Source organism: Paramisgurnus dabryanus, chromosome 7 (genome assembly GCF_030506205.2).
Source record: "Paramisgurnus dabryanus chromosome 7, PD_genome_1.1, whole genome shotgun sequence".
NCBI lineage: Eukaryota > Metazoa > Chordata > Actinopteri > Cypriniformes > Cobitidae > Paramisgurnus > Paramisgurnus dabryanus.
Window position 1 is genome coordinate 19,218,725 of NC_133343.1, and position 115,994 is coordinate 19,334,718.

The window sequence follows — 115,994 nt, forward strand, 5'->3', positions numbered from 1 at the left end:
GGAATGCAGCACCTCTCAGAGGACTTGCCAATAGCCTGATCTATGTAAACAAAGAGCTTTTGGTTTCTTACTGGCCAGTACAATTATTTATGTTAGATTTTTTTATATGAATATTTGAATATATACTGTAGGTCAAGTAAATGTGCTTCATTTGAATTCAATATGAATAAGACTGAAACGTGTCAATCTGCACAATTTATTTAATCTCATTCAAAACTTTTATCATTAGGCACAATTGCATTGACTCACATTGACTTCATGCAATGTACAAGTATGACCTATGCTGTTTTACAAAACATAAGGGGCTGCTGTAAGCAGACTCTGCACTGAAAAAAATGTATAAAAGCTGTCACTGGGGCGGAACGCTTTCAAAAGCTTCACCTTTGTACATAAAGGATGCATATAAATACATCAAATGTACATATTTGTACCATATCTGTGTTTTTAAGCAGTACCGTCCAAGTGTGTGCTGGCTCGGTTTGGGCTTAAACTTTGTTGTTGTCATGACCGATATATCTTATAATTTTTCTTTGTTTTAAGGTAGATTTTACATTTTATTTCTTCTGTCATAAAGGAATATGGTTCATAAGACATATTGAGATTTCTGGCAATGAAAAGAATTACATGGACAACAGGTCATACTTGGATTTGTTGGAAACACCTGTATGCACATGTTCAGAGCTCCGCACCCACTTTTTTTTAGACAATTAAATGTACTTATTTGCTTATGAACTGATTTATAAAAAGGTGCTGGAACTCAAACATACAAGCATTCAACACAGTGTTTTTTCCTTATATCACATATATGCCAATCTATTTCATGCTTTTACCGTTTTAAATTAGATGTTACATGAAGCTGGGGGCAAAACAGACCCCAAAACTCAGAAAACCTGTATTCCCTCTATGAAGGGTTTTTGATAAGTAATAATAACAACAGCAAAGGACTAATACTTGTTGCAACTTGTCTATGATTTATGGGAAAGAACAACTAGTTAAATAACATTTATAACCACATAAGCTTTTAAGAGAACTCTTTTACTCTACATTTGGACAGAGTTGGTGTAGGTGGGTTCACCTATGAGCTGCTTGTTACCTCCCACAGATGACCTTGAATGAAACATAGATCAGATACTTGAACTTGACTGTTCCCCCCACAGATCATCAGAAAATGTCCCCCCCCCACAACAGCAGGAGAAAACGAATAACTATATCAGACATTTATGTTTTCACATTATTATGTTCTGTTTCACTAGATCAAGATTTACAACAAGAATGAAAATGTGTATCATAGCGCCATCTGTACTGCGTGACAGAGAGTGAACGCTGTGATTTTTTATTATTTTAACTTTATTTGATCATTCAAATTGTATTCCCAGTAGTTCGTCTATATCAAATATAAAATATATATCGCTTTAGCATTTGCAACGAGTTGGACAAATGTATGCTATTGTATTTTAATAGGATAAGGATAGGAGATTAGTTATAGTTTAAGGTTAAGAAAAAACGGTTCAGAGTTTGAAAGAAACAACACTGAACTGTGCTCGAGTGAGCATGAATGCCAGCCCCCATTTACAAGTTGTTACGCAAACGCAAAACGTCCTGTGATTGGTCCGAACGTGCCCTCCTTCTTTTGAAGGTAACTTATTAAAACAGCCGTTGGGCGGAGTCGAGCTTCTGACTATAAATAGAATGAGTACAAGCAAAGGTACCGGGTACGACTTTGTCCTTTTCTACAACTTTTAGGAAGGGGACAACATCGCTGTAAAGTCCCTAAGGCCCACTTAAACATCACCAAAAGGGAACTAAACGCCGAAAATGTCTGCAAATAAAAATGCGGATGGAGGATGGAAGAGCTTTATCTGGAATTCAGAGAAGAAGGAATTTTTAGGACGCACAGGCGGCAGTTGGTGTAAGTGCAAAGATGTTTTTTCACCTACTCTACTTTTGGATTGAACTATTTTGCTCTAAAAGACATTCGTGTTAATACAACACGACGTTAAATACAAGAGAAACAGCTACGATGTGTTTCCTGCCGTTGGAAACACTCAACACCTGTTGGAGTTGACTTAACACGCTATTTTGACTCGCGACTTTCGTTTTCAAAGAGAAAAATTGCCTCGAGGTGGCGACTTGTTCTCTCTGTATTGACCAGATAATACTGTTAGGCTTTTTTCAAACAATCTAACCTCTTTATTGCTTTATTTCGCACAAACATATTTTTTTGTGAGAAATTTAGTGAGTTATAGTTAATTTGAGTTATAGTAACGTAATAAATGATAACCTGATCAGCGAATAATGTATATTTCGAAGATGCCAGTTATCGAATGAATAGCTTACAAACTTAACCCGTAACGTTATGCTTTGTCAATATTTATTGAATGAGATGTTGAAGTTTAGGTCAGTGGCTAAACTCTTAGAAAAGAAAAGGTCATTGTGAAGGTCGAGATGATGTTTCGAGTTTTGTTATGGTTTAGGAATAGACTGTCAGTCAACATCTAAAACATGACACTTTGTAAATATCTTAAATGAACAGTGGCTTTGTGTAAAGTATAATTTCATAATGTTTTTTTTTTTATTTTTTAAGTCAAATTACACTAAAATCTTAAGTAATGTCAAGCAAAAGCAAATAATCTGAGCATGTTTTTCTTATGTTTGTCATGTTTTCTTAAACCGATTTGGCCTGTTTAACGTTCACTCTTGACTTAACGTAACGTTACAGCTTTTAATCATTTTTAAAGTAACAAATTATTGGTAACGTACATATTATGTTTTGTTTGTAAATAGAAATATCGGAATGGCCGAGTTTATGCTTATTTATGCCATTTAGTAAACCATAGCTCTTGCTAGCTTTATCGGTTATGAACATTTGTGTCTATCGCTGAACTCCTGATGAGATATTGATCTGTACACTTGCTTCACTCGGCCTAAAGTTATATTATCCAGTACCCACTCATAATAAATCGTCAATTTTATCATTAATAATAGTAATACAAAAGTTCAGTTCAAAACATGCGAACAGTGCTATGGGAAAGAATTAGTTTTTGGCAGACATGTGGAGTGTCATGAGTGTGGCAGTCACATGTAGCTTAGCCTGCTAGTGTCACTGTATGTACTGTAAGTGTACCATAAAACAAACTAAAGAAATCTCTTGAACAACTTCCGTAATGTTTCCACAAGTCGACAGGTTTACACATAAGCATTTATAGTGATGAATATGCTTGGTTACAGTAGTTTTACTGGCAAATAGTATCCAAACACTCTTGCGTGATCTGTACGAGTTGGGTAAGTTAAGAGGAAGCTGTCGGTTTCTGAAACAAATCTACTGACGCGTGTAGTTTCATTAAAGCTCGTATTCAGTTTTACACTTGTCGATTTAATCGTTTCTCGATAAATATTGATGTGAAGTTCAGTTCATTCAAGTCAAGTCATTCCCCCTTATGATCTACATTATTTTGTCCCACAGGTTGAAATTTACTACGCACTATCCGTGGGCTACGACGTAACAAAAAGTATAATTTACACAGTTTTGTTACGTAATAAAAGAGACGCGTCCATTCATGGCAAGTGTGAGGGTTTGAAGGACAAAGTTAATAGTCAACTGACGCGATTGTGTTTAAGTTTCCTACTTTCATGGTCTGCCAAGCTACTTTAATATGGTATTAAAAGCCATAGTGGGATTATAAAAGCAGATATATGAATAGTTTTAGGGGCAGTCATCATTGTCCACGCATGAAACCATTGTCTCTAGTATTGTATTCAATGTTGAATGTGTTTCCTGTAGGTTTAAGGGCCCTTCAATGTTTTATTGCCAAAGGTGAAAGAAAGGAAGTCAAAGCCCAGTCAGGCACACGCAGACAATCACACTGTTGTGTTGCTAAAGACTTGTAGCGAATGTTAGAATAGACATTAGACTTTCAATGAAGTGTACTGACTGGCACATCAATGTAAGACAAGAATGTTATTCTTCTGTAGGTCAGCAGCTCGTTTTCTGTTATTGCATCATACAGGGAACATGTGAGTTAGTGTTATGAGTAATGCATGAGCCAAACTGAACATGGTGACACTGTCAGAGCATAATGAGGAATTCTCGGAAAGTTGGGGTTGTGTCGCAGTTTTTGGCGACTTTAAATAAGATGCTGAGAGGCTTATTTGAATAAGAAAGCTGATCACTTCAAGTCAGGAAGGTCTAAGACATTAAAACTGGGTAGTTTGTTTGTTTTTGTAAACGCCTACCAAACTGCTTGTCCACATGCTAAAACACTAAAACTATAAAGGTGTCACTCAATAAAATGATCTATAGATTGATTTGGCCCTATCACTCATGTAATTACAAACTGAGACTTTTAATTTGATATTTAAGTGCTAAATACATTATTCACCTGCTGTCTCCGAAAACACTTAAAGGAACAGTATGTAGGTTTGTGGCCAAAGCTGGTACTGCAATCACCCAACTAGTGGCCAATACACAAAATGACAACATAAACATCAGTTGAGGGCTGCAAATCCACTTTTTAAATTAAAATATCCTGGTTATACCACTGTTGAGAGTGATAAGTATTTGAAATGAAAATTATTTCTATGTCTATTGACATATCAGGGCCATTTTATGATTAATTGATATAAATATCTTACATACTGTTCCTTTAAGGTTTTCTGTTATATGCAGACGTGGACAGTAGTGAAGTATTTTTACTTTATTCAAGTACATGTTTCAAACTTACTTAACTTCGCTACATTCAAAGGCAAAGAATAATACTTTTTTATTCTTCTACATTACATTAAATGTCATGTATTACATTAAAATTGAGTGCTTTTAACTTAAGTTTTACAAAAAGTACTAGATTTTAATGTACTTTATGTATTAAATGTAAAACGACAACTTGTATTTATAAAAATAGAGTTGAGTAAAAACCTATATTATGCTTTGGAATGAAGTAAAGTATGTTTTCCAAAGAAAAACACTGATAATGTACAGATACTTGAAAAATGAGAAGAAAGTAAAAATACTTCACTAGTGTCCACTTTTGGTTAATTATATGCTGCTCAGTAATAGACTAGTTTAGTCTGGGGTGCTTTGTTCTGTTAACTGCTCAATCTGTACCTCATCATGCATACATGATACATTTAAGGTGTAATGCATTTCAGTTTGTGGATGGATGGATTTATTCGCCACTGAACTGAACTAAAATGTTATTACCTGGCTTTTAAATGCCATATTGAATTAATGCCATCTACTTGTCTTTACAGTCAAAATCTTCATCTTCTATGTAATCTTCTACGGCTGCTTGGCTGGAATATTTATTGGCACCATCCAGGCCATGCTTTTGACTCTCAGCAACTACAAGCCCACATACCAGGACAGGGTGGCACCCCCAGGTAAAAAAACTAATTTAAATCATGTTGTAGAAATTTCATGCCACAGTAAAATGTAGTTTTTTTGTTGCATTTGAAACACTCTGGGCATGTAGTGCCAAACTTTAGAGATACAGAATGAACTACATGTACTTTTAAAAGCTATTTATTGTTTTGACTGGTATGATTTTTGATAAGTACTATATGTAGCACTGTTGTGACAATTTTGTCATGGTTCCAGTGTTTATCATTTTTAGTGTTCCCTCGCCTTATTTGAACTTCTGAGATTTTTTATCATCTGTGAAATGTTGTGGTCCTTTTAAGTGTTGACAAGTTTTACAAAAGGCTTCTTCATAACAAACTTTTAAAACACTACTGGTGACAAGAACGTTACATTCTATTTTATGTGACTTATTCGGAAAGATGAAAAGAACAAGGTGTCTTTGACACGGCACAGGGTGTACTCATGCTATGCATACCGAACCGTACCCGAGTACGGTTCATTTACCTAGTGTGATCGCTCCGTACCATACCAAGGTGCGGTTAGTTTCTACAGAGATAATCTCTGGCATGGTTCGCTGTGATTCGGGGGCAATCATTTGTCACTGTTAAACATTGATACGCGCAGCACAAATGCATGCAGCAGCGGCATCACCACATACCAAATGACCCCATATCATGCACTTGCGCAGAACGATCAGTTTATTTAATGTTACACTCTAAAAAAACAAACGGTGCTATATAGCACCAAAACAATTGCTTTGGATCGTAACGATAGAAGAACCATTTTAGTGCCATATAGCACCGGTGAAGAACCAGTGAAGCACCAGTGAAGCACCAGTGTAGAACCATATAGGGGCCATATAGCACCACATATGGTTCTACATAGCACTATATGGTTCTACACAGGTGCTTCACTGGTGCTTCACTGGTGCTTCACTGGTTCTTCACTGGTGCTATATGGCACTAAAAATGGTTCTTCTATCGTTACGATCCAAAGCAACTGTTTTGGTGCTATATAGCACCGTTTGTTTTTTAGAGTGTATTATATAATGCCATAACCGCAAAATACATTTAAAAGCATATTAGAAGCAGTCTGCTATGCAATCATTCTCATGTTGCTTTAATGTCATACACCAATAGATCTTCGCAGCGCGCATGATTTCCAACAAACCTATTAAGCCATAAACTCAGAATTACAATGAACTCCATTGCGCATATCTTCCAGTTATCTTTAGCACAATTGCATCATGTACAGATCATAAAGTGTTGTGTGAGTGCAGACAATCACACTCGGGTCCAATTAAGCATAATATAAGATGGTTCCATAATGCAAAAAGTTAACAGTGTTTCTGTAAACCTTGTGACAGCTCTGAAGGTCTCCCTGACCTCAGAGAGGGGTGGAGGTGCCAAGGGGGGCGGAAGGGAGTAGACGTGAGAGAGACCGAAAGCCATTTTGACCTTCACACTCCCTGCTAGACCGTCGAGGCTTCCAGTTAGGGTTCCGAGAGCAATGCTGATCCTCACAGCGACGCGCTATACGTGTCTTTGAACTGATACGTCTTGTAATTCGGTCTGGGCTGACAGTGTTACCCTGTTTGCACTTGAACATGCCACTAGAATAGTTTACAACAGGTCTAGAGTTTATCGAGCTTTGGGTAAGCCTGTTTTGCTTGAATGAGTCTTGTGCAACTTCGCTTTGGCTGAAAAAGGGAAAAGAAACAGCGGAGAGCATTGTACACTCTGGTTTCCTAAATCTGTGTACATTTTGAGACCGCTAGCTTGCCCGTTGCTCCACTGCCAGGCATTTGCCACACCAGCCATGCCAGTTTGGTGCCAGTGAATGTTTGCATAGTGCACACTCCCGTCTTGGCTTTAAATTTAGCTGCATTCATAAACCGCTATTTTGATCCTGAACATAAACGTCTCTGCCAAGTAGAAACACTTCCCCTTTAAGAAAGCCAGCCAACCCCTGAGATTTGAAGTCTAGTGAAAGAAACGAGAGCAAGAATGAGTGGAGATCACCATGGTGTGCAGCTATTTGCTAAGAAGAAGGCCGGCAGTAGAAAAGACATGCTGCACGCTCAAGTCCCGCCTCTTTGGGGCTAAAAGTTTCCATTGTGTTAGAGGAGCACGTGAGCGTATGGAGAGGAGGAGGGGGAAGCTGGGAGACTCTCACAGGCTGTGACTGGATAGACGGGGACTGTGTGATCGTAAAAAAAAACTGTATTAAAACAACACACGCAATCGCACTTCTGTTGTGCAACAGTCTCCTGTTTGTCTTTGTCCCCAACTTTGCTACAATAAAGCTGCAGCACATGCGTGGGGCTTCATTACTGATCTGTTGAAAAGCAACTTTGCATTACAGCCAATATAAGGTTTCCGTTTGCTTGTTCTCTTCTGCTGGTTCTGCTCACGCCACGCCCCGTTTTGGCCGTAAGCTCGTGCTGGTGGAAAATTACTGCCAAGCTGAGAATCTGAATAGCAAACTTCCATGACAATGAATGGACTTGCGGGTGCCTGAGTTACCAGGCATTGTCAGTTCTCCTTGCAATGAAAAGAACGTTTTGCAGGCAAAACACATCTAAATAATAATTTGTTGTACATTGTTAAACACAGGTTTTACCTTTTTTACAGGCCTTTCACACTCCCCACGCCCAGACAAAGCAGAAATCACCTTCAACATGAACGATTCGACAACTTTTGAAGCATATGTGGCAAATATTGCAAAGCTTCTAGAGCCATACGATAAGGAGAATCAGACTGATGATATGAAGTTTGAGGACTGTGGAGGTAATTTGAGTCCTATAAACGTGTGTGTAATATTTATATGCATGTACGTTTATATTTGCATAATCCCGGCTTTAAGCCATTCAGAAATCCTGCTTTTTAGGCAAAGTCTGATGCTAAATATTTTTTTACCTTGATTATCTTGTTTTTGCAATTGTTTGAATCATAAATTTAATGCAAAAATCAAAAATGATTAATTGCACACATATATTCTAGCATGTTGTAGAGACCCTTGCTATACTAAATATGTCAGCCAAAGTTGAAATGTACAGTCAAGAAAGCGATACCCTGCAACCTTCCTGCGCTTTGAGTCATTTGATCTTCATTTACAATTCAACAGTCCATGTCTTGGCTATACTGCCTAGGTAGACAATTGAGGCTTTATTTGACCCATTTTGCTGTCTCCCATGCTCATGCAATGTTGTGGTAAGGACAACTAAATAAAGATGCATTAGACACTAACAGTTTACAATGGATTTTTGTCCAGACAAACCGAGAACCTACACGAATCGTGGAGAACTAGAGAGTGAGGAAGGCCAGAGGAAGGCCTGCCGTTTTGAACGTTCCTGGCTGAAAGACTGCGCGGGGACCCAGGACAAATCCTATGGCTTCAGTCAGGGCAAACCCTGCATCGTAATTAAACTCAATAGAATTGTCAACTTCAGGCCTCGGGTGAGTTTTAATCTTGTTTGAATGGCAATGGTTTAATGTGAAAGGCAGTAGTGTTAATATTTGTATTTATTTATTGACATGCTAATTTATAAGCTATCGTAATAACTGAATGTGTAGATCCTTCATGTAAAGCATTATTATTCTATTTAAAGTCATTGCCATGATATACGCATTATGTGCTTGCTATCTTAAAAATTGGTTTGTTAATCTAAGGGCAACAACAGGCATGGTAATATTATCTTTAAACTCTTTCCTTAGCCTCCATCTACTAATGACAGTCTTCCCGATGCAGTCCACCCCAACAATCAGGGCAATCTGATTCCAATCCACTGCAAAAGCAAGGTAAGAAACCCTTCCAAAGATGATTAAATGCGCCATAGTACTCTTGAGACGGATCTTAACACAAGTTCTCTTTATCACAACAGAGAGATGAAGAAGCAGACAAGCTGGGACACATTGATTACTTCGGGGTGGGTGCCGGTTTCCCTCTCCAGTATTATCCTTACTACGGCAAGCTGCTACAGCCGCAGTACGTCCAGCCTCTCGTGGCCATCAAGTTTCAAAACATCACCAGGGATTTTGAGATGCGCATAGAGTGTAAAGTATACGGCGAGAACATCAAATACAGCGAGAAAGACCGTTCTCAGGGACGCTTTGATATCAAAATCCTGATCGAGTCATGACCTTAGCTATGAAAATAGCGCTTTTATTCTGCCCATTTCAAAACACGATAATTTCAACACATTCAATTGGATAAAAACAACAACAACAACAACAACTAGTCTTGAACAAACTTTCACAACATACGGGACCTACACTTAATCTGTATGCTTTACACTAGCTTTCTCTGCATGTCTAGGTTTTAGATTGTAAATTACAGGAAGAGTAGCAATAGCAAAGTATTTATTCTACTGTAAATGAGAATATTCCGTGAGCCATGGGACGTTCATTTATTACTGTAAATTATAATTCCACTACTGATGTAGCGAGCAGTGTTTCTGTCCCCTGAGTATTTCTGCCTAGTGTGGTCTCTCTATGGAGTGTGCAGTAGTTGCATACAGTGGTCCTTTCCAAGCCATGTTGTCATTTCTGTTGTCTTACTGTATGTGAGAGAGCCTTAATGGTCCAAGGTGTGTGTGTGTGTGTGTGTGTATATGTTAGTAAATGTGAGAGTTTGAGTGCGAATGTGTGTATTTGTCTAAACTTAAAAACTGAAAATACTGGCATGGTACGCTCTGAACTCCCCAGGTCTGTCTGTGTGTGTGTGTGTGAAAGTGACTGCACTCCGTTAAATTCTTTTTCCTTTCTTTGTTGCCTTTATTTTTTTTTTTCGTTGATTGTGGGGAATATGTTTGTACATCACCTTTTGACGTTTTATTTGATTGTCTTGCAATTTGGGAAATTGGGGCTAATGAAAAGTCGGTTTGTGTAAAGCTTATATTCCTTTTACTATTAAGTGTAGAACTGTGTCTAGCCTGGAGGACTGAAGTGGCCAGTGGTCACCGTGGCATTTCAGTGCTTTTAATTTTTTTCTGGAGACATCGCATAATATGTGGTGTTACTTTCTAATGAATGTTTTAGCCATGTTCATGGTGGAAGAATTTTATATTTATGCAGTTGTACAATTTTTTGCAGCAGGAGAAAACGTAATGTATGAATCCAGATACCAAAGTCACTGGTCAAAGGTTCGAAACCTATCAGATGCAAAGCAATACCCCATGTAATAGGATACTATGTTTGTGTTATAAAAACAACTTAAAAGGCTCCAAAATGTTGGAACACTTGTCAAAGCAGTCATTTGCTCATGTATTGTTATTTAAATCTGGGTTAGACCTGAAAAAGAAATAAATGGACAGACAACTGATGTATTGTTAAAGTGGTCTTTATTTAAATGGTGTTGGAAAAATGTCTTGCGTTTGCTTCATCCATCTAAAATCTTAAAGAAATATTGAACCTACAAAAAAAGAAAATCACAATTCAGTCTAGGTTTGCACAACAAAACACTTTACATAATCATGCAACCCAGCAAGCAATAGCCATCATTTTACAGTGTAGGTTAACTATAGATGGTTTTTGCACCAACAACATAAACAAATGGCTTTTGTGGACTAAATGAAAATTCCTTTTACAAAGTCCTTTAATTTATTTCTGATAACAAGGGAAATAAGTGACCATTACATTACCTTTGTTCATATATCATAATGTGTATCGACTACTACACTGTAAAAAATTAGCTGTAATTATGCAGCTGGTTGCCAGTAACTTACTGTAGAGCATAAAGACTGAAAATGTTTTATGTTCATTTAACTTTGAACAAACTGTTGCTAGTAAATAACATAAATGTAAAATCTACAGTAAGTTACTGGCAGCTAGTTGCCAGTAATACCCGGTAATACTGTAATTTCTACATAAATGTTTTACAGTGTAGACTGAGCTACGGTTACTGATAAAAATGAATGTATACAATGTTAGCTACAGGTCCTTGAATTCTTGCCTGTCTGCCAAACCTCTCCGCACAGTTGTGATTCATGCTCGTCATCTCCCCTCCCCTTTAGCAAACCAAACAAATTTTTTTTTGACAAGGTATTTGTTTCAGAGATCAGTTTAGCCCCTAGCAATACCGATAAATACAGACCGGAAGTTCAGGTCAGGCACGTTACTGTGACTATGCACATGCGTCCCATGAAACCGTCTATAGACCAGCGATGGGTAACCCACTTCTAGCCAAAATAAACTTAAATTTGGTTGTTTCTCTCAAAATTGCTGATTAAATTTATTTTTGGGCTACGGCGGTTAGACGTCTATTCCATATCTTCACTGACAGCCCAAATTTTGCTAGGGTGACCATACCTGGCATTTTCCCCCGGACGCGTCCTGGCCAGGATTTCGTGTGCGTCTTCCGGAAGTCGTATTTGTCGACCGCATACGTCATAGAGGAATATTATTATTACAGAAAAGCAACTACGATTGCATGTCTTATGTTTTAAAATTAATGGCATATTCGGTCAACAAATACGACTTCCGGAAGACGCACCAAAATCCTGGCCAGGACGCGTCCGGGAAGAATGGCACGTATGGTCACCCTAAATTTTGCCATGTTTTACTAGACGTCTAGACGTCTGGCTGTGTTTGAACAGCTATTGGATGTCTTATTAAATGCAAAATTGCTTGCTGGGAGCCCCCTTAAAAATATCCTTGCATTAATCTTTGAAGCACATTTACCACTTCATTCACTTCTTAGCACTTTATCAGGCCTCAGCAACAAGTCGCCAGCTTGTTTAAGTTTCAAACAATTGACTTTCCCTGAATTGTGCCCGTTACAGCTGTGTGTGTGTGTGTGTGTGTGTTCGGCACAGAAGAGTTTGTACTGGGCCTCTGAGGCCTGAGCTCTTGGAATGTCACGGCTGAGTCGGTCAGCAGGCAAATGATTAACAAGAGACCATTTGTGCTAGGAGCCTGAACAGATCAGGAGTTGTGCAAAACAATGACGTCCACCGGGCCAAACCCACTCCCTGGCATAACAATGCCTTTTTCCTTCAACCGAACTGACATCTGCCTGCTTCCCTTCCTGTAAGACACGATGTAGGTCTGGGCCAGCCTACTACGGACGGTCATGAGACCTGGATGCCATTTTGTTCTGGGCATCATAAGTACTTGTGGGCTCCAGAAATATTTTTCGAAAGCAAAGGCCAAACATCATCAAAGCGAGCTGCGCCTCTAAACGGCAAAACTCATTGAGTCGACACAAAAACGTGACTGTGTGGCTTTTGCAGTTTGAATGTGATTTGCATGTGCTAACCTCCAGGATCCCATCGTCTGCCAGGTCTGTGCAGTGAACGCCGTTCTGCACTTTCTTTTTGCCGAAGAGAGCTCGTAAAGTGTTGGGCCGAAGATGCCGTGCAATTTCCTGTAAGGAAACAAAACATGATGATGGGTTACACTAGAACAATGGAGCAAATGCTTTTAACAGTTCATTCTCTATAGAGCAACAGGATGAAAACATGTCTGATGATGATGATGATGCATGCATTGTGATGGTGGTTAACCATGCCCAAAAGTATTAGATCAGATAACGTCACATCCTGTCAAGGGCATCGGGTTACTCGCACGTGCTTGTTCATGTTACTTAGATACTTCCTATTCACTGCAAACATCTGCTTTTTTATAGAACTACTTCCATCCTGCACACCACAAAGACACTTTCTATAATAATGAAACAAAATTAGTTTTATATCACGTTAAACCATTTGCAAATTGTATATGTTTTAAATTATGTGATATAAATAAGAACGGGATTCTGTCACATAGTAACATAATTTTTACATTTCTGGTTGGGCAAAGTGGGTCATCAAGGAGTTCGAGCCCTGGATAGGTCCGGTGGCCTTTCTGTGTTGAATTTGCATGTTTTCTTTGTATAAAGCGTGGGTTTACTTCAGGTACTCTGGTTTCCTCCCACAGGCCAAAAACATGCAAGTTAGGAGATACCGAAATGCCCCTCCCCCAAACTGTGTGTGGATCAACTTATGAATGGATTACCAGTTCTAGCCATGAATATAGCCATGGATGCTGGAATGGCGTGAAGAATAAAGAAAGAAATTGTTGGTCAAGCTCAAGCTATCCTCACTGTAAACCAGACTAGTACAGAACAGACTGCTTAAAAAAAATAAAAATTGTCATAACATGTTAACCAAATATACCTGGAGCACCATTTGCTTCCATAGTATTATTAAATCCTATATGGTGCACCAAATTTCCTAGTTACAAACATTTTTCAAAACATCTTCCTTTGTATTCAGCAGAATAAAAAAGTTTGGCACAAAACGAGGGTGAGTAAATGATAACAGAATTTTCATTTTTCAGTAAACTATCCCTTTAACATCTTGTGGTTGCTGTCATATTCCAAAAAACACAAACCCACAATGATTGCAGATGAATAAAAGTCTGATAGACATGCGTCAGACAATTGATTTCGTAATAGTAAGACCACTTTTACGTTATATTAGAAAGGCGAAGAAATGTTAATAAAATACTCCTCCGCTGCCTTTCCAGCATGACAGAAGTTCAAGGGGTCTCGGCTGAGTTTACTTTGAGTTTATATTTCACTGCCCTTTCGGCTGAATGTTGGACTAATACCAGGTCTTGACTTTAATTCTCGCTCACATGTGCTTCTCATTCAGAGCTCAGCTGGCCAACTGGCTAAGGCTAAAATGGAATGTGATGAAATGAAACGTTCCCAAGGACACAAGCTGCCGGCTGTACTGTCCTCTACTGCGCTAATCTCTACCAGTAGGAAATTTACCCATGGGGGATGGGTTATCTAGGTGTAAATAAATTTGGTTTGCGTAGCCACACCCATCTTGTCACCTCCATTTTGATCTTTGAAGTTCCATTTGAATAGGCTACTACCTGCTAAGTTCAAACACAGCATTAAGAGAAAGCCGACCACACACAGTCAAAATAAAGACAGCATTGTTACATACGATTTACCTGCTTAAGCTCTACAGAGGAAAGAGATAATTAGAGATTTATGCCGGTTAGTCATTATTTTCCTATATTGTTGGCTCAGACACTTATTCGTGGAATGGTGAAGAATTATCGGAATTCTGTATTTGGTTTAATCTCGATATGCTGTGTTTACTGTTAAAACTTTCATTTAAGAGAGTATGTTAATATATTATTTTGAGTCAAATTTATAGTAACGATGCTTGTCTGCTTTGAATGCAAATGTGCCTCAGCTTCGAACTAAAACAAAAAATCCTTACACTGTAAAAAAATTCCTTGTCGCACTTACATTATTACGTTTAATCAACTTGAATTTACAATTATTTTCTTGACTAGTAAGGAGTTGCTAAATTTCAACGTTGTTTTTAAAATTATAGCAACTTCTCCCTACTCAAGACAGTTAAAATGAATTGTAAGTTTAAGCTGATTAAACTTAAAAACTTAAGACAAGTGCAACGATTTTTACAGTCGAAGCAAGTTTACAAGCAGTTTATGCACACAACACAAGCAAAATGTAAGTTTAAAAGACTTAAATAAAAAATTAAAAAATAAAAAATGCAACAGGCAGTGCTGGCATACCACTCAATCCCTTTTCACACAGACATTACGGAAAATACACGGAAGATGCATCCGGGATTTGTCCGGGATCGTTTGATATTTGGTTCATTCACACTGCCAATTATTTTCCGGAATCTGTGTGTGTGTTCAGTGATTTACAGGATGTGTTTGCATTCACACAGAAGCCTGTCTGCCAATTTTATGGGTATTTTCTGGGACCAAAGTGCTGTGTGAATAAAGTTAAAAAAAAATGTGACCCGGTCTATGAAAACCAGGCTAAAGCCTTTCTACATAAAATCATCTTACATAATTTAAAGAACATTTTGTGAAAACATAACTTTGACATGACCTTACTCAGTCAATATTAAAGATATAAAAGACTAAAATTAAAATGAAACCACTTTGATGCTCCTAATCTCAAAATTTAGATTGATACTTTAGCCTGGATTTTACAGACAGTGTCACAAATATGTACCAAAAAGAGCCATGATATATTGGACATGGTGTTGTTACAAGTACCTTGAAGTACAAAGTTAATACCAAGTTGATTTGCAGAATTCTTTGCGAAGCTGGCTCGCTATAATTACATTAGCTACCCACAACTGACCAGCAGCTATTGAGCTTAATAAGTCTTGCCAAGCCGTCACACTAATGTTCACACACAGACTACAGCCTGGTAAAATAACTTGCTGTTTTCATAGATTGCCTATTGAGAACACATAATTATTATAACAGCACGTGAGCGATTGTGTTGGGTATATACATTTTTGATGGCCACTGTTTGACGTCAATACCCATAGTGCTGTTTCTGTGTGGTCACTGTCAAACACACTATAAATACACACTACATGATCCCTTTCCTCCACTCTGTCATACACAACATAAATAGAAAGTCAATAGAGTGGACATGCTGACGTCAGACTACTGTCTGTGAAGACCACGACAAAAAAAAATCAATACCTTACAAACCCTCCCATTGTACATTTACTGATAAAACCCAATGCAGCATTTTCAGGGAAAAGCCCTGGTGCTACTGTGAAACGCCCTAGAGTATTTGAATCTGTAGTCTCTCACACTTGTGCCAGGTCATTTAGTCATTTCAGCACACTTTTATCCACATATATATAACAAAGTATTAAGCATAAATGTAGTGACAGAGTCACAATAGAGCTGTAATCGGGCCTTAAAAGTTAGGCCCGAAATGTCCGGAGCCCGACAGAATGCAGCCCGAACCCGAACGTACATTTAGATTGACAGCTTTTTCAAAGCCCGAACCCGTTTACAGCCCGACATTATTTAAATGTGCGCGCACACACAGCTTTTGTCAAGAATTAGAAATTTACACAGGTTTTAACATTATTTATTCATGACTAATAATCTACACGCCACTTGGAAGTTGAAAAAAGAAATAAGTAATCTGTAACATTGTAACATCTCATTCTAAATAGGCTTATGCAATACACTATAAATATGCCAATAAAATTATTATTTCTTAACGAATTAAATTAAGATAATACATTCTGAATTAAGATGGGTATTTGGCAATAACGAAATTAAGAGGCAGGCTCCGCGGGATTTGCGTCGGCACTTCTCTCCATTACTGCCAACATTAGTCTATATCCTCTATCTAAATTATGTAAGACTCGATTCATATTTAGTTATACATTGAAAAACCTACTCACCAAGATTAGGCTACATGTTTTTGATGAGGAAAATCATTAAATCCACTGTAAATGAATTAAGCGCGATCCTGCGCTACCGATTTGAACTTGACCGCTCATTTACCTCACAAAGCCGGAGCGGAAGCCCGAGCCCGCCCCGAGCCCGTGTAAAATGTTAGAAATGAAGCCCGAACCCGCCCGAGCCCGTCGGGTCCCGACGGGTCCCGTCGGGTTCGGGCAAAGATCTTCAGCTCTAAGTCACATTAAGTAAAATGGCCTTTTATTGGTCAAACGGGTGGATTTAAGACAATCCGGATGTAAGGCTGTGCTGGCAAAGCAGACTGTTCCAACCAGTCTTATACCTGTTAAGGTAGCTATTTTAAATAAATGAGGCTACATTAACTCATTCTTCATTTTCCCTGCATGAGGGTCTCCTCACAGCTATTAAAACTCAATGTGCTAAAGTGCTTGGCAGGTATGTTAATGAATGAGCAATAGATTCCAGCTATTTTTATTTGGCAGGGCATTGTGTAAACATGCCAAGAGCGGTCTTTTCATGCCAGATCACCAACACCTGAACAAATTGCTGTCTTTAAATAGTCATTTTATATATATACACATACATCTTATGCTTACAATACCCCAATACAATTTACAACAAAATGCAAAATGGCATAACTATCATGATTCATATGCCTGTAGCTAAACTGGTAATACAAGGCACTAACAATGCAAAAGTCAAGGCTTAGATTCCCATGGAACATTCAAGCTCATAAAACATCTCTTTGCTTCGGATAAAAACATCTGCCAAATTCTTAAACGTAAATGTTTTGTTATCCAAGGGCAGACATCCTAACTTGGCTATCTTGCTAAAAGAGGGCATACTTCTTGTACATATTAAGGGGCTGTCCACACGGAGACGCGTATCACTGTATACGTACAAATTTGTTATCGTATTGCCGTTTCATCCACACGGATCCGGCATTTTGGGAGACTGAATCCGCTATTTTTTTAAACCGGGTCCTAAAGTGGATAAATCTGAAACCGACACCTTGCGGTTTCGTCTGTACAGCCAATCCGTATATTTTGTGAAGCGAAAACGTCATCACATCATGTGTCGGAAGCGTCACACGTAACAGCAACAACAATAACGGCGGACTACGTGATTGTGTTCGTGCTACAAAAGCTACTAAGCCTACTAGCTTTATTACAGCAAAATCTATTGCTTCTATGCAATTGTGGTGACCAACAAGCGATAATGGACAACACCATACGTTGGTTATGCGCATGCTCAAAGTCTTCTTCTCCGTGTATAGTGTATATCTGTGGCAGAATTACAGCGCCCCATACTGGTCCGGCATATATACTACACCGCTTTCAGTCGGTTTCAGTGGTTTCGTGTTTACGGATTATTTTTTTAGAGCAAGGAAAAAAATGATCGGATAGGGAATGCACCGGCTTCGTGTGGACATAGCCTAAGTTTTATTTCTAAGATCTCAAGTTTTTGAGATGTTAAGCTATTCCTTTGACTATATATGAAGAGATTGGTTCCAAAACGCGATAAACACCTTTTTTTTATTTGTTAACACCAAAATCAGTATTGTATTAGGTCAGTATTAAAAAGTAAATTTGTAATTTTACGCAAAATCCGATATCCACCATTATGGTTATTCGGTCATCTTTTCTCCCCCTTTTTTCCCAAAACGCGATATACCCAGAATGCAATAAATCTGCTCAACAAATTACAGCACACCATTCCCTGCATTCGGAACAGCATTGAATACACACTAAATTCTAGTTTTCCACATCTACTTTGTACTTCGTGATCAACAAACAAACAAAAACAAAATATTACTAGGATGGCATTAATAAACCTGTGGTGGTTTTCTGTGGTGGGGAAGAAACATAAGCCACTCGGGTGATGGAAAAAGGCCGGCTGTTGTTTGTTCTCACATGACAGCATCAAGCTTCTGTCATGCTAAAACATTAAGCCCAAGGGATCTCATGAAAAACTTTCCATTATTTTACTCGAAGTAATGCTGGGCGATAATTCGATAACGTTAATTTTACCTATATAAATTTTCCTGACAAAACAATAACGACAGTTCGAAAAGTGATCGATAATGTTTACACACTGTGCGTAATGTTGCGCAAGCACTTCCGGATGCGGCACGCGCTCTTGGTTTACAATCAGTATCAGTTAGACCTGAAGGGGTGGAAGATGAGGCAAGTTATTAATTTATTAGTAGAGCCCTACACTGTTAGAAAAAAGGTACAAAACTGTACCTTTTTTGTCGCTGGGGTGGTACCCCAAGGTACTGTTTTGTACCTTTACAGGTATATAAACATAATACAATGTTGGACCTTTTGGGGTACATTACTGTTCCTTAAGGATCGATTGTGTACCTTCAAAGGTACAGTTAACTGTTTTGTAGCTGATCGAGGTCAAAAAAGTTCAGCGACAACGTCCCAAGGATGACAGCAGTGATGACAGCAGCAATGACAGTGTTCTTAAGATGACAAAGTAAGTGTTTTGATTAATGCCATTGATGCCATTAATTAAATGGATGCACATTTATATATTGATTCAATAGGTTTATAGCATTTTGAAAAAAAAACCTCTACATTTTGTGGAAAAATAATCTGTTTTTATAATAAATCTTTGAAAATCAAATTATGGTAGAATTTTTAAGGTTATTATAACCTAAAGATGCTAAGTGAAAGCTTTTAACAGAAGAATAGTGGTTTTCATCTTGTCAGTTTCTTGGTATAAAAAACCAAAACGAAATTAGTCAAACTGGATTTATTTCATTTTTCCAGTCTACATGATTTTGCATAATTTACAAAGGCAAAAAAATCTAAATCACATAGAAAAAAATAAGAGCACACCTCTCATCAACAAGCTACATAATTTGAAGTTTTATTCATTCATGTACCACAAACTGTGCTAACAAGTAAAGGCAGAAACACTTTAAGATAATCGGGATAAATTTGGGACAATCCCCCCCCCCCTACGACAATCTTTTGTGTTCATCAGAAAGAAGAAATTCATACGGATTTAAAACAACACGAGCATGAGAAAATTATGACCGAATTTTTCTTTTTGTGTGAACTATCCCCTTAACACCATTACATGCCTGTCATCCCCAAAGTTTGTTTATTGTGAAGTTACATTTGACCACGAGAGACATGCTGAGATTTCCTGTGTTCTCAGTCGAAACTCCCGTTGTTTGTGAAGGGAATCTTAGGGTGTGCTATCATGACTTTATAGCAGCACTCCACACACATAGAAACAAAACTGTGAAAACATGTTTGTGGTCTCTAACTTTATGAATATCTGATAAGGAAATCTTTTGGTGTGGCCCAAGCTTAACATGCCTGGGTTTAAGACTACATCAGGGGGTTGTTTAGATCCCTAACCTTAAGTAACCCCCATGCAATCCTATGTTTGAGTAAACTTTTCACTAAGCTACAAGGCAATAAAAAGTGTGAAAAAGTATGATCCGTGCACTTTTAATAGGTCTGGGAGAAACAGGCTGTGAATGGTGCTATTTAAAGAGAAGTTCGCCCAAAAATGAAAATTCTCTCATGTTGTTACAAGCCTGTATACGTTTATTTGTTCTGATAAACACAAAGGAAGATATTTTGAGAAATTTTGTAACTAAACCATTCATGGACCCCATTTACTTCCATAGTATTCCTTTTTCCTACTACGAAAGTCAATGGGGTCCACAAACGGTTTGGTTACAAACATTTCTCAAAATATCTTCATGTTCATCAGAACAAAGAAATGTATACAGGTTTGTAACAACATAAGAGTGATGAGAGAATTTTCATTTTTGGGTGAACTATCCCTTTAAGATTACAGCTATGAAGAAAACGAAAGCTTAGTCCCAAGCTGGATGACGTATGAACTGGGGAATCGCTGACAATCACAATGTCCTCTATCATCACTATCATTCACGATTCGAACAAAACATTTTAAAGGTGGGACGTCCCTGCAAGTTGCATACTTTAAATGTTAACCAATGAGTATTTGCCAATGTATGGTGGTAACCCATACTTGGAACGTGACCTCTGCATTTAACCCATCCAGTGAAAAGTGAACACACGCACTGCAAGCTGTGAACACACAAACACCCGGAGCAGTGGGCAGCTATCCCTGCAGCGCCCGGGGAGCAATTAGGGTTAAGGTGCCTTGCTCAAGGGAACCACAGTCACAACCCGCTTGTCGTAAGCCTCGAACCAGCAACACTCGGGTTACAAGCCCGGCACTCTAACCACTAGGCTACAACTGCACCTGACTATTTAATAGTATTAACCAACTGACTATCTGACTATTTCTTTATTGTGTTTTATTACTATAAAGGAATATTTTAAGACAACTATTTTGAATTACTAATAGTAACCCTAGTCTTGATCAACACTAATTTGTGCCAGTTGACATGCATATTGTCTCCAGTTTGGTGTCAGTCACATGACTCACCCACTCCCTGTTCCTGGTGCCATTCTGATGTAAGAGGGCCTTAATTAAGCAGCAGTTGATGCTGTGGGGTGACACCAGAGCCTCCTAAGGGAACACTGCTATGGTAACTGCAGGTCTCTACGGCTCTGCCTTTCTGGCCACTTGCTTACAACCATGAAACGCTGCTAGCACTCAGCAACATCTGAGAACATGATTAAACCCTGACTGATCTAATAATGTAATATGTGGGTGAACAACAATTTGGTTTACAAAAGGAAATGTACATAGACAGATGTTATTAGAGAGCAACGCAGTTTCTTCCCAAGATACTAATGAGTGATTTATGGATGGTTTTTGAAAACACATTACACAATGATAGCATGAAAGGAAAATGTAGTCCTTAATAAGATGTATATTAAATATAAATTTTCATAACAATATACAGTACTGCAAAAGTCTTAGCCCACCACCACCAGCTTTGTTGTTTTAGCAAAATTATAATGTTCATCCATATTTATTCTATTTATTTTCACTCTTTATATTAAGGTACAAACAGAAAATACAGGGAAAATTTACACAAAATTAAAAACAAAAACAATTTTCAGAACTAAATGTCTTCTTCAGGCATCAGTCAGTATTGTGTGTGACCTCTCCTGGCAGGAAACACATCTTGAGCTTTTTTGAGAAGACTGAAGTCCTGAAGTCATTCGATTAGAATTAGAAATTAGGATTTCATTTTATTTAGGTTTAAGAGAGCCTGCAGCTCAAGTGGAAGGGGAGTTTACCTTTAATACTTGACACTTCAGCTTATACTTTTATACCAGGGATGGGCAACTTCGGTCCTTAAGGGCCAGTGTCCTGCAGAGTTTAGCTCCAACTATAATTAAACATACCTGAAGCAGCCAATTTAGGTCTTACTAGGCATACTAGAAACTTTAAGGCAGGTGTGCTGAGGCAAATTGGAGCTAAACTCTGCAGAACACCTGCCTTCCAGGACCAAAGTTGCCCATCTCTGTTTTACAGTATACTGTTTTTAATACTACATACACATTTCCTGTATTTCATGGTTGTATTCTAATAAATAGACTGAGAAATAATTATATATGATACAATTGCAGAAACAACAAATCTAATGGTAGCTTTTGCATAGAACTGTAGTATATACACCAGCTTTGGGTCAAAAAGGGACGAACCCAGCCGATGGGTTGAAACAAACTAAAATTTATCAAACTCCCAGGACCAATAAATATTAAATTGGTGATGTGGTTGTGTAATGACACCTGCGGTTCTGCATAGCTTTCTAAAGGATCACACTATTAGAAAAGAGTTACTGATGTTTGATACATACATGATCATTAAATCCCTTAAAACTCATCTTTGAGCATCATAAAAAGATATGTAAAAGTTTTTGTCCAAATTTGTTTATGCTTAAAACTAGCTTGAATCTAACTGTACACTCTTTCTTCATGTATGCTTGGACCATAGATATGAATACGTGAATTAGTCTCCGCCTAAACTTAATCGAACAAGCTCGGCCATAGATATGTGTAAATACACTCACCTAAAGGATTTTTAGGAACACCATCCTTATACTGTGTTTGACCCAATTTCTCCTTCAGAACTGCCTTAATTCTACGAGCTATTGATTCGACAAGGTGCTGAAAGCATTCTTTAGAAATGTTGGCCCATATTGATAGGATAGCATCTTGCAGTTGAAGAAGATTTGTGGGATGCACATCCACAGCACGAAGCTCCCGTTACACCACATCCCAAAGATGCTCTATTGGGTTGAGATCTGGTGACTGTGGGGGCCATTTTAGTACAGTGAACTGTCATGTTCAAGAAACCAATTTAAATTGATTCAAGCTTTGTGACATGGTGCATTATCCTGCTGGAAGTAGCCATCAGAGGATGGGTACATGGTGGTCATAAAGGGATGGACATGGTCAGAAACAAAGCTCAGGTAGGCCGTGGCATTTAAACGATGCCCAATTGGCACTTAGGGGCCTAAAGTGTGCCAAGAAAACATCCCCCACACCATTACACCACCAGCAGCAGCATGCACAGTGGTACGAGGCATGATGGATCGATGTTCTTATTCTGTTTATGCCAAATTCTGACTCTACCATCTAAATGTCTCAACAGAAATCGAGACTCATCGCAACATTTTTCCAGTCTTCAACGGAGATGAGTGGATACAGTGGGTTCTTCTGCTGTTGAAGCCCATCCGCCCCAAGGTTGTGCGTGTTGTGGCTTCACAAATGCTTTGCTGCATACCTTGGTGGTAACGAATGGTTATTTCAGTCAAAATTGCTCTTTTATCAGCTTGAATCAGTCGGCCCATTCTCCTCTGACCTCGAGCATCAACAAGGCATTTTCCATACTGGATGTATTTCACTTTTCACACCATTCTTTGTAAACCCTAGAAATGGTTGTGCGTGAAAATCCCAGTAACTGAGCAGATTGTGAAATACTCAGATATACCAGAAATACCATGCCACGCTCAAAATTGCTTAAATCACCTTTCTTTCCCATTCTGACATTCAGTTTGGAGTTCAGGAGATTGTCTTGACCAGGACCACACCCCTAAATGCATTGAAGCAACTGCCATGTGACTGGTTGATTAGATCATTGCCTTAATGAGAAATTGAACAGGTGTTCCTAATAATCCTTTATGTGAGTGTGAATGATACATTTGGCAGTTTACGACACATAGCTGCTAAGTCCGGTTTCAAAATGCATACGTGAGCTGCGCATCTGCTGCACTAATTTTTATTTATTGCTGATGTTTACAGATGAGAGCATTCATTCATATCATACAAAAGAAACATCACTATTACCAACTGGTGTTGCTATATACTTATTATAGTTCATAACATGATTTTCACACAGCCATATCTAACAAAAAACAACAGACATTAGGGTCAATAGAGCGGTGTTCTTTATAGTCCTTACAAGTGCAGAAAGCAACGCACCGCCATACTAGGCAAACTACAACACAACAGATCTGGTTGCAGAACACAATTCACAAACTGTGAATGTACACTTACAGTTATATAAAAACAAAACTCTACCTCCATAACCCAAGTTAGGAAATTGTGTTTAGCTTTGATGTATCTGAAGGTCATGGAATTACACATATGCCTTTCCAATGTCAAACCAAAGGGTAAGCAACACCCAAACCCTACGCTCTTGTCTGAAGTAGACATACGTGGTGTCCACAACACATCTAGTACTTCATCTTATCTCCGCTGTCTGGGATGAACCGGGCACGATTACATTCCTACTGTATAGATTTACCTTGTAACAAGTTACCTTCGTTTCCAAGTCCAGGATTAGTTACTGTATTTTGGCACCTGGAGCTGAAAGCCAGTCAGTCATTGACAGGCAGTCAGTTGAACTTTGTCAGTTGATACGATCTTTTGGCACAATTCATTATTCATGAGCTTCAACACCATATGAGACTTAAGTACAACTAAGAGAAAAGAACCTGTGTGTGTTCTCACACACAAAAAAATACAAATGGCTGTTTTTTCTTTTTATCCTTTGACAAGTTAGTCTTCCAGCTTATCATAAGCTCTAATATACAAACAGAAATGAATGCAGCAAAGTAACAATAGGTATTTACAGGGCTTTGCTACACAGGAACAGTTGAGTTGATTATGTTGAGAAGTTAATCTGCCCTAATAATACAGCAGACTGCAATTTCACATATTTGGAAACTACATTGTTGCTTGTTCTAGGAAATTTTTCTAGACACTTTTTCCTCGTACACGGAGACATCAGAGTCAGAGAATCTGGTTACATTGAACAAAACATTCAAAACAAAAAGCATTAAGAAATGTTAAAGTTCCAAACACTGTAGTTCACATCTTTAAGCTAATAGGATCAGTAATTATGAATTGTTCTACTGCCTTCCCACATACCATTAGCATGTTGTATTTTTTCTGCATGTATTAACATAATAAAGATATCTTTAACATCAAGGTATTGGAGAGAAGCACAGTGTTCCAGAATCACGGATACCATTACTAAAAGCCAGCAACACAAAACTACAAATACTAAAAAATTTAAGAGATCCTTACAAAAGCTTTCGTCAAATACCACTGTAAAGAAATAACACTTTTCCCCATTAAAACGGCAATGCTTGTGGTTTAGTTTTTTGGCTATTATCCTGAAACAATGATCAAATTCCACACACCTTGACTGATATAACAATGACTGACAATGAAAATAAACATTTGTACATAATAAAATATAGGGGATACATTCTAGTCTGGTTTATGGTCATCTTAACTCTCACAGGGTGAATATTTGAGGCTGTAAGACTTGGCAGCAATCTGCAGAGTTCTTCATCTGAACTCCAAGTAGATGGCTTAACAAAATCCTTTGGTGTGTATTTTCATATAAACGGATTTGATTGCTTGGATGGAGTGATGGAAAACTGTAATACGAAGTGCTCAGATGCAAAACCCTCTAAGTGCATCTGACATGTTTTCTTTCTTTTTTTATCAGGCTCTTTTGTTTATGTTAAGTAGTTACACTTTAATGGCAATGAAAAGGTAATTAATCAGTAATTGAAATGCCTTATTTTTTTATATATATATGTTACTTTAGTCATTTGATTAGTATTTAGCAAATTTGACTTTTGCTGCAAAACCCTCTAAGTACATGCAAAAATCTCCACTTCTAAAAAAGTCTCAAGTCACTCTTCACTGTCCTTTCTGAATTAAGCTAAAAAATTAGTCCTAGTACAATATCCTAATATATTCCAGTGTTTCCCAAGGGGCAACCTTCTGGTTTCTATCGTGAAGCCAACACGGAATTGACGTAACCCATTTGCGCCTGATGCTGCGCCCACCGGTGGTAGATGTAATGTTTCGGCGCAGCATCAGGCGCAAATTAAACTGCAATTCATCGACTGGCCGCAAGAGACTGCCTCCAAAAGGGAGTCAATCCCATATTACGTTAAAAGCCCATGTTTACAGCCTGGTACAAAAAGTGTTTTGGTCTATATAGCTAATTTTTCCCATAAAGGGACATTCCACTTTTTTTGAAAATATGCTCATTTTCCAGCTCCCCTATAGTTAAACATTTGATCCTTACCGTTTTAAAATCCATTCAGCTGATCTCCGGATCTGGCGCTTGCGCTTTTAGCATAGCTTAGCATAATCCATTGAATCTGATTAGACCATTAGCATCGCGCAAAGAAATAACCAAAGAGTTTCGACATTTTTCTTATTTAAAACTTAACTCTTCTGTAGTTACATCGTGAACTAAGAGCAACAGAAAAAGTTGTGATTTTCTAGGCAGATATGGCTAGGAACTATACTCTCAAACTGGCATAATAATCAAGGACTTTGCTGCTGTAACATGGCTGCAGCAGGCGTAGTGATATTACACAGTGCCCCGAAAATAGTCCCCTGCTATTGAAAGTAACCAAGGGGACTATTTTCGGGCACTGCGTCCAAAATGGTAAGAAATGTTTAACTATAGGGGAGCTGGAAAATGAGCATATTTTCAAAAAAAGTGGAATGTCCCTTTAATGAAAACTGTGAGGCGGGTGAATTTTTTTGGAACTCATCCTTTTAAATTATATTAAGCTTTAAAGGTGACGTATCAGGAAAATCGGACTTTTTCATGTTTAAGTGCTATAATTGGGTCCCTAAGTCCTTCTTTCAACCTAGAAAATGTAAAAAAGATCAACCAAGTAACTAACCTCTTACCTCAGGCAGCTCGCTCACTCGTAGCATTGAGTTTAATGGTGCAGGTTCTTTTAAATGACCATAACTTTCTCAATTTTCTACCGATTTTCAAACGGTTTGGTTTTTTACAAACGTTATTAACGTGGCTATAATTCTGGATGCTTTAACATGTTTCATGAATTTTTTATTTATTTTTGGTATAAGTATGCAGTGTCATAGGTACATCTTTGACATTTATAACAAACCAAACCGTTTGAAAATCTGTAAAAAATTAAGCAAGTTATGGTCATTTAAAAGTACCTGCATCATTAAAACTTAATGCTACGAGTGAGCGAGCGCCCTGTGGTAAGATTGCCGCCAAAATGCGGACGTTCCACTCAATTGGCCAGCAGCGAGGGCGAGACATCTAGCCTTTATACATATCTATGATTAGGAGGATTTCAAATGATAACTCATGAGTCTCAGATTGATTTTGGAGTCTGTTTGACTGATTCATTAAAAAGAAGTGGTTCATAAAGGGCATTCATACCAAGGCGAACCGCACTTGTTAGACTAAATGTTCATCCTTGCGTGCAACCAGCGTAAACATTGCACTTTGTATTATTATGCGACAACCAGTCTTTCTCTCTCATCACACATAATTCAGACTCAATCCAGTCAACACAATTCCTTTTGTCCATTTGCATTAGAGGAAAAGTGCATTTTTTTACCATGCGTCTTTCATAACAAACTGTAAACGCAGTCAAAGCTACAGTAAAAGTGATTAAATATAGTTTATAGGAACATAATTTAAAACATTACATTTAAAAGCAGTTCTGGATAAGAATTGGTTTCACGTTCCAATCTCTATCCACAGTAATGCTGTGTGCACACCCCCAGCGACTATGCCACTGTGTGTTGCTTGTCTCTTTGAATGAGGTCGTTAGGAGGGGTTCCTAATTCTGGTTGTCCTAGTAACAACTATAAACAAACAAAAAACCGTTGTCTTAATAACTCAGTCGTTTCATTGGTAGTCGCTCCTGAACGTCATTTGCTCATTAGTTGTTTGTATAGCTGGATACACCCACTGTCTATCTCCAATGGTCACTGCTATCGCCAGATGCCAAACTTCCATTGAACTTAACAAGATTTGGTAGCTCTGTCGTTTTTAGTCGCTGGCAGTGTACACGCAGAATAAGTCTTATCCATCTCATGTTTCTTTTAAGGGGCTGATTATATGTTATTTATACTGTATGTTATACCAGAACACAAAAACTATAGAACAGTATCATGGAATTGGTATAAACCTCCCTGATGGTAATGTTCCTGTGTTTTTTCACATAAAGACAGAATGTCCTGTTGCACTGTTCCCTAATATGACCCTATTTTGAATCAAAAATAAACTTTTCAGGGCTACTCCCCTAGTCCTCACTTCAGTGCCTTTTGGTAAGCAATTACATGGCACTAAAGTGCCTTCGGCAGCCAGAGCAACAAGGGATAAAGGGAGAGAAAGCAGTAGAAGAACCTCTGGCTGGCACCCAAAACAGTAGTTAGTGACGCACGATTGACAGACTAACCACATCATCAAGCACCAACCTTTCTTTCCAATCTCCACCATACTGATCACCAAACTCTACCATTGAAAGGTTTTAAAAAAACTTATGTGAAACTGATACTTTGACTGTCAAAATCCCACGAAACCTTACACATTCCAACCAGAATTATTGTAATATTTGTGTTTGCAAAGGGTTTAAAGGCCTGCTTGCCTTCAAACTCAGATGGCAATTAGGAATATTATCCTCTTTTTATGAACTAAAACTAATCCTTCACAAACAATGCAGACAATATTCCTCAAACATTATACTGTCCTCTTCATTCACACAATCCATTTAAATTTAGACCGTCAGAGTGAGCTATTCTTTATTTCTTTTGTGAAACCGAAAATGTGATATTCGGTCCAAACTATTATATTCCAAATCTTCTGAGCCAATATAATAGATTTGAATGAGAAACAGACAGAAAACTCACTGAATTATTTAGTCTCAGCAGTCAACAGCTCACCAGGGTGAACGATTATCTGTGAATAATAACTTCTCGTTTCATCCCTGATACTGAATAACCTAAAACTTGGAATGTAACGACAACATGTGGAAAAACATGTGTTAGTGGCTCACATGTGTGTACAAGTGGTACACATTGGTACCTTATGGCGCTTTTCCATTGCATAGTACCCCACAGTTTAGGTCGGGTCAGGTCGGGTCAGCTCACCTCACTTTGGCTTGGTTAGCTTTTCCATCGGGTTTAGTAATACTTCGGAATGGGAGGGGTTATAGGCGCGCTGTTATATTTGCGCTGCCTACTGGTGTGACATCATACAAGTAAGAGCGTTGTTGGAATGCTATACATCCCCAAACATTAATTTATTTCTCAATCCGCCACAAAATTTAAATTTATCACCATAAATAGACGTTTGCACAATGCGTTTATCGCTACCTCTGTCTCACATAACAGTTTCTGTACAAACACCAGTGGCATCAGTCGACACCATAGACTGTAAAAAAAAGATGGACGACGCGACGTCGCCTCCCACCATTGTAATGAATTGAAGCCAAAAATGTCCGACCACGGTCGCCGCCATGTTACGTAAAATCGTCAGTTTGGAGCCAAGGCATGCGCAGAAGGAATCGTCCGTGGAGCCAGAGGCGGAACCGCGGTATCAAACTTCCGCCCAAACGCCCGCGCGACCAATTCAACCACGCCAATCATAATGTCACCCCCGTTTCTATTGCATCAAATTACATGCTAAAATGAAACTTACCACAATAATGAAGACTTGAACATATACCAGCGTGATAAAAACTACTTGAAAGGACCAAAACCATCTATCGGAAACTTTTATTGGAAGTGTAAATATTTTTTTTAATTTAGAGAAGAGTCCCATTCGTTTTAATGTAGAGGGCGGGATTTATGACTTGTACTGCAGCCACCAGGGGGCGATCAAAGAGCCAGAGGCTTCACATTTCAAGGCTTATGAGGCACACCCGGTCGACACGCTCTGCTAAGCCTCATTTAAGTTGCATTTAAACATATACGCGGACATGCGCGCCGCAAATTTGCCACCACAAACTGCACATCTTGAAAAAACTGGTATTGTGTTCCTGATTCTCAACCTGTGGATGTTAGCATGAAGCTAACATCCAAAGCTAGCATGAAGGTAAAGCTAATCTTTTACAATATAGTGATGACACTGGTAGTGACGATTCTCTTAGACCAATCAGTGACCTACAGTGTTCTCATGTCACGTTTTGGTATCAGCTCGGGTCGTTTGAAACCCCAACCGAGGTGGTACTAAAAAATGTACCGGGTACTACGTACTGCACTCAGTGGAAAAGCCCCCAAAAGGTCCCATCCCAGTGACAACTTTGTAAAAAAATAACTGTGAGTGTAAACACACAAACTGTGGCATCTTCAATGGATCACAAATGTATGAAAGCTAAAGTCATTTTTCATGATCAACTATTTTCTACATAAAATCATCCTACATAATGTAAAGAATATTCTGTAAAAAAAACTTGATATCTTTAGGCTGAAATATAACTTTGCTGTAACTTAAAAATTTCAGATTGGATTTCACAAACAGGGTCACAGTTATTTTTGAAGACTATACTTAAAATCAAGACAAAACAGGTCAAAACAGTTTATGTGAAAACTTATAGTAGGCTAAACAACTTGTTAGTAAAGCTTCATTCCCAAATGTTCACTGACCTTCAATGAACCTTAAATGCTGAAGCTGTAAAGTCTGTGTTTGCCTTAGAGTTAGTATACAAGCTCCAACAAAGAGCTGTGGTGCTAGGTCTCTGCATAAAATTCTGTTGTATATGCATTTATGATGATGGATGATTGGGTGAGTGGAAAATAATGAGTGCACAGACAAGTGTTTACACTACAATGTCTACACTACCAGTTGACCTAATCTAAACACACACACAATAGCTGTGTTTTACACATCATACTGGCACTGTTTATTTACCAGACATTCAAACAGCTGCAATAAAGAATGAAAAACCACAGGGAAATAAAGAGCAATTTACCCAAAGATTTACAAAACCTGTAAGATATATACTGAAAGACTACAGAGTATTTAAAATTCAATCACACACCCCCATGCTGTTTTTTTATCATTCTGCATCCTGTGTGTTTTTGTGTGTGAGAAAGAGAAAAAGGGGTTGGACAGAGGGCGGGGTTTGTCAATTCAGAAGTATACAGCTTTTTCATGGGGACCAGTTATTGAGCAATCAATTTTGACCTTGTTAAGGTCATTACACTAGAGTCATGTTTAGCATATCAAAGCCATTAAAAAACAGGGGAACATCCTGTTGTGTTAAGTATAAACTAAACATTTTCAAGACAAATAAAAGATACATTTATCAAACTATTAAAGTATATAACCTTTCTAAAAATGTGCCCACAGTTCAGTTTAAAAAGTGTAAATGTTTTATTTTAATTTTACCACTTCTTCTCCAATGTGTATTATCAATGAAATGCCTTAAAGGGACACTCCAATTTTTTTTTTTTTAAATATGCTTCATGTTCTAGCTCCCCTTTTTTACAGTTTTGGAATCCATTCAGACAATCTCCAGGTCTGGCGGTACCACTTTTAGCATAGCTTAGCATAATCCATTGACTCTGATTAGACCATTTAGCATCGCTTAAAAATGACCAAAGAGTTTCGATATTTTTCCTATTTAAAACTTGACTCTTCTGTAGTTACATCATAAACTAAGACAGACGAAAAATTAATAGTTGCGATTTTCTAGGCAGATATGGCTACACTTTTATTCTGGCGTAATAATCAAGGACTTTATTGCCGTAACATGGCTGCAGGAGGAGCAATGATATAACGGCAGGGTTTCCCGAAGAAAATTTGTTAGTTAAGGTGGTAGGGTTGTGTGGGGGGGGGGCATGCAATCAAAGGGGCGGGGCGTACGCATCATGATGAAAATATATTTTTTAAACACTAAAATAAAACTCAATTTTGAAGAAACTATGACAGAAGATGAACACATACTAGATTATTAATGAATTAAATGTTTTATCAACTGGCTAGTTATCCTCCAGATAGTGACGGACCATGTCTTTCTCTCATTTCGGACATGTGGTGCGCGTGCCCGGTTCACTACTCTCCGAGATGCACTTGACGGCCTTTTGTACGGTGAAATTTTTTTGGACGACCTAGTTAAGGTGGTAGGGTTTCCCAGCTTAGGTGGGCCGCCTGAACTGAAAAGTGCTGCGGGAAACCCTGAACGCAGTGCGTGAAAATAGTCCCCTTGGTAACTAGAGGAGTGTTTTCGGGAACTGCATAATATCACTGCGAAATATCACAATGAAACTCTTTGGTTATTTTTGAGCGCTATGCTAAATGGTCTAATCAGATTCAATGGATTGTGCTAAGCTATGCTAAAAGTGGTACTACCAGACCCGGAGATCGGCTAAATGGATTTCAAAACAGTAAAAATCAAATGTTTAACTCTAGGGGAGCTGGAAAATTAGCATTCTTATGTCTGTTTTAACATATTTCTTAATGCAACGGAAAGTTGTTTTTTTAAGTTGATAACCTTTAGTTGACAACGCAGGCTTGGAAAATGGTTTGCTACTTGCTGTGGTATTGCCAGTCAGAGGCAGGTGCAAGGTGCATTTCATTTTACTGGACAAAAATCGTGATGAGTTCAAGATGAGTCATAATTTTTTTAGAGAAGAATACTTGTGTGAACATGTAGGACTTCCACATGGACTAAAATCCACAATGAAACAACAACAAATCCACAACAACTCTGAAACTAAACTCCCCATGGCACACAATCTACCTTTCTAACCCTACTACTTGATTTACAGGAAATGGACCATACGGAGCTTTACACTAAAAGTCCACACTATCAAAGCTTTTAGTACCATATTAAAGGTCGATAACCCTAGTACAAGGACTCCAAAAAGCAGAGATTGTAATTCTTATCTAAGTGAATATCAAAACTATCAACTGAATGTACCCGGCTTCCTCTACCAGGTGTAATTTGGATGGTTGCCACCAAGAACAGACCCATTCTTCATGCAACATAAGCAAGCAGACTAATCTTTTGTGCAAGACTAAACCTTGATGGAGGTGTACATATCTACTGGCTGTACAGACACAAAGCTGGATTTTACCTGGGTGTTCAGGTGATATGCCTTCAGAGTGATTGAGACTACATGATACATACAGTTAAAGAGGTCACTGAGTCCAAGAGACTGAGGGACCATTAAATCTTATTTACAACCTTAATATAGCCATAAAGAGTTTTTTATACATTGTATGCTTAGTACAGAATGTATGAGAACAAAAATGGCAGCATTAGCAGTTATTGTGCCTGCATTAGGTGTTTGGTGGAAATAAATACATCTTATAATTCAATTCAATAAGTGATTCAATTCACAGGGTCACTCACAGGGTCAGCTGGTCCACAGAACTCCCGGAAGGCTTTGGGTGCGTCAGGAGCATGGATCTCTAGGGCCATGCACGGTCCCGAACAAAGTTCATCCACCATATTCTGCAACACAAGTAATCAAGAGTTAACTATTCTCCCCGCTTTACCTGCCGAGCCTGTACTAATGAAAGAGCTTATTATTTGAACAGACCTTGGGATAACATTGGAGCAGCTGGTAGACTCAGGTTACCTGTCCACCTCTTAATATAAATATAAATTAAAGGATGTCAAAGCTAACAACTGTTGCTATTGTTCTTTGCACAGGTTATCTGCAACAAGACTAGTGTTTGGGATTTATACGGAGTGCCCACCAAGGCCAGACCACTAAACTGCCCATGAGCCACTTCCTCATCTTCAGATCTAGTTACATTGTTCGCAATAGTTTTTTTTTAGTTTTATATTACAAGAATTAAAGCATTCAGATGCAAAACCCTCTATGCACATCTATCATGTTTTATGGTAAATGAGCGATTTTATCAAGCTCTTTTGTTTAGGTTTAGTAATTTCAGTTTAATTGCAATGAATCTGGCATATCAGTGCCATTGTTCATCCAATTAATCTTTTGTGCACTTTGAGGACTAGTGAATTTGAAGCAAAAGTATTTAATGAACATATAATACATGCTGGGAGCATTCTGTCAACATCATCACCTAATTTTTGACAGAGTTGGTGTTTAGAGGCTTTTGCATCTGAGCTCTTCAATTACAAGTACTAAATTTGAAAACTGGCAGGTTTAAATCTTTTATAATTCAACAATTTTTTGGGGTTTCCAAGACAACTTCCAATAATTGTGAAGTGTCATTTGTTGCTGCAGATTTTCATATGTAGCATTTTCAAGATACAGACATAAAAAACTACAGTCAAAGTCATTAAATATCCACTAAAGTCCATCAAAAAGTATTTACAACCTAAATGAGTAAGCGAGTGGTGTAAGATAATTGGCAAAGAATAAAGACAGAGAAGCCGATCAAAGAGCTTCCCAAGTCTTCACATATCTATCAGTGGCTGTGTGCTGTAATCACAATAATGAAAAAAATTACATATTCAAGCTTAAGAAAGTAATTAAAAAAATAAAGTATAGGTTAACCCTTTGGGGTCAGACCCATTTGGGACACTGGCAGAAGTCTTTCCCCGCTAGGTTTTTTCTTTTTAAGTTACCAGCCAGCACCAGCATTTTCACAAAAGTTTAATGCCTTCCAGAAAATGTTCTTCTTTAAATATATAAACATACAATATATCAAATGAAAAAACAGACCCTTTGCTTAAAAAAAAACAGTTGCATCCTACCTTAATTTGTTCTATTTTAATCACCTCTCAAATAGGGATGTTAACCGATGACTGTTTGACCGATGGTTGACCGTATCAACGTTAACCGGTCAAAGTTGACGGTTGGCGGTTAAAAAAAGGGATCTGTATATTAGGCTATTATAGACAGTGGACTAAACGCTACTACAGTTAGTCATCTCTTTCTTTCCAAGATCTTTTTGTGTGAAGTGAACAAATCCCTCACACTCATTTTTTCATAACTGGTCTGTTTGTACTTTATTAAACCAATAAAAAACATTTGGCGCGAGGTCACTGCGTTTGGTTTCGCATGCTCACAAGGTTTTCGAAAAGTAAATGCTACATGCTATTATTTGATAAATTCCTTTATTCAAATAGTAAATAAAATACAGCAATAAAATAATTAAAATTAAATTCTCTCCTGGTTGTATTCCAAATTATTAACATTTGTGTCTTTTAGGCTAACAGTAAAGTGCAGAGTAAGTTTTGTTTTTGTAAATCCTCAGCCATGATTTTTACCACTTTATTAAGTTTTGCTTTGTAGACAGCATTTCTTTAAAGTGAATTTCGTTTTGTATAAATTGTATCTTAATTTTAATAAATGTTTCATCAACCAAATGCATGTATTTAATAAATAAAAAGCAAATATAGCAGAGTATATAATTACCGGTCCGTGCATGAAGGCGCCGGCACGGTGCGTTCACTTGCATTGCATTGTTAATTAGAACGCACCTCATCATAAATAAATAAAACTCAGCGTAGGCCTATATGCCTCATACATTAGCATTAAATATCTTTGCTGCATTTGTTCTAGAACAAAAACAGTGCGAGACCTGCTTTGGCCGGTGCGTCTTTTACACATTCTGAAGGTGCCCGTTTAATCCATTGGTTTTATCGTGTTGCAGTCTATTAGGCAACATTCCGCATAAGATGGGTTTAGATTTGGAAATACATTACATCTATATTTCAGTGGTAACAGAAAAGGTGATGATGATCATCCTATGTCTTTATTATTACTACCCCAAACTAAAGCGCAGTCTCTTCGAGCTGTCATTTTCTTAAATGAGCCGCGGCAATTTTCAAATGAGCTTCACAAACGCCTTTTTTTTTTCAAGTTCAACGCGATCACCTAGTACCTAAACTATTTCGAAACTAAGCACGGCGCCGCGTTTGCGGGACTCATGTTTTGCACTGTAGTGGACTTAAAAAGTGTTGTGAGCACTGTGTGTGTGTGAGCCGGAGGCAGAGCGCAGAGAGATGTGAGTTGCGAAATTGCAGGCACGGCTCGAAATGGCTGTTATTTTAAATAGCATAGCATATTTTAAACTAATAGGCCTATCGGTTAACCGTTTCAACCGGCTAATGAGGCTCGGTGGCCGGTCAAGAACATTTTTCGTTTTCGCCATCCCTACTCTCAAATATGGATAGGTCTCTTCAAAAAGACTAAATTTTGAGCAAAAAGCTGATAATTGCATTTTTGTGAAGAACTTTTGATAAAGATTAGATTCAGAGCGATGATCAAAACATACACGGAGTTCTTTCTATTTGCCCTAAGGAGTTGCTTCTGGGTTTTTATAAGTTGGGTACGAGCACCACCTGGTGGATAATGGCGTAAATACGTATTGCCGGAAAAACTCGTCATTGGCAGTGAAGCGTTTTCTCTTAATTGACGAGTTAACTCATCAATGGCGAGGAAAGAGTTAAAGCATATCAATGGCTAATATCACATAACACTGTATTCAGCACAAACTGTGCTACAATAATATGGGAGTAACATGTATGTACAATATGTTTGTATTTTTAAATAAATGATGTTTATGCATGGTCATTAAAAAAATATTTTAAAAGTAGCTGAAATAAGGCCAAGGAACACATACTGTACATTCGTTTACAAACAAAAATGGATCCTTTAGAGCTTAGAATTTGCTACAAAAAGATGTAAAAACCCACTTTTTTCCCCCACTCATTCACATAAACAATATATTGATTTAACTTTTGTAAGACCCGAAATGGTGAATGGTCGACGACTGACAAAGTTGTAGCTGGAGGGAAGAGGGAGCTTGGTGGAGCTGGTGGGATGACAGGCCATGGCAGAGTTGAGGAAGCAAGAAGCCAAGGTGGAGAAGATGGGTCGGAGGGCCGAGGTTGAGTCAGTGTCTCGATGGCTGGAGACCAGGTAGCTGGAGGTCCCGAAGCACCCCTGACCCAACAGCAATGGCGTGCTGAGGGTGAGCTGAGGGATATCCTGGTGACAGCGCACCCAGGGCTGACGCTGTGGCTAGCGTAGGCAGAGGAGGGAGGCTGGGCAGGACCAGAGACGAGGGTGAGCTGAACGGGACCAGCGGAGACGAGGGTGAGCTGCACGGGACCAGCAGAGATGAGGGTGAGCTGGATGAGACTAGCGGAGTTGACTACAGACAATGTTCATCAAAGTGTATCAAGTTAATGTTTTCAGAGTCCAGAAATGGCTCACCCTCAGCAGCAGGAGCGCAGGCAGAGTGTGTGTCCGCCCCCTCGATTTCCAGGAGGACTCCCACGACAATGCACAATGTTGCCGGCTTACACACCTGGTCAGATGTTGGGGGATCGGGCTCTGGTGTGATGTTAGGCTCAGTTGCTGTCTTCGGCACTGGCTTCTTTGTTGCGCCGGGCTCTGACTCTCCGTCAGCTGCGGGCTCAAGCCGATCCGTTGCAATTGGGTGATGGCTGGCTGGGTTCTGGTCAGAAGTGGGGCTGGTGCCATCCTCAACGATGAAAACCAATCCATAGGAGAGCAGCACCTACTCCACAAATGCAGCAAAGCTCCCTTGAGGAAAACTGCAAGCGTGTGGCGGTATTTATGCCAGCACGAAAAAATGGGCAAAGGCAGTAGTCCAGGGAGGGGGTAAAAGGTGTTAAATCCAAAAAGTCCAATAAGTGTTCCTTGAGGAAGTGATCTCCCTGCTTAAGGCACAGGAGGCGAACACCAGTGAGGTCCATGTTGTGATGGTGTCCAGGGGACACGGAAAACTAAACTTTAAAACACGGTAAACAAAAAACACTATCACAGGACGCCGCTTACTGTTTGGTCGGTTCTTCTGTCTAGATTTCATAAATCATGTAATACATATAAAAGAAAAATGAGAACCGACAACGAATAAAGACAATTGTGAGTATAAATAGAGTCTGGGTAATGGTGAACAGGTGAAGACTGTAATCAAAGATGGTGGATGACAAGGTGCAAAGGATGATAGGTGATGTAGTGTGGTGAGTGAGGGCAGATGCCAGGGGATAAGTTACAGATATCAAGCTCCTAATGGGTCTTGATATAGGATGACAAAATCACTACAGGTATACTAAAAAGAGCACATTACCAAACCATTACAAAGAAATTGTACGGTCAAGTCATATTTGTTTGTAGATTCACACAAACATTTACATTTACATGGTTACAGTTCAGAAATAGTGTTGTCAGTGTAAGTGTGTTATTTGGGCACCTGCTGTCTGTAGTCTGTGCTTTGGTAAATGTCAGGCTATCAGCATGCTGATGAGGTAGTTTTCATGGCAACAGCCAAAGCCCTTTACTCCAAAATAGCCTCTGGCATAAATTATCCAGAACCAAAATAGGTCAATTTTGGTCTAAAGGTTTAGGTGTATGTTATATAAAGAAGTTATAGCTATTTGGCTAAAATTCAAAGATAAAAAATCAGTTGATTAAAGCTAAATAGAAAAAAGGAGTGTAAATGTTTTCCATGTACTGTGACTTAATCCAAGACATTTTTTTTTGGTAGATAGGGAGTAAAGTTTGCGGTTATGACACCAGTGAATGACCCATCTATCAACCTTTCAGTGACTACACCCACTCTTCTCATGAAAAATTAACCCTGGAGAACCCAAGAAGATTTTTGGTAGCAGCAATTAACAAATTTGACCCTGTGGGTTCTCCAAGGTTAAATATAACTGGAATCTCATCTGAACCACACAAAGCAACAGAATTAAACTCCTGTGACATGGTTTTGAATAGGTTTTGGATGTTACAATGGCTACACAGAAATGAAAAAGTACATACAAAGGCTTATAAATATATCCTTTACTGAAATACCTAATTGCAGCATTTAGAGTTAAGCAACATATACTTACAGTGTATTCTGCTACGACCCCTTTATAAACCTCTAAAAACTCCTCAGCATTGGCTCGATCCATGCTGAACTACAGAACAGAAATGTTATCATGTTAAATTATAAAACACAATTCATTTTCCATACCTCATATAAGAACATTGTTTTTACATGAATAAGCAAATGTGAACAAAATAATATGTTTTAATGAGTCAGAAAGGTTGACATCACATCATCACATCGTTTATATAAACTACAAACTTAGCACAGGGCATACATGCTTTAAAATAGTACCAAAACCTTCATTGATTCACTCTAGCCCCAGGGCATCCTCTGTACACTATTTTCAGCAGGATCATGTGACTGAGATGCTGACCTGTAATTGGCCAGCTAACAACTCATTTGGACATGTGGGAGGCTACTGAAATGGTCACTGATTATATGGTCGATGGTGGGGTCAGGTTACACCAAAGGGAAAAAACAATTGAGTTTTCTGTTTGTTCACATTAATTTTAGTCTATTTTAAAGTCTATATTAAAGTCTATGATAAATTTTAAGATATTTTTATCAATATCATATATTTAGTGTTTGAATGTGAATGTAATTATTGCAATTATTTGTTAGCACAAATCTGTTTGTAACATTTAATGTCATTCTTTTCTAAGCAACACCAGCATGCAAACTGTATAGAAAATAATGCTATAATATAAATAGCCTTAAAAAAAAAAACCTTACCATTTGTAAAGCTGTGATCTCAAATCCATTTTCTATGATTGACTTCAGAATCTTTCCTGTTAGTGCTGAGAAAACAAGAAAATGTTCATTTGAAACAGCAAAACAGATTTAATTCAGTCTTGGCTTACATCCATCTAAAGAAAACACTGAATAAAAGCAACAGCTGTGTAAGGGACATATGAACACACAATTTAGCATCACAGATAACAGATTAAAAATAGGGAAGGTTACAGTGGTTATTTTAATGGTATAAAAAAAAGGTCAAATTTATACAGATGTCACTCTAAAATATCATGAATGTGATGATTTATCTAAATAGAGCAATGACAGATAAATGACAGGAATATTGTTATTATTGCTAACTCAATGACTAATAATAAAGTCATTCATCACACCCCGCATAGTACTTTTGTAAAGAATGTATAAATTTAGGGGGTTTTGAATAAGAGGTATATATACAGTAAATGCTCATCAAAGACTGACCAAATCGATTCAGTAAAATTATCAGGTATCTCTAAAATAGTCAATAAAATCCACTTTAAAATGAATAAAGTGTGTACTTTTCCTTTTTAAATAGTTTAGATGCAAAACCCTTTAAGTGTGTCAGATATGTTTTTTGTAAAGGAGCATTTTTATCAAGTTCTTTATTTAGTTTCAGTAATTTACTATGGGGTGGTGATGGCGTAGTGGATAAGACACTCGCGTGTGAAAGACCCGGGTTTGAATCCACTGTGACACAGCATTGTGTCCCTGAGCAAGACACTTAACCCCTATCTTCTCCAGAGGCGTGCGACCTCTGACATATATAGCAATTGTAAGTTTTTTTGGATAAAAGCGTCAGCTAAATGAATAAGTAAGTAAGTCAGTAAGTAATTTCAGTTTAATGGCAATGATACAGTTATTCGTCAGTAACTGAAATGCTTTATTTTCACAAAAGTCAATTTACTAATTTTATTGGTCGTTTGGCGGCAAATTCTTTAAAGGGGACATATAATGAAAATCTGACTTTTTCCACGTTTAAGTACTGGGCCGACAGTGCTTCTGTCAACCTAGAAAACATGAAAAATAACAACCCAGTAACTTCGTTTTGGTAAACCATTATCTGCAAACACATAAAAAATTAGGTCATTGAAATTTGGCTCCCCTTGTGATGTCAGAAGGGGATCTTATTATAATAATACCGCCCCTTTATCTGCAATCCAACCATGGTACTACCATTTAGTGCAGAGAGAGAGAGAGAGAGAGAGAGAGAGAGAGAGAGAAAATAATTCAAAAGCACAATTAAAGAGTTTCAGTTTCAACAAACCACCATTATTGGGATCAGGGTTTGCATTTCATCAGCTCATTTGCATTTTAGAGCACACACCCAAGCACAACACATTCTTGCTAACACCTACAAAGTGGCATTTTTAACATTATAATTAAGTATCTGTGGGGTATCTTGAGCTTTACATACATACTCTGAGGCCGGAATTAAGCGTATTTGAAGCGAAAGTATTTGATGAACTTATAATACGTGTATAATATCATTGTCTAATTTTTTACAGAAGTGGCTTTTAACCGCTTTCAAATCTGAGCTCCTCATATATATATATATATATATATATATATTTATTTTTTTTTCCTCTGAAGAATCCTCCATCTGCCATTCAATCAATAAGACCTCAAACACACAGTGTTAGTTATACCTGTGTTGCTGTGATGGGCTAGATAAGATTCACGAACAAACATAGCTATTAGTTTGTATGTTTATAGTTCACTTGGAAATAAATCTATGCTTTTCTTATTAGATATTTCTTAAGCTGGGATAGGAGAATGTATTGTACAGGTGGCAAAGTATTGTTAAGGCTATAATCACATGCTTTAACCTAAACTGCACTTCTAAGAGAAGTCTAATCATTAGATAGAAGTCTAATGATTAAAAACTTGAGATGCTAACACAAAGGTTTTAAGTCCAATACCAAGTAGCAGTAATGTAGGAACTCATGTGATTCCGCTACACTGACTTTGTGCCCTTGACTGTCCCTGCAGGTAAAAAACTATGTTGCACTTGCATTGGATGAAAAGCATCTGTTAAGTGGCAAGACTTGTGACCTTCTGTTTAACCAATATAATCATGCCGAGTTAAAGGCCAACAAACAGTTCATGAAGGAGCGGCTTCAGATGGGAGACTTTGATCTCAATAACACGAGAGCGAGTCTACTTCTACTCTTTTGGACTGTGTGGTGAAAGATTTTATTAATAAAGGCACAAAGTGTATCTATCAGTAAAGTAATGGCTTTGTGGTGTCTATTTCGTTATGGTAAATTGCTGCATGTCATGTTTTAACCACATGAAAACATTTAAATGCAGCGATTTAAAGATGAAGTATGTAATTTTGTCTTGTTAAACACTTTATCCTGTCAATCACTGTTTAAACTTTAAACGTAATTGCTGGCAAATGTTAGTGCGGATTTCAAATGTTATTAATTAACTGTTATGGAGAATTTAATCTTTCCATATACAAGTAGTAGTAGTAGTAGATAAGAGCTGAGCTATCTGTTTGTCTGAATGAACTAAACTGCCTCAGGGGACTTTGGTTTGTCTCTATTATAATTATTAATATACGGCATAATTGTTTGTTGTCCAGGTTAGGTCACAGTGCATTCTGATATGTTTTATGGGCAAGAACAGAAGTACAGAAGTGCCTTACACAGTGTTATTAAACTGGCTAATTCAAAGGATATAAAATCCCTTATTTGACATGTTGGCATAATAGTTGTCACTCACAAGTAGCAAGAGAAAGGGCAAAGTCTGACCAAAATACTACACAGCACTTATCAAACTTGGAACAGCTGAAAAGAGCGATGATAGCCTATTTATTTAACTGGATGGGACACTTTTACGCAATTGATATAGTGCATGAAAGCATTATGTGTAAAATCTCTTTTGCCATATAAATGACATCTTTACACCCTAACTCTCCCTCAGCACCCCTGGTGCCCCTCAGCTTTCAGTTCTGACAGCAGGCTTTATACACAATCAGCCCTGTTGCTAAGAAACAGAATCAGCGCTGCCAGAATCAGCAAAGGTGATTGGTTTAATCCCTGGGGAACACATATATTGATAAAAACATAAATATATATTTATCGTCCAAACATTTTAAATGGGAGATCATCTCTACTTTGAAGGTCTATAATATCAATAGGGAGAACAATAGGGAAGTTCCACAACTTGGAAACTGACTTACTGAGATGGACTTTGGACCACATGGCGTAAAATTCACAATACATTAATGAACAATTTCCAACACTGACAGTAACATTAACCATTTAGAAAACTTCACACCACATACCAGGTCCTGGTTAATCATTATATTCTATTAAAAAAACATAAAAAACAATAGGCAAGTAAAAATGCACTACAACTATATAATATGACCCTAACCTGCTTTGAGTAAATGATTATCCATTAATTATAGCATGCTGCTTTTAGTATATGCCAAGCAAAGGCAATTCAGAGAATCATGACCTTTACACCTTACTTACAGCTACAGCATGTACTCACACTATGCATACTCCATGATCTTCTTATTCTCAAGGTTACAGGACTTCCTTGCAATACACAATGCATGCAGTATCAAATATTGTTTGGGGTAGGTCCTCTCAAAAATTAAGGGAAATATTTTATGCGTGGGCCCTGGGACACATCTCATCAGAAGGTCCTGGGTAAGCCTAGTTTTTGGTGTAATATACTCCTACAGTCAACAGATTGTTTAACAAGCCTTAACAACATGGTTGGTGTAGTTTATAATACAACAGCGTTCTCTTTTTTTGTTTCCACATAGTCTGTGCTATCACTGCCATGTACTTGCCCTCTCTGCAGTAGCTTTCATTACTGGCTTTTTTATTTTTTTAAGTCTGGTGGGCTCCAAAAGATAACTTTTGTGCTGTCATTCTCATAATGAGAACATTGTTTATATTCTGTACATTAAAGCACTATGGACGCTAAACTGCGGTGTTAAAGGGATAGTTCACCCAAAAATGAAAATTCTGTCATCATTAAATCTCCCTCATTTTGTTACAAACCTGTATACATTTTGTTGTTCTGATGAACACGAAGCAAGATATTTTGAGGAATGTTTGTAACCAAACCAAGCATGAGCCCCATTCACGTCCATAGTAGGAAAGAATTATACTATGGAAGTGAATGGGGCTCATGAATAGTTTGGTTACAAACATTCCTCAAAATATCTTCAGCCATGTTCACCAGAACAAAGACATTCATAGAGGTTTGTAAGAACAAGAGAGTGAGTAAATGATGACAGAATTTTCATTTTTGGGTGAACTATAAATGCAATGCAGTCAAAAATTTGGGTGCACCTAACTTTTGTGCTGGTGCACCTAAGAAAAAAGTTAGGCGCACCAGTGCAACCAGTGCAAAAGGTTAGTGTTGAGCCCTGTCATTACTAAAATCATTACTTACAAATATTGTTGCACTGAGTGCATATATGTGTGCAGTAGTGGGATTGGTAAATCTCTGGTAAGTTTGTGATTCCTAAAGAATGAACATGATGCTAGCAAGTGAAATGAAATTAGGTAAAAGCTAAAGGAGTGAGAATTTTAAAATGGTACTAAACTAACTAAAATCCCTATAAAGTATGTCAATACTACAGTATGAAAAGTGTGCAAGCATGACGTTTTCGGTTTGTGATCGAATGGGCTGTTGATGGGGATCTGATGTGTGTGTGTGAATGTGTGACATTCCCTTCATGTTAATAAGCCTACAGCAATGTACAAAATCAAACAGTAGCCTGCTTAGTCTACGACCACTATGGGAAACATCCACCTCAGTCCTATCGAGAGGATTTGAGATTTCACAGGTCAGTGCTCTGGCGGCATGCTCCACGAACAGGGATCAGGAGATGGATTTGGGCAAATCCGGAGCGAAGGCTTGGTTAAGAATGTTCACTAGCTTTGGTGGTTTCACACTCATCAGCGTATATAACAAGCAAAACAACAGTAGGCCATGAATGGATGGAGGCAGTTATGTAAAAAGGAGACAACTACAAAAGAAGCAAAAGGATTCTGGGATAGCAATCTAGTTAGTTGCTAGTGGAGTGAAATTAGGTCTTCACCCAAAACAACAACTTTAGGGTTAAACAAACATTTTGGCAGTGGGTGGGAGCGGCAGGTCTACAGGAATATGCTTTGATTTCTGTGTTGCATTTTTGAGAATTTCTTAAAGGAACTATCATAAATTTCAAGTAAATTTGATAATCATAAAATCTAAAGTACTGTATAAGCACAAACTTTGAGACTAAAACGCTGACAGCCTACTTATCGTCATTGGATTTACACGCATGCAAAATTGCTAGGGTAAATTCTGGGTCAGAATTAGAAGCACTTGTAAGTGGCTGTTGAGTGGGCGGTGCTTTAAAGAGAACACATCTTAAGTCACTAAGTGGGACAAGTGTGATGGGGTATAAGATATGAGCCCTGTCATAGTTCTCTGATGATACTGTGCCCTATCTGAAAAGCTTAAGAGTCACGGATGGGTTAATAATGCACCACATGCAGCACATTACAAAGAGCAAATCTTTAACTACAGTATATTTAATCTGAAACAGGTTATATCAAAGATGCATGAATAGACATAATCAGTAGGTTGTGACAATGTTTGTATGTGGGTTTACCCTCTGAGATGGCATGAGGTTTGATGATACAGCAGGTGCAGTCAGAAAACTTGGCTGTGTTGGAGGGGCCATGACCGGCAGTGGAGGGGAAGAAAAACTCCAGCTCCTAACAGACAAATTTACATTGCATTATATTAGCATGCATGCATGTCTAGCATTCACAGACTTACTTATTATATCATACATAGAGTGAAAACAACCAATCATTTATTTAGCCTCTATAATGTGACTAAAACAAAGTAGGGGTAAGGGACATTTTTTCATTATAAAAATTTTCTATCTATCAAATCTATCAGCAAGAATCAACTTTGAATTGAATAATTTTACATGAATATTTTGGGGGAAAAGAGATAAAAGTAAAAATATTACACAGTTTTTAATAACTATACATTAAACATAAAGATTAGCAATATTATTGTATAATATTATTTCATATCCCAAAAATACAGACTATGAACAAAAGTAATTGGACACGGCACTAAATTAGTATATTTAGGTGTCGATCAGACCCACTACCACAGGTGTATTAAAACTCAGTGGTGAAGCATTTGGTAAGCATTGCAAAAGGTCATGGATCATGGAAAGGTCAAGGTCGCTTTGGATAAAAGTGTCTGCCAAATGTCTGCATTTGCAAACATTTGTGAAAAAAGTTGTTCTGAGAAGCTCAGTGAATTCAAGTGTGATACTGTTAATCAGTTTGTGTACAGATTAATTCTAATTTCTATCTTGATTAAGTAACATTGACAGCTATTTTTAATTTGTTAGTCATTTCTTTTTGTTTTTTTTACCCGTGCAGCAGACGCCAATGAGTCTGACCCATGTCCTGCATTTTTAGTACCATCGGTACCAAATTGGGCTCGGAGACTGTGAGCTGCATCTTTTCGGGCCACACCAGAATCGGTCGGGCCAAGAACTTTTCTCCAGACTGAGACTGCCTCATCTCCCATCAACTCCATAGCGATCACTGGACCAGAGCTCACAAACTGCACTAGATTACTGTAATTGAACAAAAATGGGATTCAGCTACTGTTAAATTCACTGATTTCAATCTTAAAATGTGATATTAGTTACCTCATTTAATAAACATAACAGACTGGGACAAATTTACAACAGTCACTAATACACTACATGTATAAATCAATGTGATGGCGATAACTGGTGTACATGAAAAGTCAAAGGAAGGTCATTTCAAAGTCACTATGACATTGACAATGTCAGTGGATTTGTGGTTCAAGTGTCAGAGTCTCCTTCAAAATCTGCCCTTATATATAAGTCCAGTCAATCATTCACTTAAAGAAAGACTCACTTGAAAAAAGACTTTGACTGATGTTCCGTGTAAAAGTCTGCTGCCTGCTTCCTGTAAGAAAGCCATAAAAGTACACGGGGTTAATAAGTGATCTCCAAAGCATTTCTCGGCTGACTTCTATAGTGACACTGAGATCTGCACAGATCTTTGACACAGAAAAAGGCGAAAATGCCTGGAGGTTTTTATAAAAAAGGGCCTTGTCTATATGAATGATACAATTATTTAAATTAGTGTGAAAATTCATTTACTAGCTTATCGAAGAGGGGAAAATGCCTATGTGACAATTTACACCTCAACGATCAGCTGTTTGCTTCTTTGAGGAAAGGTTAAATACAGGGAAACCTGACCAGGCTAAAACAACAAGGACTATAAGACAAATCGTAGAGTCAGCCGTTTTCAAGAGGAAAGGGAAAGATTAACCATCAGCACTTTCCATTCTCTGAAAAATGTAGCACTAAACCACTTGTATAGGAAGGCTGTCAAATCTTTTATCACTGAAGGTCCGCAAATCCAGAAGGAATAAGCTTGCTAGCTTTAGACATGCAAAAGACCTGGAAATATTACATTTCTTATACAATTATTTCTAGGTAATTTAAAGAAACAAATAAGTTATTATAACTGTTCTCTCAGTGTTTCTCAATCAGGGGGTGGGGCCCACAGGGAGCATCAACGGATTTTTAAGGGGGCCTTAAGATGACTTAAAACAATTCAAAATAAGACAAAAAACCATTAAAATAATAATAAAAAAAATGATTGGGTAGAAATAGAGTGAGTTGGGGGCCTTCAAATATTGTTTTGGGCAATAGGGGGGCCTTGAAGTGAAAAAGGTTAAAGAGCACCTATTTCATTGCTAAAAACGTTATTTTGTGTATTTGGTGTAATACAATGTGTTCTCTAGTTTATGGTAAAAACACATTATTTTGCACATACCATACATTTTGTAGCTCCAGATTTCACTCTCTTCATGAAATGCATGGATTTAAAAAGCTCTGTGTCCCTGATTAGCTAATCTGTACGTTGTGATTGGCCTAAATACCTCTGACGTCTGCCGGAAATGTGACGCTCCTTACCATGTTTGAAAGATTCGGTCACAATGCAATGCTAACAGGAGTTAACTTACATTAATGTTGGTCTTCTCTACATCACCAATTCCGGAAGTAAACTGTTGCCTACAATCCATGTGTTTGTTCAAGTCCAATATTGCGTCATCGTTTACTTTGGGGTTTGTACCTTTTGCATATCATTAACATGTACTTATACACACTTACACACCAAAGGAAATGTAAAATCGTGAATTGGTCCATTGGTGCTCTTTAAGACCCACTGGCTCTCTCACATATAGTCATACATATAGTTATCGAGATATAATGTTACAGGGAGCCATTTTGAGCTAATATTGCCTAAAAATTAGGCTTGAGTCATCTCTGTGTAAGACTAAACACCTAGTGTTATATGCTTTAAAGGGGTCACAAGTCTTTTTTAAGATGTGCAATAAATCTTTGGTGTTCCCAGAGCACATATGTGAAGTTTTAGCTCAAAAGACCATATAAATAATTTATAATTACATGTTAAAATTACCACTTTGTAGGTGTGAGCAAAAATGTGGCGTTTTGGGTGTGTACTTTAAAATGCAAATGAGCTGATTGAAAATCAAACAATGATCGCAATTATGGTGGTTTGTTGCAATTGAAACTCAATTGTGCTGTGAATTATTTTCTCTCTCTCTCTTTCTCTCTGCACTAAATGCCTGTACCGTGGTTGGATAGTGCAGATTAAGGGGCAGTATTATTATAATAAGAACTGCTTATGACATCATAAGGAGAGCCAAATTTCAATTACCTAATTTTTCACGTGCTTAAGTTGCAGAGAATGGTTTACCAAAACTAAGTAGCTGGGTTGATCTTTTTCAAATTATCTAGGTTGATAGAAGCACTGGAAACCCAATTATAACACTTAAACATGGGAAAGTCAGATTTTGCCATGGGCCCCTTTAAAACTTTTTGTACTTGTAAATACACTTGTAAATATACCCAGTACGCAATTTAGCGTTTAAAAGACTCTAATAGCTGTTTAAACAGAGGTCAGACGTCTAGGCTAAAACTCTGGGCAAAATTTGGGCAGTCAGTGAGAATGTAATAGACATGTAACCATTGTCCAAAAATAAATGTAATAAAATAAATAAATAAAAGAAACCAAACTCCTGGTAATCACTGTTGACTTTGCTTACACAATGGAATACATCTCACAAGAAATGTTGGCAAAAACGACAACCAAATTATTTTGTTGAGAAGTGGTTTCTTACAGCCAGATTATATCGGGTCTATGGACTAGAACAGTGGTCACCAACCCTGTTCCTGGAGATTTACCCTCCTGCATACTATAGATCCAACCCTGCATCAGCACACCTGCCTCTAATTTTTAGGTATAGCCATAAAAAAGCTTGATAAGCAGGTTCTGTTTGATTGGGGTTGGGTGTGAACTCTGCAGGAAAGTAGATTTCCAGGAACAGGGTCGGTGACCACTGGCCTAGACGGTGACATGACGACTATTGCTTGCTGGGTAGCTTTGACTATTGTGTTTATTGTTAGCTCTTAATGCAAAATGTTAAATGCTCCCTTACAGTATTTGAATAGATGTATGAATAAATGTAAATATCCCTTGACTTAAAAACTTCAGTTCACTAGTACCCTGCCCTTTAACAAAACGGAGTAAAGAAATCAAGAGAAAACTTTTATTGCTCAGCTTGATTTTTTATTGCTAAGGAGACTTGATTGCTAATTATATTTCATTCTTAGATAGACACAAATAACAATTGTTGATATAAAATTACCTAGCAACAGAATTAATGTCGACAGTATAACTTGTTCGCAAAATAATTTGATGACAACAATAACATCTGAATTTGATTGCAGACTTTGATGTATGAACAACAATTCCAAGAGTTTAAGAGGCTGTTTACACTTGGCATTAACATGCGTTTTCGTCGATCGGATCACAAGTGGACGACGTTAATGCCAGGTGTAAACGGTGTTCAAAACGTTTTGAACGCGTCCACTTTCGACCACTTTCAACCACATTCAGAGGTAGTCGAAACCACTTTCGATCGGATCGCTTTGGAGTTGCGGAACGCAATGTGGTTGAATGTGTTCGAACAGCCACATGCGACCGCCTTCTCTCCGCCCATTTATCTAATCTGAGGTATTAAACACTAATTTTACGTCTTTTTTGACTTCTGCCGTGAACATACGGTGAACAGCGCTATTTTTAGCCTTTCATTGATAAAACTACTGCGGGGTGTTCTCCGTAGTTTCGTTTTGAAAGCGTGAAAGTTGCGCGATCCTATTTCATCAATTGCGCTGAAAATTCAGAGAAAGCTCCAACAAATAAACGTACAAAACACTGTGCAGCATGTATACTTGCTAAACAAGCAGCGGGCTCCGACATAATATAAGTTTGCGTCCATATTAACTCATAATTACTCCCGCTCGCGTTTGAATGACAGCAGAGAGACTCGCCCACCGTCTCACAGACCACCCCCTCACAGTATTCAGGACAGATGCGGTCGAAAGTGGACAAAAGAGACGAATTTAAATACCAGGTGTAAACGCAATGTGTCTCTCTCGTCCACTTGTGATCCGATCGATGAAAACACATCTTAATACCAAGTGTAAACAGCCCCTAAGAGGCTGTTTACACTTGGCATTAACATGCGTTTTCGTCGATCGGATCACAAGTGGACGACGTTAATGCCAGGTGTAAACGGTGTTCAAAACGTTTTGAACGCGTCCACTTTCGACCACTTTCAACCACATTCAGAGGTAGTCGAAACCACTTTCGATCGGATCGCTTTGGAGTTGCGGAACGCAATGTGGTTGAATGCGTTCGAACAGCCACATGCGACCGCCTTCTCTCCGCCCATTTATCTAATCTGAGGTATTAAACACTAATTTTACGTCTTTTTTGACTTCTGCCGTGAACATACGGTGAAAAAGCGCTATTTTTAGCCTTTCATTGATAAAACTACTGCGGGGTGTTCTCCGTAGTTTCGTTTTGAAAGCGTGAAAGTTGCGCGATCCTATTTCATCAATTGCGCTGAAAATTCAGAGAAAGCTCCAACAAATAAACGTACAAAACACTGTGCAGCATGTATACTTGCTAAACAAGCAGCGGGCTCCGACATAATATAAGTTTGCGTCCATATAAACTCATAATTACTCCCGCTCGCGTTTGAATGACAGCAGAGAGACTCGCCCACCGTCTCACAGACCACCCCCTCACAGTATTCAGGACAGATACGGTCGAAAGTGGACAAAAGAGACGAATTTAAATACCAGGTGTAAACGCAATGTGTCTCTCTCGTCCACTTGTGATCCGATCGATGAAAACACATCTTAATACCAAGTGTAAACAGCCCCTAAGAGGCTGTTTACACTTGGCATTAACATGCGTTTTCGTCGATCGGATCACAAGTGGACGACGTTAATGCCAGGTGTAAACGGTGTTCAAAACGTTTTGAACGCGTCCACTTTCGACCACTTTCAACCACATTCAGAGGTAGTCGAAACCACTTTCGATCGGATCGCTTTGGAGTTGCGGAACGCAATGTGGTTGAATGTGTTCGAACAGCCACATGCGACCGCCTTCTCTCCGCCCATTTATCTAATCTGAGGTATTAAACACTAATTTTACGTCTTTTTTGACTTCTGCCGTGAACATACGGTGAACAGCGCTATTTTTAGCCTTTCATTGATAAAACTACTGCGGGGTGTTCTCCGTAGTTTCGTTTTGAAAGCGTGAAAGTTGCGCGATCCTATTTCATCAATTGCGCTGAAAATTCAGAGAAAGCTCCAACAAATAAACGTACAAAACACTGTGCAGCATGTATACTTGCTAAACAAGCAGCGGGCTCCGACATAATATAAGTTTGCGTCCATATAAACTCATAATTACTCCCGCTCGCGTTTGAATGACAGCAGAGAGACTCGCCCACCGTCTCACAGACCACCCCCTCACAGTATTCAGGACAGATACGGTCGAAAGTGGACAAAAGAGACGAATTTAAATACCAGGTGTAAACGCAATGTGTCTCTCTCGTCCACTTGTGATCCGATCGATGAAAACACATCTTAATACCAAGTGTAAACAGCCCCTAAGAGGCTGTTTACACTTGGCATTAACATGCGTTTTCGTCGATCGGATCACAAGTGGACGACGTTAATGCCAGGTGTAAACGGTGTTCAAAACGTTTTGAACGCGTCCACTTTCGACCACTTTCAACCACATTCAGAGGTAGTCGAAACCACTTTCGATCGGATCGCTTTGGAGTTGCGGAACGCAATGTGGTTGAATGCGTTCGAACAGCCACATGCGACCGCCTTCTCTCCGCCCATTTATCTAATCTGAGGTATTAAACACTAATTTTACGCCTTTTTTTACTTCTGCCGTGAACATACGGTGAACAGCGCTATTTTTAGCCTTTCATTGATAAAACTACTGCGGGGTGTTCTCCGTAGTTTCGTTTTGAAAGCGTGAAAGTTGCGCGATCCTATTTCATCAATTGCGCTGAAAATTCAGAGAAAGCTCCAACAAATAAACGTACAAAACACTGTGCAGCATGTATACTTGCTAAACAAGCAGCGGGCTCCGACATAATATAAGTTTGCGTCCATATAAACTCATAATTACTCCCGCTCGCGTTTGAATGACAGCAGAGAGACTCGCCCACCGTCTCACAGACCACCCCCTCACAGTATTCAGGACAGATGTGGTCGAAAGTGGACAAAAGAGACGGATTTAAATACCAGGTGTAAACGCAATGAGTCTCTCTCGTCCACTTGTGATCCGATCGATGAAAACACATCTTAATACCAAGTGTAAACAGCCCCAAAGACTAAATCTGGTAATGAGATTTCTTCTAAAACTCTCTAGAGGAAGTAGACATGTGAAATCATTGAGATGTGCTCACAGAAGAAAGATTTGAGAAGCACAAACTTTCACAATTGTTGTCTAGAGGAAACAACCTTAATATTAAAAAGATTGGTAAAACTTTACAATAAGGATCATTAGTTAACATTAGTTAATTTATTCACTAACATGAACAAACCATGAGCAATTCATTTGTTAAAGTATTTATTAATGTTTGTTAATGTTAGTTACTAGAAATATAGCTATTAATTGTTTGTTCGTGTTAGTTCACAGTGCATTAACTAATGTAAACAAGATTTTAATAAAGTATTAGTAATTGTTGAAATTAACATTACCAAAGATTAATAAATGCTGTATAAGCACAGTTTATTATTAGTTCATGTTAACTAATGTAGTTAACTAATGTTAACTAATGAACCTTAATGTAAAGTGTTTTGCAATTGATCTTTCTTGTGGGAATGCCTGCAACTCTTGCATTCTTTCTTCTCACAACCTCCGTTAATAATTTAAGCATTATGATGTAAATATAATCCATTCCTAGTATTCTGTAAGACAGATATAAATGGCAAACAGTCATTCATTTAGAGTCTTATAAAGTATTTCAAAAATCTAAGTTTCTGACAATCTGTGTGTGCCAACACATAGAGCAAAGCCGACTTAAGCAGGTCATCCTTTTTCCTGTACATGTGACCTGTCAAATCAACCCTTAACCAGTTCTGAGAATTCACACTTGGGTTACTTTAAACATTTAAGTCTTTGGGCTCTATTTTAACGATCTGAAACGCAAGTGCGAAGCGCAACGCGCAAGTGAGTTTGTGGGCGGATCTTGGGCGCTGTTGCTTTTTTCCCGGCGTGAGAATTAACTCTTGCGCCGGGCGCAAATCAATAAGAGGTTGGTCTGAAGTAGGTTCATTATTCATAGGTGTGGTTTGGGCGTAACGTCAAATAAACCAATCAGAACGCTAGCCAACATTCCCTTTAAATGCAAGGGCGCAAGTTCCATGGCGGGTTGCTATTATTATGACGGATTTACCAGGCGCACGCCAGGAGCGGTTTACAGCCGAGGAGACCCACGTTCTTGTACGGGGGAATCCCACGCTTGCCAGCATAAATCGGGCACGCCGTGTAACGGGAGGTGGATCTGCCTCAGGACTTGACGCCAGCAGAGGACATCGCTGCGTCCACCCTCACCGCTGAAAGGGTTTGGGGGCTTTGAAATCGGACCCAAGAAACGCAAGCAAGGTCCAACCCCAAAGTACTCTTACAAATCAAGTTCATATACATTAAGGTTTCTTATGAAAACATTTTAACTATTATTTACATAAAATAAACGTAATACAGCCACACAACAAAGTTATGAAAATATTTTAATCGTTATTTGCATGAGAATAAATAAAAAATATCACCACAATGCTCACCACTATGATTCCCCTTATCTCGTGTATTAATATTTTTAAGTGTAACAATTTATGATTTGCAAAAATAACTGTTGTATCTGTGTAGATTAGATAAGCAAAGTGTATGCGCGTTGTGCACGCTATACATTATGGTCAAGCATGCGCCCTTAAAATACAGTAGCATAATGAACCATGCGCAACGCGCCACTGACTTTAGACTAGTTTTTTTTGGTTAGTAGCGCAATTGTTTTTTGAAACTGCAAAATAGCATAAGAGATGGTTTGCGCCGCAACACGCCTCCTTTTTGCGCTGAACCGCCCAGGGAGCGCAAGTTCATTCCCTAGTTTGCTGACGTGCATCTGTGGAGGGAAAAACCCAGCTGTGCGCCGGCGCAAAATACGAATGATACATGCGTCACTGACAAAGTCAATTGCGCTGGGTGCAAGATAGGGCCCTTTGAGTCCTTACGTACCTAGGTGGGGACTATGTGGGAAGATTTTAGTTAAACTAATAGGGTCACTTGAAAAATATATATATATTTTTAATTTAAGAATGCTCTTGACTTACCATGTAAGTTTGGTCATTTTGGCTTTGGTGACAATAAGGTTGGCATCATATATCATCTGAATAATATCGCCAATTTTGGTGACTGCATCAGGCTTTATCATAGCCAAAGTCCTGGGAACGACATAAGATTTAAAAAAGTATTATCACTTACAGCATTAGTTGAACCAAATTAGCAATGTGTCTTGGCTATAAAAAATGTAAAGGGATCAAGTGATGTTGTTTAAAATTATTGGGTGTATTTGGTGTGATGCAATGCGTTTACGCAGTTTAAGGTTTAAAAAAATATACCATACATTATTGTTGCTCCTCTATGCCTGGCCTTTTCTGAAACGTATCGTTCTGAAAAGTATGTTTTGCTCTGATTGGCCAGCTATCCAGTGTGTTGTGACTGAGCGAATACCTAAAGCGTGTGACGAAAATGTTACTCCGCCTACTATATTTGGAATATCAGCTCCCAAAGCACAGCATTTCCACGACGTGGTGGCGGTGGCAACAATACAGCAAGAATAAAAGTTGTACCTTCTTTCTTTGCGTATACATTTGGGCGGTGTTATGCAAATCTTCCCACGTGTGATGTAGATATGTGGGGGGGTGTTTAAATGAGGCATTTAAGGAGGTGTGGATGACCCTTCACGTTTAGAAAGAATATTTATTTGGGTTTGAGGGTTTAAAGGGACCATTTAACATGTCCGCCCAAAAAAAAATCAATTCATACTCCACACGCCAAACAGACGGGGGCAGTATACCTCCAGAAAAGTGAGTTGGTCTATTTTAATTTAGCAGCTGCAAATTCAGCAGCATATATCAAGTTTGATTTACATTAGCAACTAAGTTATCATTAGTCACAAAAAAAACATTCTGTCTCATTAAAATTGCAATGTTTTCCGCTACGTTTCGTGCGTCCATTTGGTGTTCATTATAATCGAAGACATTTCAAGCTTCTTAGCTAATGTTACATTTTAGCATCAGCTTGGTAGATAACGGGTGAAAACCGGATCGGATCCGTGGGTAGAGCTAACTATTAAACGTTAACAGCTAAGGATGCGCAATAATTTGCATGCGATAGTCATTGCGCTTCTCGTCAGTGAAGCCGGTTTATTGATTAAAAGTGAATCGCCATCAGCTGCTTTCAGATGGAGCCACATTTACTGCACAAAGCCGTAGTTCATGTACAAGCTGAGCATAGGTTATGGCAATGCCTATTATAAGTGAACTTCTAGCGAAATACTAACAGCATCTTACTTACCAATCGAAAAGAAAAGTTGTCATTTCGGAGTCGAACCTCATTTCTTTCATGTTCATTAGTTGTCTCCAGCGATGAAAAGCAGTGCCAGTATTTACTCTGGTTCGGTTACTTTATTTATCATATTTTATTTGTGATTCCGAGCGCGTTGTTCCCTGCAGCAAATGTTTGTGGTAGTGGTAAATGTCTCTTGCTTTAGCCATTCTTCCGCTCTCTTCCCTGAACTGAAATACGTCCGAAACCCCTATTGCAAGGCAGGAAGGCATCAAGGCATGTCCGAATCCATGGCTGTCCGAATTGCATTTCTCTGAGCTGCATTCATAAATCTTAAATCAACAAGTCAGCTGCCTTTTCGGACGCAGCGGTAGGGCTGTACTCCCACTTGTTCGTGTATTGCAGTTTGGCTGGCGGTTATGTGCGTGGCCCGCATACCGCCTCCCATGGTCGAAACTGGTATTACAACACCAGTCGGGCTGTAGCTAGTAATTTAGCATGCTAATTCAGATTGATATTTCTGCAGCCCTATACCTTGTCATTTTTTTAATGACATCTTTGCCCTTATTTCTTCTCATTCTTTTGATGCGTGTAACTAATTTTTAAAAATCTTTTACCTCAATTATTACAAATGGCACCTTTAATCTTTGCCACTTTATGGATCTTCTATATGCACAAACAACTTTTAACACTCCAAAGACAAAGAAAAACATGAAATCGCATCATATGACCCCTTTAACAAATTTAAGATTCAGTTATAATTGTGAACAAAATATTAGTACGCTTGCAGTTTTTCCAAATAACACAATGTTGAAAGTTAAACAAATCCGGTCAAATTAATTTTAAAAAGTTAGAGGGATAGTTCACCCAAAAATGAAAATTCTGTCATCATGTACTCACTCTCATGTTGTTACAAACCTGTATACATTTCTTTGTTCTGATGAACACAAAGAAAGATATTTTGAGAAATCTTTGTAACCAAACAATTCGTGGACTCCATTTACTTCTATAATTTTCTTTTATCCTACTATGGAAGTCAATGAGGTCCATGAACGGTTTGGTTACAAACATTCCTCAAAATATCTTCCTTCATGCATCAGAACAAAGACATTTATACGGGTTTGTAACAACATGAGACAGAATTTTCATGTTTGGGTGAACTATTCCTTTAATATGAGTTTAACTGGATTATCCAGAGGTGTCAGTTACATATTACTTTGAGAAGTGTGTATTGTTGTGAAAAACGTATAGCACCACAGTCTCCCTCTTCAGTCTCTCTGTAATCTTTCTCAAATTTATATTCATGGCACACCACCATGAATCTCACAAGAAAGAACTAGCACTTGTGAATGTGATTGATACGGTGTGATTCATTAGAACAGTAATCATGGTTCAGAAAACGGTTGTTAATGATTTTTTTATGTTGTATAAACTAAATTAGTACTCATACTAAATGCAAGGTAAGATTATTTTCTGATAGCTTGGCTTAAAAAAGTAGTATAGCCAAAATGTACTCATCCTCACAATGTTTTCTACCTGTATGGTATCATTTGTGTAACACAAAAGTTAATTTTTTGCCCTGGGTAACTTCTTTAATCAATCGAGAGCGTAGATTTCAAGTTGTTCCTAACCCTAACCTAATAAACCTAATATACCTTTTATAATAGTTATTAAAGGTATAGCGGAAGATTTTCTTTTCCGGGTGGATCATCAAGACTATTGGTCATCCCAGTTGTCAATCATTCTCATGATGTGTTTAAGTAAGGCCATCGTACTTGCTCGTCCCTAGGTTAGCTTTCTGTGCATTTTCAGTCAAATGGTTTCAGCCATTTATTGAAGCTCGTGTTCTCACCGTATTTTTTCAAAATGTCTGAGGTTCGCAAGAGAAAAAGTATTTACGAATTGTATGACAAGAAGAGAAAGGCCTTTGAAGAAAGAAACAAGACCAGACTGTTTTTGGGAGAATATTTCACACAGGTTGGGCTTTCCACTGATGCCTCAGTTGCGAAGTTTCTACTCGACAGGTAAAGCGTGGCATGCTATTTGGAGAAATCCATTTAAAATCACTGCTATTAAAACTGCTAGTTATGTTGATGTAAGCTATGATTAGCGATGCTAGCCCTGGTACAAGTCACGAACCGTGCAGACACGGTAAACATCTCAATGTATGAGCCATTCCGGAATCAACTTGTAAACGGAGCGAAGAGAAGAACTAGGCTTATGCATGCTTTCTCGTGCACATGTTAATAAACGTACCATCTCGGGAGGAGGAGTATTGCGCATGTGCATTTTTTTAAGGGGCGGTTCTTTTAAAAAATTTGTGAAAATCTTCCGCTATACCTTTAATCAATAGTGCTTATTTGACATTTGGAGCTTGGCATCCCCAGTCTCCCATTATATGGAAAAGAGTAACCAGAACATTCATTAAAAAAATCTACTTGTGTCTTCTGAACTGCATGAGAGTGGGTTATTAACAGAATTTTCATTTTGGGGTGAACTTTGACTTTATGACTGCATTGGTGCATTTAAAAGTCAACACTAAAAAGCTTTCACATTGCCAAAATAGTTGTTATTCTGGGAAAGTACCTCTCCTTCTTACTGCCCAGTTTGTTTGTCGTATATTGGTCCCCATAACCAATGAGGTTCAGTTGACGAGAGAAGACATTGACTCGGTTTCCAACAAACAGATCATCTGCATGAAGGTCATCATACTTGGTCCGCCGTAGAAAGGTGCGTTGGTTTTTCATATCAAACTATATAAATGACAAAGATGTTTGTAAGGGGCACAAAGCTCAAATGTAGCGGGATGTCAGAAATCAGAGTAACACAACGCACCATTTCAACAGAGCCATCTTTAGGGTAGTAGAGCAGCTGGTATCTTCGCAGGAGAGCGGCGCTGGGGTCGTACCACTCAGCCAGAAATGCAAAGCGTTCCTCCTGTGTAACACAACACAAACAACAAAACACACAGTGAAGCTAGGCCCGGCAGGGGAATGTCACTGAGCTGACCCTCTTGCTTGGACAGGGAGCTGCAACAGCCGCTCTCTGACCCTCAACACAGACAGGCAGCTGGGCCTGTTAACATGCTGAGTAAGAGGTTCAGACCTTAAGTCAGCCCTTGATCCCATGAGAAGCCTCGCTGCAGATGGGAGTCTACATCCAGCTGCTTGAACGGCTGCTCCCAAATTTAAATTCAACAAACTAGAGATATAAAAATGTTGATAAGGTCATTTTATAAGATCATTCTTGGCCAATATCCAACATGCTGGCTAATATTTTAAATCTACAGAATCGACGTTGGGCAAAGGAGAGATGGGACCCACCTATGAAAATGTTGTCACTCGCTTGATTTGTATTTTGGTCTGTCAATGCTGGGTAGCCCCACCCATAGTGCAATCTCATTGGTCCAAAATCCTGCTCTGTGTTTTAAACCTCAAAGGTGTGGACAGACAAATTACTTTCTATGTGTTACCTCCAGTTTGGTCAAGGTGTCCAGACTGTAGTATGTGAATTTTAAAAAACACACAACATTGTAATAAATAGCATGACAGGTGGAGAGCAATTTTTTCTGATAACCATTATAGAAAATCTAATCATAATAACAACACCCTAAATTCTTTAACATCTGAAAAGTCCCATATAGTGGAAAATGTAATATCAAGTGCCTTGTTTCACCTTGACAAACTCAGTGGTGCCCTTGAAAAATAACATGGGGAGTTTGTAGGTTTAATCTCCATATCATGTAGATCGCCACCATGTGGGTGAAATCCGGCATTAAGGAGACACATATGATTCAGGGCATGTAACAAAGAACATAAGGGGAATACTGATAACTAAATATTCCAAACAGCAATCTAGTCCTACAAGTTAAAAACCCTTATATCCATCCATAACAGCTATAAGAAGATTAAAATCATCTTTAAGTCATCCTTCAATGATTATGTACCACATACCAATGTGTTCCTTTCCAGTGTTCACGGTTATAACTTCCTACATACAAATTATCATGCTAATAACATTCAAACCATCTCAATCATGTAAATGACAGCATAACTAAAACAGCCTTTTCAGGTCTTCATACAGAAGTGCATTGTCCTAGAGAATCCCTTTAACATAACCAAGGTCTATCTTAAATCTAGCAGGGCCCCTTTCCTAAGCAAAGGCTATTTTTACCTCCCTTAGCTGTGACAGAGATAGTACTGACAATGAACAGCTTTCTTTGCTCAAAAATGCAGAGGAACAGGTTAAGACTTTTAATAATTGATCAGCCGTTACCATATTCACACACAATTCATAATGCCTTTTTCTACTTATTAAATCTGTAAAATGCATTGTGGTACTTTGCCAGTTAGAGTTTAGACGTTTCAGTAGGTATTCACCCCCTATGTCTTTGTGAAAAACGAGAGCTATTATATGACTACATAGTGCCTGAGCCAAAGTTACCCGAGGACAGCTCTGAATACCTAAGAGGAATGATGGAAGCATAAGACCTTAAGCCTTTTTCTCTAATATTAGTACTATAAACAAACCATGAAGTGCACACTCAATGTGTTACCGTATCTGTTGTTCTGTCATAGAAACCCGAAGCTGTTCTTCTACGTGTTTACAGCAGGAATGTGAGCACTTTCAGGGGACTCGTGGCTTCAAATAAACATACCAGAACAACAAAATCACAGACTTCTTTCTAATGATCCTGGCCAGACCAAACTGGAAATAGCTGGGCTTATCTACCTCTAACACTCTGAAAAATAGGGCTTTCCTCCCAGACCTCTTCACGGAGGCTAAAACTTTCTCAGACACCCGCTGTTGCGCTATGCTATCATTGCAAACATTTCACGCTGTCTGCATGGAGATGGATAGACGTACACTACTTAAGGAGACAGATTGTGAATTGGAAAATAAAACAACGTAGGAGTACAACAGAGAAAGAAGATGATGGGTAAAGGTATTATGTTACCGACAGAATAACAAGGTTTAGGTGGTTGTGCAATGATACTTAAAAAGCACATTGTTTTACTTAATGAAATTCAAAGCTTTATTCTACTGAATGTTTAAATCAAAGAAATGTTATGGTCACTCTATTTTCATTATAATTTAGCCTTTATAAGAGCCTAGAAAAAGAACCTATTCAGTTGTTTATATTTTGTAGAAAACACTTAATCAGCTTTTTAAAACCTGTCAAAAACAGATTCACTATGTAAAAGAGAGCCAGTTGTTTTCTTTTTGAAAACTGAGGTTTTTAAATAAAGTTTTATAAAGGTAAATTCTGACATCTAGTGGTAGATCAAATTCTGATCAAACCAAAAGAGAATTCCAGAATGTGAAGACGACAATAGTACAAATGCAAAACCTAAAAAAAAAAATCTAAATTATACAGAGTTGGGCCAGTGCACGAAAGTAATTTTATGCAACCGCAAATTAATTGTCATAATTTTACTACCCAAGCTACTTCATGCCACTTTCACTTGATAGACTCTCTCTCAAAAGATAAGAAAATGTTTAAGAATACAGGAACATTTTCGTGCACGGAGCACATGAGATCATAACTGTTAGCCAGAGTCGTTTATGTTACTGTTATTTCATAAGTGTTTAACGTTAAACTTTAATAACGACCGCACGCAACAAAAATATTCATGCTCATAAGAGAATAATCGTTTATCGCTTAAATTATAAACAACAAAAAACTTAATCTCCCACTTACCATGTTTTTATTAAAGGAAATAATAGAGTTTGTTGATTGTTGTTTAACAGACGGTTGATTGTCTTCCCTTAGCTTCGGTGTGAAGTCCCATCACCATAGCAACAACATCAGAGAAGCTATCCCAAAACCTTTCGGTACAAATAATCTCCTGTAAATTTTTACCTATAGCACGAAGTGTTTTATCATTCAGCTCACTTCGTTTTTAAAAAGGTTTTATTTATACGTTGTACAGAGCAAATAATGTGCTTCTTCTTATTCGACTCCAGTAAACCGGAAGTAATAGTTTCTGACCTTTACAGCCAACTGACACGTGGGGTTTGTTATGGTCTGGAATTTGACGTTTAGTTTAGTGGTTTAGTTTAGTGGTTTGTAAAGCTTGTTGGCAAAATAATAATGCCGATGGCTTTATTTTTTATTTCTCGAAATAATTTTTCTTTATACTAAGTTATCTGGTTCGTTGCAGCTATTTCCGTTCTGTTGGTAACGTTATAACTTACTAGAACAGCATTTAAAATGGATGGCAAACCACTAATTTTAGATGGAGGTCTGGGAACTGAACTCGAAGTTAATGGACTTCAAATAGATGTATGTACTATAACACATATCACGCATTTGTTTAAATAGTAAAAATATTCACACAAATTTTTTTTACAGGGGGATCCACTGTGGAGTGCAAGAATGCTACATACAGACCCAAAGGCCATTAAGGATGTCCATTATAGGTCTTTTGTATCTTGTTGTTGATACATCTGAGATATTTTACTGAATAATAAAAAAGTTTATTACAGTAAAATACTTAAAGTTAAAACACTAAACTAAAACATATATGTTGTTTGCAGGAGTGGCGCCAGACATTGGGGGCTTAACCCAAATCTATGGGTTTCAAAGCATGGTCCCATGCTGATACTTTTTTCTCCATTTATGGCAGTTTATAAACCATTATTTAATCTAAGTGTTCTCTGTACACAATTTTGACAATGATACTTTAACTTCTATTATCCAAAATTAGGTTAAATATGTTTGCTGTTGGCTAATCCAATAACTATAAAGCTACATAAGAAAGAATAAAAATTTTGACTTCACTAGCAGAACAATTTTTCTCTCTCTCCACCCTCCTCTCTCCCCCTTTTTGCACTGATATTTATCATAAGCATATTTTAATGTAAGAGATCTGAAAAGATTCTGGCCTTGAGCCCCTGAAGCCACCCCCTCGCTCCGTCCCTGGTTGTTTGTCAACTACATATTAGGCACTAAATGACTTTATGCCTCAGTCTATGGCCTAGTCCACACAGACACGGGGAGTTTTTCTTCCTGCGTTTAAATAAAATATCCCATCTACACATGCTCGGTTTTAAAAGAAATCTCCACCTACATGAAAACGCAAAAACACGCTATCACGCGCTGTCAATGACATGCCACACCAGCAGGCGGTGATATAACCCTAATCGTAAAGCCACGTTGACCAGTCAGAAGCCTTAATCTGAAGCAAAAACCCCGGTTTTACTGTCTACACGACAACACTGCAACCGATGTTTCTGAATATCCTTACCCTGGCAAGGGTTTTCAAAAATGTTCGGTTTTAGTGACCTGATACTGCGGAAGTGTGGACGAACATCCGAACCACGTAAAAACGTCAACGTTATAAAAATACCCGTGTCCGTGTGGACAAGGCCTATGTCTGCTGTATACTGTAAGTAATGGTTGATTGTACTTCCTAATCTAAAAATTATTTATTTTTAAAAGATTTCTCCAAAGTGGCTCAGATGTCATAACAACAGCCACGTATCAGGCCAGCATCAAAGGATTTGTGAAATATCTTGGTCTTGGGCCTGAGGAAGCTCAGCAGCTGATCATGTCTGGAGTTCAACTGGCAAAAGAGGCAGTATCAGACTTCATGTCTCAGGACAAGGTTTCAGGTGTGTGCAAGTCTAACTCTTAAATCTGCTATATGTCAATCCATTTAAAAATGACCAAAAAGTAAAAAAAAATATAATTCATGTTTATTTTAAATCCATGTGTCCCTTAGAAGACCGAAGACAACCTTTGATTGCAGGCTCAGTTGGTCCATATGGCGCCTTCCTACATGATAGATCAGAGTATACTGGGGCATATGAGGAAAAGATGACAGTGGAGGTAAGGTCAAATTATGCTTTCTGTCCACCATAGCAGACACTGCATTAAGATTTGAATTGCCTGTTTTCTTCCCTTAGGAGTTCAAAGACTGGCATCGTCCCCAGATCCAGTGTTTGGTAAAGGCTGGAGTCGATCTTGTTGCCATCGAGACAATTCCATGTATTAAAGAGGCAGAGGCATTGGTAGAAGTTCTCAAAGAATTCCCAGGAACTAAAGCCTGGCTTTCCTTTTCCTGTAAGGTGACTGATTCTAATAGATACATGCACTCTTACATATGTATGTACCCAGTGCCCCATCAATGATAAATTATTAAATTTTTAATAAAGAGATTTGCAAAAGTTACGACTGTGCTAGTATCAAAATTATGCTTGATTTGTTTCAGGACAGTCATAATATTTCGAGTGGGAAGACATTTTCTGAGGCAGTGCAGGTGGCTTGTAGGTCCTCACAGCTGGTTGCTGTGGGAGTGAACTGTTGCTCCCCTGATCTGGTGAAACCACTTCTAGAGTCAGCCATGTCACACAAAAAAGCAGATTTGAGCTGGGTGGTCTATCCCAACAATGAAGAGGGTTGGGATCCCGAGACAGGGTATGGTCAATACATTTTTAAGCATTTCAAGCATTTGTAAAATCTCTGTAAATTCATGAACGTTTTACACATTGATATTGTGTAAATTGCAGAGGAAGAACAGAAAAATGGACATCATTTGCAAAATTAAGTCTTGACTGGAAAGAGCAAGGGGCTTTGTGGATAGGTAAATAATCTTAACTGTACTAAACCCATGTTATGATTTCCAGCTAATAATAATGATGCGATATTGCTTTCTCTCAACAGGTGGCTGCTGCTTTGTTGGTCCTGCAGATATAACTGAGCTAAAGCATGTGCTACATGTGTAGCCTTAACTCATGAAACAGTGTGATATTATCCACATCCAAGTTACATTTGAAATAATGCCCTGATGTTTAAGAAAGTCTGTCAGTATTTGAGTTATAAAGAAATAAAATATTAGATTTACATGAGTTTGAGATTTGTAATGCTTGACTGCACGAACGTCATTCATAAAAGGTGCGCATATCAAGACACTCCAGGGGAAACAGTAACACATACAGAAGATAGATAAAGTTCAGCTGCATTTACTGATCTAACCCTTAAAGGAGCATTTCACCCGTGCAAACATTAAACTTTATTAAAAGTGGATCATATTTGTAGTTGAAATGTAACATAAATTTAGAATTTGGTACCTATATGACCGAGAAAAGGGGTGTTTGTAGTCTCACCCCCTCTACAAAGATATAGGACTTCCTTCTTTCAATGATGCAAAATGATGATTTTTACATCATTGAAAGAAGGAAGTGCAACACTGAAATCCATATTTCTCCTGTCTCAGGGGAAACAGAGGAAATGATGCACGACCATTCAAAAACATGACTGGGGTACTAACTATACAAAGCTTAATGCAAATGGGTGAAGTGTCCCTTTAACTGTCAATTTTCCACAGTCTTACTTTGTTTTAATATTTAAAATTGGGACCATTTGTGACCTAGTGGATTTATTCCCTAGAATTGTGTGTGTGTGTGTGTGTGCGTGTGCGTGTGTGTAAACTACTCACTGGGATAGGTTAAATGCAGAAGTCACAATCCAAGTAAGGGTTACCATACATTGGTCATCATCTTTCTGTAGCTTCAAGTTTAGTCCTACACATATTACCATTGCGACAAAATGTTAAAAATGTTCTCTCATTTGTAAGTCATTTTGGAAAAAGCATTTGCTAGATGAATAAAAGTAAACATAAGTTTAATGCTCAACTGAATACTCTGAATTTTGATTCATGGAAATGGTGAAAGTTTATAGTTTAACGAGTAAAAGTTCCCGTTCTGCATATGTTTATTAATCTATATGTCTTTAACTTATGTTTAATGTTATGTTTAACATATGTCTATATGTCTTTAGTTTATAAAAAGTTAGATTAATTTTTCATACTACCTGTGTTTCATAGAGCTGCATTCTGCATGGTTTTAGGTCATCGTCTTTGTGTCGTCCTCCAAACCAGCCGGTGGCGGTAAAGCGTTTCTGATCTCTGTCAAGCGGCTGAATCCCAGCTGCTTACTGCAGCCATGTGGTGGTACTTTACTGTTTATGAACATGACCACAGCGTTATGGAGTTTTAAGTTTAACCCAGCTAGTCTTTTTACACGGCTTCACATTAAACCGTATCAGTTACGGCTGTTAATTCTAGCAGTAGTTACGCGTACGGTATTCGTTTAAAGAGAAAGTCATGGCAGCACCAGCCCACGGCGAGGACAGTGATGATGGTATGGATGAATTTATGGAGACGTTTAAGACACGAAAATACAAAAATGCGTTTAATGAAAGCAACTGGGAGGAGGTAAGAACTGTCACATTCTTGAGGCACAATAGTAACGCGATGTCGATGACAGGTTCACGTTAGTGAAGTTCACTATGCATGCCTGTGTATTGTGTTTTCATAAACATAACACTTGTACATTTCGCAGGAGTTTGATAAAGTGCCAATGTTCATGAAGACGGCTCCAGAAGAGATAAATCCAGAGAAACATCCTGATCTTGCCTGCATTCAGTCTATTATCCATGATGATGAAAGGACACCTGAAGGTGGGCTTTCCCTTTATTGTAACGTAGTCTTGATTTAGTTTTTATGTAGTTGTATAGTGCCGCCATTAATAAATTTTTAGAGAAGATCAACCTATTCAATGTCTTCTTCAGAGCAAGCCAGAAGTTTGAAGGATGAGGGAAACGAGTACTTTAAGGAGAAGAACTATAAGAAAGCTGTTGTGTCCTACACAGCAGGATTGAAGAAGAACTGTGTAGACCTGGAACTCAATGCTGTTCTATACACCAATCGTGCAGCTGCGCATTTCTATTTAGGTACAGTCAGTATTTCTCATTCACAAAATGAATCCTTTGTTAATGCACCTGACTAATCAGGAAGTTTTCCACCTTGACGCCATTGCTTTTTATATTTAAATGTTTGAGGTATGTAAGTGGAAATTTTCTTGTACTAGGTAACATGCGCTCATCTTTAAATGATGCCACAGCTGCAAAGAAACTAAAGCCAGACCACATTAAAGCCATTTTAAGAGGTGAGTTATACCTAACTAAACACATTTGCAGTTATTCATTCAATACACACCTTTATCAGAAGCAATTTAAAGTGCATTGAATTTATAGATTTTTATTAATCTGTATGCTGGGGTAAAACCAATGATCCTTGCCACCAAAACAGCTGTGACCCATTGAGGCATGGACTGGACTCCACTAGAACTTTCTGTCAGAACCAGCATACACTTTTTCAACAATTTCAGCTGCAGTAGCTCGTCTGTTGGATTGGACCACACGGGATAGCCTTCGCTCCCCATGTGCTTTAATGAGCCTTGGTCGCCCATGACCCTGTCGCCAGTTCACCGCTTTTCCTTCCTTGTACCTTCCTTTTGATAGGTACTGACCCCTGCAGACCGGGAACACGAGCTGCAGTTTTGGAGATGCTCTGACCCATTTGTCTAGACATTACAATTTGGCCCATTTTTCCTACTTCTAGTCAACTTTATAGGGAAAGTGTCAGGAAAAGCAGGAAAAAAAATTGTGGTTGCTAGATGACTGGATCAGAGAGTCTCCAAAACTGCAGCTCTTGGGAGGTGTTCCCGGTCTGCCGTGAACCAGCAACAGGGTCATGGGCGGCCAAAGGCTCATTGTTGCACGTGGGAAACGGGCGAAGGGATGAGCTGAAATTGCTAAAAAGTGAAAACCGGTTCTGATAGAAAGGTCTAGTGTAGTTTATGCCTTGACGGGTCAGGGCTGTTTTGGTGGCAAAAGCGGGACCAACACAATATTAGGCAGGTGGTCATAATGTTATGGCTGACCGGTGTATATACTGTGGTACTAAAGTATTTCTAACTTGTTCTGGCTAATAATAATTGTGTGTTTGTGTGTAGGAGCACAGTGCTGTATGGAGCTACGTAATCATACAGAAGCATTGGAGTGGTGTGATGAGGGTCTCAGGCTGCTCCCCACTGACAAAAAACTACTGGAGCTGAGAGCCAAAGCAGACAAGCATAAGGTTACTAGAGTATTACTAGTATGTAAGTAACTAAGAAATAAGTAATTTTATAACCATTCTTGTTCAATTGAATTATACTTAATGTATTGTAGAGAGAAGCAGAGAGAGATGCCAGAAAAGCACAAATTAAAGCGAAGAAGGAAAAGAATGAGAGGGAAGCATTGTTAGCTGCCATTAAGGTAAGATGATCTTGGCCTTCAGTATTACTGACACGATTGTGGTCTTCACACTTTGTTAGAATACTTGGCCCAAATCTGATTTTGATTCCACCATCCTCCCTCTGGTCTTGCACAACATTTTTTTATATTATTTGGGTCCAAAGCATGGTACAAATCAACATTTGTTTTACCACATGATTATTTCTCACCAACAAAATAAACCGAACTTTGATGTTTGCGTCAGACCAGCTCAGGTCAAAACCATAAGCTGTAATGTGAAAGTAGCTTTGATTCATTAATCAAAGCATTACTCGAAGGATCTAAATCTTACTGTTTTTCTTAAGGAGCGGGGCATTAAACTCCTAAAGCCCACGCCATCACAACACAGGGCTTCAGATGGTGAGGAGGATGATGGAGGTTCATCTAGAGCTCTCGCTGATCTGGAACTTGATGGAATCGGATCTCAGGAGGCCACTGGAGCTCGTGTTTATATGGATGAGCAGGGTCTCCTCCACTGGCCAGTGTTGTTCCTCTACCCTGAGCATAGCCAGACTGACTTTATATCTGCTTTTTGTGAAAACTCCAGGTATGTTCTGAGGTCCAACTGTGTCAGTATGGATGTGTGTGAAGAGTCTTTTGCTAGTAAACAAATCCCATCAAACTGTCTTATGGATCTTTTTGAACAAAGGTGGCATGCTTTGAAAGTTAATGCTTTGTTCTTTAAATCAGAAAAGGTGTTATGTTTTATGCTATGTGTAATTTCCTGTTGCTCAGCTTTATAGACCATTTGGCAGTCATGTTTGGTGAAGAACTGCCTCCATGGGATACAGAAAGAAAATATCGGCCACCAAATCTGCAGGTTAGTACAGAGATACACATCGCTCTCTGTTGAACATACTCTATTACTTTTAATTAGGGGTGTGCGATATGACAATATTAAAACAATGATAAAATATCTCAACGATCTACCTTTACTTACAGTGTAAGTGTGTACATTATGGTTGGTGGCCAATTCTATTATTCAATGTGTTGCACATTCACTTTAAAAAAACTATGATTATATTTTTGCCATGTCTTTTACCCCTATACTTTTTATTTGTTTAAATTAGATGCAATATCACAAACTATACTTGTTTAATGTCTATTCATTACCATTCTTTCACTTTTTCAGCTGTTCTTTGAGGATCATAAAAAAGGAAACCTTTATCAAGTTGATCTTGAAAAGTCCCTTCTTAATGTTCTTCAGAACCAAAGGTATTTTTAGAGGAAGTCTTTTATAGTAGTTTCATCACTGCTAAAAACTTATTTTTAATGTTCTTCTTCCTGTTCTGTTTTATTTAGGTTCACTGTGAAGGCAGGAACCCCTAGCTTCATCGTGTTGGTATCAGGCTCCCCATTTTGTAAGCAGTATTTATCAGGAAAAAAGGTCCAGAGACTGAAATAATTTTCTGTTTCAATCCTAAAAAAGAGACACTATAAATTATCCTATCTGGATATTAAGGACATTTCTGCTCTCCCCACCCCTTGAGATTGAATCAAATTTCATTTCAGAACCTCAGCAGTACAGATTAACCATATCCCACCTGTTTTACATAGGTGATTTTTGTAAAGTTTGTATCTCTGAATATGAGCTAAAATGTATGGTATAGGCTTTTAAGTACCATTAAAAAAAAAAAAACTTAATTTAATTTTCCCCAGCTCCATTCTCATCAACATTTAATACATAAAACATGACAATTTAGACTGTTTTCATATATTTCATTAGATGTACTCTTGGGTAATAAAAACATTTTTGATAATGTTAAAAAATACATTTGGCCCTAAATGTTGGGATCTTTAACAGTAAAACATTAATTGATGCTTAACTGTTTGTTTCTGTGATGGGGAAACACTTTACAATGGCTCATTTAGTGAGGTTTAGCCATAAGATTGTAACAGTCTATGATAAAGAAAAATGGTGTTTAGTAACTATACTGTTCTGTTAAACCATTTGTCACATGAAGTCTACTAGTCCAAAAGTTTACTAGTAAAAATGCTTTAATTTGTTTATTAAAATGTACATTTCATGTTATATTTTTAGTATAAACGTTTTAGTTATAAGCATAAAACATAAATATCAAAAACTGGATATTTATCACTTTTCTTTAAAAGAAAGGCCTACTTTATGTAATTCACACCATGTCAATACCATGTCAGTCCAGCATGGGATAAAAATCTATGAATTTCAATGATCGCTACATCTCCAGCTTAAAACAATTACGTCCTGTTTAACTGGTTCTTTAAGCTTCTTGGCATGTGCTGGAGGAAAAATGCCATAGCTAAAAAATCTTTGGAATGTTTTATCTATGATGCAACAGTAATATATGCATTTTGCATACATATAAATGTACATATTTAAAAATAAAATGTTCTCTATAATGGTTGTCCATAACAAATAGCATGAACAAAGGATATTTCTATTTTGAAATGAGTAGCTTCAAAACGTCTGATAAAATATTAACATGCACAAATCATATCACACAATTGCCCATCACAGTAATGTTATCTACACTTCTATAACAACAGTGGCCATGTTATAGTCGTTTTCAGTATCCCGTAGTCTTCTTTTCATATTGATATGGACCTGCCCAATGGTAATTTCTTCTCTTGTGGCTGTATGCTCTGCAGTAACCTTTTAACCACTTCCAGCCTCCCCTTCCTCACCAGATCCTTTGACAACTCGGTCACCTCATCCGTGTGTGCTCGGCACAGTGCCTTTAACTCAGTCTGAACTATCCTGGACCCATATCGCTTCTCTGCCTTCTTTAAACATTCCTCTAACTGGGAAATCGCTTCACCTGTGTCCGTCCCACTCTGGGTGAAGCTCACAAGAATTGCCTGTAGCAGACAGCGCAGGACCTCTGTGTCTCGGACACTAGGTGATTCCAGTTCAAGCGCTTGCCTGAAACAGTCGATCGCATTTTTTTCCTCCCCTTTCACCAACAGGCAGCGACCACGTAGGAGTTGTAGTTTTGAGATCGTTGAGCCCAAAGGACACTGCAAAGCTTTTGATAGACTGATCAGGGCGTGATTTATTGCCATCTCATCCACCAAAAGGCTCTCCTGCAGGGCATCCACACCCATGTAATAGAAGACCTGATCGTAGGAAAGTGATTGTTTATAAATTACAGAGTGACTGTAAACTACATGAAATCTTTGACGTGGAAGTTGCTTACCTGACCCATCTCCAAATGAGTCCTCAAACAGGGTCGGACAGCCAAAACACGTTCAAGATCAGAGCGGGCCTCTTTTAGAATCTGACGGTCGGGGATACCACCTTGACCACATTTAGCTTTATCCAGATCCTTTGCATAAATTGTAATGCCAAGCTGGAGAGGAAATGCCTAACTTTCAGTAGTGAAAAGTAGATCATTGGGTGTACATCAAAACTATTAGAAAGTACAAATGGAATTTAAACATTCGCAGACCTTCAAAACGTCCATGTTGTAATTATATAGTCTGACGTGAATCACATGGGTGAGGTGCTAAGAAGCAATGCTTTGTCTTTTTGTAACTGTTGTCAGCTTTAATCCAGAAGCATTTAAGGTGTGTTAAGTAGACAGTAGACATTTATTTCCGTGTTTACATGTGATTTCCTTTTTTGACAATGCTCAACTAATTGATTAGGAATGATTTAAGTATCCATCCCGTTGTTGCGGGTTTAAGATATGTAATATTTGTAAACAAAATATGCATATTCATATACACTCACCTAAAGAATTATTAGGAACACCTGTTCAATTTCTCATTAATGCAATTATCTAAGCAACCAATCACATGGCAGTTGCTTCAGTGCATTTAGGGGTGTGGTCCTTGTCAAGACAATTTCCTGAACTCCAAACTGAATGTCAGAATAGGAAAGAAAGGTGATTTAAGCAATTTTTTGCGTGTCATGGAGGTTGGTGCCAGACAGGCCGGTCTGAGAATTTCACAATCTGCTCAGTTACTGGGATTTTCATGCACAACCATTTCTAGGGTTTAGAAAGAATGGTGTGAAAGGAGAAAAACATCCAGTATGTGGCAGTCCTGTGTACGAAAATGCCTTGTTGATACTAGAGATCAGAGGAGAATGGGCCGACTGATTCAAGCTGATAGAAGAGCAACTTTGACTGAAATAACCACTCATTACAACTGAGGTATGCAGCAAAGCATTTGTGAAGCCACAACACGCACAACCTTGAGGCGGATGGGCTACAACAGCAGAAGACCCCACTGGGTACCACTCATCTCCACTACAAATAGGAAAATAAGGCTACAATTTACACAAGCTCACCAAAATTTGACAGTCGAAGACTGGAAAAATGTTGCCTGGTCTGATGAGTCTCCATTTCTGTTGAGACATTCAGATGGTAGAGTCAGAATTTGGCGTAAACAGAATGAGAACATGGATCCATCATGCCTTGTTACCACTGTAAAGGCTGGTGGTGGGGGTGTAATGGTGTGGGGGATGTTTTCTTGGCACACTTTAGGCCCCTTAGTGCCAATTGGGCATAGTTTAAATGCCACGGCCTACCTGAGCATTGTTTCTGACGATGTCCATCCCTTTATGACCACCACGTACCCATCCTCTGATGGCTATTTCCAACAGGATAATGCACCATGTCACAAAGCTCAAATCATTTCAAATTGGTTTCTTTAACATGACAATGAGTTCATTGTACTAAAATGGCCCCCACAGTCACCAGATCTCAACCCAATAGAGCATCTTTGGGATGTTGTGGAACGGGAGCTTCGTGCCCTGGGTGTGCATCCCATAAATCAACTTAAACTGCAAGATGCTATTGTATCAATGTGGGCCACATTTCTAAAGAATGCTTTCAGCACCTTGTTAAATCAATGTAGAATTAAGGCAGTTCTGAAGGCGAAAGGGGGTCAAACACAGTATTAGTATGGTGTTCCTAATAATCCCCTAGGTGAGTGTACAGGCATAATGACTTGGTTAAGTGACATGCAAATAGTTAATTTACCTTGGCACGAGTGCAATAGGCTTGCCAGTTGAGTTCAGCATCAGGCAGGACATTCAAAGCCATGTTACAGATACCCGTGGCCATCTCCAGTTTACCAGACAGGAAAAACACGTTGGCTAGCCTGTTGAGTACGAATGCATCATCTGCAGCGATTTTAATGGCCTGTTGAAATGACCAGTAGAAAACATCTTTAGTCACACAGTAGTATTTTTGTGCGTCATATCAGTGTATGAGCTGTCAGTGTATTCATTTCAAACATTTGACTATGCACTGATGTCCACAAACAACAAAGTGTTACGGTAAGTGACATGTGAATACAAAAGTGTTTGTTTAGCATGACCAAAGACATTTAAAGCATATGTCTGGTCTGACATACAGTACCGATCCATAACAGGTCAGAGGATCCGATCCGGAGAAACCACAGTCATGAACTGACATTGGCACGGTGGAAAACTCCTCCATTCGCTCCAGCATCAGACCTATATAGCACCAGCCCAGGGCTAGACAAGGATAAATGAGTGGAGAAGGAGGAGGAAATTGTCTGAGACATTTGTTATGTGACATAAGACATTGTCCTAATGATTGCATGGCATCTGAGGTACATGAAATAAATGCATAAATATTTGCTAAAGGTAAGGAGGCATATGATCCAAACAAGTTGCCAAGTAACAACATGAAACTGGAAGGGCTGGTCTGCTTCACTCTTTATAATGTCATCTAGAAACACACAGTAACCAACTGTCTTTATACAATGAAAAACTGCTTTACTAAACCCCATAAATATGTCTAATGAATAAGACTCACCCTTGAGATGTGTGTTGTCAGATTTTAAAGTCTCGGTAAGAAGATTAATGGCCTTGTTGAAATAGGTCAGTCTTGTGGATTCAATGTCTTTTGAATCCCTTACAATAGCATCTAACCTAAAACACAAGCTAAGTTTTAGGGTCCTTATAAATTTAAAAGCTTGATGAGGTGTTACAAATATATAAAAAAACATAGAGCTAGTTTAACATTTCAAAGTGTTGCAATGTACCTTATGTAAATTGTTGCCATTTTGAAATTCCAACTTCTTTTTTCTTCTATCGGTGTCTGCGGATAAAAACAAAATATAAAACACAGTGCTTACTTCTTCATGTGAAAGAAAGAGGCTGCAATGTTCTCACCAATTCCCCTCCATAATCAAGTGCACGATTGTATAACATCAATGCAGTTGTCAGCCTCTCCCGTAAAACTTCGTCTCCCTCCAGCTCCACATCATGAGGATATGCGTATGCCTGCTCGGCCAAGCACCGTGCTGCCCGAAGCCTGCAGTCCATCTGGGTCTCCCCCATCTCTGGGCCCATGAGGGCAGCCACACGGTCCACACACTCGCCTTCCTCTAGCTCCCGGCCCAAACTTTCATAAACAAAACCAAGGTTGGCCCAGGCGTTGAGGTTTTCAGGATCCTCTTGGCAGATGCTACGAAAGGCCTCCTCTGCTACCTTCAGTTCATTCATATGAAAAGCCAGGAGGCCCAGCATATTGCGCACAGCATATTGGAGTCGCCCTGTCTCGGCTTCCAGCTCAGCCCTGAGGCTCTCGCTCTTGAGCTGGGTGTCTCTGTGCCGAAGGGTAGCTGGTCCGTTGGGCTCACCGTTCAGATGTAAATCCAAATGAAAGTGCCCAGGAATGTAAGCCATTCCCTCAATTAGAGACTCAATGTCATCTTCTGTGCTGTCCTCCATGTTCACCTGCACACACGGTACTGACAGTTCTTGACTAAGAAAGAGGCTCTTTAGGATCTTATAGATAAGACAGGAAATACAGGTTTACAGAGGAGAAGATAGGCAGGTAAGGAAAGTCAGAGAGCGTGTGCCTTCTTGCTTCCTGTAACAGGTTTTCCCACCCATTGTAAACATTGTGGTTTTGGATTTAGCAATTTAAAATAAATAGGAAATAAGGGCGTTTGCCTAAGGAAGTGTGAAGAATGAGACTTGCTTATTTTAACTGACCCACCTTAATGTCATGTAGGGTTTGCTGTTTAGCCAAGAGCTGAATGAAACAAAAACATGAAAAATTATTTTGTAATTTTACATGTAAAATGGATGTTGTTATTGCAAAGCTTTATGGTTCAAGTGTAAAATGGGTAAACACATACTAATATCTTGTAATACTAATACATCTAAATAATATTCTTTGTATAATAATAACAGCTAGCTGATTTTAACAAATGCGCTTAAAGAAAATGATTGTCAAAAGGGTCCTTAAACACATCTTGTATTGTTTCTTGTATCTTCGACTAGTCATAAACAAACATCTTTGTCTAATATAATGTTGTGTTGCATATACTAAATAATATAAAATATAGTGTGATAAAAAAAAAACTCTTGGTCTTTTTAACAATTCATTTTGTTTAGGTTGACTAAATTTCACCAGGTTGTACATTTTTTTTATATGTGCAATTTTCACTTTGACCACTAGATTGAAACCTTTCACCAAATATTGAGGACAGGCAAACAGTGACGTGTAGTAATACAGGGTGATGGGTTATTCTGTCTTATCTAGAAAATATCTTTAGAATCATTTCGCTTTGATAGACAAGTAGATAGCAAGTAAAAGAGGGAGGATGCTATCTCCCGATATAAAAAGAGAATTCTTGTTTTATTGTGGTGATATTTACTATCTGGTAACTTAAGTCACTTACTTTAAATACTTTAAAAAGAGTTTACAGAGTTCTCCACAAGACAATTTGATTCAATAACTAAAATTCAAATACACTTTAACCTTACGTCAACATCATAGAATTTACCTGCTTCTGTCTACTGAGAGTTTTCTTTGTATTTTTGGAAATTAAATTTGGGCTCTGTCCAGGTAGGGGTAATACTCAAATAAGTATTAAGTCCATATTATTGCATATTATTAACGACTGTAAGACATGTTTAGGTTATGTATTTGTGACCATGAATCACAAAACCAGTCATAAGCTTTTTTTATTGAGTTTATACATCACCCGAAAGCAGATAAATTAGCTTTACATTGATGTATGGTTTGTAAGAATATAATATTTAACTTTTTATTTAACAATTTTCTCAATTTTTCACACCCTCTAAAAAATTGCTTTAAAAGTTGACAAATAGAAGGTTTTGATATTTTTACTGTAGAAAATGTACAAAATATCTTCATGGAACATGATCTTTATATAATGACTTTTGGCATAAAAGAAAAATTTATAATTTTGACCCACAATGTATTTTTGTCTTTTGGTCTGGTTTTGTGGTCCAGGGTCACATTTGCCAAAATAAAGAACCTGAAATGGCTCTTTGTTTCTTTATAAATTGTGCACATATTTACACTCGAAACACTTCTTGTTGTTTTAACTTTCAACCCATAATTTGGTCAAATACAGTATAGGCAAACCCAACTGTTGTGTTATAAATAACCCTATGCTGGGTTGTTGTTACCCAACAACCCAACATTTTTTAGAGTCTAGATGGCACAGAGAGATTTGTTCCACTGACAGGTGATGGGTGTTTGCAAAGTTTATAATTATCAGGACTATTTTCAGTTATTAGGCAGCGATCATGGGCATTGGATCTGATGTGGTGAAATTTACACAATATGTTTCTATAATCTTTGACAATAGAGCAACTTTTATCAATAGGCTATTACACACACAGGCTCACAAAAACTCCCTTGCTGATCATTGTATTACCGAACTTATTATCATGTTATTATTGCTATATTAAGGTAAAGCATATAACTTAACTGTCTGCTTGACCCCACTGTAAATTTCATATTTCTGCTTTTGTAAAGTTTGTCATATAAAACAACCTTTTGCAGAAAACCTTAAATAGCACGTATTTCATTGCTAAAAACAACTTTAGTGTATTTGTAATACAATGTGTTCACGTTCTTTATGGTTAAAAAACATTGTTTTCCACATACCGTACATTTTTGTAGCTCCAGATTTCACTCTGTTCCTGAAACGCAGAGATTTGAAAAGCTCTGTGTCCCTGATTGGTCATCTAACTGTACGTTGTGATTGGTCTGAATACCTCTGGCGTCAGCCGGAAATGTGACACTCCTTACCATGTTGAAAGATTTGTGCACAATGCAATGCTGACAGGAGTTAACTTACAGGCCCGAAGTGGGAGGAATTATGATAATGTCGGTCTTTACTACATCACCAATCCCAGGAAGTAAACTGTTGCCTATAATCCATGTGTTTATTGTAGTCCAAGAAAAGAGATTTACGTTGGAGATGATAACTTGCGTCATTGTTTACTTCAGTGTTTGTACCTTTTGCATATCGTTAACATGCACTAATACACACTTACACACCAAAGGAAATGAAAAATCGAGAATCAAACCATTGGTGCTCTTTAAGGAGAGTAACTGCTTCAGAAAATTCCCTTTCTCGTTGTCACACTCCTTATTTCATCTCCATGTCATTGTGTTTGCTTTCATGTGTTGGTTTGCTGTCTTATTATTTCAAGTCAAAAGTCAAGGTCTTGTCCAGTTAAGTTTTTTATGTCATTAAAAAATTATGTTTCCAATCCATCATGTTTCATCAGACAATCAATTAATTTAGGCTACGTAAATGTATATTTCTATATAAATACTGTATAATTTCCCTGTAAATATGTTTATATCTTACCATGATTCCCATTTTAAGCTCTTATCAAAAAACAGAGACATTTTTCTAATTACCTAATACTAGAAATATGAGTTTTTAGTATTGGGTGTTGTGCGAGGTTGTTCTTCTCTCACTACTGTTTGTCCATAATGACTTTAACAGGGGGAGATCCTTTCTGTACAGCCAGCATATGTTTAATGATGTCATCTTTATGTGGTTTTGGCATAGAGAACACTAGTGTAACACATGGAGTTATATGGACTTAATACTGTGTTTTATTTATAAATTTGACAACACACAGCAAAAACAGATCATGAATACCATAATATGTTATACAGCTCATAAGGTTTTTCATTGTAATGGAAAAATTATTACTCACATTTTCTCTCCAGACTTATGGTTAGGAAGCATATTACTGATTGGATTGTGGTGAAAAAATATTAAATGTCATTCAAGAAAGTTGGCAGACACTGATACTTGGTACTGTTTTCAATATTTAAAATTATCCATCTGCACTGTAGTAGAAAAAGGTACAAAAGTTGTCAATGGGACGGTATCTTTTTAAAAGGTCCTAATGTACCATTTATGTACCTGTATGCACATTAGGTACAAAAGTGTACATTTTGAGGTACCGCTCCAGTGACAACTTTGTACCTTCATTTCCTCATGTAGTATCCAATGAGTTAACCTTTTCTTTAATAAAAAAGAAGATCAAACTTTTTATTATAATTTTTTTATATACTAATACATACTATTATATGTAGCCTACTATATTTTTAATATACTGTAATATACCTTTACTTTAGTAAGGTTCGAAAACACTAGTATCTAGGAATTTTAGTTTAACTTATATAGTAAATGTTAGTGTACTATATGTGGTAATATAACCTATTAAGTAAATGGTTTCCTGAAAACGTACTTTATACGTGGTTATTAGTATAGAAAATATTAAGAATTAAGAAAGATAAGAGGAATTCTTGTGTAATGTACAATAGTACCTCATCTACTAGTGAATCTTGCAGTTCAGACGGTCGTGTCTACTCGAGTGTTTACGGCAGTGAACTGTGTGTGTTTTCATCATTCGCTGTCATGCAGGTGGTATTCAGTTTAGCAGCAGCAGCAGTATGAATAAACCACATCAGGACAGAGGCGTCAGTTTGAGCTGAGCTCAAGATCTGAATTCATCTCCAGCGTCACATCTGTTATTCGCGTGAATGCAGTCATGGCATCAGTAGCGCAGCTGTGGAGTTTAAACTGCGTGTAGATTCAATTATAAACGACGCATCATGCTCAGGTGGTCTGCTTTTCACACTAAAGGAGATAACACAGCCTGCTCTTCGGAAAGAAAACATTCGTATGATTAACCAGGTATGTGACTTAATAATATATGGGGCCATTCAGATGAATTACGCAGTTGGTTGTTTGCACGCGCGCGGATTTCAGCACTAATAATGAATGCCTGTTTATAAATGCTATCAAAGCGTAGTGTATAACGTTAGACGAAATACTCGCTTAATCCAAACTTATTCATCGAGGTATCTGCAGTAGTCAGTATTTATTTTTCCTTCCCTTTTAAGGACATTCTCGTTGTAGTTATGGAGGAAAGCAATATCTGTGAATCAGTCCCAGATTTGAAGGATCTGGAGGTAAAAGTTGGGAGAAAGACACCAGATGGACTCCTGAAGTGGATGAGAGAGGACCACAAAATCATCTGTCATCATCAGACCGAGAATAATAAAACGGAGAAGAAGGGCCTGGATGAGAAGATCAGACAACTGAAATTGGAGATGGTAAGATCCTTTTCTAAATTGGTCAGAGACCTCTATATCTTGTCAAATAGAGTTGGGACAAATCTTATCTAACCTCCTGTTTTTGCACTTTGCATATTAAAATATAATCGTGCATGAAATTGGTGGATGGTGTGATAACTTGTTGACTTTGTCATACATTATAGACCCCACAGCTGACCCATATGCTAGCTGGTATAGACATGCCCGGCGGGTTATGTGCGTCATTTATACCAGCATGGATGTGCATGTGTGCTTAAATGCTAATATACATTTCTTCAAATGCACACATATAGTGTTTTATCAACCAAATGTAGTTTATCTTTGTCATTAAGAAAAAAATTACCACTTAATGTATTTTTCTTAAGTGATTTTATTCTATCCTTTAAAAGGCACATATAGGATTTTTACACGTAGGTCCTGTTTAGCTCCGGCTATCTTGATTCCTATTTGTTGATACTGTTATACATATCTATAGAACAGTTCCCTCATACAATGTTTGCATCTTTTCATAACAAAACTCCCAAGTAGAAACTTGTTGTTGTTTTCTTATTTTGAAGGGTCCCAACCCACATTCCACAAACCAAATCAACCAGACACAAAAGAATTTCTCTCACTGCTGCCAAAAAGTAAATTGCACATTAAAGGTTGTCATACCGGCAATTATAGTTTTGTTAACAAACAGCCATATTTCTTGCAACCGCATATCTTTTGTTGATGCTCTTTTTATAAGTTGTATGCATTCATATTGTAACCCAAACTAACTTTCAGCTCTTGGGGCAAATGCGCCCTTATAGCTGTATAGAGTAGTGTTGTACAGTAGTTAGGGAAATAAGCTTGTTTCCCAGTGGAATGTGGAGCTATTAAGGAAATGGACCCTGATGTTGTTGCTATGGTGCTCTTAACTAAGTACTTAAAAGGCATTAAAGCTGTCATAAAGTATACTGCTGCCACCATTGCTGATTTGTGCAAGGCAGCATTATTAATTTGTCTTTGTGATAATTATTAACATGTCAGTGGTTTGCCAAAAAGTTTGGATTTTTGTGTAGAACAACAGCAAGAACAGGTTTGACTTATACAGAATATTTACTGGAAGTGAGTGGCATGACACTACATGACAAAACAGACTTTTTTACAAATCCAATAGTCTGCAGTGCTTTGCGCCACTTGCAATCTAGTGTACGTTGGGTATTAAGACATGATTCTTTGTTTTACTTTGGTCCCGATGCCATTTCACACTGTTTCCTATTAGTCATTATGTACAGCAACCCAACTGTCAGAGCACTTTATTTTACAGTGTGTCACACATTGTCATCCACACATGCAATTTATTCAAGCACCACAATATAATAAATGTGATAAAGTGTAGTCAAGTTTATATGTACCATTACAAAACTCGGAAAGTCATGTTCAGGAAGTCCAACAAACAGCTTGTTATTTATGCCACCTGTGAACTGCATAAAGAAAGAGCGAGAGGAAGGTCTCCTCAATGACTTTCAGCATCTTGGCCGACTGTGAATGCAGCTCTCTCTCTCTCTCTCCTTGCTCGACACACAGATGGGAAACACAGGGGATGTTGTACTGACAGATGGAGGAAAGGGAGATGACTCTCCAGGCTCAATAAGAGGGGAAAGAAAGAGAGAGGGGCGTATGAAGGTTAAGGAGAAAAAGGTGATAGGTTGACATACTGTATTAGAGATCCTTTTAATCCAGTATTGCTGTGTTTTAGATGAAGGACTTGTATTGACTCTGTGTATTGTGTGAATTAAAGAAGCTTCTCAAACACTTTTTTAATCTTCCATTGGTCAGACAAACAAAGTCCCAGACATCATCGACTGAGCAGTAATGCTGTCTTGGTTGTGATACTCTAGCAAAGTTATGTTCTGAAAGGTCCGTGTTTAGGCCTAACTATTTGAAAGGCCTACCTTTAATTTGTGATCCTGTCTATGAATTTCCAGCCTTAAAGGGATAGTTCACCCAAAAAATGAAAATTCTGTCATCATTTATCTTCCTTCATGTTATTACAAACCTGTATAAATGTATTTGTTCTGATGAACACGGGAAAAGATTTTGAAGAATGTTTGCAACCAAGCTGTTCATAAGCCCCATTCACTTCCATAATAGGAAAGAATACTATGGAAGTGAATGGGGCTCATGAACGATTTGATTACAAACATTCCTCAAATTATTGGCCTTGCTCACTCAATAATAAAGATATCAAGGTTATAATTTCACAGAAAATTCTTTACATTATGCAGTAAATAACACTAAATGCCGAAAAATGACTTTGGCTTGGTTTTCACTGCCTCACACATATCTCTTTGCATATTTTGCTGAAACAGGATAAAGTTTTTAAATATTGAAATGTACAGTCTTCACATTTAATACTGTACTTGAATTTGTTTGACATAATGAGAAGTTGGTCAGTTTAAGCATTAATCTTATTGGCAAACTAAATGAAGCGGTTTTACTGTACTGTGTTTAAAAATGGCAACAATGGCAAAAAGTCAACATTCTTCACATACTTGACTTAAGGCTTGAAAGACTCCCTATCTCTGAAGAGCTTTTTCTAAACTCAGAGACATGCCATTGCATTAAAGTAAAATGACTAAAATTAGGCAGCGGCTATTTACACTAAGTGCAAATAGCGATAGATGCCATTAACAATAAGTGAAAACTGCATATTTTCTTAGTAATAGATGCTATTTACAAGTAAAAATATATTTTCTATTTACTCTAAGTGACAATACCAGGATTTTCTTAGTGATATTCATTTGCAGTAGGAGATAAGTTTAATGAATAAAATGATCGAAGCGGTAGTTAAATGCTATCTATATTGTCAGATCTCTTCACCTTAGTATTTTTGTAGATAAACAGGATGCAATTATAACATAATGTAAATGATTATATATATTTATTAACATACCCAATAAATACTTTAATTCCTTATAAACAATAGGCGGGTGATTCTCATGAAAACTTGGTTTTAAAAATGTCAAGCATGAAAATGTAAAAATTGCTTAAATTGACTTTTTTTCCCACCAGACATTGAAAAACAAAGTCTGGTGTAAATGGGAACATTAATTTAAACACTTTTTCTTATCATTTAACACTTTTTGTAACATAATTTAAAAAATTAGTCCTAAAAAATCTCATTACCGCAACAGTCAGAAAACATCAACACTGACATATTTTAAAAATGACATGACAAACCTGAAAGAACATAATTTGGAGATTCAGCACATGCATTTAAAATCAAAGTATTATGCTTCTATTAATTAAATTAACATTTAATAAGCATCTGTTGCGGTAATGATAATCAAAATGTCGTGTACGCATTCTGACAAAACAATATTTCAAATTAACTGTAAAAAAATGATCTTACCTGGTAGCCATCTTGAAGTAACTGGTCCATGTGCTTGGTCACTCAAAATCAAACTTTATTAAAATTTTGTATGTGTGCTTAAACTGTTCTCAAAAAGTGTTGCGGAGGATGAGAACATCAGGCATGGACACATCATTTTCCTAATTTTTTTTTCATTATTATATTATACATGAATATTCAGTAAATATTTTTTCTGTCATCTAAAGTAGTCTAGCAAAACATCCATTTATTTTTTTTCTAAATATTTTTGTGTTAATTTGATTAAATTACAACATAACGCATGTTCAAACACAGCCGGACACATTGCGGTAATGAGAATTTCAGCAGAAAATGAGATAAAATTGACAAATTATAAATTCTTATGTTGAAATCACACATTGTGCAAGGTAGAACACAGTATTGTGTTGATTCTGATGCTTTTTAATATTACTATATTACACATTTTATAGCTAAAATCATTAGTGCCGTGGTGTTTCAATGGTTTCGTGAGAATCACCCAGGCAGTTTTTTCACTTTTCAAACATTTTTCAATGTGGTATGTGATAAGAAATGGGAGAAGAGCGAGGTCAGCAAAAGGCGGATTTTTGTCAGTGACATCGTGTCAAAGTCCAGTTCCACGAGACCTTCCCTTCTATTGCCTGCACTGAGTTCAGCACATCTTTTTTTAAACCTATTGCTCCAACCAGACATTGGTTGGCAGAGCTAGTGTACAAAATGATGATATACTGTAACTATGCTACTTAGTATAATGACAAAGTGGTCATTCGTTGAATTTTCATTAACAGTACACACGCAACACACACACAGGCAACAGCTACTAGTGTGGTGTGATATTCCACAGAGCAGGACACCAACGCATGGAAAATGAGTTTTGCAGAGCTTTAGTGATTAGATGTATGGTTTTAAGGAGTTGGGGAAATGGAAATCTGCTATCCGTGAGAATTAAGAGGTTTGGGCAGCGTCGAGTCTCAGACACTGTGGAATGTTTTCCCTCAGGAGAGTCTGTGGGTCACACTGTGGCTTTCCAGACTGGAAGGAGGGAAGCTTCAGATCATAAAGACAGTCAAACGATTTAACAAAGGTGATTGCAGCAACACTATATTGCATAGGGTTATACTTATAATCCTAAAAGGTCTCTTTGTTATGAAGTTTTTGCCATTGAAACTGGGGTCTTATAGTTGTCAGAGAGCCGACTTAAAAAGCCACAATTTGTTTTACTGCATCTGTCAGGAAGTTTGTACTTGAAAACTCTCTTAATAGTTCAATTGATCCTCTTTAAAGCATTGCTGTCACAACCATGCACTGAATGTTTTTCTATATTCTGTCACTTCCTTTCTTGTCTTTTCACAAGCTTTGAATTTTAAAGTCAGCTATTTGTGTAAACATACTGTAAATGTGACAGTGGTCTGCAACTACTGAGGCAAACCCGACTTTTAATAAAAATATGCAGTTCTGGAAAAAGATAGCCTTTACAGAGTTGTTTCAATTAAACTTCTGATCAATTCTGAATTGATATACAGTAGTGCTCCAGGTTGTTATTGGATATTCAAAGGCATTGGTCATGGTTTCCTTTATTTGATGTAGCTATAGAGTTGCAGACAGACAGGGGTTGTTCAAGGCCAGATTAACATTCACCACATTGGTGCTAAGGCAGGGAGAACATTAACGATTGTATATATATATATTCCTTTCAGAGACTCGGACTGAGATGCAGAGACGACACAGCCCAATCCAAACCAGAACGGATTTGTTACAATCTGATCTATGACTCTCTTGTCATTTACAGCTATAGCCTACAGTACTGTACAAATTTGTAGTTTTATGCACGTTTATTTTCCCTTCTAAATTTGGCTCTGCTCCCCAACCCTTTATGTCTCCCACGCTCTCTTTTTCCAATGTTCTACTCTTTTTTTTCTACTGTAATTAGTGTGGTTGACGTCAGCAGTCCTCAATAGCCTTTAAATTACACAGCAGGCCTGCACGTATAGGATGAGAGTATATTATCCATATATGGCAGTGTCTATAAATGTAAATGTATTTTTATATCCCATTAGGGCTGAGTTTATTGTTTTTTCTGCATATTATCCATTAGACCGCTTGCTATCATCTGAAATTTACTGTAGTCATACACTATATTGTATTAGTGGATTATAATTACAGCGTGCACCACAGAGACGCTTTGGGATCTGATTTGGGGTTTTTTTTCTATTTCTTTAAAATGCAACTTGCAGTAACTCATTTGGTGCAGACAGGGCAGATCAGGTTTAGTGGGAGCTTTTAAAGGAAGTACAGCATGTTTAATGAGCACTGTTATATATATAGGCTTGAGTACTGTTCGATGAGCTGGATGAGTTCAGGACTTAACCCCTAAGCATTTGAAAATCTGAAAAGTTTCCTAATTAAGCATCCTAATGTAGTTCTAATGGAATTTCTGAGAACTTTCGTTACATTTTGATGGATGTACCTCATAAAATAAAAATCCATTCTAAAGAAGGATATAGTGAGGAAAAACCTAATGTATTGCTTCAAGTCCAACTGAAGGATCAATAGCATCCATTTTAACCTTACATTGATTTAACCAAACAACACCCAAGAGAAACCTGACAGACTTTAATGAGTACAAAGTATATATGGTGTATGTATAAGATCAATTCTTCCATAAACATATGCTTATATTACCAAAAAAACTTATTATTATTAAAAAAACATATTGCACTAGCCGTGTGACGCGCCAGCGTGACCATACTTATTATGTAATCACGTCTAAAGGTTACATATCCTCTCAGAAATAAAGGTTCAAAAGTTGTCACTGGAACAGTGCCCTTTCAAAAAGGTACACATTTGTACCCAAAAAGTGCATATTAGTACTTCAAAGATACATATTTGTCCCCAAATGGTACATATTAGGACTTTTTTAAAGGGTACTGCCCAAGTGACAGCTTTGTACACTCTTAGAGTGTAATCTTAGAGTGTTAAAAACAACACATTAGTGTTGATTGTGGGATGACACACTAAAACCCCATTCACACAGACCTTTGGTCCCAGAAAATACCCGTAAAATTGCCAGACAAGCGTCTGTGTGAACACAAAGTCGTCCCGTTAATCTGCTGGGATCGTTGCCGTAAAAGCCCTTTTCACACAGATATGCCCTAAGATACACGGGACAGGCATCCTGGAATTTTCCGGGACAGTTTGATATTTTATTCATTCACACTGACATGATTACCCGGTCCCGGAAAGAAACGTGACCTGTTGAAAGTCCCGCCCTCTCTTCTACGCAGCGTCTGAAGTTTGCATATTTTTTATTATTTCTCTCTCCAGAAACAACTCGCGTGCATTTTTGTTTATGATAAGACTACAAAGGAGCGCGTGAACGCACAGTTCTATGCTGGTGAATGATCTCAGCTTCTGAGTGGATATTTGAAGAGCTCCCTGATTTCTGCTTTGATACAGTTTTCAGACATTTCTCATCGTGATCGTTTATATGCATTTAAAACCCGTATTTTGAGGAGCTGAACGATATATCTTGTTAGGATGATAGGTATTTTCCTTTTATTATAGCTCAAATGAGCACGTGACGCGATATTCTTTTATGCTGCTGAATGATCTTCGTTTCAACGCAGTAAGTAACGAGCTAACTTACCTCCTGATATCTGCTTCAGTCCAGTTTGCTGACATTTCTCGTAGTTAATGTTGTAAATCCCTCATTTTAAAGAGTTGAACCAACTTCATGTTGCCATGACACGCACGTCCTCACTACGGCACGTGCGTCATTGTTTATGCGTCTCATATATCATTTCCTGATAACTGCTTCAATCTCGTTTGCACCATTTCTCGTGGTGAATGTTTATATGCATGTTATCTCTCGTTGTAAGGAGCTGAACCATAACTTGTGTTGTGATGATGACGCGCGCGTCCTCACTTCGACACGCCCATTACGGCATTCTTGCGGCTTTTTTTCACACAGAGGGTTACCGGCGTATGTTACTAGGTCCTCTTTCCGGCAACGATCCCAGAAGATTAACGGAACGAGTTTTTGTTCACACAGACGCTTGTCTGGCGATTTTACGGGTATTTTCTGGGACCAGAGGTCTGTGTGAATGGGGTTTAAGAGGACCTAATGCGTTGTCCCAGAATTCACCCATCACTGTGTTATTATTGAAACAACACATTTTGTGTTACTTTTAAAACAACTTGTGTTATATTTTAACACAAAATCAACACAAAATGACACATAATGTGTTAAAATTACACATAATGTGTTAAAAGCTTAATGCACAAAGATGTGTAAAAAATTAACACATCTAATTTCACATCTTTCTAAGAGTGTACCTTTATTTTTGACAGTGTTTGTGAAGCACATTTGCAGACAATTTTAAACAATAAATGGACACAAAGACATTATTTAGTATCATTCAACATACAACAACATTAGAACAGACCTCTTTCTCCACACTTGTAAACACTGAAGCGGTAGTTCACATATGTCATGCGTGATTACGTAATACGTATTTTCACGCTTGCGCTTGACAAAAAGTTAAAAGTACTTTTTTTGCGAAAGTAGTGACCGTTTTTCTAGATAAGAGCTTTATGCCTCGGTTGGAATGTTTAGAGCCCTTTGAAGCTGCATTGAAACTGCAATATTGAAGCTGTGAACTAAAGTCTTAATTAAAAACTTAATTTCTTTTCGACTGAACAAAGATAGACAAAAACATCTTGGTTCACATGTCGGTGAGTAAATTATCAGATTTTTTTTTAATGATAGTGGAATATTTCTTTAAAGGGTTAACCAATAATGAAAATTATGTCATTAATTACTCGCCATCATGTTGTTCCAAGCCCGTAAAAGCTTTGTTCATCTTTAGAACACAAATTATGATATTTTGATCCGAGAGCCTTCTGACCCCACTACAAACCCACAAGTGATGTGCAAAGTCTATACTTGTGTTCCAGATGACATACTATACATTATGCACTTAAACTATGCACTATGTACTCTACCATTACCATAACTATGTAACACATCAATGAAAATCTATTTGTACATGCCCAGTATGACCACAGTCACCATCAGACTGAAGCATAATCATCTTTGCAGAGACGATTCGGTTCACAAATCTGGTAGCCCATCCTCTCTTCAGCCTCTTCAGCAAAACTGCAACATTTGAGTGCATGATGTCTCCAGTTTTAAACACTACATTGTGCATCAGTGTCTTGTTGGAATTTTCAGTGTAAACACACTACTTACACCATTTAAACTACAGAATGGCTTAGAATAGTGCATATTAACTATTTGGGATGCACTTTAAAAAGTTTATTCTTTCATTTGTTATGTAATAGGCAGGCACACACCAATTGTTTTCAGCTCACATTTACCATGTTTAAATAATACATTTAACAGGATCTGCAGATTTTGCCAAATAGTCAACAGAAAATGTGAAAAAGTCTGCAGATTCTGTTTTAGACTATATATTGCTATACAGAACGTTTCTGACATTATGTTTAGATGTGTCAGATGAAAACTACTTAGCCCATTTGCTCTGGAATTAGGAAGAGCGGATGAGTGCCTTGCTAGAGAAATGGATGTAGTCAGGAAGATCTATAAATCTTAACAGCATTTACTTTAATGGACCTCCGGCTTCAGTCAGCACCAGACAGCAATCATGCTTACAAACCCCAGATCTCTGTACAACAATCAGCACTAATCTGAACACTTTAAGAGGATTAATTTTCTGTTTTCTTGGCCTATTGCATTTTCTCATTTAGTGTTAATATTGGCAATGAAAACTAATTGAAAACATTTTAATTGTAAATATAAATTTGATTAGAAAAACTAAAGTTAAAGGAACATGCCCACATTTTGGGAATGTAGCTTATACACTGTATCCCCCAGAGTTAGATAAGTCCATAAATACCTTTCTCATCTCCGTGCATGCTGTAACTCTGTCTGACGTAGCCCCCGCTAGCTTAGCTTAGCCAAAGACTGGAAGTGAATGGCTCCAGCTAGCATTCTGCTCCCAATAAGTGAGAAAATAACGTGAATATTGAAATTGAACTAAATTGACAAAAAGTGTTTTTTATAAAGCTAAAACTGTATCTATGACTCAATTTAACTTCTTACATTTTCAGAAAAGATGTAACTTTGTTTTATGATATTGTTGATTTCAGGTATGGCAAAGCATCAAACCTGACACTGATCCTACATACTCATGTATTCTCTTTTGTGTACAGGCTTGTCTACGCGCAGCAGACGTCAAGATCTTGAACCAGTTAATAGCATTACACGAGGGCATTGAGGCGGTCAAATGGCTTCTGGAGGAGCGTGGTGCCCTCACCAGCCGCTGCAGTAGCCTGACCAGCAGCCAGTACAGTTTGGGGGAAGGTCCTGATACATCTTGGAGGGGAAGCTTGAGCAGCCTGCAAGACCCCCATGACAAGTTAGACAACATTTCCATCGGCAGCTATCTGGACACATTAGCAGACGATCTAGATGAGTACTGCCCCTCCAGCGGGACTGATTCAATACTCTGTGCCGCCCCTATTGGGACAGAGGTCCCCAGAGTTAGCGGAGTTGGAATGAATGGCACCACTGGATCCGGAACCAGATCTCCACAAGTCAGTTCCAATGCTCCCAAAGAAGAAGCTCAGGTTTGGAAGGCGGTGTCTGAGACTGGGCGACCACACCCTTCTGTCAATCATGATTCTAATAATGCACAGTCTAAGAAAGCGGTGAAGCAAATGGTTGGCTCAGACTCACCCAGGGCCTGTCTGGCTGAAAAACTAGAAAAGAATCTAAGCCCTAAAGTGAAACCTTACAAGAATGGCAAAGTTGAGCTGGAGACCTGCAAAATGAACGGCAAAGTTCAATTGGAATATGACGCACACTGGCGTTGGGTGCACTCCCAGGATGATGTGACATTTTTGTGATAATGTACATTATTATCAAGCCAAAGGTATTGGCTTGACCTGATGTGGTTCTCTGTTCAACACTGAGCTTTTGTTTCGTAGACTTTCATTTTGGTTCCTGTAAATCCCAGAGGTGGAGAGGTCAGTAAGAGTAAAAGAAAGACGCCTAAACTCATCACATTATAGGAATGTGTGGTCAAGGTTGAAGAATCCAGATTTAATTAGATCGTCAGTTAAGGTTATGTAGATATTTTTGCGCGCATGTTTCAAGTGTTCATTTCTTTTTGGAAGTCATAATCTTTTCTGAAATCTGTCAGCAAAAATTTAGCACAAAAGTATTTGTTAATGAGTCACATCAGAGTCCTTAGGTTGCACAAAAGATCCTTTGTACACTGTTAGAAAAATAGTCAAAATATGTGTCACTGGGGCAGTACCCTTTAAAGGTCATAAGAACCAATAAGTACAGATGTCAACATTTGGTACCAATATGTAACTTTGAGATACTTATATGTATCTTTAAAGCGGAAGTACACCCTAAAACAACATTATGCTACAACACTATATTTCATCACATATATGTAGTTGATTGTGCTGCCATCAAATGTACTAACTCCATATAAAATTAAAGCTTTTAACTACTACAGTAACAGTGATTTGACAAGTCGTCAAATCACCAGAAGAAAAATGCACGACTACATAATTCTGAACGTTCTAAATGGGGGCGGGTCTTGTGGCGAGCTGATTGACAGTAGATGTTAACGTTCTTTGATTGACAGCTGCAAAGGATGAGCTAATGTTAGCTTGGTTTGCATGTGTTCATAACAACAACAACATGATAATAACTTTCTACGTAGTATGTTTACCGTAGTTACACAAAACAAGCAACAACTAAGCTAAGTTATGTTTTAGATATTTTAACAGTTTTACATTACCTGAGTCCGCGGAAAAACTGGGCTGGAAACAGTACTCGAAATCTTCCTGACGAAAGTGCTGGCTGCGTATTCAAATTTTCGAGTAATTTGTTAGTGGTGTGTCAGCTGAGGGTCGCGTTGATGTAAACAATAAAAACTCCCAGTGTTTTTAACATATTAACATAGAATTACGCACTCTGTGCACCTGAGCGGGAACAGTTTGAGTCAAAAACTGAGTTGGCAGGCCAGAGCTTAAAATATTTGCGATCATTAAAAACACCTGCAAGGCCTGAAAGAGATCAAGCCTCAGCCAAGTAAGAAAAAGTAACGTAAGCATTAATTTCCATGAAAAGTAACTAAGTAACGCAATTAGTTACTTTTTTTGGGGAGTAACTTAATATTGTAATGCATTACTTTTAAAAGTAACTTTCACCAACACTGGTGATTTCCCCTTCAGAGACGGAAAAATTAGTTACTCTTTGGTTGGGTTAGTCTGCTGGCTAACTTCAAGTTGATTTGAGAGCAGGTTGAGCGGTAAAAGAAGTTAGGCTTGTTCGACAGCCGGATTATGTCAAAGTACCGCTAGAGCGATTCACAAAATTCTACGGAGGATTTGCGTTTAAATCACTCTTGCGGAACCTTGACGTCATCCGGCTGTCTGTTCTTGCAGCGCCGCATGAAGCTAAACAAACCTGAAGGCTGAATCGGTCAGTGGTTAGTGGGTGGAGCTAATGACTCAATTTCGCGCAGTTCATTCTGCATAATTGAGTCCATCAAAGAATTCGGCTTCAACACACTATCAATCCAAATAATCGAAATCGTGCACATTTCTTTTTTCCTCATGTAAATTGCAAAATGGACATAAATTACCCGTGATAACAGGCTAAAATGTCTAGGGTTCAATTCCGCTTTAATATGAACTCTTTTGGTGCAAAGTTTTACTTTTTTTCTGACAGTGTTGTGGGGAGAGCTTCTACAGAATAGTAAATGTTAAGAAAAAAATGTCTAAAATGTTAATGGCTTAGAAATTGTCTAAAAGATTCAGTTGGCGAACTAAAAATGGTTCTTTTAAGGCAACTCTTTATTTTTAAGAGTTTTTGTAACTTTTGTAAGTATGTTGATTCTTTTTTATTGTAGGCATTTTAGATATTTATTTCTTCAAGCCTGATTTAAAATCATAAAAATGTCGTCGATAGTAATCAGTCCTTAAAAACCTTCAAGTTAACATAAATCTAGAGATTCATTGCAACATTAAATCTCTTTATTTGTCTACAGATTGCACAAATGCTCACATTTGACAAGAACATTCATCCTTCCCTCAATATATTACTTAGAATGGACCAAAGTACAAAACAATTCAAGAGGTTGAAACCACAGCAATTTATTTTGTTACTTTATAGAGTGAATCAGTTTTTTATGCTGCGGCTGACAATTTTGCCTGTAACGGAAAAATGAATCGTAGTATTTTCCTTCGGCTTAAACTCTGACAGGAGGGAATGTTTAAATCATACCGTTTTACTACCAAAGTTTTAAATACGGCATCTCAGAATGGTTTGAGTTAACATCTTAAGGTCAAAGAACAAATCCATTCTGAATGCCAAGTATGCTCCCATCTGTTACAATGTCACCCTGTTAAAGGCAGAGTCAAAATCAACAACTCAGTAAGTTGCCTTAGACATAAAGAGGCAGTTTCCCGGACAGGGATTAGACTAGTCCTATACTAAAATAAATGTAAGAGGTGTCTAAACTGAAAACAACTTGCACTGAAATATTTTAAAATACATCAGTGACCTTTGTTTTGCCTCAAAATGCACACAAGTAATGTTTTTAGTAAGGCATGTTTGTTAAAACTAGTTATATTTTATAATTAAACTAAGCCCTAGTCCTTGTTTAAAATAATCCCTGTCCAGGCTCTGATGATCACAGACCACTGGAGCTTTGTGAAAGATGTCAAATACTCTGCACAGTCTCTTTGAAGTCCTAATGTTCAAACTATACAAATGCATGAAGGTCAGTGGTTGTGCTGTTATCTTTGCTTTTGTGACATTATTTTCTTGCTACCGTATGTAGAGATGTGTGACATTTAGGACCTAAAGTGCACTTTAATATAAAGTTGCTCAGAGATGCTAAATTTCTCTCTCTCTCTCTCTCTCTCTCTCTCTCTCTCTCTCTCTCTCTCTCTCTCTCTCTCTCTCTCTCTCTCTCATATATATACATATATACATAATATTTGAATTGTCACAGTGTTAGTACTAAATATGGTCCTATGTTTGTATGCCAAGAGAACTGCATTGATTGTTGTAATATATTTTTGTCTAATACCCAGAACTACAGCACTATCAGTATTCAGTCAAATAACATAGGGCGTTGTGTAATAAAAATGGTACCTGACAATTTTGAATTCTAAACACTTGAAACCTGTGTATTCAGTTTGTAGTAATGTGTGCAGTCAGTGTATATGCATTTATTGTTTTGTAAAGAATAACAGCATTATAACAAAACTTTGAACAGTCCGTTCTCTTCTCACAAACACCCACTCTCAGTGAATAATGTCTGTGCCTTTAGGAAAGGGTTTCCATGACTACTGAATAAGTGTGCAACTTGTGCGTGTGTGTTGCTCAGCTGTTTGGTTAGAGTCGGGGGAAATGGAGATATATCTCAGAAGCCACTGTGTAAAAAGGTGAGAAATAGATGGATTATGGGAGGGAACGGGTGAAGATAGAGTGAAATTGTATGAGCATGATCCAAAAGAGAAGAAAGGGGGAGATGGAAATTGCATTTGTTGGAGAGAAATGTAATAAAAGAAGGAAACATTGCAGTCTTGATTCACAGGAGGCCCTGTGCAAGAATAGACACAAGGCAAACTTCCCTCCAACTCTTTGCACAAAAGGACTGAGCACATAATTAATCTGCATATACACTCACCTAAAGGATTATTAGGAACACCATACTAATACTGTGTTTGACCCAAGGGCGTAGGTTTGATTCTGGCATTGGTGGGGACATAAATAAAATGGTCGAATTGCAAAAACTGTTTATCACCGTTGACTTGACATAAACAACAGACAACTCAATATGCACTTTACTCAGTGACATCTGACTCGCCACCCCCAGTGCCATCCCAAATTTAATGTACTATAATAAACAATAACAATTCGTTATGTCCTAGAGCCTAATAAACAGTAACTGTTTAAGTCTTTGTCAAAAAAAAAGGAAAATCACATTGTAACATATATGAATCCATATTTACTTTATAACAATGAAGAATATGCAATTAATATTTAATTCTTAATTTAATTTTGCCAAAAAAATCCCAGTGTTGAAGCTGGTATGTATATCATGCTGTTTCCTGTTTTTACCATGTTGGGGTTATTTTCTTTCATGGATTAGGGACCCCCTAAATAACCTTGCTACCCCATTTATAAAAGGTTGACAAAAGTTTGCAACTCCTCAGGGTTAACATGGTGTCTTCCATTAAACACTGTCCTTGAATCATTATGTGACACAACTTGTTCCGTATTTTGTGCATGAAACAGTTACAGTGGGTATAATAATACTTTCTTCCTCACTTACCTGTAGCCTGAATAATCACGCGCGTCTTGTTGAGTGAACTTTGGCGCGTTGTACAAAGTGAAACCATCCTATCACACGTAGCGAGTAAAGACAAGCCCATAAAGTGATGTGATTTAGAGAGGCGGGACTCAAGAATGCTAATCCAATCATATTAGCAATGTGAGTAGAGAGGCGGGACTAAAGAAATGCAAAGCCAATCATATTAGCGATGTGAGTTACGGAGGCGGGCATTGCAGAGAACGAAAGCTGTTAACCGTTTGTGTATCACATAGAGCGTCATTTTTACAGAACGGGATTGCAAAAGATTTTTAATCTCATTTAAATGATTCCTGAAAAAATATATAATTAAAAAAGTAAAGTAAAAAATAGAAAACACTAGAATAAGACGGACAGTGGTTATATGTAAATACAGATTAATTGTTTGGTCAAAATTATTGCTAGGGACAATTCAGTCTTCCCTGAATATTGCTAGGGACATGTCCCTAGCGTCCCACCCTAAATCTACGCCCATGGTTTGACCCCCCCCCCCCCCCCCTTCGCCTTCAGAACTGCCTTAATTCTACATGGCATTGATTCAACAAGGTGCTGAAAGCATTCTTTAGAAATGTTGGCCCATATTGATAGTATAGCATCTTGCAGTTGATGGAGATTTGTGGGATGCACATCCAGCGCACGAAGCTCCCATTCCACCACATCCCAAAGATGCCCTATTGGGTTGAGATCTGGTGACTGTGGGGGCCATTTTAGTACAGTGAACTCATTGTCATGTTCAAGAAACCAATTTGAAATTATTTGAGCTTTGTGACATGGTGCATTATCCTCCTGGTAATAGCCATCAGAGGATGGGTACACCACAACCACCAGCCTGCACAGTGGTAACAAGGCATGATGGATCCATGTTCTCATTCTGTTTACGCCAAATTCTGACTCTACCATCTGAATGTGTCAACAGAAATCGAGTCTTCAACTGTCCAATTTTGGTGAGCTTGTGCAAATTGTAGCCTCTTTTTCATATTTGTAGTGGAGATGAGTGGTACCCGGTGGGGTCTTCTGCTGTTGTAGCCCATCCGCCTCAAGGTTGTGCGTGTTGCGGCTTCACAAATGCTTTGCTGCATACCTCAGTTGTAACGAGTGGTTATTTCAGTCAAAGTTGCTCTTCTATCAGCTTGAATCAGTCGGCCCATTCTCCTCTGGCCTCTAGCATTAACAAGGCATTTTCGCCCACAGGACTGCCACATACTGGATGTTTTTCCCTTTTCACACCATTCTTTGTAAACCCTAGAAATGGTTGTGCGTGAAAATCCCAGTAACTGAGCAGATTGTGAAATACTCAGACCGTCTGGCACCAATAACCATGCCACGCTCAAAATTGCTTAAATCACCTTTCTTTCCCATTCTGACATTCAGTTTGGAGTTTAGGAGATTGTCTTGACCAGGACCACACCCCTAAATGCATTGAAGCAACTGCCATGTGATTGGTTGATTAGATAATTGCATTAATGAGAAATTGAACAGGTGTTCCTAATAATCCTTTAGGTGAGTGTACATAGCAAAATAATTATCAACTAAAATAACACACACATAATACAGATAATAACACAATAAAGATAAAGCAGGGGCACATTTTGTTAGTGATTTGACTAATCTGTATTAACATTTAGCTTTTAGTACCTGTATACTGACTTTAAGTCAGCTGTATAAGTGAAAAAGCTGAAAAATGACCCAAATTTTTTTAAATAAGAGGGGCAGGTGGATCCGCATCCACACTCTCAGAAAAAAGGTACAAAAGTTGTCACTGGGGCCTAAAATGTACATATCTGTACATAAATGGTACATATTAGGACCTTCTTAAAAGTTACCATTCCAGTAACAACTTTTGTACCTTTTCTGGGAATGTATTTTAGATGAAGAGAATCTTGTCAACGAAATGTCTTCCATTCACTTGAAATGACTTGATTAATATTGCTTTGTTAAAGTATTTGATATTTACAGTAATTTAAAGTGAATGTATAGACGAAAGTCTAAAAATAGAAATATTTTTACAGTAGCATTTGTTTTTGTTTTGCTTTACCTTAGATTTCCTCCTAGAAAATTATTCGCATCGACAGTTTTGGTGGTAAACAGCAAAGCAGGCTCTTAATTTACCTAATGGGTTCCAAATGAGAGATTTTTGCTTAGTTTACATGTCAGCTAACTGTTTGTGTTAAATGTGCTTTGTTAGTTAAACACAGACTGCACTGCTGACCACACTCTATAACAAGCATCTCTGCACCTCCTCTGCATTTAAAGCATGTTTGTGTTTTTTCTGTGTGCGTACCATAAATTACAGCTGTAAATCACACAGTTGTCAGTTTTGGTGACTGCCTAATCAAAAGAAAACAGGTCTTGGCTCTTTTTGACATTTTTATGACACGAGGCCACTGTACATAGTGTTTGCATGCAAGATTTTGTCTTTTGACTGTATGAAATTGTGGCAAGCATGTGGTTTTGCTACGGGTATATGGCGTTTTATTTCCTATTACTTCAGCAAACTTGTTGGCAGGTATAAACCAACTTGATGCCAAAGCCTAGGAAAGTTACTTGTCAAGTTGTTGTCTGCTATTTAAGTCAGACCACCCTCTTGGAAGAATTTAAGGGCCTATATATTTGGTATGTTGCCCAGCCAGTACCAAGAAAAAAACTCTTACGCAGCAGTCATAAAATGCTACAGTATATTCTAAGAATCCAACTATTCTACTTATTGTAATACAAACAAATGGCCAGTGGACCCCAGTCATATCAAATAACAATTTTTGAATTTGATATACTGTATATAATACACAAACTGTGAATGCACCAATGTTGTATGCACAAACAGATTGCATAACACCCCCTACCCACCCCACTCACCCACATACACAGCGTCAGTTACATAACAACTTTGTCTTAACCTTTTAAAGTAAAGAAAATCTATAGGCTGTGTCATGCTTCACCACCTACAATGACCCTATAAAACAGTCTGATTTTCCCACACACCGGCTAATGTTTTTGCTTAGATTACTGTGCAAGTCACGAATTGTAAGACTCTGCTAAGATGCTTTAAAGAGGCTTTTGACTGCTCTGGAGACCTTTGTGGGAACAATATCTAGGGAATGCTAGTATGTTTTTTCTTTTGGCCATGAGGAATGAGTAACTCAGAAGAAGATAAAAGAAAAGCCACCGTTTTTCTGTTTGATCTCGTGCTACTGTACTGTTTGTCAGCACATGACCATTACTAAAAGTAGGAGGCCTGCTCAGAGTGTACACACATTTTATTTGCTCTTGTGTCATTTTCCCAAAGAATTGAAAGAAACTGTAGGGTATTCTGCAGGATTTTTTGGATAAATTATGCCTTAGATCAAGGCAAAGAAGCAGAAAGCTAATCAGTATAGGCTGAGCAGGTATTATAGTCTTTCTATAGAACATGGTATTAAAAAACATTTTTGATTTAACTCAGAAATAATGTTAAATTCATTATTTGAAATAAAATGCAACTATACACATTTCCTAAATTATTAAAATATTTATAATGTAAATTGTCTCTGTTTGATAACTTTATTAACATTGTGAAAGTACAACAAAATTGCATGTGTCAGCCTCTATTGGTGCATTTTAAATGTGAGTATTTTTTAAAGGTGCCAAAGAATGCATTGAAATAGTATGTTAAATTGTTCTTTTATATTTACATAGAATGTGTGTACATGTCAGTAGCTAGTTTTTAATTAATTTAATATTGCGGGCATACATCTCGACTGTGACATCACATTTGGTGTAATGTTGAGATTGGCCTGTTTTCCAACAGTCTTTTGCGTGCACAAGGTTTACATAAAGATGAGGAAACGAAAGCGTTTGAAGCTTATGATATGTCATTACCATGTACAGAGCTCTTATGGCGCTTTTCCATTGCATAGTACCCCACGGTTTAGTTTAGTTTAGTTTAGTTTGGGCCGGGTCAGCTTACCTCACTTTGGCGTGGTTAGCTTTTCCATCGAGTTTATCACTTCATAATGGAAGGGATTATAGGCGTGTCGTTATATTTGCGCTGCCTACTGCTGTGACATCATATAAGTGAGAGCGTCGTTGTACATTCCCATACATTTATTTATTTCTCAGTCCGCAACAAAATTAAATTTGGCGGCGCTCCGCTGAGCCTCACTGAAGTTGCATTTAAGCATATAATGCTGACGTGCTCGTCGCGAATGTTCCACCACAAACTGCAAGTCTGGAAAAAAACTGTTTCACTGATTCTCGACCTGTGGATGTTTTTCATCGCTAAAAGGGAGTTTGGGAATTTATAGCAGAGCACAGATGACAACCTGTTTGCTCGAGAAAAGCTAATCTTTTACATTATAGCGATGACGCTGGTAATGACGATTCTCTCAGACCAATCAGAGATCTACAGTGTTTTCGCGTCACGTTTGGTATAGCTTGGAACCCCAACCGAGGTGGTACGAAAAAAGTATGGGGTACTATGTACTGCACCCAGTGGAAAAGCTCCCAAAAGGAAGCTGACCCGACCCAAACTAAACCAAACCATGGGGTATATGCAATGGAAAAGCTCCACTATTATTCATCTATTCCTAGGTAAATACAGTTTTTACTCTATGGCACCTTTAACAAATTTACAGGAAGATTAGCAATACAAAACTATAACGTACAAGTACAAAATTGTACTTCATGCTTTGCAGCAACAGTTTAGCGAGGGTAATGACTTGTGCCTCAAAGTCTATAGAGAAATGGTTTATCAAGTCTGGTGGTGAGGAAGTTGACCGGCTTGCATAAATCCCAGACCTGAAAACTTTTGGGATGAATTGGAACACCAGACTAGGCCCCATCACCTAACAATTAATACCTGAGCTCACTGATCTGAAAGGGCCCAAATCCCTGCAGCCATGTTTCAGTATCTAATAGAAAGCCTTTCCAGAATAATTATAAAATGTTTAACAAGCAGATATGGTAATTTGTAAGTAGGTATAACTATCATGATGTCATGAACTGTACATCAAATGACCCATAAGGCCACATGGCTTAAGTATTCATAAATTGTTACAATATAAATAATAAGAAAAAAATCCTGAGGCTGTGGTCAAGCGGTTACTGCAGTAAATGTGGTTGCATTTGTGTTTTAGAAAGACCTTAAAATAAACCTCTGCAGTCTTTGTGTCATTGTGCACAACCATGAGGTTTGTCTGGATAGATGAGTATTTACCTTGATGAGAAAACCCAGCAGAGCTTACCACTAACCAGACTGCCGGTTCTAAAGGCAGAGCTGGGGTATGTGGAGATGCTGATCGTATCCCAAAAGCCACTGCAGCCACAATAGAGTCACTGAGGCTCCAACAATCACACAGAGTTGGTACTGTAGAAATGAGCACATGATTTATAGATTGGACACAAATATTAAACAGGCCCTTATGTATTGTAAAGAGTAAAGACATGCAGTGTTTAGCTTACAGTGTGTATTTTTATTAGTGTGAGTGCGTGTAAATGACATTTGTTTTTTATGTGATTTACTGGGTCCAGCTGGTCTGGCATAACAAGGTCTAGCAAGCCTAAATCTTGCGATTGTTTGAAAAACAAAAAGAGGATGCAGATCCATTGACAAAGATTTATATGAGATGATAATGATAACTGATCATTTTTTACTGTTCTGTTATTGCAGGTTTTATGTATAATGCTTACTTTCAGATTCCATTTGTGTGCTCAGCCATTATTTTCGGAAAAGCAAACATCAGAAACGGTTTTGGCACCTGTAGTTTAGAGTTAAATCTTATGATTTACAATGGCTTTGATGTCTACCATGAAATCTCATTTTCCATTCTGGTTGTCCATTTGAGAAGATATTTTGGTTAGGGACTTTTATCCTGGCTTAAAACCATGCTGGTTTTAAAAAAGGATTTTTGCAAGTATTTTTTGAATAGTAGATGGAAAAAAAATCATGTAGAACAGTATAAATCACTTTTTAATATTAAGGGCCGTTTTATATGCATTCTTCCTCGATTGGTTACTCAAATATTTACATAAATGAATGTGCAGCATTGTTTTACTAACTGATAAACTTATTTTGTGATAAATGTCCAGACCCCAGAGAAGCTATCAAAAGCACAGAATCTCTTTAGTTAACCACATGAGACAAACAGTAATGCCATAAGTCTTTCCCTGACTGTGCTCTAACCACAGCTGGCCTTCCTTCCCCGGCTTTTTGTTCTGGACCACAGCAGCAGAAACATCCACTTCAGAGGGGGGAGAGAAACTCAACTCTGTTTGTTTCAACTTTGAGATTTTGCACACATTCCTTGCACACGCTCCCATTTTTACAATTATTTATGGCTACAGTCACTTAGATATTACAATCCATACAATAGTTGTTTCTACTGAAGTGATTTTATTTCAGCAATGATATCTGAAAAACAAATTTGTTAAACCCCTGCTTTTGTCAGACCATGCCTGTGAAGTACAGGCTAAAGTTTCATAATCTATGAGATTAGGAGCATTAAAGTTTGATTTCACTCATTGGTTTCACTTTAATTTTAATCTTTGAAATGACTTTACTCAGCCAGTATATAAAATATATCAAGGTTATTTTTACAGAATGTCCATCATGCAGGATAAATTCATGAAGAAAACAGTAATGAAATAAAAACATTAACTGAGTTTTCACAGGCAGGGTCACATGCTATTTTTTCTATCATAAAAGGGACCCCATTTTGAAAATAAAAAGTAACTTTAAAATATTTAAAGGGCATGTTGGTGTTTAGGGGTAGATCTTTTGGGCATGTTACAGTGGAAAAAAACATCCCAGTCATTTAATATCAAAATGAAATTGTACTTACACTGTAAAAAATCGTTGCTGCCTTACATTGTTGAATCTAATTTATTTTAAGGAAGCAAAGTATTTTTTTACAGTGTATCCATTTCATATTAGTGCTAAATCATGCTGATAAAAGAGCAAGTAACTTAAGCTGATAAATTATAAAGTTTCTCAAAAACATATCCCAACTTAGATATTCATCAAGAGTTGGGCTGGCAGAGTTGGGTGTTTTCCTTTAGATATGTCCAGCTGAGTGGAAGCAAGGGGGGAGCAAACAAAGGGGCAAAAACAGGCCGCGCTGTTCCCACACTATGATGTAATCAACCAGTGGCAGGGGCCAGGGAGATTTACTGAAGTCTTTAATGGATAACAGACAGAAGAGCATAATAACATCTCAAGATCTTATTTATCTTTCTTTGTAAGAGTTCAAAGGCCACATGTAGCTCACGCTCCCATGATAGACTGAGATCTCAAGAGATCTCAAACACATGAGCATCATGAGGCATAAAATGTTTGTAGAAACCATTATTTAAACATTCCATTCAATCAATTCCATTCAATTCAGGTTTTAAATTAAAATAATCATCCATAAAATGTATGTTTAAAAATAGTGAGTGTTTTTGATTGCCGTAGTAGTTATAGTAGTAGAAGTAGCGGTAACGCTTTAGATTACAGCCCGGAAAGTACTGGGTAAGTACAGCGAATTTACAGCGTATGTTTCTGTAATTATAGTTTACTTATGAAGTACGTACGTGTAATTATTAGGGAACAATTTATAATATTTGGGGAATAAAGGGGTAACAACCAGGAAAAATACAAATAATATATGCAGTAAAGTACTGCGTAAGTACAGCGAATTTACAGCATACATTTCTGTAATTATAGTGTACTTATAAAGTACATACATGCCATTTTAAGGGAACAATTTATAATATTTTTGGAACAAAGGGGTAACAAGTGCCACTTTAATTTACAGCCCGCAGATGTTGTATTTACTCTTTAACTATGTGAAACAATGGGGTAACAAGTGCCGCTTTAATTTACAGCCCGCAGTTGTATTTACTCTGTAACTACATGAAACAAGGGGGTAACAAGTGCCACTTTAATTTACAGCCCGCAGATTCTGTACTTACTCTGTAACTACGTGAAACAAGGGGGTACATTTTTTTGACTTAGACTGTAACAACACAAAACAGTAACTACAGAAAATACACTCTTAGAAAGGATGTGTTAATTTTTTACACATCTTTGTGTGTTAAGTTTTTAACACATTATGTGTAATTTTAACACATTATGTATCATTTTGTGTTGATTTTGTGTTAAAATATAACACAAGTTGTGTTAAAAGTAACACAAAATGTGTTGTTTCTATAATAACACAGAGATGGGTGGATTCTGGGACAACGCATTTAGTGTGTCGTCCCAGAATCAACACTAATGTGTTGTTTTTAACACATTCGTTCTAAGAGTGTAGTTCTAGTTTTGCTTGCTTTGTTTTCACCAAAGTTGCCTTGCCTATTTTTAATTTTGCTTGATGACCCAACAAATTCCTATACTCTTTTTCTTTCTTAAGGTAAGTAACCTTTATTGAAAATTCTAAATAAATTGTATCGTACTAATAAATAGCATAAACACATTAACTGAATTTTAAGTTTTGTTTAGTAATCTAAAATACTTACTGCATATATTATTTGTATTTTTCCTGGTTGTTACCCCTTTGTTCCCCAAATATTATAAATTATTCCCTTATAATTACACGTACGTACTTCATAAGTTTACTATAATTACATAGCCTGGGTGCCAGCCAGGGGGGCAGGGTTTCATATTTTATTGAAGCTTCCCTGGACGCCGCCATTGCTTAGCGAACACCCATCTGCTGTTAGCATCCCATTGACTCCCATTCATTTTGGCATCACTTTGACAGCGAATAACTTTACATCTGAGGCATTTAAAGACTCCATTTGTCCATTAATTATTTCTAAAGAAACACGAAAATGTATAAAAGGCTCCATTACCATGTATCTTACGTTATGTCCCAGTAGAAGCAGTTTTTGTAAAAATAGGCTAGCGATTGCGTCATAACCTGCGACTTTCTGTCGCACAGTAGAGAAATTACCGTATGGACTTGGAGAGAAGCTCACAGGCAATCTTTTACTGACTATGAGGCAATCGGGTGGACGTGAAGGCATAAAGTCAAGGGAGATTACTAATCAGAATACTAACCAAAATGTGCTCCTGTTCACGCTCGCCGTCTCTGCAAGATTCAGTAGGTGATTCAGATTTCCCGTGGCACGGCTATTAGAAGACTTACAATTGCCAGACAGGTTGCTCACGTGACATCCACGTCATTGAGCTCAGTTTGAGTCTGCGCAGTACGCTCGACACCCAGGAAGTGCGTGCTTCTAATTGACTTCACTTGTCTCCGTTGAATCCAATGGGGTCGCTGTGTCCATTTCTTTTACTGTCTATGGTGCCAGCCGATCTTAGCCCCGCCCACAACATTTTGAGGAACGGGAAGATCGGTCTGGAGTTTCACCGTTGAGTTGCTACTATGCTCGACCCAAAGCTGGTCGAACCAATCAAATTGTCAGGGCGGGCTTTATATGATGATGGACAGATGATCAGTAACGTAAATCAACCACGTCACCAAAGAGCGCGTGTGTTGAATCTGTTGTTTACAACGAAATGGCTGCCGCGGTAGAAATCAGATGTGTGGACTCTGACATTGAGTCTGTTCTAAAAGATATCGACAGAGCATTGATTTTAAAAGAGGAACAGAGAAACGCGAGCAAGGCATTTGTTGATGTTTTTGCCGTCCTACGGGATTCGACAAAAGTTGTCGCACTTATGAAAGATCAAGTTAAAGAAGCAACTAAAATGGGTATCACGGCGATGCAACTCGGTGTGCACGACGAGATGGATATAACAAGCAAACGTAATGGGTATCGTCGTGGATGAAGTTCAACTAATGTACAAATGGTAAGAGATAGTCTTACTGTATGACTTAATGTGATATAAATGAAATGTTGTAAACATAGTAGGTGTTGATGTACGTTCGCAAACTCAGACTTGTAGTGTGTGTCGTAGCGAAATAACTAGCAGTTCGGTCAAGCTGCAAATACGTCATTTCAACATACGTCTCACACCCCGTTGCTCTGATTGGTCGTAGGTCTATCCAATTGAGTGCAGAGGCATTTTTCGGTTGAGACACGCCTCATAATTATAGCTCAATGGAGCGGTATCAGACTCAAATTCTGACTAGAATTGAGTATGACAACGTCAGGCTAATAATTACAGAAACATACACTGTAAATTCGCTGTACTTACGCAGTACTTTACTGCATATATTATTTGTATTTTTCCTGGTTGTTACCCCTTTATTCCCCAAATATTATAAATTGTTCCCTTATAATTACACGTACGTACTTCATAAGTAAACTATAATTACAGAAACATACGCTGTAAATTTGCTGTACTTACGTAGTACTTTCCGGGCTGTAATCTAAAGCGTTACCGAAGTAGCAGTAGTAGCAGGAGTAGTACTACTAGTAGAAGTAGTAGTAGTTGTAGTAGTTGCAGTAATAGCAGCAGCACCAGCAGTAGTAGTAGTACTTGTAGAAACTTCTAGAAGTAGTAGTTGTAGGAGGAATAGTACTACTAGTAGAAGTAGTAGTAGTAGTAGTAGTAGTAGTAGTAGGTAGTTGTGATGTAATACTATTGGTGGTTGTAGGAGTAGTAGTAGTAGTAGTAGTAGTTGTTGTTGTTATTGTAGTAGTAGCAGTGGTAGTAGATGTAGTAGCAGTAGTAGTAGTAGCAGCAGCAGTAGTAGTACTAGTGGTAGTAGTGGTAGTAGTAGTAGGAGGAGTAGAAGGAGTAGGAGTAGTAGGAGTAGGAGTAATACTACTAGTAGAAGTAGTAGTTGTTGTTGTAGCAGCAGCAGCAGCAGCAGCAGTAGTTGTTGTTGTTGTTGTTGTTGTTGTTGTTGTTGTTGTTGTGATGCAGTAGTAGTAGTTGTTGTTGTAGTAGTAGTAGTAATAGGAGTAGAAGTAGAAGTAGTAGTAGGAGTAAGAGTACTATTATAATTAGTAGTACTTGTAGTAGTAGCAGCAGCAGCAGGAGTAGGAGTAGTAGTAGTAGTAGTAGTAGTAGTAGTAGTAGTAGTAGTAGTAGTAGTAGTAGTAGTAGTAGTAGTAGTAGTAGGAGTAGTACTACTAGTAGAAGTAGTAGTAGTTGTAGAAGCAGCAGTAGTTGTAGTAGTAGTAGCAGCAGCAGCAGCAGCAGTTGTAGTTGTAGTAGTAGTAGAAGTAGAAGTAGGAGTAGTATTACTAGTAGAAATAGTAGTAGTTGTAGTAGTAGTAGTTGTTGTAGTAGTATAGGAGGAGAAGGAGGAATATTACTATTTGTAGAAGTAGTAGTAGTAGTAGTTGTTCTAGTAGTAGTGGTAGAAGTAGTATTAGTATTAGTAGTAGTGGTAGTAGTAGAAGTAGTAGTAGTAGTAGTAGTAGTAGTAGTAGTAGTAGTTGTTGTTGTGGTTGTGGTGGTGGTGGTGGTGGTGGTGGTGGTAGTAGTAGTAGTCAGTAGTTAGTTGTAGTAGTAGCAGCAGCAGTAGTAGTTGATGTAGTTGCAGTAATAGCAGCAGCACCAGCAGTAGTAGTAGTACTTGTAGAAACTTCTAGAAGTAGTAGTTGTAGGAGGAATAGTACTACTAGTAGAAGTAGTAGAAGTAGTAGTAGTAGTAGTAGTAGTAGTAGTAGTAGTAGTAGTAGTAGTAGTAGTAGTAGTAGTAGTAGTAGTAGGTAGTTGTGATGTAATACTATTGGTTGTAGTAGAAGTAGTAGTAGTAGTAGTAGTAGTAGTAGTTATTGTTGTTATTGTAGTAGTAGCAGTGGTAGCAGATGTAGTAGCAGTAGTAGTAGTAGCAGTAGTAGTACTAGTGGTAGTAGTGGTAGTAGTAGTAGGAGGAGTAGAAGGAGTAAGAGCAGTAGTAGTAAATTGCCCCTCCCACAGTGTGTGTATAAATTAACCAGTTTTTTCCTTGAATAGCCATAGATGGAACAGCGTTAAGAAAAAAAATAAACTTACAATGAGTCACTTTTTAACTCTGTGCAAACTCTATAAATTCTCTTGGAGATTTTTTTAGACAAATCTATCACAATGCATCTATTTTTAAGCAAGGAATGATGTACAGGCAGCTGGTTGTAGTAGTAGTACAGCTAGTAGTAGTAGCTAGATTTAAAGCTATATCTTGCAATGCTAAGATGTAAAAATATGAAGCTTTATAGTGGGTACATTGTGGCTGAGTGGGCTGGTCCAGAACCCCCTACATTCAATTAACCAAAGACAAGTGAGCTTTGTGCATCTTATAAAACCAGGTGGCCATTGCCTCTGTTGCCTCTGAACACAATCACCAGACAAACTCTTTTTCCTCTGTTGATCTTAATATCAAAATAAAGTTTTGAGATATTGAAGTCTATACTACATCATTATTGCGTCAGGAAAACATTTTTAAAGGAACAGTTCACCCCATAATGAAATATAGCCCATATAACTTTCTTATTTTAGCAGAACACAATCAGAGTTATATTAAATAATATCCTCGCTCTTCTCAGCTTTCTAGTAGCATTGAATAGTGCCCCCTTTTTAAAGCTCAAAAATCCAAACAATTCACCTTGAAAGACAATTTGGATTATTATTGAATGGATGGATGTGCTTTTTTAAGCTTTTAAAGTGGGGCATATCCAATGCCATTACAAAACTGAAAAAGAGCTAACTGTTTCATTGGGTGAACAACTCCTTTAATTGTTTTATTCCATCAAACATAATTTTATAAATTAAAAGTAACTTATCATTTAAAAGACAATAGTTTTTAAGGATTAGATCAGGTAATCAAAAATCTAATTGTAATGCAACTACATGCAGTCAGAATGCTACAAGTTTTAAAGAGTAACTAAACCCTAAACCAACTTTTTTTAGTTAATGATCTGTAAGAATGATGCTTTATCAGTGCTGTTCATTGATTTTAGTAAGTTTTTTGACATTTGGATATAAAGTGTTTCAATACTACAATATATGGTGTAAAAACGTCTGAGTGCTGCCCTCTTCAGGTTGAACGGTGGCTACTGCAGTTGAATTTTCCTATTGGATGTTGGGTCCAAGAAATAACTCGTGACGTAAGCAGGTTCAAGCTTACCACGCCCTTGTTACGATCTCACCACACACTTAGTTCGTCCCCTCTATCTCCGTTGGGATCTGCTGCCCACTTTTCTTGCATTTTTAAAATATTGCAGTGGGTGGAGTCAGGCTCTAACCAGGGGTTTAGTTACTCTTTAAAGATTGTGTTTGCATACAGGCTACACTTCCCATTTACGTCTGTGTACCCTTTTAAACATATTTCATGAAACAAACTGATAGGATGTGACATGAGTATTTGAACAGTCCTGTCCATAGCATCTCTCTGTCTATGAATGTCCATTCCCATTCCCATTAAATACTACTAATTGGAAACATGTATAAAGTTGTTATAATGGACACAAGGCAGGGCAGGTCTACATCACAGCATGTAGAGAGAAATACTGACTTGAGTCACAGAGAGTGCAACAATGAGGGTGGGAGGATTCTTTTCTTGTCTTTATTGGTCTTTCCTCGACTGCTGATAATGAAGGGAGGAAGCAAAAGGGAGAGGACAAGACCAAATTCTAACCTGCTGATTCTTGTTGAGAGAAGAGTTCCAGAGAAAATACAAAGAAAATATCATGCATTTACTGTGGGGACACAATGCCTCATTAAAATCAAAAGTGTAAAATTATAATTTCAGCGGGTCTCAATTGGCACCCATATTTTAAAGGTAACCAAACAGAGTTCATTATTTTCATACATTATTTATCATTGGTTAAATAAGATTTTTATTTACCCATCTACTTAAACATTGACAATTATTATAATTTCAGGCATTCGTAGGCTTAACGATATATTAAACGAGTAGCATGACATTAGCTGAAAGCAGTCCTAATAATGGATGATTAAATTATTATTTTTGGCATTAAGCATTACATATATCTTGCTGTTGGTGACCTACTGTATGTACAAGTTCTGAAACACTATTTATTTTAATATTTTTATTTTCAACACATTTTTTATTCCCTCTTTGTGGATTCACAAACACCTTCAGTGTTTTATTATATTTTTATTCCATAGCATGCACACATTAGTAGCTCATCATGGAGCAGCCAAGCTACAAAACCCAGATTTCTTCCAGATATTTTTGGAGACTGGATTGTGTTTGCATTCTGTAATAGTTTGACATTTGACCCAGATACACCCATGCAAACCCAGCAAAGGAAAATATCAGAATTTTAATGTTCTTCTTCTTATTCTTTCTTATTCTTATTACTTTATTTGTCCCTGTTAAGGGAAATTTGTCTTGGGCAGTACAGGTAAAGGTAAAGTAGGGCTGCACAACAGAAAAACACCTTCATCAACATCGATTTCACAATTATACAGTGTCCTTTGAATTTGAATTTAACAGCCTTATAGCCAGAGGAACAAAAGAATTCCTATAGCGGTTGTATCTGAACCTTGCAGTGCGGAACCGTCGACCAGATGGTAATAATTCAAATTCAGGATAAAGAACATGAGATGGGTCCAGAGTCATTTTCCTTGCCAGTTTAAAAGCAGTTTAATTGTCAGAATACATGGGTGCTAGTGTAGCATTAAATTAAACTTACAGTGTGGGACAATGTGGCTCATTGATGCCACTGTTGCCTCACAACAAGGAGGTCACTATACAAACCCCTGGTCTGGGTCAGGAGGTCTTTCTGTGTGGAGTTTGCATGTTCTAGCGTCAGCTTGGGTTTCCTCCCATAGTCCAAAAACATGCATGCTTGATGAATCAGACATGTTATGTTGCCCCTCCCACAATGTGTGTACAGATTAACCAGTTCTCGCCTGGAATAAATTGAACAGTGTTAAGAAAAAATAAATTAACTTACAGTGAGTCACTTTGTAACTATGCGCAAACTCTGTAAATTCTCGTAGGTATTTTATGAAACATCTGAAAAATCTCCATCACAATGCATCTATTATTAAGTAAGGAATGATGTACAGGCAGCTGGTTGTTATCGCAAAGTGGAAGGGCCTTTTTTCAAGTTCAAACAAGCCAAACATACAATTTGGTTTTAGTCATTTGTAAATAATCTCATGTGATTAATTATTTGTAAGTAATACAATTGCACCTGTCAAGATGACTCACGCCACGGTACCCGAATGAGGCTGGGAGTTATCAGTTCAGGTGGTTGTTATCAGGGAATAACAAACCTCGGAATGTTGCATCTAGCCAGTCAGAATCAAGCATTCCAGAGCGCTGTGTAATAAGTCGGCATACCTTCTAAGTAAAGTTTGTGCAGCAGTGATCATTTAGCTTCTATCTGACCTTGACTGCTAAGTCAAATCAGATACTGAAATTTATTTTTGTGACTGTTATGATATTAAAGAACTATTTCCTGGGAGGTGACGTCTGCTGGGAAGATGTTTGTGTAGAAGGAGATAGCTGCTGTTCTCCAGATGCGATGAGTTTACTAGGCCTTTAAAGTCTTCAGGCACTGGGGTATGTATTAGATAAATGTTGGTATCCTGTGGTATCTGTTCATGACTCATCTGTCAACAACCCTTATATAATGTGTATGACAATGACGAATGTGCGAGATGATGTGTTTTTAGAATTGTGTTTAAAAAAAATGCCAATTTCCTAGATATCTATATTGTATTCATGCTGGTTACATAAAGTCTTGAAAAACACAGATTTTCTACAAATTTTTCATTTAATGACTCAAAAATATTAGGCTGTATTACCATCAAGTAAAAATATTAAAATAATGTTCCTTAAAGGATTAGTCCATTTTCTTAAAAAAAAAATCCAGATAATTTACTCACCATCATCCAAAATGTTGATGTTTTTCTTTGTTTAGTCAAAAAGAAATTGTGTTTTTTGAGGAAAACATTCCAGGATTTTTCTCATTTTAATGGACTTTAATGGACCCCAACACTTAACACTTAACTCAACACTTTTTTCAACGGAGTTTCAAAGTACTCTAACCATCCCAAACGAGGCATAAGGGTCTTATCTAGCAAAACGATTGTCATTTATGACACAAAAAAATATGCACTTTTAAACCACAACTATCTCCTGTCCTGTGATGTGCCAGCGTGACCTCACGCAATACGTCATCACGTCAAGAGGTCACGGAAGATGTATGCGAAACTACACCCCAGTGTTTACAAGTGTGGAGAAAGAGGAGCGTTCCGACGTTTTTATATGTGAAATTATACTATTTAATGTCTTGTGTCAGTTTATTGTTTAAAATGGTCCGCAAATGTGTGTTTCATATATGTAACACGTGACCTTTCTACGTCACTACGCAATTATGTGAGGTCGCGCTGGCGCATCACAGGACTGGAGATAGACGAGAAGTTGTGGTTTAAAAGTGCATTTTTTTTCTTGTCAAAAATGACAATCGTTTAGCTTGATAAGACCCTTATGCCTCGTTTGGGATCGTTTAGAGTACTTTGAAACTCCATTGCAAAAAACTGTTAAGTGTTGAGTTAAGTGTTAAGTGTTGGGGTCCATTAAAGTTTATTAAAATTTAAAAAAAAACCTGGAATGTTTTCCTCAAAAAACATAATTTCTTCTCGACTGAACAAAGAAAGACATCAACATTTTGGATGACATGGTGGTGAGTAAATTGACAGGATTTTTTTTTTTACAAAAATTGACTACTCCTTTAAATTCATGGTGTACACATTCATTATATCTTTTTCAATGCGTTTATTATTATTATTTCACATACATCAAACCTCATGATTTTATGATGATCAATATAATGTCTAATATAAAAATTAAAAGTTGGATCAACTTAAAAAATTACTTCAATAGTAATAACGCCTAAAAACTACTGAAGTAAAAGTTTAAGGTACATACAAAAAAAACTTTAATATTTAACCATTTTCTTTAAGTGAGTAAATTTAGGTTGAACAAAACTAAATTTTTTAGATGTTAACGATTGAAGAATTTTTTTTTAAGTTAATCCAACTTTTTACTTTTTACAGTGTATGTTAGAAATTATTCATAACAATAAAATCTATTAATTGATCTATTAATCTATTATGTTCTTTACAGCGATGATAGAAGAAGCATTCAGTCAAAACTTTCGTAAAAAAATCTTTCTTTTAATGGCCTAAAAAATTTTAATGAATCAGAAAGGTTCTTCGGAAGTTCTTTATAGAAAGCAAAAAATTGTTCTTCTATGGCATTGAGTAGCACCATTATTTTTTATTGTGTCATTTTCAGATTAATTACCAAAAATGTATCTAAATCCACAAGGCTTAAAATATTTCTGTTTATACGTCCATACAGTAATAAGTAAAGCATCATTCTAAGCTGTAAAGCATGTTTAATGTTTTTCCTGCTTCTTTCACAGCATGGTTCATGAAAACTTCAGGAGTCAAGCTGAGCAGGTGGAAAACACACATGAATTATGTTTCTGTTATAGAATAGAAGCTATGGGTCAGACAGTGAAACATAGTTCTCTGTAATTTTGATCATACCTCAGGGCATCATTTTTCATGATAGTTTGAAAAATAATTCATCTCAAAGGGATAGTTCACCAAAAAACTCCCATCATTTACTCACTCTCATGTTGTTACAAACCTGTATAAATGTCTTTGTTCTGATGAACACAAAAGAAGATATTTTGTGCAATGTTTGTAAACAAACCGTTCAGAAGAAGAAGAAGAAGAAGAAGAAGAAGAAGAAGAAGAAGAAGAAGAAGAAGAAGAAGAAGAAGAAGAAGAAGAAGAAGAAGAAGAAGAAGAAGAAGAAGAAGAAGAAGAAGAAGAAGAAGAAGAAGAAGAAGAAGAAGAAGAAGAAGAAGAAGAAGAACAAGAACAAGAAGAACAAGAACAAGAAGAAGACGAAGAAGAAGAAGAAGAAGAAGAAGAAGAAGAACAAGAAGAAGAAGAAGAAGAAGAAGAAGAAGAAGAAGAAGAAGAAGAAGAAGAAGAAGAAGAAGAAGAAGAAGAAGAAGAAGAAGAAGAAGAAGAAGAAGAAGAAGAAGAAGAAGAAGAAGAAGAAGAAGAAGAAGAAGAAGAAGAAGAAGAAGTTTTATTTATATAGCGCCTTTCCATGGCTCAAGGCCGCTTCACATAGTATAATAAAGTACATTAACACCACCACCTATACAATACAACACATAATACAAACACATTAGAGCAGATTTAACAACATTATCCATAATAACTAGTGAAGAGATACGTTTTAAGTTGGGCCTTAAAGGTAGACAAAGTTGGTATTGTACGAAGTAAAAGGGGTAGGGAATTCCATAGTTTGGGTGCATTAACACTAAATGACCTACCTGGTGGACAGAAGAAAACGGGGAATGGACAAAAGACCAAGTTCATGAGCCCCATTCACTTCTATAGTATTCTTTTTTCCTACTATGGAAGTGAATGGGGCTAATGATATGTTTGATTACAAACATTCCTTTAAATGTCTTCCTTTGTGTTTATCAGAACAAAGAAATTTATAACATGAGAGTGAGTAAATGATAGGAGAATTTGTGTGAACTATCCATTTAAGTGAAATCTCTGCCTTCTTTGCGTTTTATACTGACATTGCAAGGCTCTAATTCTTTACAGATGAAGGCTGGTATCTCCTGGGTTTAAAATAACTTTTACATGTGTATTTTTCTCCATCTGCCTTATCTCACCCTCCCTCAGCTGAGGAGCTAGCACAACCATCAACATTCATACACACGCAACCACAGACACATACCCACTATTTCAGGATTTTATGTTCCAGAACCAGATTCTTTTCCCTTTGGTAAAATCAGTACTGGCAGAGGAATGTCAGAATTTTTTAAAGATTCCTTTTAAGATGCATTTACACACTCAAGTTAAAGGATCCCAATTAAGTCAAACGATAAAATGTTTCATTAAATCCATACAGAAATGTAGCTTTGATGTACCTAAGCCTTTAAGTACTAAAGTTACACTGATACTGTGTACATTATTGTGCAAAAGCTAGGCCACCCAAGCTTTGTTTTAAAATTACTTTGTTTTAATAGCATCAATATTTATATTGCTTTATATATAAAAAATACTGTACACAGTATCAGTGTAACTTCAGTACTTAATGGCCATCCATATTAATTTTTCACTCATTTTTACTGTTGACCACCATGTGGCACCATTAACCCTTTAGTAGGCCTGTGCAAAAACCGAGCCTAATTTCTGGTTTGTACATTATGTTATATATGTGTGTGTGTGTGGCACTAAGTACATCTTGAACACTTTAGAGGAGACTGAAGTCCTGAGGTCATTAGTTTTAAATTAGAAATTAGGGTTTCATTTCTTTTAGGTTCAAGAGATCCTGTTAGTTGCTGAGGTGTATGCAGAAGTCAGACTAATCACTTGAGACTGTAGCTAATTGAATTCTGTTATCACATTTCTTGCATTTTCTGGTTGTATTCTAATAAAGAGACTGTGAAATAATTATATATGGTCAGATAACAGACCCTTTTACAGCCCACGTGATCAAATAGCCTGCGCGTGCATCTTGGCAACGGAAGTGGTGTTGTTCCCGAGTGGTTCTAACGTGATAGCAACCCAGAAAGTTTATCAAAACGGTTTCCCAGCATCAAAATGTTTGGTTTTTGCATTTGGTTGCACTAATATAATATACTAATATACATGTATCTGGCAACTTTATATTTGGCCACCTGCTAACATCTTCTATCCACTTCACTATCCGGATCTGGTACAGGTAGCTGTGTTGAAAAAGTTAAGTCAATTTTTTTAAATAACGTTCTCTGTCTGGGTTGTTTCACTGCTGATTCTTGCCATACTTCCGTTGCCAAAATGCGTGCACATACGTTGCCATGTCATCATTGTGTACAAACAGTAAAAGGGTTTGCAAAAACAACATGGTAGCATGGTGGCCTAAGACTTTTGAACGACACTGTAAATCCATCCTTAACTTTTCTATTTTAATAGTAAAGTTTATAGAAAACAAGTAAAATGTTAAATTGTATAATCATTTTGTATTAAACATATAAATTGTATAAAAATATTTATGCCATTAAATTTAATGTAAATGTATTAGCCTGTTAAACAATGTGTGCAAGTGCACATTTACAGTGTCTATGCAACAGCAGTTACTCTTCTGCTTTTTTCAGTGCAAAGACATCATTATCCCAGATGTGTGGCTAGTTAAATATATAAATTAATAAATTAAATACCAGTGTAATTTAACGTTTATAATGTGTTAAAGGGAAACACAATAGCCCCAAGTGAACCGGTAAATAGGCTCCGTTACCACTGGCAAACCAAGAGGTGACCATCTGGCATGAAACAACAGGAAAAGAAAGGGCTCCATTAAATTCACATGCATTACTTAATTACATTTATTGAACGGTTGAGGTAACAGAGCCACAAGGGTGTTTGGACACAGGGTGTTTCAGCAGATTGAACTGGGGTTATGATATTTAGGGTCTCAATTTCTATATAAAACAACTTGATTAAAAAAGAAATAGAGATAGAGACAAATTTGGCTTGTGCAAAAAAAGATCTCTCGAGTGTGTCCACACACTTTGTATGATCATACATTATTTTCCACTCTGAGATATAAAAGCAAATATTGATTAAAATCAAGAGTATCTGACACAATGAATGAACACATGGAGTATTACTCTTGAGAAAGCGATAAAGAGTGCATAACTATCAGGACTCCGAAATCACTTCAACATTTCAGTTCAGTGGAAAATCTTGATTGATTGAAGAATAAAAGTCTAACAACTCCCTAAAGCAGCTCATTTACCCATAAAGACCACTAGATAATAGGAGCACTGTTTTCCTTACTTTGCGATTTTTATGAAACTACGTAGTGTTTCTCGATTGGGGCTGGGGTTCACGGGGGGGGGGGCTAAAAAGATTTCCAAGGGGGCCTCAAGATGACTTAAAGTTATTCAAAAAAGGTCAAAGCAAAGGGTATAATAAGCTGCTAAAACAACAAAAAAGCAAGATATTTCTTATTGTTTGGTTCTTTTGTAACAAATTTACATTGTCTAGTGGTCATGTCAAGCTCAATTATTTTGAATTTGGAAGAAATTGAGAGTGCGGGGATTTAAATATTGTTGTGGACAATGGAGGGCTCTGAAATTAAAACATTTGAGAACCACTGGTACAGTATATAGGGACTATATTAAAGGGATAGTTCAGCCAAAAATGATATTAAACCCATGAATTACTCACCCCCAAGCTGTCCGAGTTGCATATCTCCATCTTTTTTTAGACAAACACATTTTCGGATATTTTATAAAATGTTTCAGATCTTTCAGTTGATTAAATGTAATGTTACGGGGTCCACCCATAGTCCACGACCTTCAAGTCCAAAAAAGTGCGTCCATCCTTCACAAATTAAATCCAAACGGCTCCAGGAAGATAAACAAAAGTCTTCTGAGGGTAATCCGTGTGGTGTTGTTGTAGAAATATCCATATTTAAAACTTTATTAACGAAAATAAATACCTTCCGGTAGCGCCGCCATCTTAGTCCCGTCCGCATTCAGGATGAGAGCTTACGCAGCCTACGGAGGCTTCTCTGCTGCTGCTCTGTGCCCCCGCCCTCCGAATTTGTCATACGTCACTAAGAAAAGTGCGTACACTATGCTAATACTCTCTCCTGAATGCGGACGCGACTAAGATGGCGGCGCTACCGGAAGGTATTTATTTTCGTTAATAAAGTTATATGGATATTTCTACAACAACACCGCGTGGATTACCCTCAGAAGACCTTTGTTTATCATCCTGGAGCCGTTTGGATTTAATTTGTGAAGGATGGATGCACTTTTTTTGGACTTGAAGGTCGTGGACTATGGGTGGACCCCGTAACATTTTTGGCCGAACTATCCCTTTAATATTAGGGGCCAAAATACAAAAAGCACACAAAACTTTTTTGGTATTATCTGTAAGCCACATATCATTAACCTGACCTATTAAAGGGACATTCAACTTTTGAAAATATGCAAAAACATTTGATTTTTACCGTTTTGGAATCTATTCAGCTGATCTCCGGGTCTGGCGCTAGCACGTTTAGCATAGCTTAGCACAATCCATTGAATCTGATTAGACCATTAGCATCGTGCCAAAAAATAACCAAAGAGATTTATATTTTTCGTAGTGATATTATGCACTGCCCAAAAATAGTCCCCTTGTTATTTTCAATAGCAGGGGACTATTTTTGGGGCACTGCGTAATATCACTACACTTGCTGGAGCCATGTAACAGCAGCAAAGTCCTTGATTATTACGCCAGTTCGAGAGTATAGTTCCTAGCCATATCTGCCTAGAAAATTGCAACTTTTAATTTTCCGTCGGTCTTAGTACACAATGTAACTAGAGAAGAGTCAAGTTTTAAATAGGAAAAAT

At 37.7% G+C, this 115,994-nt stretch overlaps 6 protein-coding genes across 9 annotated transcripts; 4 read left to right on the forward strand and 2 right to left on the reverse strand.

Moving 5' to 3' along the window:
• Positions 1–1,701: 1,701 nt before the first annotated feature.
• On the forward strand, positions 1,702–10,678 carry atp1b1a (ATPase Na+/K+ transporting subunit beta 1a). The gene is made up of 6 exons (XM_065264660.2): positions 1,702–1,909; positions 5,248–5,376; positions 7,990–8,145; positions 8,630–8,814; positions 9,073–9,156; positions 9,240–10,678. Exons 1-6 carry the CDS (start codon positions 1,816–1,818, stop codon positions 9,495–9,497), a joined length of 906 nt encoding a protein of 301 aa, XP_065120732.1. The 5' UTR covers positions 1,702–1,815; the 3' UTR covers positions 9,498–10,678.
• nme7 (NME/NM23 family member 7) lies at positions 10,130–61,265 on the reverse strand. Of its 3 annotated transcripts, none has more exons than XM_065240528.2 (12): positions 61,126–61,265; positions 58,260–58,361; positions 58,011–58,177; positions 54,188–54,298; positions 46,299–46,349; positions 45,781–45,988; positions 44,993–45,098; positions 39,319–39,383; positions 38,606–38,674; positions 33,164–33,265; positions 12,614–12,721; positions 10,130–10,768 (listed from the first exon to the last, which is right to left on the reverse strand). In XM_065240528.2, the coding sequence occupies exons 1-12, from the start codon at positions 61,126–61,128 to the stop codon at positions 10,736–10,738; spliced, it is 1,125 nt and encodes a 374-aa protein (XP_065096600.1). In that variant the 5' UTR covers positions 61,129–61,265; the 3' UTR covers positions 10,130–10,735. The 3 variants fall into 3 exon arrangements, with proteins under 3 accessions (XP_065096600.1, XP_065096607.1, XP_065096615.1); XM_065240535.2 differs by lacking the exon at positions 61,126–61,265 and adding an exon at positions 59,980–61,117; XM_065240543.2 differs by lacking the exon at positions 54,188–54,298.
• Positions 61,266–61,440: 175 nt separating this feature from the next.
• LOC135718253 (homocysteine S-methyltransferase YbgG) lies at positions 61,441–64,272 on the forward strand. 2 transcript variants are annotated; one of them, XM_065240567.2, is made up of 8 exons: positions 61,441–61,710; positions 61,780–61,847; positions 62,869–63,041; positions 63,155–63,258; positions 63,336–63,497; positions 63,641–63,846; positions 63,939–64,012; positions 64,093–64,272. In XM_065240567.2, the coding sequence occupies exons 1-8, from the start codon at positions 61,639–61,641 to the stop codon at positions 64,152–64,154; spliced, it is 921 nt and encodes a 306-aa protein (XP_065096639.1). In that variant the 5' UTR covers positions 61,441–61,638; the 3' UTR covers positions 64,155–64,272. The 2 variants fall into 2 exon arrangements, with proteins under 2 accessions (XP_065096639.1, XP_065096629.1); XM_065240557.2 differs by having other exon boundaries at positions 61,443–61,710; positions 63,152–63,258.
• Positions 64,273–64,415: 143 nt separating this feature from the next.
• ttc4 (tetratricopeptide repeat domain 4) lies at positions 64,416–69,192 on the forward strand. Its single transcript, XM_065264654.2, has 10 exons — positions 64,416–65,644; positions 65,772–65,889; positions 66,001–66,162; positions 66,300–66,377; positions 67,227–67,351; positions 67,444–67,530; positions 67,854–68,095; positions 68,284–68,368; positions 68,681–68,763; positions 68,851–69,192. The coding sequence occupies exons 1-10, from the start codon at positions 65,534–65,536 to the stop codon at positions 68,951–68,953; spliced, it is 1,194 nt and encodes a 397-aa protein (XP_065120726.1). The 5' UTR covers positions 64,416–65,533; the 3' UTR covers positions 68,954–69,192.
• A 156-nt stretch (positions 69,193–69,348) lies between these two features.
• On the reverse strand, positions 69,349–74,347 carry ttc22 (tetratricopeptide repeat domain 22). Its single transcript, XM_065240504.2, has 7 exons — positions 73,679–74,347; positions 73,549–73,604; positions 73,320–73,435; positions 72,897–73,015; positions 72,516–72,677; positions 70,725–70,877; positions 69,349–70,644 (listed from the first exon to the last, which is right to left on the reverse strand). The coding sequence occupies exons 1-7, from the start codon at positions 74,237–74,239 to the stop codon at positions 70,117–70,119; spliced, it is 1,695 nt and encodes a 564-aa protein (XP_065096576.1). The 5' UTR covers positions 74,240–74,347; the 3' UTR covers positions 69,349–70,116.
• A 3,814-nt stretch (positions 74,348–78,161) lies between these two features.
• lurap1 (leucine rich adaptor protein 1) lies at positions 78,162–92,620 on the forward strand. Its single transcript, XM_065264779.2, has 3 exons — positions 78,162–78,498; positions 78,708–78,920; positions 88,534–92,620. Exons 1-3 carry the CDS (start codon positions 78,487–78,489, stop codon positions 89,227–89,229), a joined length of 921 nt encoding a protein of 306 aa, XP_065120851.2. The 5' UTR covers positions 78,162–78,486; the 3' UTR covers positions 89,230–92,620.
• The last annotated feature ends 23,374 nt before the right edge of the window (positions 92,621–115,994 follow it).

Excerpts from the sequence above, each read along its gene's own strand:
- ttc22 (XM_065240504.2), bottom strand. The coding sequence starts at position 74,239 with ATGGAGGACAGCACAGAAGATGACATTGAGTCTCTAATTGAGGGAATG. Across the intron at positions 73,436-73,548 it reads ATGGCAACAATTTACATAAG|GTTAGATGCTATTGTAAGGG; the intron begins GTACATTGCAAC and ends CTTGTGTTTTAG. Across the intron at positions 70,645-70,724 it reads CTCATTTGGAGATGGGTCAG|GTCTTCTATTACATGGGTGT; the intron begins GTAAGCAACTTC and ends TCCTACGATCAG.
- lurap1 (XM_065264779.2), top strand. Across the intron at positions 78,921-88,533 it reads GACAACTGAAATTGGAGATG|GCTTGTCTACGCGCAGCAGA; the intron begins GTAAGATCCTTT and ends TTTTGTGTACAG.
- atp1b1a (XM_065264660.2), top strand. The coding sequence starts at position 1,816 with ATGTCTGCAAATAAAAATGCGGATGGAGGATGGAAGAGCTTTATCTGG. Across the intron at positions 5,377-7,989 it reads GGACAGGGTGGCACCCCCAG|GCCTTTCACACTCCCCACGC; the intron begins GTAAAAAAACTA and ends CCTTTTTTACAG. Across the intron at positions 9,157-9,239 it reads CAATCCACTGCAAAAGCAAG|AGAGATGAAGAAGCAGACAA; the intron begins GTAAGAAACCCT and ends TTATCACAACAG.
- nme7 (XM_065240528.2), bottom strand. Across the intron at positions 39,384-44,992 it reads ACCTCATGCCATCTCAGAGG|CACTAACAGGAAAGATTCTG; the intron begins GTAAACCCACAT and ends TTGTTTTCTCAG. Across the intron at positions 33,266-38,605 it reads GGGTCGTAGCAGAATACACT|AATATGGTGGATGAACTTTG; the intron begins GTAAGTATATGT and ends CTTGTGTTGCAG.
- LOC135718253 (XM_065240557.2), top strand. The coding sequence starts at position 61,639 with ATGGATGGCAAACCACTAATTTTAGATGGAGGTCTGGGAACTGAACTC. Across the intron at positions 63,042-63,151 it reads GTCTCAGGACAAGGTTTCAG|AAGACCGAAGACAACCTTTG; the intron begins GTGTGTGCAAGT and ends TGTGTCCCTTAG. Across the intron at positions 63,847-63,938 it reads GGTTGGGATCCCGAGACAGG|AGGAAGAACAGAAAAATGGA; the intron begins GTATGGTCAATA and ends TGTAAATTGCAG.
- ttc4 (XM_065264654.2), top strand. The coding sequence starts at position 65,534 with ATGGCAGCACCAGCCCACGGCGAGGACAGTGATGATGGTATGGATGAA. Across the intron at positions 68,096-68,283 it reads GCTTTTTGTGAAAACTCCAG|CTTTATAGACCATTTGGCAG; the intron begins GTATGTTCTGAG and ends CCTGTTGCTCAG. Across the intron at positions 68,369-68,680 it reads ATCGGCCACCAAATCTGCAG|CTGTTCTTTGAGGATCATAA; the intron begins GTTAGTACAGAG and ends TCACTTTTTCAG.